We start from the raw sequence: 144179 nt of genomic DNA on the forward strand, positions 1-144179 counted from the left end.
TAATCAACTTCTGTAATATGGTTTAACTTCAGAAGAACACAAGGGTTGAACTTGGAGTAAAAATGTTAAGTTTCGTTTCCAATCCAGGTTTAACTTTAAAGAACGAACTTGGAGTAAAAATGTTAAGTTTCGTTTCCAATCCAAGTTTAACTTTTAAAGAGCATATGGGTTGCTAGGAAAAGTTCTGTGCTTGTATAAATTTTTTTTGTACAGGGGAAACAGAACAATATTCCAAGTAGCACCCAGCAAGTGGTATCAGAGCGAGTTTTCTGCCTCTGTGTGTTTGGTTTTCGGTTAAATTATGCACTGCTAATACATAAGTTTAGGTTGGATAATATTAGGATGTGCTAAATAGAGTAACTCTGTGGTTGCAGGCATCCTAGATCCAACTATTATGACTTTTTGTGTGCTTGTGTGTGATTTGGACTCTCGGGCATGTCGAGGGCATTTTATATGTGTGCATGATTGTAATTATTAAATACAGCAGGAGCTGTATTAGTTTTATAATTTTACATTCTGTTCAATCTAGATTACATGTACATTCCCTTGTGGAATATAGGATCGATAAATGTAAAATCTTATTTTTATGGCGGGTCGTATCCTTGCGAGGTGTGGTGTTATTTAAGAACCAGAGGCGCATCGGAGAAGAAAGCGAGATAGACGCGACGACTTAATCCATTGGCAGCATATTGGAGGACAGCATTGGATGAGGCCATAATAGTTGGAAATTTTATTTTCATATTTATTGCCTTTATATGCTATTTTATGTGATGTAATGTGTGTTGTGATGTGTGCTGTGATGCGCGTGCATGATTAAAATTCCTCAATTTTAAATAACTAAGTGGGAGAGGGTTTATTTAATTAAATTCAACGGTCTCCATTACTGGTTTGTAAGTGATGCATTCAAACTTGCGTGTTGGTTCTGAGTGTCTTCCTCCACATCAGATGAGTTTGTTTGTGGATCACTAGATCAAACTTCCTTTATGAATGATTATAGGAAATTATTTAGGTTTGTGTGATCTTCTCCATCTGAAGGGGCACAATCCTATTCAATGGACTAAGTATCAAGTAATGGTATACACTTAGACGCATTTAATAGTATCCTCCCCATCGGAGGCACTGCTATTATTTTGTGTGACCGAAGACAAACCAACTAATCCGGTGGTAAGGACGAGGGACCCTCGTTGGCGGAAGGTCAACGACACGTGGAGGTCAAAGGTCAAGAGATTCAACCCTGAGACCCGACCGACCGGATGAAGCAGGCCGACCGACCGGATGAAGCAGGTCGACCGGCCAGGAATCCCCCGAGCCAAATCAAAGACAACCCGACTAGGGGTCGGGTTTTCGATGCTAAAGGTAAAAAGGTTTTAGGGCCGAGCGGGCTGTCCGTTCGGCCGGGGCACAAGGCAACAAAGACAGGCAGGAGCAATCTCATCCGAGCATACGACCGGGAGTCCTCCCGGTCGGACCGATACCTACAACCGGCGGCAGAAGTGATACGCCTGCCGAGCGGCCTAACCGCTCGGCCCTGGAACAGACAGGGAACGCAAGAGGACAAAGGAGACAGGGGATAACATCATCCTCGGGACATCTGCCGCCGACAAGGAGCAGGGTTGGCGGCCGAGCCGTACGCAGGATCATACGGTGGAAGCTTCCATCGTCACATCCGGGATATGCTCGAACGATTACGGAATGGCGTCAGAGGTGCTTTTCTGACATGGGCTCGTTAAGGTATGTTTGGGGAAGTGTGTACGCATTAAGAAGCGTGCCCGCGTCTCCCCGGGGTCCTATATAAGGGCCCCCAGATGTCGACGAAGGTATGCGCAATCCTCACTGTAGCCACAGTTACGCTGCCTCTCTCATTTCTCGTTGCCTGACTTGAGCGTCGGAGGGCCGCCGCCGGGAAACCCCTCCCGGCTCGGCTTCTTTACAGGTTCGCTGGAGATTTACACCAAAAGTCGGAGACAGCGGAGCGTGCCACGTCCCCAGCGTTCGTCGACTCAGCGCTCGGACAGGATCAAATTGGCGCCGTCTGTGGGAACGCACCTGAATCCAAGCGGAGACGATGGAAGAAGCTGGATGCCAACTCATGGTGACGCTCTCTCCAGAAGAGCTCGAAGCACTCATCCAAGCGCGAGCAGCAAAAATCATGGAGCAGCAGCAGAAAGCTCAGGCTGAGCGGGCAGCGCAACAGGCGACATCGGCATCGGGGGGTCGAGCGGCACCCGAAGAGCTGCCGGAGCAGTTCACAATCTGGGGGCAAAATAAGGGACCGACTGGCACCCAGATGGGGGCGCCGCCCGCCCCGATACCTTTTCATCGGGCTCTGCTCCAAACGCCCTCGGAGGTCGCGCAAGCTAATCAGGACAAAGGATCTTCATCAGACGAAGCACCCGTCCGAGACGGCAGAAAAGGAAAAGCGCCCCGAACAGACGCGTCACCCGAGCGGATCAACCGGTAGTTTTCAGATGCCATCTTGTGTGATCCACTGCCGAGGCATTATATGCCCCCTGCGATAGGGGAGTACAACGGGACAACCGACCCAGACGACCATCTGGGTAAGTTCGACAGTACTGCCACTCTGCATCAATACACAGATGGTGTGAAATGCCGAGTGTTCCTCACCACGCTTTCGGGATCGGCGCATCGGTGGTTCCGGAGACTACCGGACGGATCTATCACAAGTTTCAAAGAATTCCGAACGGCGTTCCCCCATCATTTTGCGAGAAGCAAGCGCCACCAGAAGACTAGCGTCAATCTGTTCGCCATCAAGCAAGCCTCAAGGGAGTCGCTGTAAAATACTGGAAAAAAAAAAGGAATAATGATAAGGAAATTTTCTGGAATTTTTGGAAATTTTTCAGGAATTTTTCGGAGCTCGTATGGACGAGTTAACGGGGATAAAAAGTTGGTCCCAAAAAGACCTATTTAGGCTACCCATTTAAGCGAGGAAAAGATTTAGCTATTTATTTATTTTCTTTTCCTTTCTTTTTCTTATTTATTTTCTTCTCCTCCCGTGCCCTCACCGAGCCTCACACGCGCGGCGATCTCTCTTCCTCCTCGCGCCGAGCCGCCGAACCAACTGTGCCCTAACCGCCCTCTCCCAACCGGTGATGCAACCCGCCACCCTCTTATCATCTTCTTCCTCACCGATTTTGTGCCCTAGCCACCAGGAACCCCAGCGCCGGCCGCCGTCGCGAGTGCCCTAGCCGACTTCTTCCCGACGCTTCTGCCTCTGCCCTAGAGCCGGCAGACGACACCCTCTTCCTCTCTTCCGGCAGAGAATAGCCAACCTCCGTGGCCGATCATTGGACATCGCCACCGGTCACTGCCACCAGGCCGATCGCGCGATGCCTGTGCCTGTGCCCTAGCGCCGACCGCCCCCTCTGCTGATGTTTGGCAGCAACACTGACACCGCGATTTCTCTGCCTCCATGTTCTTCTCGTCATTGATCAGCGCTTGAGAGAAGGCAGCCAGTCTCCTCTTCGTCACTGCTGCTCTTCCTTCTTCCCTCTGCGCCTCAGCCGACCATTGGATTGGGCAAATCCAGCCTCTGCCCTGAACTCTGCTCCGGTTCCCTCTGTGCCCTAGACCGTCGACTCATGGTCTCTTCATCGCGATACCAGCCGACCTTCTCTCGCCATTGATCATTGCTCTAGTTCACCACCACCGTGGCTTTGTGGAGGAGGTTACAAATCTGGTCTTGTTCTGTCGAGGAGAATAGCCATTGGTGGATAGCTACTGCCACCAGCATCTTTAAAGCGATAGCAATTCCAAACAGAGATTGGTGGTAATATGAAGGTAAGATCTCTAAATTAAGAGGTTAATCACTAGTGACTATGTCTTATGCAGATCTTGGATCTAATCTAAGATTGGGTTAGATCCGAATTAATTAGTTAACCGAGATTAATAGATGAAATAGGGTTTTCTAACCCTAATTGGAATTGAGTTGGTTATCTAAATTATAGTATAGCGGATTGATTATATCATGTTGTTACAGGGCTTTGGTTCGAGATGGTATCTCGACGAGGGATTTATCTCGTATTGGACCTTTCTATTTTCGGAGGCGGGTACTTTTGACTTATTGTCTTCGATATGCTTAGTAATGAAAATAATATGTTGCATTAATTGTGTTTCCTATTTGTTTCGGTTAATCACTGCCCAATACATGTTACCTGTTTGATTGATTGTTTGTTTGCATCTCGTATTGATCTTGTACCCGATCTATCATGCTCATGGGTAGTGATATAACCATATTTTACCATGTCAGGACCTAGGTTTGATACCTTATTTGATCAGTATACCTTGATATCATTTATTCACTATGGTGCCCATTGTTATATGTCCAGAGGTTGGTTTAGTATATTACCATGCTTAGTGACATGCACCATTTGCATGATCGCATGCTGTGCGATAGATTGCTCCATTATTGTCGAGCACTTTGCCAGTTTTCATCACTGTTCGGTGCTCCGTTGTGACGCTCATGGGTAGCGTGACACAGCGTGGTAGCACGTCAGTTTGACTCTTCCGTTGATCCGCCGGGGTAGTGTGACGCAGTGTAGCACGTTAGAGATCCCTCCCGTAGTGTATCGGGAGATGAGAGCATTGCGCTCCCCATTTATGATTTGGGGTAGGAGTACGTATGTACTCGACAGATCCCTGCCCACTCGATCACTCATCAGGAGTAGTGTTGCTGAGTGCACGGTTGTCACAGCCCTACCCACTTGGTCCCACTTTTGTTGTGAGTTGGCTGACTGGCGTCAGGGGTGACCATGACATTGGCATCATATACATGATGCATTTATTGTTTGTGATTGTGTTTGCTGCATTTATATGTTGCATATTGTTTGGATACCTATGTTTGACATGCATACAGGTCTTCTATACCTTTCAGACTGTTTGTCCTTATACCGGGTCCTGGTTAGTACAGATTCTCTCCTGTCTTCTTCGGTTTGCATTTACCTTTATCTTTATCAGGAGACTGTACGCATGATTAGTGCTAGGTGTTATTTCTTTACTTTGCATATCAATTGTACCTGCTGAGTGTTGGACTCACCCTGCCTCCATTGTTGTTATTTTCAGGTTGATGCTGTCCGGAGGGAGTTCCAGTCGCTAGTTCTCACTGCACGTAGTGCTAGATCCCTACAGACCTCGAGGATTTATTTACCATTTGGTTTGGTTTTTATTTGCTTATGTGTGTACTTGGTTATTTGGATACTTGGACATCGTATGTTTTTTTTCTGTTGATATTGATGGATGTTCTATTCGATATGTTTTTACTACATGCCTGCCTGGACGACAGAAGAGGTGAGATTCGTCGGATTTGAGTTTTACGAGTGTAGTGGAGTAGGGTGGATTTCGAGTCAGTGTAGTATTGTGATGTACTATTATAAACTGCGTGGTGAATGTTTTTTATTTATTGTTATTATTCCAGTCGCCTGTGGCTGAGGTATATGAGATGTAGAAAAGTTTCAGATTGTCCGTCGTACAGGGGAGACGCTGCCGAAATTTTCTCGGACAGGGACTCCTCTGGGGCGTGACAGTCGCTTCGAGCTTACATCCAACGCTTCAACCAGGTGGCCATGGGCATTCCAACGGTCACCTCGGAAATAATGATGAACGCGTTCATGCAAGGGCTCGTGGACGGTGATTTCTTCCGCTCGCTCATCCGGAAGCCGCCCCAGGACTATGACCACATGCTGCATAAGGGCAACGAATACATCAATGTGGAGGAAACCCAGGCGGCGAGAAGAAAGGAAGCCCTGAATGACCAACCAGCTTCCGTCGAGCGGAAGCAGCCTGTCAGTCACCCGCCCCCCAGAGGACCGATAGCCGAAGCCACCCATCCTCATCAGCACACTCGACCGCACGCCGTCCAGCAATCGTGGCTGATCGGCCCAAGCCCAGGGGGAAGGTATGGACCCCCGATGTTTTGTTCACTCCATCAGTCAACTACTCACAATACCCGCGACTGTCGGAGCCTCCCTCCCATCACTCATCCTGCGCCAAAGAGCTACCATCGCCAATCACCTTCACCAGATCGACGATATCGACAACGGAGCCTCGTTCTAAGAATAGAAAGGAGATCCCCCGAGCGGCAGCATCGTCAGCAGCCCGGAGCTCACCATCGGGTGTCGCATGAACAACCTCAACCATCCGCTCGGGAGGAGGAGAATAGAGGCAACGCATCTCGAGGCAAGATCAACATCATTGCCGGAGGCCCGACCGGAGGAGACTCCAATAGAGCCAGAAAGGCACACGCAAGGCAGCTGAGGATACATGCAGTCGGCTGCAGCCAGGAGAGGGCGAACGGACCCGAGATCAGCTTCGGACCTAGGGACCTCGAGGGAGTCGAAGTCTCACACGATGACGCCCTGATCATCCGAGCGGTAATAGCTAACTATACTATTCACCGCATTTTCATTGACACAGGCAGCTCGGTCAATATAATATTCAAGAAGGCCTTCGACCAACTGCAAATCGACTGAGCTGAACTACTGCCAATGACAACCCCTCTCTACGGGTTCACGGGGAACGAAGTCTTGCCGGTCGGCCAGGTCCAGCTGGGTATCTCGTTGGGAGAAGAGCCGCTCAGAAGGACAAGGACCACCAACTTCATCGTGGTTGATACTCCTTCTCCGTACAACGTTATCTTGGGGTGACCAGCTCTCAACGAGTTTTGGGTGGTCGTCTCTACCTTCTGCCAGAAGATCAAGTTCCCGGTAGAAGATCAAGTAGGGGAGGTGCAGGGAGACCAGCTGGCAGCTCGAAGATGTTATGTGGAGATGGTCCTAGCCGAAGCCAAGTCTGCTCGGAAAATGACGTGAGTCGAGACTTGATCGACGAGAAGCGAGCCAAAGCGTCTGTCCGGCTGATGACCTATAGGCAGAGAATGAAGCAGAACTACAACCGCCGCGCGATTCCCCAAGCATTCCAGGTGGGTGGCTTGGTCTGGAAAAAAGTGAAGCCGACCGGGGACGTAGGCAAGTTGGAGGCTTCCTAGGCAGGACCCTTCAAAGTCATCGAGAAGCTCCAATAGGGAGCCTACTACTTGGAGGATGAGGATGGACGGCGGCTGGAGAGACCATGGAGTGCAAACCGCCTCCAGCCCTATCAGGCCGGATGAAAGGTGCGCCGATGCAATATATTTCATGAATATTCCATTCGGATGTATCCTTTGGCTGCAGGAATGAAAGTTATAAAAACAAAGCAAAGGCATGAGCATTGTGCGCCAAGTGGGTAGCTGCATGAAGGCGTGGCGAAGACCCCGTGCCATTCGGTCGGGCGTATATTATCCGAGCCACATGCTCGATGTCGAAGACCTCGTGTTGTTCGGCCGGGCACACATTATCCGAGCTAAAAGCTCGATGTTGAAGACCCCGTGTCGTTCGGCCGGGCGTACATTATCCGAGCTAAAAGCTCGATGTCGAAGACCCCGTGTCGTTCGGCCGGGTGCACATTATCCGAGCTAAAAGCTCGATGTCGAAGACCCCGTGTCGTTCGGCCGAGCGCACATTATCCGAGCTAAAAGCTCATTGTTGAAGACCGTCGAGCAGCGACGTTAAATCTTAGAGTCGAACCGGCAACTATAAACCCTCCGGCCTGAAGACCGTCGAGCAGCGACGTTAAATCTTAGAGTCGAACCGGCGACTATAAACCCTCCAGCCGAAAGACCGTCGAGCAGCGACATTAAATCTTAGAGTCGAACCGGCGACTATAAACCCTCCGGCTTGAAAACCGTCGAGCAACAACGTTAAATCTTAGAGTCGAACCGGCGACTATAAACCCTCCAGTCGGAAGACCGTCGAGTAGCGACGTTAAATCTTAGAGTTGAACCGGCGACTATAAACCCCCCGGCCGGAAGACTGTCGAGCAGCGACGTTAAATCTTAGAGTCGAACCGGCGACTATAAACCCCCCGGCTTAAAGACCGTCGAGCAGCGACGTTAAATCTTAGAGTCGAACCGACGACTATAAACCTTTCGAACGGAAGACCGTCGAGCAGCGACGTTAAATCTTAGAGTCGAACCGGCGACTATAAACCTTCCGGCCGGAAGACCGTCGAGCAGCGACGTTAAATCTTAGAGGCGGACCGGCGACTATAAACCCCCCCCCCCCGGCTTGAAGACCATCGAGCAGCGACGTTAAATCTTAGAGTCGAACCGGCGACTATAAACCCCCCGGCCGGAAGACCGTCGAGCAGCGACGTTAAATCTTAGAGTCGAACCGGCGACTATAAACCTTCCGGCCGGAAGACCGTCGAGCAGCGACGTTAAATCTTAGAGTCGAACCGGTGACTATAAACCCCCCGGTCGGAAGACCGTCGAGCAGCGACGTTACATCTTAGAGTCGAACCGGCAACTATAAACTCTCTGGCCGGAAGAAGATAATAAAAAGGTCGACCTGTGAGTCGAGCGGCCGATTTACAAAAGGTCAAGTTACAAAAGGTACTTCGCGAACATCCAACGAGAATTCCATTTAAAGAGATGGATGTGTTCAGACAAGTGACCCAGTTACAGAAAATACTTCGTGAAAAATTCTTTTTGAAAGCAAGGAAGGTAAGACGAGAGACGATTAACGAGGCGGAAAGGTGGGGTACGCGAACGGCAGTAGTTCGCGCTCCGATCGGAAGACACAGGTATTGACGAAAAAAAAGAGTAAGCTAACAAAAGGACGTCATATCTTCATTAAAATTCAGGTCATTAGAGTCGGTCGGAGTGATTACAAAAAACACTTCATTCAAGGAAATTATAAATGTGCTTCGGGATGGAAGAAAGGAGCGCTGCGTAGTCTTCGGCCGGGATGGTAGCGGAATCGAGAAGCTGACCCTTGGATTTCAGATAGTCCGTCATGGTGGCAATGGTCAACTCAAAGGCAGTATACATCCGCTCGCAAACTTTCTCAGAAAATTCGTTTGAGCGGGTGTGTTGCAGTTTCAAGGCTGCGACCCGACCTGGCTCGGCCTCTTGGTACTCTTTGAAGGCAGCTCGGGAAGCTTCAAGAGCCTCCTGCAGGGTCTTCAGTTCATCCTTGTGTTTGGTCGCCTCCCCCGAGCGGCCCGCCTTCTCGCCATCCAGCTGCTCCTTCAACTCCTTAACTCGTTGCTCCAGGGTCCGTGCCTCGACGTTTTTCTTATCCAGATCGGCGACAGCCTGCTTCTTCCGATCGGTGGCCAGGCTTATTTTTTGGTCGAGAGTTTTGACATGTTTTTCGAGTTCGTCCAGCGTATAGACCTGGTCGGCTGTCTTCTTTCGCTCGGCCTCCAACAAATCTTTGGTCCTCTTGGGCTCTTTGTGCAGCTCGGCATATGAGGGGCCCTGGGAGGACGAGCCGCCTGAACTCTTCAGCCTCTTCAGCTCTTCATCCGCCATGGCCAGTCGGTTGGCGACAGCGATCTCCTCCACCCATCTCTGACATAAATAGGAGTATTAATAGCCGATCGGAAAGGCGGCGTAAAGGACTTCGGAAGAAAACACACTTACCCCAGTGGCCTGCTGCATTTGGCTGTTGGCTAAGTTTCCAAGCGGAATCATCGCAACACGGACCCGAGCGTCGACCCACATCTCGGCGAGTGACCCCTTCATGGTGATCGTATGCTCGGGCGCTGTCGGCCGATCAAACTCGGCCAAAAGCTCCTCGATAGGAAGGTGCAGAGTGGCCCTGATGGTGCAGCTCTGGCCGGGAGTCGTGTGAGCAGACGCAGAGGGAGCAGAGGCCGGGGCAGAGAACTTGGACAAAATGGCCGAGTGTTGGACCCGGCGGGAGGCAGGTGGAAGAGTGCTGACCGGCACAACCTCGATATGGTTGGCAGGCGGGTTCAGTTGAGACGGAGTCTGATCGGAGGATAATGCCTCCACCATTGGGGTTTTCCCATGAGAATCGGATTCCATCCGCTCGGACACATGAACAGCGGAAGTAACCGAGAGCAGCGGCGTCTCCGTTCGGCTCCTTTTTCGTCTGAGCGGGTGCTCACCTTCCCGATCGGAGCCTTCCTCCTGGACGGTCGGTTCCCTACTTGACATAGCGCCTCCCGTCACCTCCACGGGGGAGGCCTGAGCGGCCGACTCCTCCGCGTTTGTCCCGCTCTCACCCTCGTGAGAGCCGACCGGGGTGATGCCCAGTTGCTCCATCTCCTTGGCGGCTGCCGCCTCAAGCGCCTCCGCTTTTCTCTTCAAAATCCCGAGCATCACGGACTCCATGACGATATTCACTGCAAAGGAAAAAGAAGAAAATCAGTTAGCACTCAAAGTACATACCCAAGTGAAATCCTTACCGAAGCTGCTCGGGAGTGGAGTTCGGCTCGGACTCAGGCCGAATATGTACAGCACACCTTCAGGCAGAAGCTTGTTGATATCGAGCTTCAGACCGACAAGCATGTTTGCGGCCTGGAGATAGTCCGGTCGGGTCTTAAATCTTTTTAGCTCGGGAGAAGTAGGCGGCCTGACCTGCCATTTGGTTTGGAAGGGAGCCCGTTCGGGGAGACGAAGATAAAAGTAATACTCCTTCCAGTGTTTATTGGAGGAGGGAAGTTTATCAAAGAAGACTAGGCCGGGCCGAGCTTGGAATAGATAGGTACCCAGCTCGGATTGCTTGGGATAATAAAAATAATAAAAAAAAATTCGGCGGAGAGGAATGCGGTGTATCTTGAACAATACCACCACTCCACACAAAAGGCGAAAAGTGTTGGGAACTAACTGGGCGAGCGGAAGACCAAAGAAATTGCAAACGTCGACGAAGAAGGGGTGGAGAGGAAACCGCAGACCGGCGGTGAATTGGTAGCGGAAAAAACAGATAGCTCCGCTCGGAGGTTTGTGAGGCCGAGCGGATGGTGAGGGTAGAACGAGTTCAAAGTCGGACGGAATATCATAACCATCAAGCAAGGCCTCAGCGTCGCGCCGATCGAAGCGAGACTCCATGGTAGTATACTAGGGGCCTAAAGTGACGTCTGCGGGTCGGGAAGAACTGGCCATTGTCCGACCGGGCAAGTAAGCAAAAGGCGAGAAAAAGACACACGGCAGAAGGAAGAAGATTATGAAGGGGACAGCGACCAGAAGACAAGAACTTAACAAAAAATACAAGGGAAACAGAGAAGAAAGGCGGAGGAACCTTACAAAGAAGCTGGGGATCGAAGGAAGGAGGCGGGGAATCGTCGGAAAACGGAAAATCGAAGTCGCCAGAACGCTGAAGCATCGAAGAAGGCTGCGGGACACGCGAAGGCAAAGGTGCAGCGGAGGAAGAAGGTGAAGGCTTTATAAGGTCGGGCCCGATCGGCCTCGACTGTCGGATGCAGGTCACAAGAACCGAGGCCCACATCGGGTCGTTCATTTCAAACCGTCGATGTCCCATCGGACACATCGCCGAGCCGTACGATGACGCCAGCGGTGGTGCCACATGGCGCCATGCCATAGGGGCGCATTTAATGAGCGCCATTACGGCGCGCAGCGCGCGTGCCCGGTCTTAATGGAGAGGATTTGCATGAATCTCGAGGAGATCCGAAGGGCGTCAGCGTTGACCGTCGACACGGTAGCAAAGCCAGCGACAGTAAGAGGCCGAACGACTATGAGGAGGAACATTCCAGAGTGGCAGAGCGGTGTCACTCCGGACGACCGGCAGTCCAGTCAGTCGGACTTAGCGCCTCCTTCGATTAGACTTAAAGGGGAGGCATGTGATCTAGTGGTAAGGACGGGGGACCCTCGTTGGCAGAAGGTCAACGACACGTGGAGGTCAAAGGTCAAGAGATTCAACCCTGAGACCCAACCGACCGGATGAAGCAGGCCGACCGACCGGACGAAGCAGGCCGACCGGCCGAGAATCCCCCGAGTCGAATGAAAGACAACCCGACTAGGGGTCGGGTTTCCGATGCTCAAGGTAAAAAGGTTTCAGGGCCGAGCGGGTTGTCCGTTCGACCGGGGCACAATGCAACAAAGACAAGTAGGAGCAATCTCATCCGAGCATACGACCAGGAGTCCTCCCGGTCGGACCGATACCTACAACCGGCGGCAGAAGTGATACGCCTACCGAGCGGCCTAACCGCTCGGCCCTGGAACAGACAGGGAAGGACAAAGGAGACAGGGGATAACATCATCCTCGGGACATCTGCCGCCGACAAGGAGCAGGGTTGGCGGCCGAGCCGTACGTAGGATCGTACAGTGGAAGCTTCCACCGTCACATCCGGGATATGCTCGGACGATTGCGGAATGGTGTCAGAGGTGCTTTTCTGACATGGGCTCGTTAAGGTATGTTTGGGGAAGCATGCACGCATCAAGAAGCGTGCCCGCGCCTCCCCGGGGTCCTATATAAGGGCCCCCAGACGTCGACGAAGGTATACGCAATCCTCACTGTAGCCACAGTTACGCTGCCTCTCTCATTTCTCGTTGCCTGACTTGAGCGTCGGAGGGCCGCCGCCGGGAAATCCCTCCCGGCTCGGCTTCTTTGCAGGTTCGCTGGAGATCTACACCAACAGTCGGAGACAGCGGAGCGTGCCACGTCCCCAGCGTCCGTCGACTCAGCGCTCGGACAGGATCACCAACTATTAATTTTATTGGTCATAAAGTTAGGTTGACAAGATAATAAAATTAATGGGTAAAACCTCCTCTTACAAATGTTTGAATTAGTATACGTCCACACTATCATGGCATACTAAATTAATGATATTTTGAGGTGTTGGTGAATTTAAATTATATTATTTGAGGGATCAATATTATTTTAAATTCTAAAGTTTTGACCAAATATCTTATTTTATGATTCTCAGGATTTCAAAATGACTTTCAATCCTCTTGCTGTTATTTTAAAAGAAAACAAACTTACTGGTCCCAATTATATTGATTGGAAATAAAACTTGGACTGTCCTCGCAGAAACGAGAACAATGAAGGTGTATCTTATTCATTAGTTGTCGAAACATGTTTAGTGGTGTTATCTACCGGTACCTAGTGTGTAGATACGAGTGTCACTGATCATGTCTTCAATTCATTGCAGGGGTTCTAGGAAACCCAACGACTACATGAAGGAAAAATCACCGTCTACATGGGTAATGCTACGAGAGTGACAGTTGTTGCAGTGGGAGATGCTTTATTATCTTTCGATAGAAATAAAACTTTGATTTTGAGAAATTGTCTTTACATACCATCTTTTAGAAAGAAATTGATTCCAGTTTCTAAATTATTTATGGATGGATATTCTGTTTCTTTTGATGACAAAGCAATTATCAAGAAAAATAGGATGGTTATTTGTTCTGGTACGTTGGTTGACAATTTGTACACTCTAAGTCTAATAACTCCCACGACGCAACAAATGAAAATTAATAACACATCTTCTAATTCTAATAAGAGAAAGCAACCTTCAGAAATGAACCAAACATATCTTTGGCATCTAAAGCTTGGTCATATTAACTTGAGTAGGATTCAAAGGCTAATAGCCGATGGATCTTTGGGTTAATTGGTGGTGGAAAACTTTCCAACCTACGAATCTTGCTTGGAAGGAAAAATGACCAAGAGACCTTTTAAGGCCAAAAGGTATAGAGCCAAAGATGTGTTGAAATTGGTTCATTCTGATTTGTGTGGACCTATGACTATCCAGGCGAGAGGTGCTTTCGAATATTTTATCTCTTTTATAGACGACTATTCGAGATATGGGTACATTTACTTGATGCGCTGCAAGTCTGAGTGCTTTAATAAGTTCAAAGAGTACAAGGCTGATGTGGATAAATGTCATGGTAAAAGTATCAAGACACTATGATCTGATCGTGGTGGTGAGTACCTCTTAGAAGAGTTTAGAAGTTACTTATCAGAGGTCAGGATTCAATCTCAACTGTCTGCACCTGGTACACCCCAATAGAATGGTGTGGCGGAACGAAGGAATATGACTCTTATGGAAATAGTTAGATCAACAATGAGTTATTCAAAATTATTAAATTCATTTTGGGGATATGCTCTGGAAACGACAGTGTAAATTCTGAACCTGGTACCTTCTAAGTCAGTACCCTCTACTCCCACAGAATTGTGGAATGAGCGTAAGCTTAGTTTGAAACATATTCAGATTTGGAGTAGTCCAACACATGTGCTAAAGGGAGATGCTGATAAGTTGGAATCACGTACAGAAGTTTGCTTGTTTGTAGGATATCCTAAAGAAAAGAAAGGTGGTTTATTTTATAGTCCAAAAGATCATAAGGTCATTGTTAGCACCAATGCACATTTTTTAGAAGTAGACTTTGTGATGAACCACAAACCCATGAGTAAAATTGTTCTTGAGGAAATAAGAGAAGACACGTCTACTTTAGTACCAACGGTACAAGATGAGATATCACAAGAAACTGCAACGCGTGTCACAAATGATGCACAATTACAGGTAGTGTCTCGTCGTAGTGGGAGGGTTGTTCGGTAACCTGATAGATTCATGTTTTTGGGAGAGTCTTCGGACTTGATCCCTGGTGAACATGAACCTAATCCCTGGACATATGATGAAGCACTCAAAAATAAAGATGCAGCATCTTGGCAAAGTGCAATGAACTCCGAAATAGAATTTATGTATTCTAATCAAGTCTAGGAGCTTGTAGAACCATCAAACGATGTAAAAGTCATTGGATGTAAATGGTTCTACAAAAAAAAAGAGGGATAGACCTGAAGGTGGAAACCTTTAAAGCAAGGCTTGTTGCAAAAGGGTATACTCAGAAAAAGAGAATCAATTATGAGGAAATATTTTCGCCGGTAGCTATGCTTAAGTCTATCTGGATTCTTTTATCTATTGCTGCTCATATGGATTATGAGGTTTGGCAAATGGATATCAAGACAGCTTTCCTTAACAGAAGTCTTGAAGAAAACATCCATATGAAGCAAACAGAGGGATTCATTGCGAAGGGCAAAGAACATCTTGTATGCAAGCTCAATCGGTCCATTTATGGACTGAAGCAAGCTTCAAGATCTTGGAACATCCGGTTTGATGAAGTGATCCAGTCTTATGGATTCATTCAGTGTCCGGATGAGTCTTGTGTATATACAAGAAACGTGATGGAAACGTGGTGGTATTTCTTGTACTATATGTAGATGACATTTTGCTCAGTGACAACAATGTCAAGGTGTTGTCAGACGTAAGGGTATGGTTGCCCAAGTAATTCGATATGAAAGACTTGGGAGAATGTGAACATATTCTTGGGATCAAAGTAATAAGGGATCGCAAGAAAAAGATGTTGTGCTTATCCCAAGCTTCATACATCGATACTATCCTAGCTCGTTTTAGCATGCAAAACTCCAAGAAAGATTTTCTACCTTTTCGACATGGAGTGTCATTATCTAAAGAGATGTGTCCTAAAACATCAAAGGAGATAGAGGAGATGAAGGTAGTTCCTTATGCTTCGACTGTAGGAAGCCTAATGTATGCAATACTATGTACGAGACCGAATATCTGTTTTGCTGTGGGCATGGCTAACATATATCAAAGTAATCCAGGATAGGGATATTGGACTGCCGTAAAGCATATATTAAAGTACCTGAGAAGGACTGGAGATTATATGCTGGTTTACCAGGCAGATGATTTGCTCCCTGAAGGTTACACGGATTTGGATTTCCAATCAGATAGGGACAGTAGTAAGTCAACCTCGGGGTATGTGTTTACTTTGGGAGGTGGAGCTATAATATGGAGGAGTGTTAAGCAGAAATGCATTTCAGACTCCACCATGGAAGCTGAATATGTGGCAGCCTCTGAGGCAGCCAAAGAAGCAGTATGACTCAGAAACTTCTTGATGGATTTAGATGTAATTCATGGTTTGCCCAAAATTATCACAATTTATTGTGACAATAGTGGTCCAGTAGCAAACTCGAAGGAACCACGAGCCCATAAGGCAAGTAAACACATTGAGCGCAAGTACCACCTGATACGAGACATCTTAAAGCGAGGAGAAGTTGTTGTTGTCAAGATTGCATCAGCAGATAACCTGACAGATCCTTTCACTAAGGCCCTTTCAGCGAGATCTTTTGATGGGCATGTTGAGGGGATGAGAATCAGATGTATAGCAACATATATGGTAGCATAGTCTTTTAGTATAAGTGGGAGATTGTTAGGATGTATACTAAAAGCCTAGCTTTTTGTATGAACATTTATTTTGAAATGAGAATCACATTGGTCAAATGTCTGCATTTAGTTAAATGCAGTTGTTCATTTAATTTATATTATAGATAACATGGTGTGTGGTGTCACACAGAAGATAATGTTATCAATTTCTTATAAATTATAAATAGTAGCTCACAACCAAGATAGATTGGGACAAACCATTGGAATGGTAGTAGAGTGATTTGGTATTAGTTTATCTTGACTATAAAATTACACTAGTACACTATGTGTGTATTGAGTAGGACCATTTGAGGTTGTTTCTTTTTATACTGACTGCATAAAAGAACAAAACCTCTGTTATTATGGATGTGCATACTCTTAATCCCAATATAATAACAAACACATATACTTAGTATTTATTTCTTTAATTTATCAAAGGGTGAGATTTATTCAATTAAATCAATAGGCCCGATAAGTTGGGAAATAATATTATTTATATGTTGTGTTGTTGATTATAAAAGAAAACTGTATCCTAGTCCTCTTGAGGAGCTCATAAGGATTATCATGTAAACCCTACAAGTGGACTTAGTCCGACATGATAATAAGGTTGAGTGGTACTACTCTTGGAGCTAGATGTTAATTAAGTGAGTTGTCAGTAACTCATTTAATTAATGGGCATACGATATCTTAAACACAGAGAGACTAATGCACTCATGATAAGAAGGAGTCCATATTGTAATATGATATTGGTGTGGTAGTTCAATAATAACTCTTTAGTGGTATGAGTTATTATTGATGAACTTAAGTTGGGTGTTCAGGTCGAACATAAGAAGCTCAAGTCCATTAGGAGGCCAAAACCAATTCCTCCTCTCAGTCCCTGTTGTAGCTTCTCATTCACCCGTTTTGGTTTTGCTTCCTACCCAAGAAAGGGGCCGGCCACATCCTTGTTTGGTGCCCAAGCAAGGGGTCGGCCAAGCCTTGCTTCCTACCCAAGAAAGGGGTTGGCCAAGCCTCGCTTGGTGCCCAAGCAAGGGGATGGCCAAACCAAAAGGAAAAGAAAAGAAAATAAAAGGAAAAGAAAAAAAAAAAAAGGAGATTTTTTCTCAACATAATTAGCGATTTTTCTAAAACGAATTACGTTGATTCTTTCTTAGAAATTTTCTAAAAAGAATTATATTAATTCTTTCTTAAGAAATTTTTCTAAAAAGAATTATGTTAATTCTTTCCTAGAGATTTTTCTAAAAAGAATTATGTTGATTCTTTCTTAGAAATTTTCTAAAAAAAATTATACTAATTCTTTCTTAAGAAATTTTTCTAAATATAATTATGTTGATTCTTTCTTAGAAATTTTCTAAAAAGAATTATACTAATTCTTTCTTAAGAAATTTTTCTAAAAAGAATTATGTTAATTATTTTCTAGAAACTTTTTCTAAACAAAAATCTATTACGTTTTCTTCTTTTTTTATCTGGGGCAAAAGGTTATAAAAGGAGAGGAGGTTGTGCCATAACAAAAAACAATTCAATTAAGAATTGATAAGTTTCTCTCCACAACTAAAAACCCTCTCCTTTCCCTTAAGGTCGGCGCCCCATTCTTTCTTTTCTTTCCTCTAGGGCCGACGCCCTACTTCTTTTCTTCTTCCCTTTCTTCCCTCTAGGGTCGGCGCCCCATCTTCTCTTGGTGGCCGGAGCTTGGAGGAAAAGAAAAGGAAGAGACGAAGCACCTTGGTGGTCGGCGGTTTGGAGGAGAAGAAGGAGGAGGAGGCGTTCTTTTCTTTGCATCCTTTGGTGGTAGGCGGCTTGGAAACAAAAAGGGTTCGGGTGTTTTTGTCTTGGTAGATCGTCGCTCACACGATGTCCAAGAAGAGGAGAGGAATACGGCAGAAGATCAAGAAGTCTTTGTCTATGAAGAAAGGTACAACTAGTTATTTATTCCACAGTACAACTAATTGTGTTTCTTTGTATGGATCCTGAAATACCAACACAAGAGCCTAGTGATTTCATGTTTTCGTTTTTGTGCTTCGATTTGTGTTTCAATCTTGTGCTTTGATTGAGATCTCTATAGTTAAACCTAAGGTTACTGTGAGAAGTTTAAATATTCAATTTTTTTGAAAGGCTTTGTCTAGGAAGTGGTGGATGATCCCATAACCAAGAAGGCCTAGTGTCTCGCCTACGACTTAGAAGTCGATCCTTGAAATAAATATCTAATCAACTTCTGTAATATGGTTTAACTTCAGAAGAACACAATGGTTGAACTTGGAGTAAAAATGTTAAGTTTCGTTTTCAATTCAGGTTTAAATTTGAAGAACAAACTTGGAGTAAAAATGTTAAGTTTCATTTCCAATCCAAGTTTAACTTTTAAAGAGCACATGGGTTGCTAGGAAAAATTCTGTGCTTGTACAATTTTTTTTTACAGGGGAAATAGAACGGTATTCCAAGTAGCACCCAACACACCCAAACCCGTCCAAGAATAGTGTCCGAACGGATAATAGAGGGGACTCAATCAACTCACCATCAAAGTGTATTAAGAGTCTATTAGTCCAACGATCTAATATTCTTTTTTGACGCTTTGTGTAACCACTGTCAGAGAATCAAGAGATATGCCTTAGGTAAACTATATGTTAGAAGTTTCTACCCTACAAAGCATAGAAATGACGGGTCTATTTGAGGAAGGTTATCAGAATGTCAAAATAGTTGGTTCTTTTTCGGAAATACATCGATGATCATGCACAGAGAAAAATTAGCACTATATAAGGGATCTTCTCCTAAAAGTGCAGATACGTTACCTTACACTACATAACGCAACATTAGGCACTCAGAGCCCACTGATCATGTTTTGGTATTCATCGTCTTCTATTTCCTCTCGACCACTTGTCTAATTTGAGCATCGAAGTTCCTACATTAGCGATTCCTCCCTGGTCAGGTTGTTGACATTTTCTTTCCTCTACGTTCTTTTTTGGCATGCATGATCATTCGACGCTCTCTTCTTCTAGCTCAAGTTTTCTCACGATCAATATTGAAGTCACCTATCCAACATACCATCTTCCTCAATTTCAAATAGGATCACTTGGTTGGTCTTCATATTCCTTAGCATTTTAACCTTCCCTTCAAAGTAGGAGTGATTAAAACATCTTACTTAAAATTAGGGATAATTTAAGGGGACTAAGACTTAATATGGGCAACTATAATTTATGTCACTAGCTCGGTAATGCAATATAATCTAACTTGAGTCGGCACGAAACAATCTAAATATATAAATACTTAAGATAATTTTAATAACTATTGTAGTATATAATTTATTTTTTAAACGTTTCATTTAAGATTTGGATTGAGTCAGTTCTATGGCTCTGATTTATGAGAAAATTCTAAGATAGAATAAAGAATACTACAATTAAGGAAATTTGTTGTTAATTAAAATTTTATTTTGTTAAAAAAAAACAACTTTTAAAGTTTCTTTATTACTAACCTTAACATGATTATCAGCTAAATATCTTTTTTTTTGTTATTCCATTTTTTTTTAATCTAAGAGTGATTAATGTTACTAAGCCTAGAAATTAATTGAAGGAAACCAATCATTTGTTAACTCAAATAACTATTTATTTGCCATCAAAATTCATATGGGAAAGGTTTAAGTAGATGGTAATATTATTCTCATTTAAATTTCAATAATTAATATAAAGAGACATTAATCAAAATGGTGACTCAATTTTGACCACACAAAAAATCAATAAATAATAGACAAAGTTTGAAAAGTCCTTTGTTGGAAAAGTAGACAATAATGCAAAATGGCTCTAATCATGCAAATCAACTCTTAATTTGACTTTTCTATTGGAATAAAATAAAACATTTTAATTATATAATATAAAAATATATTGTTTTGTTCATAGAGCCTATTCATTCTATAGTTGGTGAGAATTTATTTTATGCTGATGTAAAACAATTATTGAGGTAGGGACAAATAATGAAAAATGAAAATAATAAGAAAGTCTGCTGAACATATTTAAATTTAAAACTGCATCAATTTGTCATTTTTGGTGAATGTAAATGAAACGATATCTTATTTTCGAAGGAAACAAGAGGGAATCAGCATTTAGGTTCCCAAAAATATAAACTAATAAATTTGATATTTTATTTACATTTATTCAATATCTACATGTACATGATAAATTATATAAATAAGTTTCAACAACTAACTTATGAATAACTTGGTTCAATTCTAATATGGAGCACTACCTTCTTTTTCCCTTTTATGGCTTGATGATTTTTGTTATATTTTAAATGTAATTGTATCTTAATTTTTGTTAATATGATGAGAAATGGGAAAACATTTTTTTTATTTCAGATTATTTAAAAAAAAAAAAATCTTATAACAAAAGAGATAAAGATTTCCACAGCACCCAAATAGAGACAATAATTAAGTCGTATTGCATCTAACTCAATATCAAATAAATAAATTCAAAAAATTTCTATCAGAGGAGCGGCAAACCTATGCAAATGAATCGAATCTATTTTTTTGAGTCGATTCAAAAAACAAATTATATCCGAAATTATAATTAAATTCATTAAAATTTTAGCTAAATCACATGCATTCATTAAGTAGGGATCATGCCCCTAGATACCATAATCCACTGGGATAAGAACTTTCCAACCATTCAAATGGCGAGATAGAAAGAAAAAACTTTCCAAGACAACAAGTGAGCAGTGTGTTAGCTGATATTCTCATATGAGCAAGGTAGACAAAATCAGAAGTAGTACTTAAATATTTAATTTCCATAGCTAGTGGACCATCGGGATCTAGATGTCCTATAAGTTGTGTTATTGTTTGAATTGTCGGTAGGCAGTCTGAATAGATATAAATATTTTGAATACCCAAGTGAGTACATAAGTCCATTCTAGAGTGAATCGTTGTCAACTACGCATCTTTCACCGACCCCAGTTCCCAGATAGCTCCCGCCTTAGCACCCAAAACATGTCCATGCGAATTTCGAACAATTACTCTAGCACTAAAAAGGTTCCAAATCTCATCATAGCCCGCATCCACTGCTAGAGTGTATACTAAAAGTCTAGCTTTCTGTGAATATTTATTTTGAAATAAAGAATCACATTGGTCAAATGTCTATATTTATGCTAAGTGTAGTTGTTCAGTTAATTTATATTATAGATAACATGGTGTGTGGTGTCACACACAGAAGATAATATTATCAGTTCTTTATAGATTATAAACAGTTGCTCACGACTAAGATGGAAAGGAATAAACTATTGGAATAGTCGTAGTGTAATTTGGTATTAGTTTATCTTGACTATAAAATTACACTAGTACACTCAGAGTGTATTGAGCTGGACCATTTAAGGTAAGTGCTTTTTATACTGACTGGATAAAAGAACAAGACCTTTGTTATTATAGAAGTGTGTGCTCTTAATCATGATATAATAACAAGCACATATACTTAATATTCATTTCTTTGATTTATCAGAGGGTGTGATTTAGTTCGATAAATCAAAAGGCCCGATAAGTTGGGAAATGATATTATTTATATGGTATGTTATTGATTATAGAGTGAAACTGTGTCCTAGTAATCTAGGTTGATAATGCCCCCAAGAGGAGCTCATAAGGATTGTCATGTTAAACCCTGCAGGTGGATTTAGTCCAACACGACAATAAGGTTGAGTGGTACTAACTACTCTTGGACTAAGATATTTATTAAAATGAGTTGTCAGTAACTCACTTAATTAGTGGGCATTCAACATCTTAAACATAGGGAGACTAACACACTCATGATAAGAAGGAGCCTAAAATGTAATTTGAGATTGGTGCAATAGTTCAATAATAATTCTTTAGTGGTATGAATTATTATTGATGAAATTAAGTTGGGTGTTCGGGGTGAACACGGGAAGCTTAATTTCATTGGGAGACCAAAACCAATTCCTCCTCTCGGTCCCTATCATAGCCTCTTATTTATAAAGTATTATATCCACCCATACCCACCTTCTTACCCACCTTAAGGTGGTCGGCCAAGCTAGCTTGGAGCCCAAGCTGTGGTCGGCCAAGCTAGCTTGGAGCCCAAGCTGTGGTCGGCTAAGCTAGCTTGGAGCCCAAGCTAGGGCCGGCCAAACCAAGGTGAGTTGGTTTGCTTAGGTGGCCGACCCTAGCTTGAACCCAAGCTAAGGTGGTGGCCGGCCACAATGAAAAATAAAAGGATTTTATTTTTAAAATCTTTTCTTAAGTGGAAGCATGGTTTTAAAAGAGAGTTTAAAATTTAAATCTTTCTTTTTATAGTTTTCTACAAAAGATTAATAGAAAGGTTTGATATCTTTCCTTATTTCTAGTTAAAAGGAAGATTTTAATTTTTTATAAAACTTTCCTTTTATGAAACCATCCTCATGATTTTAAAAGAGAGTTTTAAAATTAAATCTTTTCTTTTATGGTTTCTACAAAAGATTAAGAAAAAATTTGATATCTTTCCTTATTTGTAAATTGAAAGGAAATTTTAATTTTAGAGAAAACTTTCCTTTTTATAAATCATCCACATGTTTTAATAGAGAGATTTTAATTTATAAAAGTTTCCTTTTATAACCAACCATGAAGGGAATTTTTAAAAGATAAATTTTTATTTTCGGAAACAAATTAGAAATTTTTAATTTTATGATTGAAACTTTCCTTGTTTGGAGGGAATAAGGTGGCCGACCATTAAGAGTTTAAAAAGGAAATTTTAAATAAATTTTCCTTCTTAAACATTGGTAAAGAATATAAGGAAGTTTTATTTATTAAACTTTCCTTATTTGCCAAGGCTAAGGAATATAAAAGAGAGGATAGAGGTGCCTCACCTTAACACAACAATATCTCTTCTATTCCTTGGTTGGTAGCCGGCCCCTCTCTTCCTCCTCTTCTCCTATTCTTTTTCCTTTGTGGCCGGTGACATCTTCATCTCAAGGAGCTTGGTGGTGGCCGAATTTTGCTAGAGGAAGAAGGAGAGATAGGAGGCTTTGTTTCTTGCATCCCTTAAAGCTTGGTTGGTGGCCAAAAGTTCTACATCTCTTGGAGATTAGGAGTGACCGAAACTTGCTTAGAGAAGGAGGAAGGTGGTGGTGGTTCTCATCTTGTTAGATCGTCGCCCACACGATGTCCAAGATAAGAAAAGAAATACGATATAAGATCAAGAGGTTGTTGCTTACAAAGAAAGGTATAACTAGTAATTCTATTCCGCATCATACTAGTCTTCTTTGTATAGATTTTGAAATACCAAACACAAGAGGCATATGATTTTAGGTTTCGAATTTATGATTCGAGTTTGTGTTCTTTTATTTTTTTTTCAATTTTGTGATTTGATTGTTCTTTTTGGTTAAATCTAGGGTTACTATAAGGAGATTAAATATTGAATTTCTTTGAAAGGCTTTGTCGAGGCAGTGGTGGATGTTTCCATACCTAAGAAGGCCAAGTGTCTCGCTATGTTTGACCTGGGAGCCGATCTTTGAAATAAATATTTAATCGAATTTGTAACATGGATGGATTTGGATCAATAATGTTAAGTATCGTTTGCGATCCAAGTCTAAACCTCTAAGAACAGATAAGTTAAATTTGAAATAAATAATGTTAAGTTCCGCTTATGATTCCTAATTTAATTTCTAAAGAACACAATAGGTTCTCAGGAATGGTTCAGGACTTATATAAAATTTTTGTACAGGGTAACCGATACGATATTTCGAGTATCAACCAACATCCACATCCAGCCGAACTTGGTTAGGATCTGGAGGTTTTCAAATCTGTTTAGAGTTTACCTTCATCAAAGGGTATAATACCTCTCCTATCGAGTTAGACTCCCGAAATATTTCCAACATTGTAAGCACCCAATCTACCTTGATCTCTATCAAAATGCTATCTAAATTATGATTCTGATTCTGTTTACAATCTCTCCCCACACTGCATAACACATTATTACAAATAGTTTGAACTCATCCTTTGAAGCAATCATAGCTAGGTAGAGGCCACAATCCGTGAAAGAAGTCATATTGGTCGTGCTAAGATAGCTCTAGAATTGGGTGTGTTTCCATACATTTCAGACCACTAAACAAAACAAAATGCAGTGACTAGAGGACCTATCGTGAGACTTACATAAAAGGTAAAAACCCTCAATCAGAATATACTTTGTTTAGGAATAATATGTTTGAATGCCCACCACAAAAATATCTAAACCTTAGGGGGAGTTTGAAGTCGCCAAATAAATGTTTACCATGATTGATAGGCATGAGAAGATTGAAAAGGAAAGGGATTCGAGGTGTTTGTCTCCAAGAGATACCCAAATTTGATTGTATATTGACCAATAGGGTTTCCTTGTCAAAATCGAATGTTCTCACCTTTCTTGTGGTTCAACGATATATTAAGAATTGTTTCAGCTTTATGTATGGTAAAATTTATGTGCACAACCTGTTCATCTAACATTCTCATGTCTGTGATAAAGTTGAATAATCTAATCAATGGGTCCAACAAGAGTTGAAATAACTTTTAAAAGTTGGAAGGCATGGAATCCATGGATCTGAATTTGCTAAGATGCTCTGTCCATTCTCTACTCTCCAGCACAAACCTCTTTGAATAAGATCTCTACCCCACATCAAGGATCTTTAGACATGAGATAAATTTGACCCAAGATTTGCTATCATAATATCAGTATGCTTAAAGTACCTACCCTTTAGCACAGTGCCACCATCGAATAAAGAGATTGAATGATCCGTTAAACATGTTTAACCAAAAGAGCTTTGTTTACAAATAAAAGATTATGAAAACTCATACCTCTATCACTCTTCCATTTACACAAGGAAGCCCAAGATGACCAATGAACTATCTTTTTGTTACCTTTATCATTCCACCATAATTTAGCGTAAGTTTGCTCGATTCCTTGGCAGGTAGAGATTGGGAGTCTAAAACACGACATAACATGAGAAGGTATTACTTGCAACACATATGATCCTGTCCGAATCAAGAGTCAGTGGACGCTGGGCACGCGGCGCTCTCTGCTGGATCCTCAAGTGCTCCGACGAACCTGCAATAAAACCGAGCCGGGAGGGGTGTCCCGGCGACGGTCCTCCGACGCTCAAGTCAGGTAAGCGGTGGAGAAAGTGGCTGCCAAATTCGTATCCTGCGTACCTTCGGCGAAGTAATAGCCTCTTTATATAAGACGGAGAAGGAACTGATGCACGCCCACCGAGGTGCGTACGTGTCAGCAACCCATACCACGGTATGCACTTGTCAGAGAGCTTACCTGACACCATGCTGCCACAGTCCGAGCATGTTCTTTGATGGGACGGCAGGACCACCCGTTGTCAGACTAGAAGTATGGCACAGCCATACGACTTGACGGCTGTCAGAAGATGTCCCCGTCTTTTACCCACCGTCTGACTGGGGTACCTGGCCCGCCGAGCGGGCGATGAACGTCGTCCGGACGGCCTTGATTCTTTGCGCCGTCCGGGCGGCACCTCCTTCCGCTCGGTTATTACGCACTGCTTTATTTGAGCGTCGAACCCCTGGTCCCTACCAGGGTGCCTTTTACTACCAGATTTCCCTTTCTTCTGAGTCCGGTCGGCTCGCCCTTTTCCGACGAGCCACTGGACCCTTTGACCTCCCCTCAGCGTTGACTCCTTATGGGGTTCCGGATTTTTACCACCGGATCACTTGCCTTCCTCTCGAGTCTAGTCGAAGGAGGCAAAGTCCGACTGACTGGACTGCCGATCTGTCGAACAATGATCATTGCCTTAGGCCGCTCGGCCAGGCATAAAGATGCTCTTCCGTGCGGCGATATCTGTCTGTCCGGCGACACTTTGTCCATGCCTTGTATTTTCTGGGAATCGATGTCCGTTGTTCTCCCACACTACCCATCACGTGCTCTGCGCACGGTAAGGGGAGCTCATTAAATGCGGCTAGTAACCGGCAAACACGTGGCGACCGTGCATTTGTCAGAGTATGGCGGTTACGTCACTTCCGATGGGACAGCCGCCGTTTGAAACGGACGATCCGATGACAACCTCGATATCGACGACCTGGATCGGACGGTGGAGGTTGCTTCCGGGCGGCAATATAAAGCCTGCGGCTCTGCTTCCGCCGCCGCCTCGCTGCTTCATTCTCCTCCGGCACTCTCGCCCCTCAACTCTTCGGCAAACCCCGGCCCTTCGTCGATCATCTTCTTTGTTTGTAAGGCCTTTTCTCTTGTTCCCAGCGCTTTCTTCTTTTTGTTACCTGTTTCCTTCAATCGGCTTCTGCTCCATTCTTTGCTCACCCCTTCCCTCGGCATCCATGTACGCCTCTGAGGGGAGGCGCAGAACGGTCTTTATCAAGTTTTGGCCGCTCGGCTCGCTCTGAGAAGCAGCGACCTTATCGGACGGCCCACCGGCAGAAGAGGAGGGAAGCTCACCCATACGCCTGATACGGCGCAAAGTTCTGGAAGGGCTGGACGGCGGCACCTCCGAGCTGGCCCTCGGAGAGCCCTGAGGAGTTGGGGTACTCTCGAGCGAAACCGTCCCGGATAGCACCGGTGCGCCCGCGCTCCGCTCGGGCAGTGGCTCATCAAGGTTAGCGCTCCGCTCGGGCAGTAGCTCATCAAGGTTAGAGGCAGGGGCAGAGGCAGGGGCAGATTCTGGTCTTCGGCGCTTCCGAGTGCGTAGCGGCACATCATCGGCCGAACGACCCCCTACCTCAGCCTCGGGAGGAGGTTCCAGGTCACCCGCGGCCTCATTGTGAAAGGCAGGGACATCTGAGGCTTCGGGGACAGTTGGTGCCCCCTCACTTTCTCCACCGGTCGGATCGGATGGAGCAAGGCTCCGCTCGGCGGCCTCCTTGTTCGTCACCTCCTCAATCTGAGCAGCTTTCAGTTTGAGCTTCTCGGTAGCCTTGGCACGCCACATGACTTCCGCTGCAGAAACAAAAAATAAATCAGTTAGAACAAAACAAATGAGAAGACAAGGAAACTTACTCATGCTGTAGGGGCAGATCGGCGGGGATAGAAGACAAGCCGAATATATGCATTACTCCCGGAAGGAGCATCTCGTCAATATGATAGCGCTGACCGACTAGCCGCTCGGCTGCATGGAGATAGTCCGCGTCACCTCTAAACTTGCCGAGCTCCGGTTGCGCGGGCATAGCCGTCTGCCACTTGGTGCGGAAAGTCGGCCGCTTGGGAAAACGTATATAGAAAAAATGCTCCTTCCAATGTTTGTTGGAGCTCGGTATATGATCAAAAAGCACGAAGCCTATCTTAGACTGGAAAACAAAGGTACCCCACTCGGCTTGCTTGGGATAGTAAAAGTAGTGGAATATTTTTGGGTCCAAGGGGATGTTGTTCAGCTTAAACAAAACTATCACTCCGCTCAGCAGCCTAATAGAGTTGGGAACTACCTGGCCGAGCGGAATGCGGAAATAGTTGCAGACTTCTAAGAAAAATTTGTGAGGTGGAAAACGCAGTCCGGCCAGAAATTGGTCTCAGAAGAAAAGCACTGTGCCGGACGGCGGTTCATGAGGCCGAGCGGCTGGTGTGGCTAACACTATTTGGTGGTCGGTCGGCAGGTCATAAGTCCGGACGAGGCGCAAGGCGTCTTCCTCATCAAAACGGCTCTCCATGGTCGTGTACCACAGACCTGGAGCGCCGCCAGTCGACTGTGAAGTGCTAGTCATGGTCAAGGGACGAGAATATAGGATGCCGAGGGAAGGGGTGAGCAAAGAATGGAGCAGAAGCCGATTGAAGGAAACAGGTAACAAAAAGAAGAAAGCGCTGGGAACAAGAGAAAAGGCCTTACAAACAAAGAAGATGATCGATGAAGGGCCGGGGTTTGCCGAAGAGTTGAGGGGCGAGAGTGCCGGAGGAGAATGAAGCAGCGAGGCGGCGGCGGAAGCGGAGCCGCAGGCTTTATATTGCCGCCCGGAAGCAACCTCCACCGTCCGATCTAGGTCGTCGATATCGAGGTTGTCATCGGATCGTCCGTTTCAAACGGCGGCTGTCCCATCGGAAGTGACGTAACCGCCATACTCTGACAAATGCACGGTCGCCACGTGTCAGCCGGTTACTAGCCGCATTTAATGAGCTCCCCTTACCGTGCGCAGAGCACGTGATGGGTAGTGTGGGAGAACAACGGACATCGATTCCCAGAAAATACAAGGCATGGACAAAGTGTCGCCGGACAGACAGATATCGCCGCACGGAGGAGCATCTTTATGCCTGGCCGAGCGGCCTAAGGCAATGATCATTGTTCGACAGATCGGCAGTCCAGTCAGTCGGACTTTGCCTCCTTCGACTAGACTCGAGAGGAAGGCAAGTGATCCGGCGGTAAAAATCCGGAACCCCATAAGGAGTCAACGCTGAGGGGAGGTCAAAGGGTCCAGTGGCTCGCCGGAAAAGGGCGAGCCGACCGGACTCAGAAGAAAGGGAAATCTGATAGTAAAAGGCACCCTGGTAGGGACCAGGGGTCCGACGCTCAAATAAAGCAGTGCGTAATAACCGAGCGGAAAGAGGTGCCGCCCGGACGGCGCAAAGAATCAAGGCCGTCCGGACGACGTTCATCGCCCGCTCGGCGGGCCAGGTACCCCAGTCAGACGGTGGGTAAAAGACGGGGACATCTTCTGACAGCCGTCAAGTCGTATGGCTGTGTCATACTTCTAGTCTGACAACGGGTGGTCCTGCCGTCCCATCAAAGAACATGCTCGGACTGTGGCAGCATGGTGTCGTGGTATGGGTTGCTGACACGTACGCACCTCGGTGGGCGTGCATCAGTTCCTTCTCCGTCTTATATAAAGAGGCTATTACTTCGCCGAAGGTACGCAGGATACGAATTTGGCAGCCACTTTCTCCACCGCTTACCTGACTTGAGCGTCGGAGGACCGTCGCCGGGACACCCCTCCCGACTCGGTTTTGTTGCAGGTTCGCCGGAGCACTTGAGGATCCAGCAGAGAGCGCCGCGTGCCCAGCGTCCACTGACTCTTGATTCGGACAGGATCACATGTCATGTGCTTGTCATAGTCTTAATTTAACTCTTAGTGATATGACACATTCTTGTGTTAAAGCTATTTCTTTTTTTGGAGTAATGCAACACATATACACATTGTTTTCAAGTTCTCCTAAAAGATGGAAAGTTTTACTTGATAATGTGAAAGGATTAACTATCAAATCTTTTTCAAACACACGTTGGAAAAGTCGTATTAAAAGTGTTCAAACTATTAGATTTCAGGCTCTTGAAGTGCAAAGTGCTTTATTAGAATTATATAACATTTGTGATGATGCAAAGTCTAAGAGTGAAGCTGAAAGTATAATTAACTCAATTGAAATTTTTGAATTTTTACTTGGTATGGTTATTTGGTATGACATTTTATTTGCTATAAATATGATAAGTAAGAAATTACAATCAAAATTGATGTGCATTGATTCTGCTATGAAACAATTAGATGGTGTAATATCATATTTTGAAAAATATAGGAACGATGGTTTTGCAACAAGATATGAATATAGAACCAATATTTTCAATGAAACGTCGTATTTTTAGAAAAAAATAATTTGATAAGAAAGAAGATGATGAAATTCCACTATCACCGGAAGAATCTTTTAGAATTGATTATTTTGTGATTGTTGTAGACATGACAATTTCTTCTTTGAAAAGTAAATTTGATGAAATGAAAGCATTTGAAAATATATTTGTTTTTTTGTTTGATTCGAAAATATTAAAATCATTAGATAATGATGAGTTGAGAAAATGTTGTATTAATTTAACATCCACTTTTACGCATGAAAATTCATTAGATGTTGAGTTAGATGATTTGTTTACGGAATTAAAAATATTACAAGTGACTTTACCAAATGAGATAATGTCAGCAATTGATATTCTTAATTTTGTGAAAAATATAGATTGTTATCCAAATGTTGCAATTGCTTATAGAATATTGTTAACTATGCCTGTTACCGTAGGATCAGCTGAAAGGAGTTTCTCAAAATTAAAATTGTTAAAAATATACATGAGATCAACAATGTCACAAGAGAGATTGAATGGATTAGCAATTTTATCTATTGAAAAAGAAATTTTAGAAAATCTTGAAATTAATAATATTATAGATGATTTTACATCTAAAAAAGTTAGAAGAAATCATTATAAATAATTATTACTTTATGAAAAAAAATTAAGAACCTCTTTTGATCGTTTCGCCCCGGGCCTCCTGATTGTTAGGACCGGGGCTGTATATACTCAGATTCCCTTCAGAGGGTTCGAGTAATAACTCAGTCTGCAGGGGAGTGGGGATCAGAAAGGAGCTAGCAATGGAAATTCATGCTTTACTCATTAGTTTCGAGCTTACATCCCTGGAACATATATATGAGAAGAACTACGAATCATGCTGACCATTCATCGACTCGAAAAGTTTTTGATGATTCCTCTAAAATAATTAATCAAGTATTCAATGTACCTGAAATGACTGGCCTGTGATGATTCTCTAAATTTGAATGGCTAAATGTGTCTTTCTCTAACTGACCTTTGCAAGTTGTAGCGATATCCTTGCTGTCTTCTCATGAATAAAAGTAGGTGGTTTTGTTTTCAAATAAAATAGATTTTATAAAATATTTTTCTAAAAATATATATAATTATTATTGATACAATTTCATAATGAATCAGCAAACCTTAAACCCTGCACTAGACAAATTTCTATCAGAGGCGACGAACCAAATCCTTACTAAGGATGCAAAGGAATTGAGTCTATTTGCTGAGTCGATTCATAAATTATTTTATTTTCGAAATTAATCAATTCAAATCGAACTTGTACCTCTTCCATAATATTTTGTTTGAATTAAATTCGAATTAATAATATTCGGAAGGAGACTTTTATTATACCAAATCCTTACTATTATAATTGAACTTGTACCAATCAATCTTTTGAATTAATTAATTAGAAACCCACCGCCGCCGTCAATGCCTGGCTTAGAAAACCCTTGCGATATTTCTTTAATCCGGTGAGGCGAGAAGAGGCTTAATCGCTGTGTCTCCGGTCTTCAATTCCACGGTAAATAACTCTTCCAAGATGTCCACCGCCACCCAGACATCCAAGGCCGCCGCCGTCGCCGCCATGCAAATCGACGCCCAACCACAGCCGAAACGTGGATTTCTCCAAATCCTGGCGCAGCAAGCCTCCGTTTACGGCATCGCCGCCGGATACTGCATCTCCGGTTCCCTGCTCTCCATCATCAACAAGTGGGCGGTGATGAAGTTCCCCTACCCGGGCGCCCTCACCGCCCTCCAGTACCTCACCAGCGTCGCCGGCGTCCTCCTCTGCGGCCGCCTGCGCCTCATCGACCACGACCCCCTTCACCTCCGCACCATGTGGCGCTTCCTCCCCGCCGCCTTCATGTTCTACGTCTCCATCTTCACCAACAGCGAGCTCCTCCTCCACGCCAACGTCGACACCTTCATCGTCTTCCGCTCCGCCGTGCCCCTCTTCGTGGCCGTCGGCGAGACGCTCTTCCTCCACCAGCCTTGGCCTTCGCTCAAAACCTGGGCTTCCCTCGGCGTCATCTTCGGCGGCAGCGTGGTCTACGTGGCGACCGACTACCAGTTCACGGTGACGGCCTATGCCTGGGCCGCCGCCTACCTCATCAGCATGTCCGTCGACTTCGTCTACATCAAGCACGTCGTGATGACCATCGGCCTCAACACTTGGGGCCTCGTCCTCTACAACAACCTCGAGGCGCTGCTGCTGTTTCCCTTGGAGTTTTTGGTGATGGGGGAGCTACGCGACATGAAGAAGGCCGCCACCACCGGCGCTCAAACGGCCGAGTGGTTCTCTGTGGGGGTGGTGCTTCCGGTGGCGCTTTCGTGCCTGTTCGGCCTCTCCATCTCCTTCTTCGGGTTCTCATGCCGAAGGGCGATCTCGGCGACGGGCTTCACGGTGCTGGGGATCGTCAACAAGCTCCTCACCGTGGCCATCAATTTGGTGGTGTGGGACAAACACTCCACCTTCGTCGGCACGCTCGGACTGCTCCTGTGCATGTTCGGGGGCGTGCTGTACCAGCAGTCCACCACCAAACCTAAGAAAGCAGAGGCCGCCGAGCCGCCGGCAGCGGTCGCCGACGACGATGAAGAAGAACAGCGGCGTCTGCTGGAAGGGAACACCAGTACTCTCAATGCGCAAAATGCTTGACCGTCGAAGAAAAATGATACATGATGACCTGATTCGTGATCTGCTCTTCGATCGTGATCTATCGGATACAAATCTGCAGAAGTAGCAAGATTTTAAACTAGTTGTTGTTCGATTAATGATCACGAGAAGATCGTTCTGTATTTCTAGATTTTTTTTTCCAAGATTATAAATGATTCCGATCAATCGTTGGTAAATTTGCAAAGGTAATCAATCGTTCCTTGTACAATGGGTAAACAGATTAGTGAAAACTGCGGGTTTGATTTGATCGTCGCAGACATTAAATCAGCATTCATGGTTGGTAGGGAAAGGAGAAAACATGCGAGCAGGCCAATCAAAAGCGTTGCACAAATCGAGATAAGCCAGCTGCCGCCAATGGCATGAAATACCAAGCACAAAAAAGCAATCTGTTCTTTTCTGTCTTAGAATATATCCTGATCTGGTCCAGCAAGAGCATCTGATCTGCACGTTGTTTTTGTGTCTCTCTCTCTATTTTACAGCTTTAGGATGGTGGTGTCCTCATTCTCGCCTTCAGAGTTCAGACCTGCATAATTCCACGTGATGAAGTCATGAGTCATCCATTCACAGTCGGTCGATAAAAATTGCTTTCCAAACGTGGGAGATCATACCACTCGAATATTAATTAGTAGTAGGTCTCACATTCAATGTTTTCATGTGTACTATGTTACTGGGTATTTGAAGGCAAATAGGCAATGTATATGCCCCTCATGAATCATTCATTAATTCATCTATATAGTGAAATCCTACCAAGTGAAATAAATCAAACACCACGGCATAATTTCATTAGCTTTACTGCCTTCATAATCACCATATCACTCATCTAAAGTATTAAACTTGAGCTACTAATCAAAGTTAAGATCTTGAACTATGTAATTAAGCATGTAATTACCCCGTCTGAATCTACTAAAGTCAGGTCTTGCAGACCTGGGCAAAGAAGATTTCAATTCTCTTAGGGTTCCCAGCAAGCTGTATGAGGTGAGTTGAGCATCCCATCTCAATCTTGACCCGAGTCATGACAACAAACTACAGAAAAATGTTAAGAAACATTGAATTAACATTCAATGTACCTGAGAGAAAAACTTCCATATCCGAGTTTGCCACAAAGGCAAACAAACAACGGCAGAGAAATAATAAGCCTATCTTATAGACAATTTCTGCAAAGGAATTCAAGGGGTGAAAGGCAACGAAATAGAAAGAAAAAGGGCAATGAAGTAAATTTCCCTTCTTCCAAGCAAGAAAAAGAAAAGAGAAATTAAAATGGGGTAAAACAAAGAGGTCAACCAAAACTAATCAAAGCATGCAAGCTCATTCCAGCTTATTACGTCGAGGTCTCTGAGTGGCAAGACATCCTTGTAGTAGCAGTCTTGTTCATTGCAGGTAGCTGTGGTGGTAGCATCCACTGCTGTCATGCACACTGATAATTTTGTATCTCGGGCAATGAGGACCGGCAAATTTCAAGAACACACAAGGTACACCTTAAAATCATACAGCCCAAAATGGTTTTGCCATTGAATTCCCAACTGGAGAGCTCTTTAGTAACCCTACACTTGAATCTGAAACCTCTTCATCATCATCATCCCCATATTCTGCAAGCTTGAGTAGCGTATCTGGAAACAAACATGACAGGAGAATAGGTGTTCAAGTTAACAAGCAGGGCATCGAATTTTCAGAGATCAAATGTCTATACCTGATAGATGCTGCCCCGCAGGTTTCTTAGTATCCACATTCCCACTGTCAACTTTTGTGGGCAGCAAAGCTTTCAAAAACTTCGGAGGTCGAGGCATATTTTTCGAAGCTTCTTGCACAGCACTGGGTTCTGTCAAAACCTCCTTTGCATTGTCAGTCTTGGGTAGCGATTGAGATGGTGAAAACTTCAGAGGCAGAGGCGGCATGGTCCTTGGAGGGGGAGGGGGCATCCCATTGCATCCGCTATCTAAATTTTTCTTTCGAGGCATAGATGAAAGGAGCTTCACAACTGAATCCTCTAGACCTGGCTTAAGAAATTCTGATCCCTGTTGTGAGTTCTGAAGAAGCAAAATAGAAAATCCATCTTCTTAATGCCAGAATTTAGAAGGCGAAATGCAAATACAAGTTAATAAAATATAAATATATATATACACACATAAAAATAAGTGTACCACAGGATTTTACCAAATACTCAAAAGTAAAAAGAGGAAGGACAAGAATATAGATTGCCTTTCTGAAATAGCCTCGAGAGGGAGGGAGAAAGAGAAGAGAGGAGAAAGGAAGTGATTGAAAGAAACTGGTTAAATGTTGTAAACTATGAATGATCAGCAAAGGATTAAAGTCTTGCAACTAACAAAATACAATGATGTGGAAAGGTATGAGGAAGAAAAATGATAATTTTCAGTGGGTCGCCAACAAAATAGTCAAAGAAGACTGGTATACAACACAAATATCCAAGGTCAAAAAAAAAATGAAAAATGAAAAATGAAAAAAATCATCGATAGTCGTCAATGGGCAAGTAGGCAATTTGCAGAAATCAAGATCCATTTAGTTGATCCTGGTTTTAACTTTATTAAACTGCAGCATTTTAGCCCTGTGACAATTGAAAAATGCAAGTCCAACAGACAAGTAGCCAATGTGCCTGTCAACTTCCGAGGTCAGAGAAAATACCTGGAACAATTGTTGTAAAGCCAGTGCAGTTATTATAGGTATGAGAAAAAGAGAGTTCAAACAAACTACAGCAGATCAGATGGCATGAATTTCAAGATCGCATTATTCACTAAATGAATATATTAAAATCTCATCCAACATAACCAATTTCATCTGTCATACAGTACCAAGTGAAATTTCTCAGACACTAATATTAGGCCAACTTGGTACTCCATATCTACAAGAATATATCCATTTAAGTGGCAGGGGCATGCAAGCTCACCTCTATAGAAGAAACCTCCTTCCATTCCCTTACATATTTTTTTGGTGGTGAGAAAAGGGAAATTTCATAGACACATTATTATCAATGAAAAGCTGAATGCTTTTAAGAACTTAATATGGAAAAACTGGCATGTCTTAGAATAATACACTGACAATTGAGATTTAGAGAAATTAAAATAGTTGTGGTGCATCAAAGGAGTACTAACTATTTAAAAAAAAAAATCAGGGAGTACAAGGGAATGTTAATTCGTCCAATGGCCACTACCTACTATCACTAACTGCAATTATCAATAATTTCATATAAATAAGAGTTAGCATGGTCTCCCAGCAACCGATAAACCTTATCTGATGAGTTGCCTTGCACAGCAAATTAGTGACATTCTAAATTGCTGATTAAGCCTAACTTAGCCTTCTAAGGTTTCACAATGAAAACTTTCTAATACAACAACAACCAAGCTTTATCCCACTAGGTGGGATCGGCTATACGAATAATTTTATACCATTGAGCTCTATCTCCTACTATATCATCATCTATACTTAGATAAATTTTATCTTATTTTATTATTACTAACAAGCCTTTTTTGGTCTTCTTCTTCCTCGTTTGAAGATTTTCTAATGCCATGGGAAAAACTTTGCAGGTATGTCAAATACAATAACAGACCGCACATGCTAAACATAGCTTTAATGATACCAGATGAAACTATACCTGAAGGGGAGTTGACCCTTTTGAAGTAACTGGTAATTCCTTAAATTTACGTTTCTGTAGAGGATGTGTATCTGCTTCAGCAACTGAACTTGATTTCCTCTCAGTTGTGCTTACCAAAGAACTTGTAGATGAAATAGCAGTAGATGAAGATGATGCTTGTCTAAGTGCTAAGGCAACTTGCTGCAATGGTGTGGCTTGGGGGTATATTCCTTCATAGCCATTATAGCATGTTACACTAGTGACCCCTGGAAGAGCATAGCTAACCAAGCTTTGGGAATTTCCATATTTTAACTGCTCTACAGATTGAAAAACAGTGCCTGAAGCAGTTGCAATTCCACCAGCAACAAACGATTGTGTTGCTGCCACAATTCCAGTGGCAGTGGATGAAATGACAGGTATTTGATTATAATTTCCAGCAGATACAACTCTTAATGAGCTTTCTGTTCCCGCCAACAATTGCTGTGGTGGGGGAACAGCACCATAAACTTTAGTAGAAGAAATTCTAAACCAAAGGTAATAGGTTAGCTCGTAGATTCATAAATTTTAAATATATAAGTAAATTCAATCATACTAGTACAATCTAATGCACTATATAGCAATGCTGATGACCACTAGACAAGATAGACTCTATAAAATGGATGAATTCTAGACTCAATGACTACGGAATGAAGTATCAATATAGATATATATCTATATAGTCAACAAACCTTGAGGTGCCACATTCCCTGGCAACTGTATCCAAAAGGTTTTCTGCTAAGATCTTTGCAGCTTCAAGACGTTTTGCATTAGAACTTGACAGATATAAATGCAGGGGTTGCAAAGCTTCTATATGTTAAACCAATAATTTATTAACAGTAGAAAGCAATGTAATCCAAAAGGTTAAAAATACTACCAGTAAATTAGTAACTAGGCACCTTCAGTGTGAGAACTATCAAGATGTTCAGATCCTCGACCTCTAAGTAGGACGGTAGCTCCTGTTTCATTCATAATGTGATTGACATAGAGGTCCTGCATACACATCCGAACCACCAGCAAAACAAAAAAACAATCTCTCCAACATGGAGATGTAAGGGAGAGCTTAAAATATTAGATTATGTAAGAATGGAAAAACAAACAAACAAAACCTTCAACTTGAGCAAATACAATACATCGAGAAAACAAGTCAGAAGCATTACAAAGTGTGAAAGTTATGCCATTGGCAATGTCATGGGCATTCATAATGTTTTGAAAGCTACAAAGAAAAAAGGTTTTTACAGAAAAAGAAAACATACATTTGGACCACGTATTCGAGCAGAAATGTGCAATGAAGGTTCAGCATCAAAGCCCAGAAACAGACATGTACTAAGTATTTGAGTACCCTGCCGCCCAAAGTCACAAATTTGTTCATATGATAAGCTTGTCCATGCCATTTGTTACTAAAAATCATAAAAATCTCCATTAAGCAAAACTAAGTGGAGAGGATTAGAAGATACCAAAGGAATTTGGCCACGTTGCATGATCTCCTCAACCATTACCGCTGCATGATCAACTGCTCTAATACTTTCAGCAATGTCTTTTATCTAAAAATGCAATCACAGATTGATTAACAACATACAGATGCCAGTTTGAAAGGAAATAAAAAGAATGAGAATTTAGCGCATAAGCTGGCTAGAATATGAATAATGAAAATATAATTAAAATAACAGTATATTAAAATGAATTATGGGAATATATGGGAATAATAGAAGATGGGTGATTAGCAATGCCACCTCCATTTAATTCTAAGATTATCATGAACCAAATCTTGGCCCAAGATCAAACTTGCTTTGACCATTTAGTGCCATTTAAAATAAAAAGTGATTATGACTAAATGAAAACATACATATTTTACTAGTGATAAATTTATTCTGAATGAAAATAAATATCTTCATGACAAATACCGTACATATCTTACTGTGTTTAAACAATATGAATCTAAGATTATAAATAGAGTATCAACAAAAGATGCAAGGCAACCAATTCCATACAACAATATCAAAGGTGTAACTCACAATCATCTGAAGACTCCCTTATCGGTTCTTTTGAAATTGGTGTGGAACCTCAATGATGTGGAAAAAGAACTTAAACACAAGAAACTAAAGAAAAGGAGATGATAACTTTCCTAAAATGATCAGAACAAAAATGTTAAGGGCCTTGAATATGCTGGCAACTCATCAGTGATTAATATGATAAAAAAAAGTATTCTGAAAAACTAGCAAACTTTTCTCATTTCCAAAAATTGCTATAAAATGGTACTATGGATCAATAAATAACACATACATTAGCCCCAGAAGAGATATGGAGATATAATGGTTTCTCATTGTCTGGCAATCCTGCCAATCCATTTGGAGGATGGTACTTGCCCCTACAAGCATTAACACATATGGATCAAAATGTTGAATTCATAGCAGGAAATCTTCTAAAAGCAATACTTAGAAAATATACCTAGTTATGACAATTGCACCAGTGCATTTTTGAATCTACAAATACAAAAAAGAACTCGTTAAACTGCAATTCCAACATAGAATGCAAAAAAATCTGTAAGCATGTAATAATACTGAAAAGTAAATCAAATTAGACCAAAGATTCACCTCGTCTTGGGTTTGACGTTTCGTGAGTTTGTATCTCATACTTGGTTCTGCATCATTTATCACAATTTCCCTTGCTAGTACCTCATCTTGAATCTTTGTCTGGAAGTGCAGACAAAGTCAAGAATCTCTATTTACATAATATGCACTAATGATATGACAAGACTAGAGAGTTTATTCAATATATATGAACAAGGAAAACATACAATACTTTGAACCTTTATTATACATCATAAGACAATAAGAAGAAAGGTAGCACCAAAATCTTTAAGAACGAAGCAAATGGAAGCAGTAGCTTCCTTACAAATTAGCATTCGGTTATTCATTTAATGAAAAGGAACCTTTCCACACACAAAAAGGCCCTCACCTGACTTAAGTTTTGAATAATGGTAGCAGCATTTTGTGTTGCTAAAGGTGATTGTACCGTTTCAAGGGGATTAACAGAAGACATGAGAATTGGAATTGTAAAAAGAGATGCAGACAATGGAAAAGCTCCAGGAAGAGTGGATCCCAGAATAGCATTTGAAGTACATGGTGCCCCTGGGACTAAAACTCCAGCAGCTACCAGTGGCTCAGCAGGCTGGTCCCACTTTCTCTTTTTCCTGACAAGAAGTAAAACTTGTTTCAGCAATGCCTAAAACAAAATTTGTTAATATGCTACCGAAAACAAAAAGGTTTTAGCTCCAGCAGTAAGTTGTTCAGAGATAACTTCTCACTTGTACCCTAAAAATCACAAACAGGTATACAAGCAAAGCGCCTGTACTATATCCCTAAAGCCCAATTCTCATGAAGACAATATGAACCTGTGTTGATCAAACTTGGGTAAAAATAACTTTGAAAATCTTGCAAGTAATTGATAAGGGTGTTAGGTGTCACTGGTGAGGAGTAGATGAAGAATCAAAGATATGAAGCATTCAACATTTACAAAATCCTTTAAAAATAACATCCAAAATACATTGAAGCACCTAGGTAGCATTCCAAATCCATAGATATCAAAATGCACGAAGGCTAAAGCTTCAGCATCCTGGCATCTTGTATTACATGCTCTCTGGGTGAATTTTAATTTTTTGTCTCTCTTCCTTTTGATGGATGAAGAGCTGACAATGCAGTATCACTTACCAGCCAATATCATTCGTGCTTACTCTTGAAACCCAGATCCTAATATTGGAAGAAATAGAGTAAGGAAAGAGATAAAAGGATGATCACTTTGAGGACGTGCACAATTTTCTGAAAACAAGTTTTACCATTTCCATTTTAAATTCCTCAAATTTGGTCTCTAAATTCTCAAATTTAGCATCAATCTTGACTTCAGGTTATACCACCCAATTTGCATTTAATTGATATCCTCCTCGCATTGTGTTAGAATCAAATTTCTTCTTTTGACATTAAGACATGCATATTTTTCTCAAAACCAATTTTGGTAGAAAATAAATAAGGTAAATCTGAACTTTAAGATTATGGTGTGAGGCATCAATGATCTTGAATACTAGAAATGAACAGGCTGGAGTACTCTCCTATGTGAAAGACACTGTTGAAGAATCAGACAAGGTTAGAAAAGTATAGAATTGAGATGGCAGAAGAAGAATATGAAGGTAAAGAAGGCATCATTGTTTTTAAAGCTACCTGCTTGACATACTGTAGGCGGAAGGATACCAACAATAGTGCTAATGACCTACGGCAGCAATACCAAGCTGATAGAAACGTATATTCAACCTAAGAAACTAGGTAGAGAGAAGACATAAGGTGTCATTTTGAACAAATCGATCTCCATATTTGAAGGTCTAATATTTCACTAATTTTCTTGATAAAAAAAAAAAAGAAATATAGGGTGATTATATGTGGACATCCAAAGTCTTGTTGTGGGTCCCTCTCACATTAGTGAGGGATGATGGTTTTTTTAAGCTATTTAATCCAAAGCCTATTTATGATAAAATTAAATAGGTTTAGATGTAAGTGGCCAGTTATATATAGTACAAGAGAGAAACAGGGGAGAACGTTGGAGAAAGAAATTTGGACGAATCTTCTTCTACTTTGGTGGAGTTCTGGTATATTGTTTGTGATTATCTAGGTACCAAGATTAGCGGTTTGAATTGTGGTTTCTTTTATGATTTGCTTGTATTTCCCTCTAGTTGTTGTTCTCTTGAGAAGAACTTGGTGTACCCCATTAATTTTATTAGTGGAAGATTTAAGTGGCCTAAGGGTCCTGTGGTTTTTCTCGGGAGAGTTTTCCACGCTAAAAAATTGTGTCAATTTTTCTGAAGTCATTTGGTTGGTTTGCTTTGCTTATTTAATTGCATAAAAGGAAGAAAGAATTTATTTATTCCACTGCATGGTTTCCTAAATTAGAAACTCATTTGATCTTTCTCAACAAGTGGTATCAAAGCCAATTTAAGTCCCACTTATTTTTGTGCTAATTAAATGGAGGAGTCTGGTAACAAAAGTAGTACTATGATTAAACTCGCAGCTACCAATTATTCAATTTGGAAGTCGTGAATGGAAGATTTATTTTGTTGTTTTGATTATGAAGACATTCTTCTGGGTGATAAAAACAAACCTAAAGAGATGTCTGATAAAGATTGGGCCAACTTGAACAGAAAGGCAGTTGGTAAGATTCAGCAGTGGGTTGACAACAGTGTCTATCAGCATATTGCAAATGAAACAAGCTAGTGTGGTTTGGAAACCTTTGAAAGAATTATATGAAAAGAAAATTGCACAGAATAAAGCTTTTCTGTTCAGAAAGTTGATGCATCTGCGGTATACAGATGGAACTCCAATTTCCAATCATTTGAATATTTTTTCGGGGATAGTGAATCATTTAACAGTGCTGGACATCAAGTTTGACAACGAGATTTATGCTTTATGCTTAATGAGTTCCTTACCTGATAGTTGGGAGAATCTTGTTGTTTCTCTAAGTAATTCCGCTCCACATGGTACTCTTACTTTGAAGATGTTGAAGGAGAGCATGTTGAATAAAGAAAATAGAAGAAAGGAGCGAGGACTGACTACATAGAATCAAGTCCTAGTCTTAGAGAAACAAGGTAGGAGTAAGTGTAGAAACCCAAGGAGTCATGATAATAATGTCAGATCACGAGGAAAGTTCAGCTGAGGAATGTTTTCAAATGTTATTATTGTGATGCACCAGGACACAAACAATCTCAGTGTAGAAAATGGATTAGAGAACAAAAGCAAAAAACATAGATGCAAGAATAGAAAGATGATGCCAATACTGCAGCGACAGCGGATGGAGATGTTACTATTATTTGCGATGGCTTTAGTGTTAATCTCACATGACAGAAGTGGTTGATTATGGTGCTTCATATCATGTTACTTCTTGATGTGATGCGTTTTCTACCTATAGTAATGCTGAGTTTGGTAATGTGAAAATGGGAAATAATACAGAATGCAGAATTGCAGGTATGGGTGATGTCCATATAAATACTGATGCTGGACGTAGATTGTGTCTGAAAAATGTGAGACATGTTCTTGAAATTCGTCCGAATTTAATTTTCACTGGTATATTTGATGATGAGGGATACCATAAGTCCATAACCACTTTGGTGAAGGAAAGTGGAAGCTCACTAATGGGTCTTTGGTTATTTGCTGGAGGCAAAGTCTATGGGGGTGAATTGAATGCAGTTGATGATTAGTCTACTCAACTATGCCATATGCGGCTTGGCACATGAGCCCGAATGGAATGCAGAAACTCTCTTAGAAACAGATTATTCCTGACCTCAAATCTGCAAATTTAGAGGTATGCACTCATTGTTTGGCCGATAAACAACATAGAGTGGCTTTTAAACTTTTCCTCCATCTAGAAAAGCTAATGTATTAGATTTAGTGCACATTGATATTTGTTCTATGGATGCTATGAGTCTTGGTGGTGCTCGTTATTATATTACATTTATTGATGATCATTCCATAAAAGTGTGGACTTATGCTTTGAAACTAAAGATCATTCTCTGAGTTATTTTAAGATTTTTCAAGCATCAGCTGAGAGGGAAACTAGTAAGAAATTGAAATGTGTTTGCTCAGATAATAGTAGTGAGTATAGGAACTGTTTGAGGATTACTGCCGAACTCATGGGATCAAGTTTAAGAAGACAAACCTCAGCACAATGGAGTTGCAGCGAGAATGAACCGTACTATTAACCATAGAATTCGGTGCATGCCTCTCATTCAAAATTGCCAAAGTTTTTTCTGGGGGAGGCAATGAGATTAGAGGTTGACTTGATAAATCTTTCGCCGTTAGTTCCTTTGGATCATGATATATGGACAGGGAAAGATGTTTCATATCAGCACTTGAGAGTTTTTGGCTGCAGGCATTTGTGCATGTTCCTAGAGATGAGAGGTCTAAACTTGATAGTAAAACAAAGCAATGTATTTTTATTGGGTACAATCATGAGGAGTCTGGTACAGAATTTGGAATCCGGTCAACAAGAAAGTTATCAGAAGTAGAGATGCATGAAACAACCTTTTACCAGATATCCAGTTAGTTAGTATGTGATGCTCACTGACGGGGGAGAGCCAGAAAATTATCAAGAAGTATTGTTACATGACAAAAAAAATGAGTGGTTGAGTGTCATGCAAGATGAAATAAAATCCTTGCATAAGAACAACACTTCTGATCTTGTGAGGTTACCAAAGGGTAAGAGAGCTTTGAAAAATAAATGGGTTTTCAGATTAAAGTTAGAGGAGAATAACTTACAACCAAGATACAAGGTGAAAGGATTTAGTCAGACTAAGAGTGCCAACTTTGATGAGATTTTCTCACCTGTTGTGAAAATGAGTTCAATCATAGTTGCTTTGGAATTAGCTGCTAGTTTGAATTTGGAGGTGAAACAACTTGATGTGAAGACAGCTTTCCTCCATGGTGATTTGGAGGAAGAAATTTACATGGAGAAGCCCAAAGGCTTTAGAGTTAAAGGGAAAGAAGATCTCGTTTGCTGAGAAAAAGTTTGTGCCGGCTTAAGCAAGCGCCAAGACAGTGGTATAAAAAATTCAATACTTTTATGGAAACAAATGGGTATGGTAAAACTACTTCAGACCACTGTGTTTTCGTAAAGAAATTCTCTGACAGCAATTTTGTAATTCTCTTGTTATATGTTGATGATATGTTAATTGTTGGCCATCATATTGCAATTGAGAAACTCAAATGAGAGCTTAGCAAATCTTTTGCTATGAAGGATTTGGGTCCGGCTAGACAAATCCTTGGCATGAAAATTATTCATGATGGGAAGAAAAACAAATTGTGGTTATCTCAAGAGAGGTACATGCGAAAAGTTCTTGAGAGATTTGATATGAGCAATGCCAAGCCTATTTTTCTCCACCTGCAGGACACTTTAAACTTAGCTCCAAACAAAATCCTACAATTGAGAAAGTGAAATAGGAGATGGAGACTATGCCTTATGCATCTGCAATGGGTAGCTTGATGTATGCCATAGTGTGTACGAGGCTAGATATCGCTCATGTAGTTAGTGTTGTTAGTGTTGGTGCAAGCTGCACCAGAATCAAACCTGAATTTTGATGTTGTCAAAGGTTCAAGTTAAGTCTTGTTATGATCTAACAAGTTGACTGAGTGTGCAGGATGTTTACCCTAGCTGGAAGCTAGGCAGAAAAGTCTTAGCAGATTGTGGAACCAGGTGCAAATCCAAGCAGGTCAAGGGGACCCAATGCTTGGTGGTGTGATCGAGAGGTCTGGAGGGGTGAAGATCGAAGGAAAGTCCTGGGGAGCCAATCAAGGCTAAGTGAAAAGTCCAAACTAGATCTGGAGGATCAGAGTTTGGCAGGTGGGTTGAGGTAAACAAACTGGAGGAGCGACAGTGAGATCGGGTTCCCGAAGGCAACAACCTTAGATCGCTGATCCAACTGAAGAAACTGGGAAGGTTTCCAAGTTGAGATCAAGATAGTTCAACTGTCTATATTACTCATGCATTATATTACTGTGCTAACATTTGTTTTGCAGGAATATTGTTTAAACTTTGTTTTGCAGATGCGGCCTGATCGGTCGACCGAACAGGAGGATTGGTCGACCGAACCAGCTTAACTCAGACCAGAGATCAGTTCAGATCAAACTGAGTCCAAGTCAGATCAAAGCTTGATCGATCGACTGAACCGTAAGATCGGTCGACCGAACCATGATGACTCAGCCTAGCCAGTTCATCAGCACCGATCAGCAGCAAAGGAAAGAAGGGCTGATCGGTCGACAGAACTCAGGGATCGGTCGACCGATCCAATTTAAATTAATTGCACCATTAATGAAGATTTCTGCAGATTTCGACGAACAGGGAAATTGACTGTTCGGTCGACCGAAAAAGGGGTTCGGTCGACCGAACCATTAAAGATCAGTAAATACAAAAGATCGAGCCAGCTTCGGACTTCAGCCAGAATGGAAGGGAGCAGGTTCGGTCGACCGAACAGAGGGATCGGTCGACCGAACGTCTAAAATTCTTATAAAACATGCTTAAAGCCAGAAGCGTGAATACAACTTTTTCTGATCAAAAATTCCTGCTCTGTGAACAACTCGTCTTCATCAGCTCAGCAAGCTACTGCATCCTAAAGTGCTGACCTAAGCTCCATCTACAATTTCGTTGTCGGTATATTTTAATTAAAGCTTGCATTGTAATTTCTTTTAAAGCAAGATAGTAGTGTGTTACTATCTTTCTCCATTGTACGATTCACTTCTTTCCGAGAATTTCGGAAAGAAGGATTATAGTGCCTTGCTCACCGGTGCGGTCAAGGACCGCGAGCCTTCGAGTAGGAGTCGAGCTAGACTCCGAACGAAGTAAATAACCTTATCTCATTTATTATTTCTGCTGCACGACTTTGATATAAAAGAAAAGAAATAGTTTTTAAAAGGAGCGATATTCACCCCCCCCTCTATCGCTTCAAAAGATCTATCAATTGGTATCAGAGCCAGATTAGCTCTGAAATTTCTTAACCGTTTTTCAAAGCATTTTTAAAAACTTTTTCTCTTTTCTTCAATTTATTTTCTTTTAGAATATTTTTTTCTTCAAACACTACTAATCCCAAGACGAAAGTCTTGAAAATATTTTTATTCTTTAACTTTTTTTTTGCAAGGATGTTGAACTCATATCAAGAAGGCTATAGTACGGTTCGACCTCCACTATTCAAAGGAGAGAATTTCAATTACTGGAAGAATAGGATGGAGTGCTACTTAAAGTCCGACATTGAGCTCTGGTTCACGGTCTTGAAAGGTTATACTCCTCCAATGAAGGACGGAACAATCCTAGAACCAGAAGAATGGACACCTCAGATGATCAAGAAGGCACAACTGAACTACAAAGCAATCAATACCATTCAGTGCGGACTCACGATGGAGGAGTTGAATAGAGTTGGTCCCTACGACAACGCCAAAGAATTATGGGACTCGATAGTCAAACTACACGAAGGAACGAACGACTCGAAGGTAAACAAACGAGATCTACTTTTAAATAATTTGTTAAATATAAAAATGTTTCTTGGAGAGACCGCCTCGCAACTACACACTCGACTGAAAGACATCCTCAACGGTCTTCACTTGATCGGACACAATCTCGAAAATCGCGACACAATAAGGTATGCTCTGAACGCCTTTCCAAGGAATACTTTGTGGGCATCAATTGTAGATGCTTACAAAATTTCTAAGGATCTTTCAATTCTTAAGTTAGATGAGTTATTCTGTGAATTAGAACTACACGAGCAATCTAACATGAGCCATGGCGAGAAAGGTGTTGTTTTGTACGTAGGGCCGAGCAAGGAGACAAAATCAAAAACAAAGATCGAGTTAGAAAGCGAATCAGACCCTGACTCAACCAATGAAGAAGAATTAGTCAACATGGTCCGAAGACAGTTGACTAAGAAGAAGTTTAGAAGAAGCTCAAAAAAGACTCCACCAAACCAGATCCAAAACAAATCAGAAATGATTTGTTATGGATGCAACAAGAAGGGGCATTTCAAAAATGAATGCCCAAATCGGAAAGAAGAAAGACCCAAATCGACAAGACGGAAGAAGGCTCTTCAAGCGACATGGGACGAAACTTCTTCCGACGAATCCGACGCGGAGCAAACGAAGCACTCGAGTCACCTTGCATTTATGGCAAGAAACGAAGATTCCGAGTCCGAGTCCGAGTCCGACGAAGAATACGAGTCCGAGATCGACCTCGATTCCGAGAGAAGCCCCGGATCGGAAGATCCGAATATGGTAACGATTTATTCAAAGTCAAATTTACTTAAAGTAGTTAAATGTTTGTTTAAAAAATTAGCAAAATCGGAAAAATAAAATAACTTGTTACTTAAGGAAATAGACCACCTTAAGCAACAAGTTAACTTGAGTGACTCGACTAACCGAGTTCAAGTTGGAACTTCAACTCAAGTTGAAAAACTTGAGGAAGAAAATTCTGATTTGAAAGGTCAAGTCGAGCAACTCAAGAAAACGTTGGAAAGGTTCGAAATGAGATCCAAGTGTCTAAATATGGTACTTGGATCGCAACGAGCCGTGTACAACAAATCGGGACTCGGTTACAAACCAAAACAAACAAACAAATCATACTTATCCTTAATCAGTCAAAATACTAGAAGGCAAGTCCAAGCATGGGTTCAAACAAAACAGTTAATCAAACCAATTAAACCAAATTTCTACTTGGTTCCCAAGAGTCAAGTCAATTACTTAGATAGACCTTATCTAAGCTATGACTCAGGGGGAGCAACTAGAAAAACAATCCAACCAACTTAATTAAAACAAACTCAATACTTAGGATTAAGATTATTAGAATGGTTAGATGAAAAAGGTTTACCAAACCCTATAACATAGCACCGGAATGGATTGGGATGATAGTACGTCAAGGAAACTCTGTCGAAGGCATGTCTAGGTTGAATATGGAATTCTACGTGGTGCACTAGACTTAGTGGATCTGACCGAAGCTACCCCAGTCAAACATGGGCTAGTTAGACCAAAATTTAGTATTAAGTTTTTTGGGCAGAAACAATTTGGAAAGTCTTCAGCAAGTGGTCTAATGATATTCAAGTAGGTCATATGCCTCGCCACTAAACTGAAACTTATCCTTAGGACGCTTGCTTGATTAACCCAAAGCTAAGTTTGAATCTAACATGGGTTCAATAACCTCTTTCAATAAAATTAATTCTAATTCAAATTAATTCTAATTCAAACTAAATTAAATCTGATTCAAACTAAATTAATTTAAATTATTTTAAAAACTTAATTTAAACTTAATTAAAAATTATTTTAAAAACTTAATTTAAAATTAATTTAAATTATTTTAAAAACTTAATTTAAACTTAATTAAAAATTATTTTTAAAACTTAATTTAAACTTAATTAAAAATTAACTTAAAAACTTAATTTAAACTTAATTAAAAATTATTTTAAAAAAACTTAATTTAAACTTAATTAAAAATTATTTTAAAAACTTAATTTAAACTTAATTAAAAAAAATTTTAAAAACTTAATTTAAACTTAATTAAAAATTATTTTAAAAACTTAATTTAAAATTAATTAAAAATTATTTTAAAAACTTAATTTAAACTTAATTAAAAATTATTTTAAAAAACTTAATTTAAACTTAATTAAAAATTAATTTACAAACTTAATTTAAGCATAATTAAAAATTAATTTAAACTTAATTAAAAACTTATTTTAAACTTAATTAACAATTAATTTAAACTTAATTAAAAATTATTTTAAAAACTTATTTTAAACTTAATTAAAAATTAATTTAAACTTAATTAAAAACTAAGGAAAAACTTAATTAAACTTATTTTAAAACTTTATTTAAAAAAATTAATTAAAACTTAATTAAAATTATTTAATAAAAAATTAAAATTAAAAATTATTTAAAAGTTCCGTCGACCGAACAATTGGTTCGGTCGACCGAACTCTATTTATGCCACTGATTAAATTATTCGGTCGACCGGACCGGGTTATCGGTCGACCGAAAACATAAAATCTCACTCGTTCAACTACCCTTCACCTTCCCTCTATCTGTGCCAAAATTAAAGTATCGGTTGACCGAACATTTTTTATCGGTCGACCGAACGTCTATTCACCGGTTAAAAGGACGAGAAATTTAAGGGATCGGTCGACCGAACCCTTGATCGGTCGACCGAACCCTTGATCGGTCGACCGATAATCCTCTATATAAGCAGAAGCGGGCAACCCTCGCAACTCATCCAAATTCATTCCTCTCCTCTTCTATTTCTTATTCTGTTCACCGATTCCTGCTTCTTCCCGTCCGAAAATGCCTCGGTAACTTCCTCTTTTTCTATTCCTTTTAATATTTTTTATGCAAGTTATTTATTACATTTTATTATTATTTTTAGTGAGAAAAGTAGAGCTATTGCACAAAGAGAGGCTAGCTCTCTTAATCCCAGCCAAAACCCTAGGTTCTCTACTGAAGAATTGCGCCAATCCTTTCCTAATAAGAAATTTAAGGTGATAGGAACGCGTTGTTTAGATCTTCAATTTTATCAAACTTTCTGTCCTGAGGTCATAGACATCACACAACACTATCAACTAGACAGTATTACCTTTTGTCGTCATGCTTATAATCCTACTTTGTGCTCTGAGTTTTATCATAATCTGTGTGAACTTGATCCCCATCATTATAGGACTAGAGTTGCTACTCGAGATATGTTGTTTGATCTTGACATGTTTCTTCGATTTCTATGAATCCGACCGTCGGTGAACCGTATCTTTTTTAGTAAGTCTCTTCCTGATCAGTTACCTGCTCCTTTCTCTCATCTGACTCTTGACATCATGTATGCCGACTTCTTTGAGGGACCTCGTCCTAAAAAGATGTCAACTGTACCTCTTAGTCCAAAAGATAACGCTTTTTATAATATGGTTATGTCTTGTATTTATCCTTTATCATCTGGAGATCAGGGCGTTTTGCGTCCAGTTCATCTTTTTCTGATGTACGCCCGTAGACATAGACTAGACTTTGACCTAGGCTACTGGGTATTCAGATCTATCATTTACTAGTCAGGGTACAACACTTCATTTAAGGTTCATATGATTCAGTGTCATGTTCTCACTGCTTATATTGCCAATCTCGGAGTAGGGGTTCATCGAGGCGAGTTGATTGAGTTGTCTGACTTTGATCTTGTCGGGGTTAGGCAATTATCCTTGGCTGGGATTAAGACAAGCGCCGAAGGGCTTGTGTACAAACGAACACATCCACACTACATCCCACCGGCTGTCGACGATCCTATTGATGAGGATGATCCGGTTCCCGTTACTGCGCCTCCTCCTGTGGTCATTGATTCTGGATTTGCCATGACACCCTTCTTCGATTTTCCTCAAAGTAGTTCATATGCTCCTCCTCCTCCTCCAACTAGTGACTTCTTTACCCGTCTGCGAGATGATATTTTCAGTCGCTTTGACTCCTTGGAAACAAAAATGGATGATCAGTATAGCTCTCTTCAAGGACAAGTTGTTGATCTTCGTCATGAGATGATAGAGCGTACTGATGCTTTACAGAAGGAGCAGCAGAGGATTTTTGATTATCTGAGAGATGATGAGGACGAGGATGAGTGATTTAAGGATTTATCTTTTGTGACTTATTGTATCTATTACTTAACTTGAATTATGACTATGCTTAATCTTCAGTGTTTTTCAATCTTTAGTAGTTTTTGATAAATTTTGTAGAATAGGTTCTTTGATTTTGAAAATTACTACCTAGTTTAATTTTCAAATTTATTTTTGTAAAAATTCCCATTTTAAATTTTTTCAAAATTCTTTGAAACTATTTTTCATTTTATGAAATAGCCTAGGTCTTACCGTAAAATTGCATGATTCTATAGTTCTAGGAGCCAGCATCTCACAAGCACAGTAGGATCCCTTGTTTGTAAACTTAGAATGGGTGAGATGCTTAGGACCTAGCCCTAGATTTCAGACATCGCTATAAATCTGGGCTTTAAATAACAAACATTGATCAATTTGAGTTGACTAGTAAGTAAAACCTTGCTAGTTATAAATGCTCAAATTGACCAACCTGAGTCAAATTGCTACTATCTTATGATAGCTAGCCTTGGACAAGGGTTGGACATTTCATCATAAGGACAATTTTTCCTTAGTTTTTCTATACCCATGCTTGGACTTTAAGAATTTGTCAATTTTAGGGGGAGCTTCAAAACAAGATTTTTTTTAAGCTTATATTATTTATACTTAGTAATCATTTTCAAAATATATTAAAAAAAAAACCATTCTTTTCAAAATATTTTTTTAATTCATTCTTTTCAAAATATTTTAAAATGTTATTCAAACTTCAAAATTTTTTCAAAATTCATTCTTTTTCAAATATTTAAAAAAAAAAATCTTTATTTTTCAAAATGTTATTTTCAAACTATTTTAAAATGTTATTTTCAAAATGTTTTTTCTAAAAGTTTTTTATGTTTTTGATAATTTATTTTTCAATATATTTTAAATTGTTTTTCAAAATTCAAAGTATATGTTGTTTAAAAATTTATTCTTTTCAAAATATAAAATGTTTTAATTTTAAATATCTTTCATATTTAAACCTTTAGTAAATGTTTTCATTTTCTTGACTTAGTATATTTTTAGAAATGTTTTTTTTCAATTTATTAGTAAATTCATTGATAAGTCTATTCAAAATTTACTTGGTTTTTGGTTCTTCTCCTATTTTTGATGTGTGTCAAAGAGGGAGAGATAGTGAATTCAGGGAGAGAGTTAGTTAATTCAAAGGGTGAATTAAAAGTTAAATTGTTTGTTTATTTACTTGTTGCATATTTTTATGCTTGTTTATTTACTTGTTGTATATTTTTAAACTTAACTTTGAACCTTGGTTGCCAAACATCAAAAAGGGAGAGATTGTTGGTGCAAGCTGCACCAGAATCAAACCTGAATTTTGATGTTGTCAAAGGTTCAAGTTAAGTCTTGTTATAATCTAACAAGTTGACTGAGTGTGCAGAATGTTTACTCAACCGGGAAAGCCCTAGCTGGAGGCTAGGCAGAAAAGTCTTAGCAGATTGTGGAACCCAGGTGCAAATCCAAGCAGGTCAAGGGGACCCAATGCTTGGTGGTATGATCGAGAGGTCTGGAGGGGTGAAGATCGAAGGAAAGTCTTGGGGAGCCAATCAAGGCTAAGTGAAAAGTCCAAACTAGATCTGGAGGATCAGAGTTTGGCAGGTGGGTTGAGGTAAACAAACTGGAGGAGCGACAGTAAGGTCGGGTTCCCGAAGGGAACAACCTTAGGTCGCTGATCCAACTGAAGAAACCGAAAAGGTTTCCAAGTTGAGATCAAGACAGTTCTAATGTCTATATTACTCATGCATTATATTACTGTGCTAACACTTGTTTTGCAGGAATATTGTTTAAACTTTGTTTTGCAGATGCGGCCAGATCGGTCGACCGAACAGGAGGATTGGTCGACCGAACCAGCTTAACTCAGACCAGAGATCAGTTCAGATCAAATTGAGTCCAAGTCAGATCAAAGCTTGATCGGTCAACCGAACCGTAAGATCGGTCGACCGAACCAAGCAAAGGAAAGAAGGGTTGATCGGTCGACCGAACTCAAGGATCGATCGACCGATCCAATTTAAATTAATTGCACCATTAATGAAGATTTCTGCAGATTTCGACGAACAGGGAAATTGACTGTTCGGTCGACCGAACCATTAAAGATCAATAAATGCAAAAGATCGAGCCAGCTTCGGACTTCAGCCAGAATGGAAGGGAGCAGGTTCGATCAACCGAACAGAGGGATCGGTCGACCGAACGTCCAAAATTCTTATAAAACATGCTCGAAGCCAGAAGCGTGAATACAACTTTTTCTGATCAAAAATTCTTGCTCTGTGAACAACTCGTCTTCATCAGCTCAGCAAGCTACTGCATCCTAAAGTACCGACCTAAGCTCCATCTACAATTTCGTTGTCGGTATATTTTAATTAAAGCTTGCATTGTAATTTCTTTTAAAGCAAGATAGTAGTGTGTTACTATCTTGCTCCATTGTACAATTCACTTCTTTCCGAGAATTTCGGAAAGAAGGATTATAGTGTCTTGCTCACCGGTGCGGTCAAGGACCGCGAGCCTTCGAGTAGGAGTCGAGCTAGACTCCGAACGAAGTAAATAACCTTGTCTCATTTATTATTTCTGCTGCACGACTTTGATATAAAAGAAAAAAAATAGTTTTTTAAAAGGAGCGATATTTCGCTTTAAATGATCTATCAGTTAGTTGGTTTCTTTCTAATCCAGGAAAAGAACATTGGACTGTAGCTAAATGGATTTTCAGGTGATCCTGTCCGAGTCGCTGAATCGACGGACGCTGGGCACGTGGCGCTCTCCCCTATCTTCGGCCAGCTGCATCGACCTCCGGCGAACCTGCACAGAAGTCGGGCCGGGGAGGGGTCCCCGGCGACGACCCTCCGACGCTCAAGTCAGGCAAGCAGACAGTAGATATGAGGCTCCAACATGCGAGAGAGCGTACCTCCGGCGAAGGGTGAGGACCCTTATATAGGGCTGTGAAGAGGCATGTGCACTCATACCGAGGTGCACACGTGTTATGTGCCATACCTTAGTATGGGCTTGTCAGATGGGCTTGCCTGACCCCTTACTGCTACAGTCTGAGCACGTCATTGATGGGACAGTGAGTTCATGCCTTAAGATCCTGCGTATCACCTGCTGTCAGAGGATGTTTCTGTCCTTGTCTCCATGCCGAGCGTCCGACCGGTCGACGGTTTCCTCACGTCCGACCGGTTCCCCGAGCGGAAGATCGACGAGCACCGTCGTTAAACATCGAGAGCCGCGCCGACCGGCTATAAATAACCGCGCCGTCGAGCACCGACGTTAAACATCGAGAGACGAGCCGGCGTCTATAAATCCCCGAGCGGAAGATCGACGGCGTCTATAAATCCCCGAGCGGAAGACCGACGAGCACCGTCGTTAAACATCGAGAGCCACGCCGACCGGCTATAAATAACCGCGCCGTCGAGCACCGACGTTAAACATCGAGAGCCGCGCCGACCGGCCGAGAGCCGCGTCGATCGGCTATAAATAACCGCGCCGTCGAGCACCGACGTTAAATATCGAGAGACGAGCCGGCGTCTATAAATCCCCGAGCGGAAGATCGACGAGCACCGTCGTTAAACATCGAGAGCCACGCCGACCGGCTATAAATAACCGCGCCGTCGAGCACCGACGTTAAACATCGAGAGACGAGCCGGCGTCTATAAATCCCCGAGCGGAAGATCGACGAGCACCGTCGTTAAACATCGAGAGCCGGCTATAAATAACCGCGCCGTCGAGCACCGACGTTAAACATCGAGAGACGAGCCGGCGTCTATAAATCCCCGAGCGGAAGATCGACGAGCACCGTCGTTAAACATCGAGAGCCGCGCCGACCGGCTATAAATATCCGCGCCGTCGAGCTCCGACGTTAAATATCGAGAGACGAGCCGACGTCTATAAATACCGAGCGGAAAATCGACGAGCTCCGTCGTTAAAGATCGAGAGCCGCGCCGACCGGCTATAAATATCGAGCGGCTAAATTTGGCATGAGGGTCGAACGGCTCACGGGATGTCAGCAGCATCGATAAGGCGACGACCGCCCGCTCGGACACACAGTCCAGTCAGTCGGACTCACTGCCTCCTTCGACTAGACTTGAAGGGGAGGCAAGTGATCCGGCGGTAAGAATGGGGGACCCCATTTAGCAGAGTCAACACCACGTGGAGGTCGAAAGGTAAAAGGCCAACCAGAAGCTTGGCCGAGCTGATTATGATGGTGATAACCGGCTGAATCTTCCGAGCGGAAGCGATACACCCCGGCGGGGAGTCGGGGTTCCGACGCTCATGATGAACAGTATAGTAGAGCCGAGCGGATGGCCCGCTCGGCCGAAAGAATGAAACACTGCGAACAGTCCCGAGCACGCGACCAGGAAGCTCCCGAGCGGATCAGGAAGCTCCGACCGGTCGGACGTGAGGAAACCGCCGACCGGTCGGACGCTCGGCATGGAGACAAGGACAGAAACATCCTCTGACAGTAGGTGATACGCAGGATCTTAAGGCATGGACTCACTGTCCTATCAATGACCTGCTCAGACTGTAGCAGTAAGGGGTCAGGCAAGCCCATCTGACAAGCCCATACTAAGGTATGGCACATAACACGTGTGCACCTCGGTATGAGTGCACATGCCTCTTCACAGCCCTATATAAGGGTCCTCACCCTTCGCCGGAGGTACGCTCTCTCGCATGTTGGAGCCTCATATCTACTGTCTGCTTGCCTGACTTGAGCGTCGGAGGGTCGTCGCCGGGGACCCCTCCCCGGCCCGACTTCTGTGCAGGTTCGCCGGAGGTCGATGCAGCTGGCCGAAGATAGGGGAGAGCGCCACGTGCCCAGCGTCCGTCGATTCAGCGACTCGGACAGGATCATCAGGTATCTCAGAGATACTTCCAGAGTGTGCTTGTGTTTTGGAGATGATAAACCTGTGTTGAATGGTTTTACAGATGCAGATATGGTTGGCGACTTGGACTCAAGAAAGTCTACATCAGGTACTTGATTACTTTTGCAGGGAGCAGTTTCATGGCAATCTAAACGGCAGAAATGTGTTGCTTTGTCAACCACAGATGCTGAGTATATTGCAATTACAGAAGCTTGCAAATAAGTCTTGTGGATGAAGAAGTTCCTACAGGAGTTGGCCCATGAGTAAGAAACTTTTACATTATACTATGACAGTCAAAGTACAATTCATCTAAGTAAGAATTCCACTTTCCACTCACAATCAAAACATATTGATATGAGATATCATTGGATGCGTGATGTGTTGGAATCAAGAATGCTACAACTTGAAAAGATTCATACCGATCAGAATGGTTCAGATATGATGACTAAGGTATTACCTAAAGAAAAGCTTGTGGTGTGCTGAGGTGTTGCAGGTGTGGAGGTACACAACACGTGATCAGGAGGGGGAGATCTTGTTGTGGGTCCCTCTCACATTAGTGAGGGATGATGGTTTTTTAAGCCATTTAATCCAAATCCCATTTGTGATAAAATTAACTAGGTTTTGATGTAAGTGGCCAGTTATATATATATATATATATATATATATATATATATATATATATATATGGCAAAAGGTGATTATATTCGTCCTCAGCACCCCCACCAATCCACCCGAAGACCAACACGAAGGAGGTAAATCATGATAATTGAATGGCAAGGGAGAGAGGGGGATATATACGGGTTACAGAAATTTACGCCCCACCAGCGCCAAGGTTCGACCCCTGAACCTCATGTGGCAAACCAACAACAACTTACCAATTCAGCTAAGCCCGGTGGGGGCAAGTGCCTAGTTATATATAGTACAAGCAGAAACAGGGGAGAACATGGGAGAAATAAATTCGTATACTTAATCGGTAAATCTTCTTCTACTTTGGTGCTTTCCACTCTAAAAATCTGTGTCAAAATTTTTCTGCCGTCTGAGGATCTACTGCTGAGTTATTTGGTTGGTTTGCTTTGCTTTGCTTATTTAATTGCATAAAAGAGGAAGAAAGAATTTATTTATTCCACTGCGTTGTTTCCTGAATCAGAAATTTATTTGGTCTTTTTCAACACAAAGAGACCCCTTGCCTATAAGAAAATATTAACTAATTCTAGAAAATAGAAATTCAGGGGGCAACATATTTGAAAGAAAATAAAGTAGATAACTTACACGAAGAAAATAACAGAAAAAAGGGCCCTCCAGACGCATCACCTCTGACAACGGGGCATTTGAGCTCGATTAGACAGGGAAATCCATATTCGCAATTTAGATCCAATGCATCAGCGTGAACACCGCTAACCTAATACTGTGACACAAAACTATACATCTATCTAAAATCAAAGAAGCTACATGACCCTTAACCGCCATTCAGTCACGACGCAGTGCATAAGAAACGGAAAGTCGAAACAGTGGTACGGATTTGAGAAAGGGCACCTTTGCCTGCCGAGAATAGTGGACGCCTCGGTATCTTTCGAACTCGTATCTTCCGTCATCTCTAGGCTGCCGAAGATAAGCCGATCGGGATAAATTCAGAAATAGATCGGTCGGGGAGCCCGAGCGAGGAGCGAACTGAAACCAGAACAGCAGGAGGAAAGCGTCAGCGGCGGAATTGGCAACTCCGCTTAGGGTTTCGCTTCTCGGCGACGGAGAGGTTAAACGTGCTCGGTGCCGAAGGAGGACGAGGGGCTCTTTTGGAGATTGTGGGAACGCCCTCGAATCTGTCATTTATCCATCTGTCGTCGCATAAATATTAAATAGTTTGTATACCCATCGTCGTTCCTGAAGAATAATTTAAAAGCACTTCTATAAAAAAAAAACTTATTTTATTTATAATCTCCAAATCTGTATTATTTTTTTTAAAAAAAAACTTCCCTTATTTTTTGTTACATAAAGAGAACATTTTATTTATAACAAAAAATAATAATAAGATGTCCCTTCTCGTTTCATCTTTCTAAATAAACAGAGCATTAATTTAACTCTTCTAATCAACACGAGAATTCACACCACAACCCCCATTCAAATTTAAACTGAAAACAAAGAGGTACAAGTTCTAGCTCAAAGCTTCTTCAAGAAGCCTTGAGCTAGCTTCAAGTACTTCCCAAACCCTCCCTTCGAGCGATTTTGAGCTTGAGAACTTGACGACTGCTCTTCTTCTTGATTAGTGGATCCACGTCCATCGTCTGATGCTGGTTGATATTTATGGAGATAATCTTGAGCTTGCCCGACGTACTTACCCAAGCCCTTCTCTTCGAGCTTTGCATATTGAGAAGCAGCACCGAGCAAGTCGGCGGCTGCTCCGGCCACTTTAGCCTTGTCTATCTCTTCAATATCGCGGCGGTGGAGGGCGGACTTGGCGGCTTCAGACATCACCTTTGCGCTGGAGACTAGTTGGGATGTGTTGGGTTTGTCTGGCTTGCTGGTGGTGTGATCATGGGGATCCATGTGTCTTCTTCCTCAGGATTGATTTAGGACTCAAATTGTCACTTTTGATCGAATTAGAGGTACAAGAACTTGGGAATTTGGTGGAAGAACAAGCAAGCTATTCTCTTTGCATTTGCCGATAGAATTATTTATCGTTTAATCTAATACGATAGAAGCATATTGTGGAAGTCATAAGTTAACGTGGACTTTCAAGTTGCCAAAATGGACTTGGATTTCCACAACTTAGCATGGTTTAGAAATCAAACAAATTGATATATAAATTTCATGTTCTAGAATCTAGATGCCCTCGTTTATAAATTGCTAGTAAATTTTATTTCTTGAAGACTCAATAAAGTCTTGATATTGCTTATTGACAGGAGGGTGCTTACGTGTTCAAATTTGTAAAAACAAATCCCTTATTATTTATCTCTTTTTATCCTTAAACTTCTAAATTTATGAATATATTAATTTACCTGCTAAATTCATTCAGTTTATCAAATAATAATAATTTGATCATTTTGACTTTCGCTCGTTCAATTCTACTCATTTGACTCGATGCACAATTTTTATTTTTATACACTGCATAAACTAAAATCCTTAGGAAACATGAGGGCAAACTCCAAGCTGATGACAGACGACCAAATGAAGGAAGAAATCCAGCAATTTTTCCTTTTCTTCATTAGAATTGTCTCCATTTCCTAGCATATCCCACGGATATAATAGCACAACAGTAGAAACAAGTTACAGCTCTCAGTACAAAATTTTACATCATTCTGCGGGTGGAAGCTGAAGCAGCTCTCGAATACCTTCGCATACCTAAAATTCAACTTCATTACTATCATGAATATATACACAACTGAACTGAGCATATTTACTAAAACCTGGATTACCGAACAATATTGTAATAAACTTTGAAAAATGGGTTTAAATGCTTTCCAATGAAGATGCAAGCACAAATCGAGAGTAGCAAACTTTTAGGTGAAGAGTTTAAGAAGATCAAATTACTAAATACATGACAAGGTAAACCATGATATAAAAGATACGTACCAACTTAATTTGTGCTTTGATGTTTGCAATAAGGTGTGTGTGCTCCTCTATCTGCCTGAGCAAATTCAGACACAACAAAGATATGCTTATCAGTTAAAAATAAAGTCAACGTATAGAAGTAAAAATAAAGTCAACCTATACGGAAAGACCAAGGCCTTGTTTTCTTTTGTCGATCTACTTGTATAAACTTGTTCATGAAAATTTTTCAACGTGTCAGAATCAGGTTTTGTCAAGATGAGAAAAGCAAGTTGCATCCTGATGCAATATAAGGATGAACTACATCATCCATCGAAATAAGCTTCAGGAGGCAGATAGTAATGCACCAAAACAGGTGACATTCAGGTTTGATGACAGTGTCAACTGCCATTCAGAGAAATAGAATGTTGACTTATAGATACCCTTCATCAAGCTTACAAGATGAAATATTTGGCCTGGAACAAAGTATGATCAATGTGAACCAAATGAAAGAAAAACAAAAAGTTGGCCTTTGAGGTTGAAAAAAATATATAAGATGAACATGTTTTGTTTTTGCTTTTGTTTTTTTTTAATTCCTCCTAGTTCATAAGTTTTTTGAATTATTAGAAATAGCAAGCAAAAGAGAAACAAATTGAGTGATACAGGTAACTTACTTGGCTAACCTAGCCTCCCTCACTGATATGAATTCTAGTGCTTCTGGCAAAGTGAACTCCACATGAAAACCCAACCCGATATCTAAAAATATGTGGCGTGTTTCAGGTCTGCAAAACGAACAGAAGAAAAAAAAAATGTAAACTTTGAAAACATATCGACAAGGGAAATATTTGGATTTATCACAGCTCCTTAATTATTTAAAATTCAATAAAACATGATAACTAGTCTGGATCTTCATATTATTAATAAGCTATATAATAAGTATTCATTTCATCAATCTGTTTTTGATGGAAACATAGCCAGTTTCCCATTCTATCTTACACAATACACTGAGCTTACTCAATAATCCCATAACTGAACTAACCCCGATACTATTTTTGTGTAGGACAAGATAGACTTCTGAACGGCCAATGCTCCTCAAAATAGTGGAAAATGCTTGTGATATTGAGTAACTCAATTTATAGCCGGATTCTATCAATAATTAGTGTCCCTTGTGACAAAAAAAAAAGGATTTTATGATGAAGTTTTAGAAACTACTCCTTTGTGAGATTCTGATTGTCAAACAAATCTTCGTCAAGTTGAAGAGCTAAAATATTTAGTGTTGAAGTAGTTTGTAACCGTTATGAACTAAACAGGACAAGTACACTGCAAGCTGGACCCTATAAGAAATGTAACTTAGGTAAAAACAAGAATGTAAAAAATTTACACTTCTGCTTGGGCGTAAACTTCAGAACCCAGATTAACCATTGAACGAAGAGATGTCATATTATTCTTCTGTAAGCTTACAATATTCCTCTTCAAATCCGAGCTATTGTGATCCAAATAGTCAAGTAAAACCAATAATAATAAGCGCAAACCACTATCCTGAATAAATAACATAGAATGGCAAAGGATACAAAACTTTCTGCTTTTCGATCACCTTGTCGCTGAAAAAAAAAAGGGACATGAGAACCAATACAGGGATCAACAGGAATCAACGCTAGAAATTTAATTGAGAAAGAAAGAAAAAGAAAATACCGTAGAGTGATGGCATCAACGAGGTTGGGCTTGAGGCGCCGATCAACAAACTCCTCGAACTTCTGCACCTTTTCTTGCCGCACACGCATGTTCATCTCGTCCATGTCGACGTAACGGGTTCTTCTGGCTCTCTCGTGTTCGAAGTTTAGAAATTTTGGCCGGCCGGCCGGCGGAGAAGGAAATCAGGCAGGATGAAGGAAGTAATATGATAGCCGAACCACCCCTTTAAAAATTTTATTCCTCAACGAATTATTCTCTAACAATTCGATCTCTACTAGTCCACCATTCAAATACTAACTCGGATTAGTATGGCACCCATCGGTGCACAGCCCGGCGGCGTATCCAAAATTCCAGTAAACAACGTGTCTTGCTTTAAAACGCCGTTCTCGGACGTTATAACGGCAAAAGAACAGATCGGAACGGCCGGAACGAAACGGATTGGAAATGATTACCTCCGGATGAATTTGACAACGACGTCGGAGGCGCTCCGGCGTGGCCTGATCGGGCAACTCACGGGGCGGGCACGAGATCGCGAGAAGAAGAAGAAGAAGGCGGCGGCAGTGGCGGTTTAGGGTTTAGGCGCGTGAGACGTGAGAGAAGACGGACGCTAATAGAAATTTAGAACTCAGAACTTAGATTTTAATAAATAAAATTCATTTTCTAAAAAATATAAATATTTTAAAATATAATATAATAAAATATAATAAAAATTATGTTAACTTTTTTTAAAAAAAATCTTTAAAAAATCTATATAATCATATAAAATTATTTTTTATTAACTATTAACTATATTATTATTAATTTCTTAAATAAATTAAATTAAATTAAATTTTAATTATTTACTATTTATTTTTATTATTATGCTATTTAGTATTGCTGGGAGCCCAAGCGAAGCTTGAAGCTCAAGCTATGGTCGGCCAAGCCTTGCTTGGTGCCCAAGCAAGGGGTCGGCCACACCATGATTAAGAAAGAAGTTTTAATTTTTTTGTTATAAAATCTTTCTTTTTATAGAGATCCATAAAAAAGATTTAAAAGGATGATTTTAATATAAAATTTTCCTTATTTAGATTGGTCATAAAAGAAAATAAAAGGGAGTTTTTATTTTGTTAAAAACTTTCCTTTTATGTTAGTTTTAAAAGAGAAATTTAAATTTTAAAATCTTGTTAGACCCCGTGAGTGTTTTGATGTGATCAACCAAGTTGGTTAGGTCCTGCTTTGTGTTTGATCCTTGTGTCTGAGTGTGTAGGAGCTTAGGAGCGCAAGAAGTCGAGCGGAAGACGCAGCTAACGAAAAGGACGACACGGGAAGGGAGCCGACGGGCTTGGTGTGTCCGAAGGACGAGAGAGCTGCAGAAGAGTACACCGGTGGGCGAGAAGAACATGCGCGGCGTTCAAGGGACGTTAAGCGGGGACGGAAGCCTGCTCGAGGAGAAGGCCGGGAATTGGGTTCGAGTGAGCCCTATTCCGGTTGGCCAGAATCACCCAAAAGAACGGAGCTTCGGAAGTTGAAGCAAAGAAGTAACTGAGCTGGTCAAGACTGCTCAAGCCGCCTTAACCTTGAAGGCGCCTTCAAGGCTTGATGAAGGCACCTTCATCTGGTCAAAACTGACCGTTTGCGCTGCGGATAAAGTTTCATCCACCCACTCAATGGAGGCGCCTTGGACCTCCAAGATAGAATTTTCAGAGGCTATTTAAAGGCCCCTGGAACTAGGAATTATCAATGAATTCAGTATTCAACTCTGTAATCAATTTCTAGCAGCTTGTGAGCTTTCTCAGTATGTAAAAAGGCTTCTCCGCCTATAGTAAAGGAGACTTTCTTAGTGCGCGCTTTTCATCGTCCTGGATTAACAACCTTCTTGGTTGTAACCAGGTTAACTCCCGAGTCTCTGGTTTATCTCTGTTTCCTTTTGTTTTATTCTTATTATAGTTGCTTTTATTTCGAGATGAAAATTCTGAGGAGGATATACTTTTTATTTTTCAGGCAATTCACCCCCCTCTTGCCGACCTCCACTGCACCTACAATTGGTATCAGAGTCAGATCGCCTCAGAAGGACTAACCGCCGACTGAAGCACAACGATCAAGACGATGGCCGGAGCGAATATTCATCCCTCGAAGTTCGACGGAGACTTCGCGACGTGGAAACGCCGGATGGAGGTATTTTTTTAAAACCGACTTCGATATTTTACTAACTATGAAATATGGTTTTGAAGTTCTGAAAGACAAAGAAGAGCATCAGTGGAGCAAGAAGGAGCAAGCCGAGTTTGTCGCCAACGGAAAGGCAGAGTTTCACCTACTTAGCGTGCTGCCACCACAAGAGGTGAGTCAGACCGGAAGCTACGACTCCGCGAAAAACTTCTGGGAAAAATTCCTAGAGCTTCACGAAGGTACATCTGAAGCAAAACTGGCAAGACGGGACATCCTCCGGACTCAGTTTATGAATATCCGGATGAACCAAGGTGAGAAGGTAGCGCAACTCCAAGCGAGGATCAAGGAGTTGATCACACAACTAAGCAACCTTGGAGAAGAAGTAATGAACTGAGACTCGATCCGATACGTGCTCAACGCCTTCCCCAGAACTCCAGAGTGAGCGTCCTTAGTAGATGCATACTACATCTCTAAGGACTTCGAGGTAAGTACTTTAGAAAACTTGTTTTCTACTTTTGAACTTCATGAATCTCGAGTTGCAGAGTCCAATGGAGTATAGAAGACTAGTCAGAACATTGCCCTAAAGGCAAGAATAAACGGTTCTGACTCTGAAGCCTCAATCGACGAATCCGAAGCTGCATTAATGGTAAGACGATTTAATAAGTTTTTTAAATCTAACAAATTTAGATCACAGTCAAGTAAACATCATCAAAAGAGAAGGACAGTCCGTTGCTACAACTGTAACGAAGAAGGGCACATCAAGGATGACTGCCAAAATTAAAGAAAAAGGAGAAAGAGAAGGAAAAGACAAAGTACAAGAAACCAGAATCCTCCAAACAAAAGAATCTGAAGGCCACTTGGTCAGATTCGTCTTCTTCTGAATTAGACATCGAAGCCTTCTCGGGGTTAGTGCTAATGGCTGACCATCAACTGGAAGAAGAGTCAAGCTCAGAGATAAGCATAGATGAAGGGGGAGGAACATCAGAAGAGGAAAGCTGCAGTGAAGGGGGAGCATCACCAAGTCAAGTAAGTAAGGTACGTAATCTAACCCCGACTCAGTCTTTTCGCTTTATTAAAGCCCTTTCTAAAGAGTTAGATAAATTAGAAAAGGAAAATGAATGTTTGAAATTAGAGAATGCAAAATTAAAATTAGAAATTGAAAAGTTGAAATCTGCTGCATGTTCAAATGTTTTACAAAAATCTAAATTGAGAATTTTTGGTAAATTAAACTGGTATATCAGAAAGTATCAAGGTCAACTTAGGAAAATTCCTAAAACTTATGTACCCCCAGATTTTTGATTAATCCTGTTGGGAAGAACCTCTATTGGGTTCCAAAATCTATGCTAAATTAAAATTGTTATTGAATTAAGGCTGTCAGAAAAGAGATTAAATGTTTAAAATTTCTTTGTGAAGCTTTGTCTAAGGAAGTGGTTATTGCTCGAATAACCAAGAAGGCCTAGTGCCTCGTTACGACTTGGAAGCTGAAATATTGAAATCAAATGTTTAATTAACTTTCTGAAAAAGCATTAAACTAGAATTAAATAATATTTTGAAAGTTTTTCAAATATTTTTGGAAAATCCTAAAAATTCATTTTTACTTAGAAATTATTTTAAAAAATTTTAAAAATTCAGTTTACTTAGAAATTCTAAAAATTCATTTTTACTTAGAAATTTTTGAAAAAAAATCATCTTGCTTAGAAATTTTTCTAACTTAAAAATTTGCTTAATATTTTTTTTAAAAAAAATATCATATTCTTACCCCGTTTTTGTTATGATAAAAGGGGGAGAGAACAAGTTTAGGGGGAGAGAATTTTTTAACATCTTAAAAATATTTTTGAATTTTTTTTGAAAAATTTTGTTTAACTCTTAATTAAGTAGTTGCAATTTTATTTATTGCAAACTTATGCTTAACATGTTAGTTTAGTTACTATTTGTCTATTTTTATCCTAACTTGAACTTGGGTTAATGCACATCAAAAAGGGGGAGATTGGTGGACCCCGTGGGTGTTTTGATATGATCAACCAAGTTGGTTAGGTTCTACTTTGTGTTTGATCCCTGTGTTTGAGTGTGCAGGAGCTTAGGAGCGCAGGAAGTCAAGCGGAAGACGCAGCTAGCGAAAAGGATGGCACGGGAAGAGAGCCGACAGGCTCGGTGCATCAGAAGGACGAGAGAGCTGCGAAAGAGTACACCAATGGGCGAGAAGAATGTGCACGACGTTCGAGGGACGTTAAGCCGGGACGAAAGTCTGCTCGAGGAGAAGGCCGGGAATTGAGTTCAGGTGAACCCTATTCCGGTTGGCCGGAATCACCCAAAAGAATGGAGCTTCGGAAGTTGAAGCAAAGAAGTAACTGAGCTGGTCAAGACTGCTCAAGGCGCCTTCATCATGGCTTGAAGGCGCCTTCAAGGCTTGATGAAGGCGCCTTCATCTGGTCAAAACTGACTGTCTGCGTTGCGGATAAAGTTTTATCCACTCACTCAATGGAGGCGCCTTGGACCTCAGTTAGAGGTGCCTTGGACCTCCAAGATAGAATTTCCAGAGGCTATTTAAAGGCCCCTGGAACTAGGAATTATCAATGAATTCAGTATTCAACTCTGTAATCAATTCCTAGCAGCTTGTGAGCTTTCTCAGTGTGTAAAAAGGCTTCTCCGCCTAGAGTAAAGGAGACTTTCTTAGTACGCGTTTTTCATCGTCCTGGATTAACAACCTTCTTGGTTGTAACTAAGTTAACTCTCGAGTCTCTGGTTTATCTATATTTCCTTTTTGTTTTATTCTTATTATAGTTGTTTTTATTTTGAGTTGAAAATTCCGAGGAGGGTATACTTTTTATTTTTCAGGTAATTCACCCTCCTCTTGCTAGCCTCCGCTGCACCTAAAAATCTTTCCTTTTATAAATTTCTACAAAGGAATAAAAGAGAGATTTGAAATCTTTCCTTATTTGTAGTTATCTATAATGTGAAAGAAAGATTTTAATTTTTGTTATAAAACTTTCCTTTATGAAACCATGTTTTTATTTTAAATCTTATCTTTTATAGATATCCATAAAAAGATTTAAAAGAGAGAGATTTTAATTTATAAAACATTCCTTTTATAACTATCCACAAAAGGGATTTTAAAAGAGAGATTTTAATTTTGTTTAAAATCTTTCATTGCTTGGAGAATTAGCATGTGGTTGGCCATGCCATAGATAAGAAAGGAAGTTTTATTTTTTTGTTACAAAACTTTCATTTTTTACCAAAACCAAGGAATATAAAAGAGAAGGAGAGGGTGCCTCACCCAATAATATATCTTCTATTCCTCTTCTCTCTTCCTTGGTGGTGGTCGGTCCTTACTCTTTCTCTCTTCTCCTTTGTTTTCCCTCTTGGTGGCCGGCGACATATTGGTGTGGAGATCCATTAATGGTCGGTTGCTTGAAGGAGAAGAAGAAGAGAAGGAGGTTCTCTTGTCTAGCATCCCTTGGAGGAAAGTTGGTGACCGAATTTCATCATCTCTTGGAGAAAGTTGGTGGCCAAAACTTGGAAGGAAGAAGAAGCTTGGGTGGATTCTCATCTTGGTAGATCGTCGCCCACACGACGTTCGAGATAATAAGAGGAATACAATAGAAGATCAAGAGGTCTATAAGATACAAGAGGTATAACTAGTTATAAGTTTCTACATCATAACTAGTGCATCCTTTTGTATAGATCTTGTAAAACCAAACACAAGAGGTTATCGATTTTAATTATCATTTTTGTTTTCGATATTTGTTTCGATTTCATGTTTTGATAATGTGTTTCTATTGAAGTCTCTATTGTTAAACCTAGTTTACTGTGAGAAGTTTAAATATCCGATTTCTTTGAAAGACTTTGTCTAGACAGTGGTGGATGATCTCATACCCAAGAAGGTCTAGTGTCTCGCCACGTTTGACCTGAAAGTCGATCCTTGAAATAGATATTTGATCAACTTCTGTAATATAGTTTAACTTAGGAAGATCACATTGGTTGAACTTGAAGTAAGAATGTTAAGTTTCGTTCCCTAATGTTAAGCATCATTTGCAACCCAAATTTAACTTTAGTAGAACACATGGGTAGCTAGGATAGTTCTATACTTGTACAAATTTTTATACAGAGGAATTAGGACGATATTCCGAGTAGCAACCAACAAATTAAATATCTATTTCAAAGATTGACTTCCAGGTTAAATATGACGAGGCACTCGGCCTTCTTAGGTATGAGATTATCCACCACTCCCTAGACAAAGCCTTTCAAAGAAATTGAATATTTAAACTTCTTACAGTAACCTTAGGTTTAACTATAGAGACCACAATCGAAACACAAAATCGATAGCCTCTTGTGTTAGTATTTCAGGGTCCATACAAAGAACACAAACTAATTATACAACAGAAACAAATAATTAGTTATACCTTTTTTGCAGCTAAAAACCTCTTAATCTTCTGTTGTATTCCTCTCCTTCTCTTGGACGTCGTGTGGGCGATGATCTACCAAGATGAAATCCACCCGTACCTTCTTCTTTGCCTACAAGTTTCGGCCACCCAAGGAATGTCAAAATAGGAAACTTCCTTCTCTTCTTCTTCCCCTCCAAGCAAACCGGCCACAAGAAGATGGAGCTTGATGTGCCGCCGGCCTTAAGAGAAGAAAACAAAGGGAGAAATATGGAAAAGAAAAGAGGGAAAGCTTAAGTTTCGGCCCTAAGGGAACAAGAGAAATATGGAGATGTGTTGTTCCCATAAGGCACCCTCTACCTCTTTTTTATAATCCTTGGTCATGACATACAAGGAAATTTTAATAATAATTAAAATCTCTCTCTTTTAAATTTCTTGTTGTGATGGCTACAAAAGGAAAGTTTAAAAAATTAAAATTTCTTTCTTTTAAACATTGTAGATGTCTGTAAAAAGGAAATATTTTAAAATTAAACTTTTCTTCTAAATCATGATTACAAAAAAGGAAAGTCTTATCAAAATTAAAATCTCTCTTTTTAAACAATTATAGATGGCAACAAAAAATGAAAGATTTTAAAATTTAAAATTCTCTTTTAAAACCATGTGGATGACTTCAAAAAAGGAAAGATTTTAAAATTAAAATTTTCTTTTAATCCTTTGTAGATTGCTATAAAAGGAAATATTTTGAAAAATTAAAATATCTCTTTTTATTTCTTTAGTGGTCTACCCCTTGCTTGGTCACCAAGCAAGGCTTGGTCGGCCCCTAGCTTGGGTAAGAAGCTGGGCTTTGGGTGGATAAAAAGGCTTTTAATAAGAGGCTACAATAGGGGTCTAAAGGAGAAATTGGTTTTGACCTTTTGATGACTTGAGCTTCCTGTGTTCGACCCGAACACCCAACTCAAGTTCATCAATAATAACTCATACCACTAAAGAGTTATTATTGAACTACCGCACCAATCCCAAATTAAATTATGGACTCCTTCTTATTATGAGTGCATTAATCTCTTTGTGTTTAAGATATTGAATGCCCACTAATTAAATGAGTTACTGACAACTCACTTAATTAATATCTAGCTCCAAGAGTAGTACCACTCAACTTCATTGTCATGCCGGACTAGGTCCACCTGCAGGGTTTACATGACAATCCTTATAAGCTCCTCAAGGGGACATCATCAACCTAGATTACTAGGACATAGTTTCATTCTATAATCAATAACACACCATATAAATAATATCATTTCCCAACTTATCGGGCCTATTGATTTAACGAATAAATCTCACCCATTGATAAATTAAAGAAATAAATACTAAGTATATGTACTTGTTATTATATCAGGATTAAGAGTACGCACATATATAATAACAGAGATTCTGTTATATTATGCAGTCAATATAAAAAGAAACAACCTCAAATGGTCCTGCTCAATACACACATAGTGTACTAGTGTAATTTTATAGTCAAAACAAATTAATACCAAATTACACTACAACTATTCCAATGGTTTGTCCCAATCCATCTTGGTTGTGAGCTACTATTTATAATTTATAAAGAACTGATAACATGATCTTCTGTGTGACACCACAAATCATGTTATTTATAATATAAATTAAATGGGCAACTGCATTTAACTAAATGCAGACATTTGACCAATGTGACTCTACTTCAAAATAAATGTTCATACAAAAAACTAGACTTTTAGTATACATCTTAATAGTTGCGCATACCTCCCCTTGTAGGTGGGAACCCCCTTTTATAGTGTCACTATAGAATTTGTGCACGCATCTCAAAGCGTAGGCACATTTTCCCAAATATTCTAGGAAAAGACAAGTCAAAAAAAATATATGTGACATCATTCCTTAAGCAGTCATGCAATCTTTTGATGTAAAGTCTGGAAGCTTCTAAAGTACTATTAATCTATTGGACATGTCCTACTGTCAGCGACATAAACTCCCAAAAAGATATGATAAGATATTTGGCAGGGGGGCGCGCAATTGATCGGAGCCCGCTCGGTAGTGTCCTTAGGGCTTGCCAGCTTATCTTTTTCCTTGCTTTTCTGACCGTTGTCGGTTATCCCACTCTGACTGGACACGAAACCCGGTCAGTGAGACCAACTGCTGCATAACTTTCTTTGTTGTCGGAGGGTAATTTTGCCTGGCCAGAGAGAGACGACTTATTTGTCTCCTAAGCTAGTACCATTCACTTTGTAGTACCCGTTCCGCTCGCCCGTACTCAGTCCAATCGACCGACTTAGATATCCCGCTTAACTTTGTCATTAACCTTTTTTTATGGGACAATTATTTTCATAATTCTTAAATTACCCATACTCTAAATATAAATTATAAATTTAAAATTTTCATTAAGTCAAACTTTTAAATGCTATTATTGAATAATAATTATATAATCATTATTATAAATGTCACCACACCAATATTAAACTTTTACCGTATGTTTCATGAGCATTAATGGAATGAAAAAGAAGGATAACTTTCTTACCTTCTAAATTGGAGTGGAGGGATGATAATTAGGGCTGTAAACGAGCCGAGCCGAGCTAAATTTTAGGGTGTTCAAGCTTGTTTGATAAGGTAACCAAGCCGAGCCGAGCCGAGCTTAAAATGAACCAAGCTTTTGAAATGAGTGTTCAAGCTTGGCTTGGTTTATTTTTTATGAGCTTGAGCTTGTTTGAAGCTTGGCTTGAGCTTGGTTCGTTTAGATGTTATCAAGCTCTCAATTCAAGCTTGGCTTGAGCTTGGTTCGAGCTTGGTTCATTTGGATGTTATCGAGCTTTCAATTCAAGCTTGTTTGATTGTTTGAAACTTTTCGTTATTTGATTGGTTATTGAGCTTGGAAATTTAAATTTATTTATTTTATTTTATTTTATTTTATTATTTATTTAGCATATTGAAAAGAGTTTTATTAATGAATATGGTTCGTGAACATTGTTCACGAACATTGTTCACGAACGTTGTTCACGAACGTTAACGAGCTGAACACATATGTGTTCAAGCTTGTTTGTTTAGCTTAACGAGCTGTTCAAGCTTTTTTGTTTAATCAATCTTGTGTATATTGAACGAACATAAACAAGCTCTTACCAAGCCAAACACCAAGCTTGTTCACGAACGCTTGGTTCATTTACAGCCCTAATGATAATTTTCTGAAAAATTTAATACCAAGCTGATTGAAAGAGAATACGGGAAGACTATTAATATCTAATCTTAATATACCAAGCTGATTGAAAGAGAATATGGAAAGACTATTAATATCTAACCTTAATATCGATTATATATATACATAAAATCTAATTTTTAAATTATATTTTTTAATATAATATTAATTTTAATATATTTTTATTAAATAATAACGATCGAATGGAAAGAATAAAAAAACATCTAGGGATAGACAATCCATATCCGATGATCGGATATGGATGAAAGATAAAATCAAATTCAAATTCTATCCTGTCTCATCTCGATCGAAATAAGAAAAATATATAAAGGAAGGATAACAATTACTCTCCCCTCCCCAAATGAGTTTGGATCCTCTATTTATAATTTTTTTTGTCCCTCTGTCCTTTTATCGTTTGAACGGATCAGATTACATCTTAAAGATGCCTTACACATCAAGAAGATAGTGTACACATCTTAAAAATGTCATAATATTTTAAGATGTAATTGTCAAACAGAGGACACGGGGTTCAGAGGATCTGAACTGTCTCCAAACAACGTACTTCCCTTTGCTTACCCATCTTCACCTCCTCCGCACATACTTTTATAGAGAACTAAAACCAGACGATGCCATTTATAATTTTGATCAATCCAACTAGACAAAAAAAAAATTGTGATCTTGAGTTTAACTATCCGAACGCAGAGTGGAATTCACGGTCGTAATTTCATCGATGACAGGAAGTGAAAAAAATCATACTATGAATTCCGACCCGAATGTCAGGATAATTGAACAAATATCAAAAAAAGGCAGGAGTAATGCAGTGAATAAAGAACATCCAGTGATCAGATTCAAGCTTGTGGGGATTCTGATTTGAGAGATGACGCTTCCGTAACAGCATTAGCGTCCGAGTGGGAGGAATCGCCGGGAGCCGGAATTGAAGAGGCGCCCTCCCCATCCGCGGAGAGAGAGGATCCGGAAGCAGCCCTCTCCTTGACGAATTTTATCATGCGATCGCCGACCTCTTTTGAGTAGATCTGTAGGACCTCTTCCTCGTCGTCCACGGAGGCGACAAGTCCGCCGCCCGCAGCGGAGGCAGCGCCGAAGGCTTCCTCCTCGATGAGGCGAACAGTGGAGGAGGCTTCCTCCTGGGGGACGACTCCGTAACGTTTAGAGAGGCTGGAAGGGGTGGAGAGGATGTTGATCAGGCGATGGATCACGGCATCTCGCGTCCGCTGCGATGGAGGCCAGAAGTGAAGGTAACGGGAGGAGTATCTAGTGGCCGGAGAAGGAGACGGCGAAACGGAAGTTTCGCTGCCTTTCACAGCGGGAGGATCTCCACCGGCGGGCTTCGTCGCTGCCTGGTCTACCGCCATCTGATCGGTCGGGAATGGGGGGAGGAAGGGCGTCGGACGATGCCATTTAATTGAAAGGCCTGGGCTTGCGCGAGGATTTGCTGTTCTGCTCCACACAGGAGGAAGGTACTTTCCATTTTAGGCGACAGCCACGTAAACTTTGTCCTCTAGCCAGGAAAAGAGCTTTTTAGCCTTAAATCTACGTCTATTATTCTGCAATATTGCATATTTTTTATATTACAAATTGATTTACAAATCATTTTATAAAAAAATATTTCAAGTTTCTACACACTAAAATGGAACTTTTCGATTATAAACATTAAATAAATTGATTTTATAATATTTTTTTTCATAAAATCTTATAATACAAGTTGTTTGTTAAAATTAATTTATGCTATGCAACACAATATAAAAAAAAATCTAATACTTAACTGTCACAGGACAGCCTAAGTTAAAGATAATTAATTAATTAATTAATTAATTAATAAGGAAGGAAGTATCTAAGTTTCGAAATTTAACTATGGATACTAAAATTGACCATTTAGATAGATCTTTATAAATATTTTTTAATTTATCCTGACCAATAAAAATGTTCAATTGGTCATTCACCTGATCTATTTTATTTTATTTTAAAAATTCAATATACTTATTTATATTTTGGAAGGAAAACATAAATATTTTCTCTTACTTATAATAACAAAATTTAAGATCATATATTAATAAACATTACTTACTTATAATAACAAAATTTAAGATCATATATTAATAAACACACACACAATTTGATTATTCAAAGCCATCATCAAATACAAATAGTAATTAGAAATATCAGAATTTAGTATTTTTTTTCTTAGCAAATTGAACACAACTCTTTAAATAATGTTCAATTGGATAAAAAAAATATGTTAAATTCTCTTTAAATGGTCCTCAATTTAATGAAAAATATATTAAAATTTTTAAAATAGTACTCAATTTAAAAAGAATTATATTAAACAGGGAAAAAAAACATACTATAGAAAACTCAAGTTTAAATATGCTAAATTTAGAAGGAATTATACCTCATTTTAAAATTCTTTATATCTAAAAAATAGGGACAATTAAGTAAATATATTTATATATAGGGAGTTGAAGAAAATAAAATTTTATAGGGAAGGAGTTAAAAGTTCTTTTTAACATGGGACTCATGCAAAATTTAAATTGTGATGGAAACTTTTAAAAGAATTTACCCATTTTGATTTAATTGGAATGAAATTAAACAACAATTGAGAAATAACAAAGCCATCCATACATATAGTATGAGTAGCACTGAATAATATTTATTTATTTATACGACAGCATTTTATTGGCAAGCTATCCCAGATGACTATGGTTTTAGTCAATTAATTAATCAAGCCAGCTAGGGCTCAATTAATTAGTTTTTTCAAATGAAACGAGGACCAAATCACCCTTCGATGACTCATTCACCAACACTCCGAACCTGGAAACGCTTTTGCTCGGGGTCCTAACGTCCAGGACGAGCTGGTACTTGATTAATCCGGCCACCACGTTTCGCCGTGCGGCGAAGATGTCGACGAGCTCGAAGCTCGCTCCCTGTTGCTTTCCGTACTCCGACACTGCGAACTCTGCGACCTTTCTCACCTCGGGGTCCTGCAGGTTTATGATCGTCTCCCATCTTCCTTCATTTGTCTTGTGAGTAGAAAAGTCATTGGCGGAGGCAGAAGGCCGAACGGGTTCGAATGCAACGAGCTTCAAGTCGCCCTTCAGTGACTCATCCACCAGCACTCCGTACTTGGAGACCTTTCCGGTCGAGGTTTTAGCCTCGAGGAGTAACCGGTAATTGAACCCCGCCACCACTTGTCGCTGCGCAGCGACTACATCGACGAGCTCGAAGCTCTGGCCCTGCTGCTTTGCGTACTCTGACACCGCAAACTTGGCCACCTTCTGCACGTTGGGATCTTGAGTGTCCACGATGGTCTTCCATCCGCCTAAACGGTTAACGGACTTGGCGGAAGCGAAAACTTGAGAGGAGATGAAGAAGAAGAAGAAGAAGGAGAGGGTTCTCATGGTGACGAGCTTTCTTTTTTTGGTGGTTTAGACTGTGAAACTGATGATGAGATTTCTGTGTCGGTGAGTTTTGTTTATATAGGATTTTATTTTTCTTGCCCTTAATAAAAGATAAGAAATTTCAATCCAATGGGAGTAAAAGATGAGTATGTTCCACCCAAACTTAACATCACATGACATAATTTTAACCCTATATGTATACAAGGAAAGGGTCGATATGTTTCTAAAATTAAATAGAAAGATACATTTTTAATTGAATTAATAATGGCAGGAAGGAAGGGGGGATTGAGGCCACCTCACGTCCACACCTGTAAATTTAAACAAATCTATTACTTTATTTTAATTTATTAAATTTCTTAACTAGTCGTAATTAATATGAAATAAAAAAAGGGTATATTCCGAGTATGGATGATTGAAGTCCGATTTTGATTAGCTGAAAACGGAAGGCCACGGTTGGAGCCAGTTATATTCAATAAATGAAAAATTAAATTTAATCAAAAATGTTGAGGACTTTAATTCCTTCTCTATTCTTCATAACATTTTCATAAATTCAATTCAATTCAATTTGGCATGGGCCTACCTAATATAAGAACACTCGATTCTCGTAATCGTATCACTCAGGATTATACCCTTTCATCGATCATCAAGATAAATAAGGAAGTACATTATTTAGAGGAAAAATTTTTACAAACATACCGTAGTTAAGATTCGAACCGTGAATATAATTTAGATATTTTACTACGACACCATGACCCCAGAGACCTATCACTCAGGTGAAGGTGTAATGGAAATACATCAAATTATTATTAGGTAGTAGACACCCATGATTTAATTTTCAATTATAATATATTTATAAAAAAATTTCTCTAAATTAATAAGGCAGGTAATGTTAAATTTAGGAGCCACCCATCATAAACATTTTCTCATTTATTTTGACAGTCAATAAAATATTTCTGTAGAACGGAAATGGTAGTCTCAGATTCAGTATTACTATAAATGAGATGGATACATTCTAAAATTCAGGAACTCAATTTATGAAAGGATTTTGTTAACGTGTTGTCTCCTCAAAATAGCAGATAAGAACAATATTGAACTCTTCAGTCTGCAGGGAGGGGTTTGAATTCAACCCTCGCGGTCCAAATCCGGCAATGACTGGCCTGAGGTAGAGACGCACTCACTCCATCGGCAGCAATAATTCAGGCACAAGAGTTCTTGAAAATTCTGACAAAGAAGAGCGGTAGAAGTCAAGCATCAAGGCAACCAAACAAAGTTCCTCAAGATGTGGATACGGAATGTGTTTACTCTGCCATCCAAATTACCAAACTTACTACATTGTTGAATAAGAGGATGGGAACAGCAAACTGGAATATTAAATATATGAAGTTACCATTTCAAGTCTAATTAAGAGAAAATTCTGAACGGACCGTGCATTAAAAACTGCATGCCATGGCAATGATAGCATGAAATATGAATCTTCAGCAAGCGCTGATGGATCGATATGTGAGATTGTGATGCTTGAAGAAAGGGTCAATCGATGTTAGGGTCAATTAGCATGTGCAAGTGACGATCAAAGTCCATGGTAGGTCAAAAAGTCAAACAGCTGGCCTATAAGATCCACAACCCCGATCGTCCCTATCGATCGGATAGTACCACTCCCGGTTTAGGTCGGACTCACTCAGGACCAGTTCCCTCAAGTCCAATTAGCCTAGCCAATCAGATCAATTCCTCATGAGCCACGTTCCTCGAGTTGGCTTGATTTTTTTGCCCCTGTCCCCACTCCCCCGGTCGGCCTGATCGATCGGATGTGGTTGGCCTTGCTAATCGGATAGGTTCGTCATGGGACATGTTCCTCAAGTTGGCTTGATTTTCTTGCCCCTGTCCCCACTCTTCCAGTCAGCCAGGCCGTTCGGAAGGAGTTCTAGAAGAGTCAATGAGGACTTGCTGGGCTGCTATAACCTTTGATATTGTTACGGCCCAATTAGGCCATATAAGTAATTGGACTATGCGAAAGCCTACCTAACTAGCAGTCCAAGAGGCAACATGGCCTAAAAGTCCAATTAGAGTCATTACTACAACACATGAGTTTGCCAGAGGATTATACGTGTGTACAAATACTTACACCACCTACATGCTAAGATTGATGAAGGCGGTATAAACATGGTGAAGCGACAAATTGACTGATTGTAGGGTAATATCTCATCAATGCAGAGATTGTGATGGGCATTATAAGGGGGTTCTCTCTCTGTTGACATGTTTATTTACACTTCTTCTTCTTCTTCTTCTTCTTCTGCATACTGTTCGCTTTTGCACCACCACCGATTTTTGACTTGATCATCGGAGTAGCTGTGCCAGGGATCCCCTGGCCTGCTTACTGACGACTTCCCTCTTTTCTCAGGGGTCTTGGAGCCGGCCAATCTACGCGCAACGTTACCAGCGGTCTATCTCTCATCGCTTCTAGACGGGATCAAACTTTTCATCATTTGTAGGAAACTCTCTACCTGAGCTGAAATGTGAAGATGGATGACACTGGAAGAGCGATTGTCTCCTTGTCGCAAGAAGATCTCGACTTGCTTGTGCTGGCTAAAGCATAGGCGCTGACGCAAAAGCAAAAGGCAACAGTTCCCTCCCCTTCGAAAACACCCATTACACTTGCCATGTCATCAAAACTACCTACTTTTGAGTGAGGGTCTAAGGCTAAACAACCAATGGAATTTCCCCGGGTATTTATCCGAATGCCCGCAGAAGGCTGCCTTGGAGTCAAGCGCTCCCAAGAATCTTCAACTAGAGATCCATTGCCTAGGGACCCTAAACGAGGCAAGGCCCAAGTTGGTGCCGGCTCGTTCCAGCGACTAGGAATGCCCTTCTCATAAGAAATCTTGAAAGATAGTCTGCCTAAGCATTTTAGGCCTTTGTCGATCAACGAATATGGAGGCTCTACAGATCTCGAGGACCATCTCCTCAAATTTGGGAATGCGCTTTGCTACATCAATACACTGATGTCGTCAAGTGCCGAGTGTTCCTAACAACCCTTCCGTCTTGACAAAAAGGTGGTTCGACAGTCTCCCTGCCGAGTCGATCACTAGCTTCAAGGACTTGAAAAGGGCTTTTCTCCAACACTTCGCCAACAACCGAAGGTATCACAAGATCTTTAACTTAAGTTTATTCACTCTCAAGTAGGGAGCGAAGGAGTCCTTGAAGGCCTATATAAAGAGATTTGACTAAGTGACTATGGATGTTCCCTTAGTTACTTCGGAGATCCTAGTAAGCTCTTTCTCACAAGGGCTCCAGGACAGGGATTTTTTTTTCATTCTTTGGCAAGGAAGCCTACTAAAGACTTTGACAATTTGTTAGGTCGGGCAAGTAAATATATCAACATGGAAGAAGCTCAAAATTCTTGGAAAAAAGAAATGGTCAATTCAGTGCCTCTTTTTCAAGGCAAACAGAAGACTCCTCCGGCTCCTTACCGCGCGGCGAGCACCGACTGGTTCTCACGCCCCTAGCTCAACCACCTCTGGCTCAATGAGGAAAGGTTGTGCAACATGTAGAAGCAGCGCATACGTCCTTTGTCGAGCCATGTCGGTGGATCCCCACTTTTTGTACTTACAACCGGACCAAGACGCACAATACCTAGGGTGTCAACAATACGCTCGAGATAGTCACCGAGAGGATGAGCAAGGACAGCCACCTCCCCAAGTTGCTCCACAATTAATCAGGCTGCCAAGACCATACCCCAATATAAACAGCTGGTGTACTCCTATCCTCCAATAATCCCTCTGCCTCATATGAAGGACGAATGATAGCGCCGACCAAATAGGAGAAAAACCAAAGTAATGTGGCAGTAAGGAGAGTGGGTATGATTTCAAGAGGATTTACAGATGGAGATTCTAATAGAGCCCAAAAGGCCAACGGAAGACGACTAGAAATCCATGCAGTAAACTCCAATCGGGAACAGGTTGACGACCCACAATTAGCTTTGGACCTCAAGATCTTAAAGGAGTGGAGCTTCCCCACTATGACACCCTGATCGTCAAAGCATTTATTGCGAATTCTGAAATGGCGCGTACCTTCGTGGACACATGAAGCTCCGTCAATATTCTCTTCAAGTCCGCTTCCAAATTCACCAATTTGAATTGCAACCCATGACTATGGCCTTGTATGGAATTACGAGCAATGAGGTACAACCGCTCGAACAAATTAGACTAGTCATCTCCTTGAGATTTGAGACACTTATGAGGACTCAAAGAAGTATTTTCATTGTAGTGGACACCCCTTCAGCTTATAATATCATTTTGGAAAGGCCCGCGCTATATGAATTCCGAGCGACCGTCTCCACCTTTTACCAAAAATTAAAGTTCGCATTAGAGGGCCAAGTGAGAGAAGTAAAAGGAGACTAGCTCATAGCACGAAAGTGCTACGTGGATATGATCAGAACAGAGGCATGCAAAATCCAGAGAACCCAGCCGGTTGGAGTTCATGTCATATAGCAAGAAACCCCAAGCCGACAGGCTGAGGGGTTCGAGAATCGAGGAGGTATAAATTCATCTCGACTGGCAAGAGAAGATGACACGGATAGCAGTTGACCTGCCATCATAATTGAAAGGGGAGTTGGTGATGTGCTTATCCCGTAATAAGGACATTTTTTCTTGGTCATCACAAGAGTGTAAAGACATCTCCCCATCTTTGACGAAACACAAGCTCCACATACCTCCTGGCACTCAACTAGTGAAGCAGAGAAAGAGGGATTTCAGTGCGAACCAAAATTCCCGACTTGGTTGGTCAATGTGGTACTTGTTGCTAAGCCCAATAATAAGTGACGGGTCAATATCGACTTCCAGGACCTTAACAAAGCATGTCCTAAAGACTGCTATCCACTCCATCGCATTGTTCTGATGGTCGATTCCACTGCCGGGAGTGAGCTAATTTGCATGCTAGATGCCTACCAAGGATATCACTAAATTTCGCTCGCTCGGAAAGACCAAGAAAAGGTTACCTTCATCACTATCGATGATACATTTTGTTATAATGTTATATCATTCAGACTAAAAAATACAGGAGTGACTTATCAAAGGCTCATGGACAAAATCTTCAGGCAGTAAATCGGAAGGAACATTGAAGTATATGTAAATGACATTCTCATAAAATTTGTCCAATCGACTGATTTAATTACGGACATAGAAGAAACTTTCGATACTCTACGGGAGTGTGGGCTTAAGCTAAATCCAAGCAAATGCTTGTTCAGAGCTAGCGAGGGCATTTCCTTGGATACATAGTTACTAAGTGGGGAATTGAGGTCAATCCCGAAAAAGTCCAAGCACTCAAAAATATAGCTGCACTGCAGAATCTCAAGGAAGCCCAAAGGCTAGTTGGTTAGATCATTGCATTGCCCAAATTCATCTCTCGGTCAGCCGATCAGACACTGCCTTTCTTCAAAGTACACCGTTGAGTGGTCAAATTTCAATGGAATGAAGATTGTAACAAAGCCTTTGCTAAGCTAAAAGAATACTTTGAAAGGCTCTCCTCCATCTCTAAATTTGAGCTCGAAGAGTCGTTATAACTCTACTTATCCACAACACAAGAAATCGTGGGATCAATATTAGTTAAGGAGGAGAACAATGTACAGAAGCTAGTGTACTTTCTAAGTCTTTTATTAAAAGGTGCTGAGTGACAGCTCTCGAAAAACTAATCTATGGGTTAGTCCTTACCGTCCGTCGACTGAGACTTTATTTCCTCGCTCACCCAATCATTGTCCTCACCTCAGTACCTTAGGTAGAGTACTGATCAACCCGGAAGTTTCAAGGGGGGTAATCAAGTGGACAACGGAGCTAGGCAAATATGACATACAATACTATCCTTGCACAACCATTAAAGCCCAAGCTTTAACTGACTTTCTAATAGAAGTTCATAATCAAGAGTCAGAAGGTACTTGGAAGATATATATGAATGGGTCCTCGACTCGGCAAGGAAGTGGGGTGAGAGTCTTATTAATATCCCCAAAGAAGATGTGATGCAATTGTTCATCTAGCTAAACCTCAAGACATCTAATAATGAAGTTGAATACGAAGCTCTATTAGTCGGACTCCAAGCAACAAAGTATGTGTGAGCAACTCGAATAGTCATCCACTCGAACTCATAGTTGGCAGCCCAACAACTGGCAGGAAATTTTGAAGTCAATAGTGAATGACTCAAAATATACATAGAAGCCTATAAAAAATTAAAAGAAGGCTTTTTGGATGTCACCCTATAAAAAATCATCCGAGCGTACAATCGGAAAATAAACAAGTTAACCAAAATGGTCCGTTCCCTATCCAATTGGGTTTAGGATAAATTTGTGGCACAAACATTGTTAATTGCGCAAATAGACCTAGAGGTTAATGAAGAATAGCCTATCGATTAGAGAGCTTAAATCATTTCTTATCTGCAACACGAAATTTTGTTAAGCGACATGGAACATGCTTGGGATATTAAAAGAAGGGTTGGCTGATTCACTCTAATAGGCAATCACCTTTTATAATGGACTCTCTTAGCTACTATTAAAATGCCTCAGTCCTGATGAAGTTAGCTATATCTTGCAAGAAGCTCATCAAGGTTGTTGTGGTAATCATGTTGGTGGTCGTACACTGGCAAGTGAAGTACTCTTAGCAAGGTATTTTTGGTCCACCTTGTAGGTCGATGTCACTCGATTGATGGCCACCTGTATTTCTCGTCAAAAATATCAAAACATACCCCGCTAGCCGACCAAATTCTTGAAGACATTGATAGTCTCTTGCTCCTTTGATCAATGGGAAATGGACATCGTGGGTCCTTTCTCAATTGCCTTGCTCAGAAGAAATTTATACTAGTGGCAATAGATTATTTTTCCAAATAGGTGGAAGCCGAAGCACTAGCTAGGATCACAGAGTAGGCCGTCATCAATTTTTTGTGAGTTAACATCTTGTGTCGATTTGGGATTCCTTACCAGCTGGTCTGAGATAATGGACGACAATTCCAAGGACGCAAGATCAAAGAATGGTGTGAGGGATTTGATATTCTTTTTGAGGGCTTAAAACCAAACTTGACCATGTGAGAGGAAATTGGGTAGAAGAACTCCCCGACATACTGTGGGTCTACCGAACTACTCCTCGAAAAAGCATGGGAATGACATCGTTCCATTTAGTCTATGGTAGTGAGGCAGTAGTTCCGATCGAGGTCAGCGAAGAATCCACTTGGCGACTGCTCTATGATCAAAATAATGCCGATCAGCACTTCCTCGAATTAGATCTCATCAACGAGTAACTATCTATTAGCAAAAATGAGACAAAACTATGACAGGCGAGTGTCAAGAGAGTGATCTTGTTTGGAAAATGATCAAGCCAGTCAGAGATGTCGATAAATTAGAACCCCAATGGGGAGGATCCTTCAAAGTAGTGTAAAATCTTACATCAGGAGCATACTCGTTACATGATACAAATAGCAAAAGACTGAATAGGTTGTGGAGTGCAAATTATTTACAGATGTACCAAGCCTAAGAAGACTCTTCAAAAATGCTTGAGATTGGTAGGTTGTAAAATGTACTTTTTCCATCTCTTAGTGAAAAGTATGAAAATAAGCTTGCTTGGCCTTGTAGTAAAAGATCTTCCAGACTCTTAGTCCTCAACCAAGTTATAACCGTGGTACCCACGCACCCGAACAACCATCCGATTGAATAAAATCCCCAAACTCTCGAGTCACTAAGACCAAGTTATAAGTGTGTTTTCTCACATGTGCCAATAAAAATTTTCCAAACTCTTAGTCCTTGACCATGTTATAAGTGTGGTTTTCTACACGCCTAGATGACCTTCCGGTTAAGTAAAATCCCTAGACTCTTGAGTCCCTAAGACTGAGTTATAATGTGGTTTCACACACGCTCCAGTAAAAATTTCCTAGACTCTTGGTCCTATACCAAGCTATAAATGTGGTTCCCCACATGCTTGAACGACCTTCCGATCAGCTAAAATCCCTAGACTCTTGGGTCGCTAAGATAGAGTTATACATGTGGTTTCCTATACACCCCAGCAAAAATCTTCCAAACTCTTGGTCCTTGACCAAGTTATAAGCGTGGTCCTCATACACTTGATGACCATTCGGTTGGATAAAATTCTCAGACTCTCAAGTTGCTAAAACCGAGTTATAAGTGTGGTTTCCCACATGCCCTAGTAAAAATTTCCCAGACACTTGATCCTCTACCAAGTTATAAGTATGGTTTGCCACACACTTGAACAACCTTCTAGTCGGCTAAAATCCCTAGATTATCGAGTCTTTAAGACTGAGTTATAGGTGTGGTTCTCCACACGCTCTAATGACCTTCCAGTCAGTCACAATCCCAGTCTCTTGGTCTGTGACTAAGTTAAAATCCCGAACTCTTACACCTCTTGGCCAAGTTATAAGTGTGATCCCCACACGCTCATTCGCCTCTCTGCTCGGCACTCGCCTCACCTGTCGCTCTGACGACATCCACCTCACTCACCGCTCGGTCACACTTGCCCACTCTCAACCCAATCGACACCCATTCATTACTAGGCAGAATGTTTACTTAGTCCTTAAAAAAAAAGACAGCCAAACACTTAGTCTGACAAAAAACATTGTACAAGTAGGAAAAAACAAAGTACAAAAAACAACTTATGAGGGATCAGGGAAGGCATCGTCAGGAACATCATCCAAAATTTTTTGGTGGTCGATGAATTGTTTAAGAAGATCCATCGTCAAATATACCGCCTCCCTTAATTGCTTAATGGCCTCATCAACTCCATAAGAAAACATTTTGATAACTTGGCAGCCAAAGTCAGGAGAGCGGAAATAGTCAAGTCTAGTTGCCTCCAACCTCCCTTCTTCTTCAGTCTTATAAGATATTAGCTCGACTTTTGTGACTTCTAGCTTGGCACTCCCAGCTTCCAACTCAGCTTTCTGAGTGGCCAAGTCCTTTTGGTATTTTCAAGCAAAATATCCTTGGCCACCAACTCGGTTGTTTCCCTACCAACTCATAGATTTAGCTACTAGCCTCTTTCAACTTCACAGTGAGGGTTTTGGCTTCGTTTGTTTTCTTGTCCAGGTCGGCCATAGTCCTCTGCCTCCTAGTTCTCTCAGATTTGAGCCATAACTCGTAAGTTTGTTGGGTGGATTGTACTTTCTGCAAAGTCGCGGACTGGTTGGTCACCTTCTGTCTCTCCTCCAAAAGGGCCCTCTCGGTCTACACCAGTCATTCCGCCCAGGCCACCACTTCTTCTTCCAGCTTGGCTACCTCTTTCTAAGCCTCTTGTGATTGGGGTACTCGAGCAGATTCTAACTCCTCAACCTTCTTCTTCAAGTCCTGATTCATGTGGTCAAAGACTAAAAGAATCTGATAGGGGGATTAAAAGGTGCAACATGTAACAAAAACACTTACTGTAATTACGTCCTGGGCAAATGTGTTTGCAAAGCTGGTCGACATCCGGTTGAGAGGTCAATCCATACCTTGCGCCCAGGTTTCGACCAATTTTCCCTTCAACCACACAACATGGTTGAGTCGGGGCACATCGGAAAGAGAGCGGGTCGGACCTTGTTGAGAGGGAGTGGTAAAAGTAACAATCATTTTGAAGGGGGCTCCCGCTACCCGATAGAAACTAGGCCTAGAAGAAGATGGCTCTTGTACTGGGCCGATTGCAGGGGGAGGAAGAGAGGAAATCGACTGAGTGTTGGGTCGATCGGTTAGAGAGGGTTTGTTAGAATTTGGTCGCTTGGGGGATCCACCAAAGTAAGGTTGGGCTCCTCCACAGGTTGTTTCCCTTCAACAACCATTGAAGATTCTCCCCGAGCGGATAGTGGGCGCATGGAGGATGTCCGATCGGCCGGGGTTGTCGGTCAGCGCCTTTTTCGATTAATCCTCAGCAGCTCATCTGATTTTGTGGACTTGGAGGAGATCCTTACGAGTACCATAGAGGGGCAGAGCGGAAGCATTTCTCCCGTACTAGTAGTTGCATCGCTAGTCACCCCGCTAGCCTCACCCTCGACACCGACTCCCTGATTGTCAGAGTCGATTGGCTGAATGTCTCGCTCAGCTAAGATGGCTTCACCATGCCTGTTCAACTCAAATTCATCAAGCCTCATTGTGTTGCTTATGATGGCTTTCCACATGGTTCTCCCTGCAAAAGAAAAAGAGAACTTCAATTAGCAATAATAGCGAACAGTACGTGTTTTTCTTATTAAAGGAAAAGGGCAGCCCATCCTCAATTGGATTCAACCCAAAGATACACATAATATCCTCTTGAAGCAACTTTATTATGTCAAACTTCAGACCAGATAGGGCCTTTGAAGCAAGCAGATAATTAGACTCCCAAAGGAAAACACCCAATTTCAAAAAGGGAGGAAGATCTATCTGTCAACTGATTGGCCATTGAAAGGGAGAGATCGGTCGGACAAAGAAATAATGGGATTTCTAGCCTTTATTAAAAGAGATTTTTTCAAAAAATACAACCTTCGAACGGGCTTGGAAAATAAAGAGCCCCTCTTATCCTTTTTTAGGATAATAAAAATAATGAAAGATATGAAGAGATAGGGGAACTTAGAACAGTTTGAATATAATAGTGATCCCGCATAGTAGACAAATCGAGTTTGGGGTCGGCTATTGAAGTGGGATATGAAAATATTGGGAAATGATAGTAAAAAAGTCAAGGACTAGAAAGCAAAGGTTACCCATAAATTGATCCTTAAAAAATGTAACATAGCTAGGAGGAGGATGGGGACAGTCAAGGATATTGGGGATAATAATATGAAAGTTCGTCAGAATGTCGTAGATTAGCTTCATCTAATCCACCTCCCCGCCATTAATATCAGAAAGCATGGTGGTGTATCATAGAGAGGGAATGTGCATTGGAATTTCAAGAGTCATGGAATCAAAACGAGGAGAGCAAGCAAAACATAAAGAACTTACAAAAGAAGGCGAAAGTAATAGGAAGATCGAGGGTGGAGAAAAATAGCCTGCAGAGGAAAGCGACGGGAGAACATGAACACGGAGGCCTTTACCCTAAATCGTCACAACTTATAAAGCCCTTAGGATTTTTCAAACTCACCGTCCGATTGCACGAACAAAAAAACAAACCGAAGATCATGACCGTTCAATTTGAGAGGCGATGGAATTCAAAACGTCAAATGTCTCTATCAGAGACGTGAGCAAGACACATGGTGGCACTAGAGGAATGAGCATTTGTAATTGATGCGATAGATGAATTATTATCATGATACACCCTCGCACATATCGTCGCACCTTACCAAGCATTTATGCCGCCTGCAAAGCATATCATCTCCCATTATCTAAGCATTTATGAGGTTTGATAGTCCATTTTTCGAGGAAGATGGCAACAAAAATGGTTTGAGAATAAGACACTAAATGCTCAATCAACTCTCGTTAACCAAAGTCTGAGCGACACAATTCACTTGATAGTATTACTTAGCCATTTCATGAAAATGGAAAAAGTCAAAGCAAATAAGAAAATGTTGATTGACAGTCACAAAGTTCAGAGCGACTACACTAGGATAAAGCACCACGGTGAAGTGTCAATCGACTCCAATTAGCAAAAAGCCCTGTCAGCCTTATGAACAAATGGCAAGTATACAATTGGGTGTGGTTGAAACTCACTATGAACTTGGTCTAGTCAGTCGAACTCGTGACTCCTTCGGCTAGACTTGAAGGAGAGACTTATGATATGGTCAATAAGGGTCAGCCCATAGGAAAAGGGTCAATAAGTATGTATAGGTGACGGTCAAAGCCCACCATAGGCCAGAAAGACGAACTGCTGGCCTATAAGTCCCACATCCCTGGTCGGCCCTACCGATAAGACAGTACCACCCCCAACTTAGGTCGGACTCATTCGGGATCCACCTCCCTCATGTCCAATTGGCCTTGCCGATTGGATAGATTCCTCGTGGGCCACGCCCCTCGAGTTGGCTTGATTTTCTTGCCCCTGTCCCCACTCCCCCGATCGGCCCGACCGATCGGAGGTGATCAACCTTGCCGATCGAATATATTCCTAGTGGGCCATGTTTCTCGAGCTGGCTTGATTTTCTTGCCCTTGTCCTCACTCCTCCGGTTGGCTCGGTCGATCGGAGGGGGTTCTAGAAGAGTCAATGATGGCTTACTAGGCCGCCGCAACCTTTGATATTGCTACGGCCCAATTAGGCCAAATATGTAGCTGGGCTCTATGAAAGGTCTACCTAACTAGCAGTCTAAGAGGTCATAGGACCCAAAAGCCTAGTTAGAGTCATTACTACAACACATGGACTTGTCAGAGGATCATACCTGTATATAGACACTTCCACCACCTACATGCTGATTTGATTGATGAAGGTAGTATAAGCATAGTGATGTGACAGATTGACTAATTGTAGGGTAACATCTCATCAATGCGGAGATTGTGAGTGACATTATAAAAGGGGTTTCTCTCTCTGTTGACGAGGTACGCATACCTGCTTATTTATGCATCTTCTTCTTCTTCTGTTTACTGTTCGCTTTTGTGCCACGGCCAGTTTTTTACTTGATCATCAAAGTAGCTATGCCAGGGACAACCCTGACCTACTTACTGATGGCTTACCTCTTTTCTCAGGGGTCTTGGAGTTGATCAATCTACGCGCTATGTCACCAACGGTCCATCTCTCATTGCTTTTGGACGGGATCAGATGTACATCTTCATAAGGGCATCTCAAGGTTTGTGAGAGCTTAGTAGAATCAAAAAAGCTGAATAAAAAAGTTTATACCATTGTAGAGGTGAAGTTTGAGGTTTATAATTTAAGAACAGTAGTGAAAACTCAAACTTACTCTTTTGTCTTGAAATTGGTGTAACATGTATGAATTCATACAACTATATGTTATAAATTAGACCACAAAAAAGCTCACTTAGAGTTCTAACCATTAGAGATATTTTAATAAAATTTTATAATATTGACGTGACATGTTGGAAGTATAAAAAAAATTCATTTAAAACTCTAACTATTAGAATGCGCTAATAGGTGTTTAACGAAATTCAACCTCAAATTCAGAAATAAATTTAGCCACCATACTACATCATTCTTATCATTTATATTATTTGCTTGGTTTCCTGTGCCAAATAAAAATTTGCTTAGTCAACGTGCAAAATCAACACCCTAATTTAACTTAATGAACTTTATCTGGGGATTTATCAAAGGCTCCCACGTATACGAGACAAGTCAAGTGAAGTGAACAAAGGGCCATGTCAATCCTGGATTCCACCAACTAAAGATACATCTATTATACCCCGGTGCTCTGTCGCCCTCTAGCCTAAAGTTCAAAACTTTATTAGGCCAACCCTACCTCCCCTAAAAGATAATTAACGTGCCATAAATGCATGGGAATGAGAAAAGTTAGGATAAAAGAGGATATTTCTGTTAGGACCTTTGACGGCCAGCTAGAGAGGGGATGAATAACCCCTTCACAAAAATAAAACAAAAAGACCTTTCTCGGATTTACAGTTTTATAAATCTAACACTTGTATAAGTATAATAAAAAAACTAAAAGGCAAAGGCACCGATAATTTACTTTGTTACAATCGGGGAGGTTGTTAATCTAAAGAATTAAAGCACATTAATTTCTCCTTCAGGGGAAGAAGCCTTTTTACAGTAATAACAACACATAAACAGAAAGCTAAAACAGAAAGTGTCTACAAATGTTGTTTCACTATTTTTCGTTGTACGGAACAGGACTATTTATATAACCTTGCTCAGGGCACCTGGAAGCGTTCCAGGTGCCTGGAATGGGATAGAAATCTATCCCCAACGTAACGGTCAAAAGTCACGTCGAGCTGGATAAAAGTCAGGTTTCGAGTGCTCAGAATGGTTCTGGGCGCCCCGACCTGCTCCGGGTGCCCCGCGTATTAGAAGTCAACCTTTTGCTGACTTTTAGTCCGTGCCTCCTTCTTCGGTTTCGCTCGCCTCGGTCCGGGTCTTCCGCTCTGGCTCCGCTCGCTTGGATGATTTCGGCCATCCAGAATATGGCTCACCCGAACCCAACTTCTCGACCTTCTTGGGCAAACTTCCGCTCCAGCTTCTCGTCCCTCGGAATGACTTCTTGCTTCCTTCTCGTCCGTCAGCGTACTCTTCCACAACTTTTCGTCCCTCGGATAGCTGCGTCTTTTGCTCCTTAAACAATCTTCCGCTCCGACTTCTCGTCCCTCGGAAACACCACACGCTCCCTTCTCGTCCGCCGGTGTACCCTTCCACAGCACCTCGTTCTTCAGATGCACCAAGCCCGTCGGCTCTCTCCCGTGCCATCCTTCTTGCTAGCTGCGTCTTCCGCTCCACTTCCTGTACTCCGAAGTTCTTGCACACTTAGACACAGGGTTAAATATAACAGGATCTAACTTAACTTGTTTGATCACATTAAAAATACCTTGGGTACCAACAATCTCTCCCTTTTTGATATGAGCAACCCAAGTTAAGTTAGGGTAAACCAACATAAAGTAAAAGCAATAAATTTTGTAATAAAGTGCAAAAATTGAAAAAGTTTAAACTATCTCCCCCTAGACTTAATCTTCCCTTCTCCTCCTTTAATCACATAAAAAAGTGGGGTACTTCAAAAGTCTAAGGGCAACTTGTCAAGAATTTTAAGTCGTTTAACAAACAAAATTCTGAATTTATAAGGTTAAAATGACTTAAAAAATTTGATGAATCTTAAACACAAGTTTAAGAGAAACAAAATCGGAATTGAAAGCCTTAAAATAATTTTAGAAATCTTGAAATATTTTCTTAAAAATGTATAGAGCATGCATTTTGACAAAAGAAAATATATTTTCAAGATTTATAATTTAAAAATTATTTTAAAAAAGTTATATTTAGATAAATAACTTAAAAACTTTTCAGAAAAGTTTTCTTAGTTAGCAGGGATAACTCTTGAAAATTTTGAATAACAAAATTCAAATATTGAGATTTTTCGATAGATGAATATTGAATTCCTCTTTCTAAAAAAATGGGATCAAATTAATTTCGAATAATAATTAAACTTAAAAGGAATTTTGTAGTTTTTTAAAAAAAATTCAATTGCAAAAAATACAAGCATGATCTTGGAATCCGAAATAAATTCCTTTCTACTAGATTAACAAGAAAATTTTTAGGTTTTTGACAATTTTCTAATTTGCCCATTATGATATTTAAATTTTCATTTTAGTCTATAATAATTTCTAAAATTTGAAGCGGAGAATTTTGAACATGCAAAAATTTTTAAAGTTTGTGTATGTTCCTTTAACATTTCATTTTTTATTTTTAGTTTGTCGAAATCCTTTAATCGACAAGCTGTTGTTAGAGTTTCTTTTAACTCATTATTCTCTGTTGATAATTTTTTATTTTCTATTTCTGATTTACAAGAATCTTTCGACAATATTTTTATCAAATTAAATAATTGGTCAGGAGGTAGAGACCGTACTTGACTTACCTTGTCGACTTCTAATGCTCCCCTTGTAGAGCTGCTTTCCTTCGACGTTGCTCTCCTTTCATTGATGCTGTCAATGTTCATTTCGGAAGAACTTTCTTTATCTTCAGGTAGGTATTCGGCTATGAGAGCAGTTTCGACAATTTTCTCATTTTTTGCTTCTGATAACGACTCGAAGTTCATCGAGGAGTTGGATTCAGTTATGTTTAGTTCTTTGTAGAGCTTTAAGAACTTTTCCCAAAGTTCTTTTGTATTCTCGTAATTGCCAATTCTGCCAACATCTTGGGCAGGCAGAATGCTCAGAAGGTGGAACTCAGCCTTACCGTTAGCCATTAAGTCGTTGCGTTGCTTTTCAGTCCATCAATGCTTCTCAATTTCTTTTCCTCCTTTGCTTTTGGGCATATCAAAATCATACTTAATTGTTAGTGAAATATTAAAATCGGTTGTAGAATATACCTCCATCCAACGTTTCCAAAAAGCGAACTCCCTCTCAAATACTGGTGGGTAGATGCTTGGTCTGACCATCTCGTGTGCTTCATTCGGCAGTTAGTCCTTCTGAAGCATCCTGACTTTGATACCACTTGTTAGGACCCTTGACGGCCGGCTAAAGGGGGGTGAATAGCCCTTACACAAAAATAAAACAAAAAGACCTTTCTCGGATTTACAACTTTATAAATCTAACACTTGCATAAGTATAATAAAGAAACTAAAAGACAGAGACGCCTAGAATTTATTTGGTTATAACCGGGGAGGTTGTTAATTTAAGGAAGTAAAGCACACTAATTTATCCTTCAGACGGAGAAGCCTCTTTACAGCAATGACAACACAGAAATAGAATGCTAAAATAGAAAGTGTCTACAAGTGTTGTTCCACTATTTTTCGTTGTACTTAGTTTCTAGGAGCAGGGTTGTTTATATAGCCCTGCTCGGGGCGCCTGGAATGAGATAGAAATATATCCCCGATGCAATGGTCAAAAGCCACGTCGATCTAGATAAAAGTCAGGTTCCAGGCGCCTGGAATGGTTTCGGGAGCCCCGACCTGCTCCGGGCGCCCCGGACTGGTCCGGGCACCCCGACCTATTTCGGGCGCCTCGGACTAGTCCGAGCGCCCGAGCAGGGCCGTTTATATAGCCCTATTTGGGTGCCTGGAAGCATTCTAGGTACCTGGAATGGGATAAAAATCTATCCCTGACGCAACAGTCAAAAGTCATATCGATCTGGATAAAAGTCGGGTTCCAAGCGCTCGGAGTGATTATGGGTGCCCTAGACTGGTCCGGGCGCCCCAGAGTGGTTCGGGCACTCGAGCAGGGCTGTTTATATAGTCCTGCTCGGGGCGCCTAGAAGTGTTCCAGGTGCCTGAAATGAGATAGAAATCTATCCCCGATGCAACGATCAAAAGCCACGTCGATCTGAAAAAAATTCGGGTTCCAAACGCCCGGAATGGTTCTGGGTGCCCCGGACTGGTTTGGGCGCCCCAACCTGCTCTGGGCACCCCGACCTGCTCCAGGCGCCTGACCTGCTCTGGACGCCTTGGACTGGTCCGGGCTCCCCGACCTGGTCCGGGCGCCTCGGGCATTAGAAGTTACCCTTTTGGTCCAGGCCTCCTTCTTCGGTTCCGCTCGCTTGGATGATTTTGGCCATCCGAAATAGGGCTCGCCCGAACCTAACTTCCGACCTTCTTGAGCAAACTTCTGCTCCGACTTCTTGTCCCTCGGAATCGCTGCTTGCTTCCTTCTCGTCCGTCAGTGTATTCTTCCGCAGCTTTTCGTCCCTCGGACAACTGCGTCTTTTGCTCTTTGAGCAATCTTCTGCTCCGGCTTCTCGTCCCTCGGAAACACCGCACGCTCCCTTCTCGTCCGTCGATATACTCTTCTGCAGCATCTCGTCCCTCAGACGCACCGAACCCGTCAGCTCTGTCCTGTGCCATCATTCTCGCTAGCTGCGTCTTTTGCTTGACTTCCTGTATTCCTAAGTTCCTGCACACTTAGACACAGGGTTACACATAATAGGACCTAACTTAACTTATTTGATCGCATCAAAACTACCTTGGGGTATGATAATGAGCATTTTTTATATATTATTTTAGCTCTTATACTTAATATTTTTATCATCTCGTATACTTAAATCTTGTTTTATATCATATTTTACGAATTGATATTAATTTAGAGACTTGTATATAATTTTTCCTATATTTTCTGGTATTTTATCTAAAAATGCGCATCTTACTTGTAGGGAAGTAATCTAGACCGTTGATTAGGATCAAATAATTAAGGGTTCATCCAAGAAGTGCAAACCCAATCCAAAAGCCCACTCTTAAAGCCTAATTCTAAAGAAAAAAAACAATTTCCCTTCTCTCATATTGGATCCGGATTTTTCCCTCAATCCAAAAATCCTCACCTCCTTAACCCAAATCCGAAACCCACTAAGAATCCCTTACCTCCACACGCACGACATAGTATAAGGGATCTCGATTTTTTTAGCTTCTTCTCCTCGCGACAGAGCTAGGGCACGAACGCCTTCTCCACGTCTACGCCCTCAACCTCACGGCCGGTGGTTCACCCTCACCATGCAACCGTCGGCCGGACTTCCCTCACCATCCTCTCCATCATCCTGCGACCAACCCTTTCCACCTTCTCCTGCTCAGATCCATTCGGCGACGACAGCAGTCTTCATCTCACCGGAGAGGGTTTCTCCGGTGTGACTTCCATCTTCCGACTTCCTTCCGAAGCTTCTACCAACTGGGGTTCAGGCGGCAGAGTAAGAAGCAGCGGCAGTTCATCCAACCTCACAACACCTCACCTCCTTCATTTCGGCGCCATTGATTCTTCCGGACAGCACCTTTCACATTCCGAGCAGCAACATCTCCCTTCATCAGATTTTGGATAGCTTTTGTTTGTTGCAGTTTTTCACTTGATTCGTATCGATATGTTAATTTTGTGTGGTTGATTGTTTGATGCTTGTACTAAATTGTTCTCCCATGTTTTAGTGCACGTACTCATGTCATTTTGATTCATGCTCGTAAGGTGTTCGACAAAATGTTTCTTACAACAATAGGTTTAAATTCGTGCACTTTATTTTACTTAATGTTTGCTTGTCTTGTCTCTTACAATTGCTATAATTTTTGTTATTCGTTTGGATGCAATTAGGATTAGATTTCTTTAATGCTCTAGATTTCATTCAATGGTTACTTTATGTCTTTAATTTTCTTGTAATCATAGTTTAAGTTAGACTAGGTTTTCTTACTTGTACTGTCTTTCATTTACTAGGTTAGGTTCATTTAATGTGTGACTGTTTTATTCCGTAGTTTAATTCATTAATGGTGAAATCGTAACGTAGAGTGACAATGCGCTATGAGATCACTATTAATGGATAGATAGGATGTCTTTCATTAATTAGGATTAAATTTCATACTTGCTTTGCTTTTTTGTTTCTTAGGTTTAATTTCATACTTGTTTTGTTATTTCATATCGTAGTTCAAAATTCAAAACCCAAACCTCCTGTCTCATATAAAAAATCCAAAAGTCATAACCAATGCTGAAGTTATCTTCCCATCGTTACGTTCTTTGGGAGACGACCCGAGTTATTTCTATACTACTTTAGTGTAGAGGGGTTCAGTAACTTTAATTATAATTTGATAAGCTTCCGTAGCACGACACTCGAACTCACATCAGGGTACCAACAATTTCATCTTTAATTAATAAAATTAATACAAACATCATTAATGTGAAGTAATCAAATAAAATACCTCATATTTTGTTAGTAATTAATATCTCATCATCAAACATGGGAAGAGGAAGAGCCATCTACAGCAGTATAAAAAGGTATCTCCAGCACGAAAGCAAGGGGAGGTTCATCTTCATCTCTAAACTCTCTATTATTCTTAATTCTTCTTCTTACTACTGCTTCTGATTTGAGTGTTGGAATGTAAACACCAGGCATATCCTGGTGCCTTTGTTTGCAGATATTCCCGACGGCGGCGATCTCTTATCTTCTTGGCAACAATGGTCAAAGCATGAGCCAACTCACCGGCGAGTCATCTAGGAGAATCTTGGTGCAGGATTAAATTAGCATTGTCTGTGGGAATCTATTTACCTGAACTGAGAACTCATGGAAGACACCGGACATACTATTACTCTAATGCAAGTAGAATTAGCCAAGATGGTAGCAGATACTATAAAAGAAGTATTAGTACAACACCAAGCAAACTTGGCATATCAATCACAGGCAATAGTGCCAAGGGAGCAAGTGAACCCTTCTCCACTCATACCTCCCATATAAGTGGAACCGCCTCACTTATCTCGTCCTATATCGAGGTTGATCGGGGGTTCGAGACTACATCCGACTGGGAAGCAAAGGGGTGCTCGATTAGCAGAATCATCTACTAGGAATACTCCTTTACATGATGTTGCTCAGCCATCGACACCGATGAAAGGCTGATTGAGGAACTGATCATTTCTCCTTTCAGTTTCCACATCTTAGAATATCGACCACCTACCACCGTGGAATACAATGGTTCCACTGATCTCGAGGACCACGTCTGCAAGTTTGAGAATATGTCACTACTGCATCAATACTCGAATGGGGTAAAGTGTAGAGTATTCTTAACCACACTATCGGCCCGCACAAAGATGGTTCTCCCGGCTCTCATCAAACTCTATTCATTCGTTTGAGGAATTCAGAACTATATTCCTACATTATTTCGCTAGCAAAGGAGGTATCACAAAACCTCAATAAATCTATTTGCCTTGAAACAGACATCGAAGACACGTTGAAGGGATTATATTTAAAGATTTAATAAAACAACACAAGATGTTCCTTCAACCACCTCTGAAATGCTGAATCTAGGTCATGGCAGGAGACTTTTTCAGATCTGTCGTAAGAAAGCCTTCAGCCAATTTTGATTATCTACTTGGTCATTTGGTCAAGTATGTGAACGTGGAGGAAGTTCAGTTGGCTCAAAGGAAAGACCCTGGAATGTTAGATCAACTGTTGGTCCCGGTGGGTCGACAAAAGGGGGGCGAATTGTCTGTTCAAAAAAAAGAAAATAACCTTTCTCGACTTTCAACTCAGATAAGTAGCAATAGTATAATTATAATAAGTAAATTAAATAACTATAAAAATGAAAGAAGAGGTAAGGAATTTTACTTGGCTACAACCTAGGTGATTGTTAATCCAAGACAAATGAAAAGCACTAAAAAGTCTCCTTCGATGACGGCGGAGAAACCTCTTATACTCGTTGAATGCTCAGAAAGTTGTTAGGAAATGAATATAAGAGTTTATTTATATTTCTTAACTCCATGGGTCTTTTTATAGCCCATGAAAAATTCTATCTGGGGCTAGAAGGCGTCTCCAACAAGCTGGAAGGCGCCTCCAGTGAGGCAGGCGAGGATAAAACTTTATCCTCGCTAACGACCAATTTTTGCTCAGTCTAAGGCATCTTCAAGTGATTGAAAGCGCCTTCTATGAAGGCTTGAAGGTGTCTTCCACCAGAAAGGCACGAGGGTGCCTCTAGTAGCGTTGGAGGCGCCTCCAACAACTCCAGCAACTCCATTTTTCTCTTCTGTTGCTCCGTTCGCTTGGGTGATTTTGGCCAACTAGAATAGTGCTCACCCGAATCCATTTTCCGGTCTTCTCCTCGAGCAGCCTTCCTCCCCGGCTTCTCGTCCCTCGGACCATCCGTCGATGTACTCTTCCGCAGCATCTCGTTCCTCGGATGCACCGAGCCCGTCGGCTCCCTTCCCGCGCCATCGTTCTTGCTAGTTGTGTCTTCCGCTCGACTTCTTGTGTTCCTAAGCTCCTGCACACTTAGACACAAGGATCAAATACATAGTATCTACCTTAACTTAGTTGACCACATTAAAATTACCATGGGGTACTAACATTAACAAGATGCTAGCCAGAGCGGAAAGCACCTCCTCTCCCGTTGAAGGCAAAAGAAGCTTACTTGTTCAAACCAAAGGATCATCGAACAGAAGGAGTCATTCAGAATATAGAGGCAGCTCCTCCAGCTCCAAAGCAAGAATGTTTCTGCACTTATCACCAATCTCGAAGCCATGTCACTGAAGACCGCTACACTTATAAGAACCAGCAGAAACGAGTGGTCGCTCGGAGATGGTATAGAAATGCAAGGCATGTTTCCTCCTGGTCTACCCAACCCAGTCGGAATGAAAGTCGATCGACACAAAGAGAGAGTTCAACCTTCTTGAGCGGAAGCTAAGAAAGACACCCTCCAAAAGAGGGTTCAACCTTCCCAAGAGGAAGCTAAGAAAGACACCCTCCAAGAGAGGGTTCAACTTCCCGAGCGGAAGCTAACAAAGACATCCTTTAAGAGAGGGTTCAACCTTCTCGTACGGAAGCTAATAAAGACATCTTCTAAGAGAGGGTTCAACCTTCCTGAACGGAAGCTAACAAAGATATCCTCCAAAGTGAGGGTTCAACCTTCCCGAGCGGAAGCTGACATAGTTGTCATTCGAGTGAGGGCTCTTAGCCTCCCAAACAGAAGCTAACAAAGACATCCTCCAAGAGAGGGTTCAACCTTTCCGAGCGGAAGCTAACAAAGACATCCTCCAAGAGAGGGTTTAACTTTCCCAAGCATAAGCTAACAAAGATATCCTCCAAAATGAGGGTTTAACTTTTCCGAGCGGAAGCTAACATAGTTATCATTCGAGTGAGGACTCTCAGCCTCCCGAGCGGGAGCTTTTGAAGGATTGCCCTTCGAATTTTCTCATCTTTTTCGTGATCGGTACTTAATGGCTCCCAAATCAACAAGATGATCGCTCAGTCTGGAGTCCCTTACGACAACTCGATCGAACTCTCAATCAAAAATCTCAAGTGAAAATCTCAATACTCAATCAGATTCTCCATCGAAAATTACATTTTGCATTTCAAATGGCAAATTCCGCTTAGGCCAGTGCATCCATTTTCAAGACTCAAATTAATTCCGCTCGGGCAAATAGATGTATGCAAGTCATGCAAAATCAAGACTAATTGAATCCGATTGGCACCTTGCTCACTCGATAAGGATTTCTAGTGGTTAATACATAAAGTGTTATCATTATGAGGTCTAGGGTTTGAATCTTGATAAAGTCGAGATAAATACCTCCCTTATATGTTAGTCACTATTTCAAAGGCTAGTAGTCGTCCGTGATTTACCTCTTCCATGTTAATCTTAAGACAGAGACACTGGAGACAAACATATTCACTTTTTACCACCTAGGATTACAATGATCATCAAAAATCATGATCTCACACGTTCTATTTCATAGGACGAAATTTTATCGAATTCAATTTGACAAAGACATACAGATGCATGCAAACAATAAAAATAGATCGGCAGATGCAAATGAATGCCACAAATTAAATCCGATCAGCCTTTCATTTCCAAACATTCTTATTTACATGCAATCAGTTCACATGCATGCAAAACACCAATTAAAGCCGCGCAGCTTTGAGCAACTATGATCAATTCAAATCAGCTTCTGACGCAAAATTCCTTTTTACATGCAGCATCTCTATTTGACTGTAGGCTTCGTATGTCACATCTCTATTTAACCGATCGGTTTCACAAACTCATTTGCATACAAAAACTTTGCATGCAACCGCTCGACTTCAACCAACTTGTTTGCATGCAAAAACCTAACTCGGCTTCAAACACTTTTAATTGCACGCAACTGCTCGGGTTCAAAAAACTCATTTGCATGCAAGCCGCTCGGCATCAAAAAAAAAAAAAAATTGTAAGCATGCCGATTAGCTCCAAAAACTTAAATCAAGATGATCTGCTTCACTTGCCATATTCCTATTTGGGTGGGTAAAATTCGATCCAATACACATGGATAAATCTCAATTAAATAGCTGATCGATAATCTCCATTTGACCATTCGATCGGTAATGCACACCTCTGAATCATCCAAATTTAATTAGTGCATTCAAATCTCCGGTCAACGGCTCCCTCCTACACTCGAATCGGCAGCGTCACAACAGCTCTAACGGATAGTTAAAATTCTCTTCATTTCTACATACACGCCCACCTTCTCCGATTAAACTTACATACACTCCCACCTTCTCCGATTAAACTTAAAAAAAAGACTTGTGATATGGAGATTTATGGCTCCTGGCTCCTAAGGGTACAATATAAGTCATAAGTCAAGTGAGAGTCAAAAAAGGGTCATGTCAATCCTGAATTCCGTCAAAAGATACATTTATTATACCCGGGTGTCCTAACGCCCTCTAGCCCAAAGCCCAAAACTATAGTAGGTCAGCCCTACCTCCCCTTAAATATAATTAATATGCCACAAATGCATGGGAATGAGAAAAGCCAGAATAAAAGAGGATATTTCATCCTTAATTAATAAAATTAATACATACATCATTAATGTGAAGAAGTAATCAAATGAAATACTTCATATTTTGTCTGTAATTAATATGTCATCATCAAGCAGGGAAAAAAGAAGAGCCATCTACAACAGTATGAAAAGGTATCTCCATCACGAAAGCAGAGGGAGGTTCATCTCCATTGCTAAACTCTCTATTATTTTAAGTTCCTCTTCTTACTACTGCTTTTGATTTGATTTGAGTGTCGGAGTGTAAACGCCAGCCACATCCCAACACCTTTGTTTGCAGATATTCCTGGCGGCGGTGATCCCTTGTCTTCTTGGCAACAGTGGTCAAAGCATAAGCCAGCTCGGCGAGCCATCCAGGAGAATCTCGGTGCAGGATCAGAACTCAATTGGAACATTTTGTGCCTTAATGAAAAGGGTTTAAATTGACTCATTAAATAGATTCAATCGGGAAGCTGATAGAAAAATATTGGCATACCAAACCAGTGAACCAACCTAATGATTGAAGCAATAGACTTTACAGTTGGGACTACATAGTTGAAAGCTCAGGTTATTTTGTTATCATTAATTTAGAAAATCTGTCTTAGAAAATCTACAGTTTGGGGTAGATTTAGCAATTAATCCTTAAGGGTGCGTTTAGGGTGCGTTTGGTTCAAGTTATCATGTATAACCTTGGTTATGTGATTACCAGGTAATCACATAATCATGATTATAGGGAATAAACATAACCAAATTTTGTTTGGTTTAACATAAGTAATGTAACAAAAACTTATTTGTTTGAAGGTTTTAATGAATAACCTAATTTAATATTTTATTGTATTACCCTCAGTTACAAAATCAATAATATATAATAATAATAATATTATTATTATTATTATTATTTAAATTATACGTTTTTTAACTTTTCTTTTTGCACATTTTTAGTTATTTTTGTGTTTTTTTAAATTTTTTTTCCATTTTTTTAGGTTTTTTAAAATTTTATTTTTTAAGTTTTTTTTAATTTTTAATTTTTTTTATTTTTTTACGTTTTTATTTTTTATTTTTTACGTTTTTTATTTTTTAAAGTTTTTTACATTTCTTTATTTTCTTTATTTTTTACGTTTTTTTTTGTTATTTTTTAAAACATATTTTCTATGTTTTTTAAAAAAAAATTCTATTTTTTAATTTTTTTACAATTTTTCTATTTTTATTTTTACATTTTTTATTATTTTTTACATTTTTTTCTATTTTTTTACATTTTAAATTATTTTTTATGTTTTTTTTATGTTTTTTATTTTTTTACAGTTTTTTATTTTTATATATTTTTTCTTTTTTCAAGGTTATTTTATTTTATTTTTTATATTTTTCATTTTTTTCCTTTGCGTTTTTCTTTTTTGTCCCCGAAAAAAAAAACCTTAATTTTTTTAGATTTTCCGATTTCGGATTTCATGTCCCTTTTGCTGATGTGTCAGGCATGGAACATTATTCGGGAATCATCAATTACCTAAATCAAACAAAGTTTTCATTGATAATCTTGGATGGATAACCAAGATTATCAAGGATAATCCTCAACCAAACGCACTATAAGGGTAAATAAAGAAAACATAGATGAAGTAACTATGTTAGCGATAAACTAGTGTATATCGTTCAGAAATTGCTAATTGAAACGGACATTATTTTCTTATATGGTGAAGATTTTATGCTTCATTAAGCAAATTGTGTTCTCTTATTACAAAATGCTATTAAAGGGTAAATGTACCTTGGTATCTTGCCGACTCTTTATTGGAAAGATCCCTCTACTAGGCAGCTCTAGAGTAACCTGTCAAATCGCCAAAAGAAATACTCAGATTGATTTGAGAACTAGGAAATATCAATTATATTATTATTATTATTATTATTATATTTTTTTTTAAAAAAGAAATCAATTATATTTCAGGTCCACCAATATCGCAAGCAAGTGTAGGCCGCACAGGAAGTTACAATTGTCAAAGCTATATTCCTATCTGGAGTAAGATCCAAGTCTGCATTTGTTAAGAGAAACAGAAGGCTTATCAGATTGAAGAAACTACAAAGATTTTACCTCCTTAAATACTTCACTGTATGATATATCCACAAAACCCTGCAGCCATTCATTGCTAGTATCAAGTCCGAGCATAACTTCCAACCATTTTAAAGCTGGAAACAAATTGTGAAATACAAACATAGCAATAAGAAACAGGGTGTCAGGATACCAATTTTCTGAACAGATTCAGCGATGCTGTATTTGATTCACCAATTTTTGCACAGAAAGTATGAATTCCATATTCCTCCCCGGAAAAAGCCATCATCATCAGGATAGATTCTTTAGCAAGTCCCTTTTGACGGCTTCAATGAAGAAAAAGAAAAGAATTTGTGACAGAAAAATTGCATGCAGCTAAAACAGTTGAATTCGAATAGACATTAAACACTCATGTCAGTAAATATAGAATATATTAGAATTACATTCAATTTGGCACTTAAACTATTGGTTGGTTGGCTCATCCAAATTTATTCAAATAGGTTGATCTCTATGAAAAAGAATTAGATAACTTGATTAAAAAGGCAAGAAACTAACTAGAAAAGGCATTCTATAAAAGATTAACATAGAATTAATTTGTTCACCAGTTAAACAAACCCAATAACCAACTAGTAAAGTCATATGAAACGGTAATCCACAGACAACAAATATAAATGAAGAATTAGAAATCAATGTGAAAGTGCGATTACGTAAGAGTGAATAACATTTAGGCTCAAACTTATTTAATCTAGACTAATAGGAATTGTGCGTTCCTTCCACTAAAAATAAAAAGGTTCATTCACAGTGGAAACTATCTATTGGTTGTGATTTGTTATTTGACCATAATAAGAAAGAAATGAAATAACTGAATTAATATGTGCGAGATTTGTCATATTTAGAAACACACATAAAATATAAATTAACTACCTTTTGGGTTCAGCAATCATGATTTCTATTTCTGCCTTTTGCAAGTCATCCGGATTGTTCATGTATATATTTACATCGCCAACCATAGCTGAAGAAATGAATTAGTTAATTAGCCAAATTAAAAAGAAACTAAAGAAAACTTATATACAAGGAAATATGCAATCTACAAGGTAGTTTGAAGAACAACTTAACAAGATAGAATTGTAGTCACTTTTTATTTATATATAAAAACATTATGAGTCTATAATCACTTTCTTATAACCAGAGGAGCTACTTAGATAAGGAAAATGTATAAGTTGTTTTTCCAGTTCAGGAGATGGAGTCATGAAGTAAAAAAAGTGCATTTACAAGCTTGCATAATGTTCCAAACCACGTTTGCTGGAGTATAGGAAAAATCTAGGAATTCAAAGGTTGATGGGCTTTGAAATGCATGCATTGCATTGAAGAAAGATATCCATATGATGCATGCACTTAGAATCATAATTGCCAAAATTGTACAATTCATAATCCATATCATATTATACAATATAATTTGCAATATAATTTGCAGTATTCTAAATGGCGGTCGAGGCGGCCGCCTAGGCGGGAGGCGGGCATCAACCGCACGCCTTAGGCTGAGGCGGTGCTTTAGGCGGTACCTTCTTCCGCCACCGCCGCACCTGGAATCGCCATTGTTGCCGTTTCGCCACCGCGACACGTTCAAATGCATGACTTAAGCACGACGATGAGTTCGGATGTGTCGCGCAAGCCCGGACGTGACGTCTAGGTCTTGCGATGCGTCCGGTCGCGTCGTGCAAGCCCGGACGCGTTGCTCGAGCTCGACGACGGGCATAGAGGAATCACTTCGGCCCTACGATAGGCCTCGACACGTTGCTCAGGCCAATGCCGCATCCAAACTCGTCGCGCGGTCCCGGAGATGTGTCAAACTTGTCGCCCGACTGAAACAGAGTACCCGGGTAAGTTGTAGGTTAGGGTTTAATTAAATTACTTTATGTTAATAATTATATAGTATATATATATATATAGATTAAATAGTTAATTTTTAATTAATATATTTGATTAAAAGTAAATATTATAAAGAATAATGATTATTTATAATATTATGTATAAAATACTAAAAAATATTCAATCGCCTAGATGGCTGAGACAGTAGGCGGTCACTGACCGCCCCGCCACCACCTGCCGCCATTTACAACACTGATAATTCGCATATAAAATGATATAATTTTTACATACGAAACAGAAATTAAAAGATTTGTAAGACAATTCGGTTTGATTCAATACGATTTTATAAAAATCTTATTTTATTCTATATGATTCTAAAACTAAAAAGAACAACCAATAAAAGTTAAACTTAAGAAGATAAAAACAAATAAAACTCATTAAAAAGATAAACTAAATGCAATATAGTATAAATAAATGTCAAGTCACTCATAACATCATATTCTTTTTTAACAATCAATTCTATTATGGTATCCAATGAAATGTTATATTATTTTACATACTATTAGACACTAAAATTATTATGAATAAAGTAGAATTATTTATATATATATATATTTATTTGAACCTCACAATTCATGGTTTGATATTATTCACAATTCGATAATGATTCACGAAACCTCGATTTATAATTCTATTACTCTGAAGGTGGTTAGTTGCAGCTCAGGGCATTGCATATGTGTTGTGTGTTAAGAATATGTCATACAATTTCATGATGCAAACGAGTTGTCCGACTAAAGATTACACGTGCTTTATAGTGAACACTTGGTTTCATATTAATTTTTAACCTTCAACTAAATCACCTTTAATTTGGGTTCATGCTTGAAAGGTCGACAATAAAAAAATACATCTTCTTAGACAATTAATTGATAAATATCGGGAGTAAAAAACAAAATCTACACATGGTATTCATTAACTTAGAAAAAACTTATAATAAATTTTCCCAAAAAATTATATAGAGAATTTTAAAAACGAGAGGTGTTAGCATGACATATATTGAACTAATTAAGGATATGTATGAGGATGTAATGACTAGAGTAAATACTTCAGGCGAATAACTAAAGCATTTCCAATAAAGATAGGGTTAAGTCTTTATCTGTTTATACTAATAATGGGGGAACTTAGGGGTGTCAAAAATGAACCCGACACGACGACCCAACCTGAGTCAACCCGAAAAAAATCAGGTTCAAGTTGGCCACTTTCGGGTTCGGGTCGGGTTCGGGTTGGAGGGTTAAAAATTTTCGAGTTGGGTCTGATCGGGTTCGGGTTGACCTAGGTTGACCTAAATATAGGGTTCAGTGGTTTTTTTTTAGGGTTAAATCGAATTTTATTTTAAAAATTAAAATATTTTTATGTATATTAATATCATGTTTATATGATAATGATGGAGTATTAAGATAACAGTGACGAATTATAGGGAAAATAACCAAAAAAAAAAAAGTTGTTTTGAATCGGATTTTCGGGTTATCCGGGTCGGGTTCGGGTTGGTCGGGTTCGGGTTTAGGGGTTTTGGGTTAAACTTAGGTTCAGGTCGGGTTCGAGTTGGGTTAAAAAAAAATCAACCCGACCCAACTCGACCCGACCCACCTGAATTGACACTCTTAGGCAAACTCACTGCATACATTCAAGATACAATACCACGGTGCATATTGTTTGCAGATGATATTGTATTGATAGATGAAACACGTGAAGGAGTAAATGCTAAACTAGAATTTTGACGGGAAACACTAGAAGGGAAATGTTTTAGGCTTAGTAGAAAAAGACAGAATATATGAAATTTAAGTTTAGCAATATTAGATATAATGAGACAATTATTAATATAGGAGATGACAAGTTGCCAGGAACCGAAAGCTTTAGAAATTTAGGATCATTTTTGTAAAATGATGAAGAGATTGAGAGAGATGTCTTACATAGAATACAAGCGGGATGGTCAAAATGGAGAACATCGGGTGTTTTATGTGATCGTAAATTACCTCTAAAACTAAAATTATACAAAATTACACTTAGACCTACTATGTTATATGTAACAAAATGTTGGGCTATGACTCGGGCACATGAGCAGAAGATGAAAGTTGCAGAGATAAAGATATTAAGGTGGATGTGTGGGCATACGAGAATTGATAGAATAACAAATGAGAGCATTAGAGAGAGTCGGAGTTGCATCTATTGAGGGAAAACTCCGAGAGACACGTTTAAGATAGTACATGCATGTACTTAGACGACAAATAAATGCTCCAATTAGGCGATGTGAAACTATGACAAACACGCAAATCAAACAAGGAAGACAAAAAAAGACTTGGTTAGCAATAATAAAATAAGATAAAATTTATTTAAATATAGATGATGATATAGTAAGAAATAGAGTTCAATGGCGTAAAAGGATCCATATATCCAACCCCACCTAGTGGGATAAGGCTTGGTTGTTGTGTTCAACTGAATCACCTAGACATAGATACTTTGTTGGCTTCGAGCCAATTTATATATGAAGGAATAGGGCTACATGGAAAGAATAAATACAAACGTGAAGAAGATGAATGGTGATAAACTAACTCTAAAGAAGACGGATGGTCTACTTTGTGTAAAATTTATTGTAGATTTAAAATTTTGATAAATATAAGAAATGGTCAAGTAGCAGCCATAGATGAGACAATTGATAGCATATTACATCAAACTAGTATAGCAAGTGAAAATACGCTTAAATGAGCAACAAACTCAAATACATAATGCAACCATAAGACACAAAGAGGAAAAAGATAAAACAGGTACAGGAAGTACCTTCGACATGGGGATTTCCAGGGACATAACCACCTTGAATCAACTGCTTATCTAGCACTATAAAAGTATGCTCTACAACAACAAAAACAAGATACCCTGATCATAAAGTCATAGCACAATGATTCTACGTGGAGGAAAGAAAGAAAGATAAAGCTGGAAACTTGGAGGTGGAGGATTAGGGTGGATTACTCTGGGGATCATGGGTCCAGGAGGAGTGGACCTGGTACTCCTGGTCAAGAGTAAGTGGCTCAGAGGCGGTGGCGGTGAGGATGGCAGGATCCTGCATCCAGCCATGGTAGGTGGGTACATGCTCCCTCATGTAAGGCACCAGTATTCCTTTCTCGCCTTCCAAGCTTCCCCCTGTTGATTCTCCTTTGCCTTGCACCTCCTCCTCCCTCTCAGTAGGAGGCATATCAGGCTGGTGATTGGGACTCGGAGAAGTGAAGGAAGGAACTGAGGTGGAAGTACAGAGCTCAATCACCATTTTGCCCATTGAAGACGCCAAATTGGATACTTCTGCGGCCAATTTAGGTTATCTCAAAATCAAGTCCAACTGTTTGGAAATCTAAAAATGGTACATTTTAATCGGACCATGTGAACTTTGTCAGATAGGCAATGTGAATTTTAGAAAAAGGTTAATACCCTATAATTATTGTTATCTTCTCTAAAACATATATCTTCCTAACTTTTTTTTTTAAAAAAAATCTATTTAGTAGGTGGAGCATTAGTGTAGTTTCTGAATATATATAGATAGATATTGGTTTCTAATCACAAAATATCCCCATACCGCATTGGACATTAGATAACTCCCATTCAGGACAGGAAGATATATATCTTGATGGTCATAAAACTTACTAAATCACAATTCTTATCCAAGTTCTTTTTGTAGACTATATCAGCACAACAATGCTACAGATTTTATTTTCATGTTAATGCACTAATCAAATTTCAAGCATTCATGACTTTATTTTCATGTTATTACACAAGAACATCCAGTGAGCAGATTCAAGCTTGTAGATATTCTGATTTGAGTGATGATGCTTCCTTACCAGCATTAACGTCCGAGTGGGAGGAATCGTCGGGAGTCAGATTCGAAGAAGCGCCGTCCCCGTCGATGGAGTGAGAGGATGCGGAAACGGCTCTCTCCTTCATGAACTTTATCATGCAGTCGCCGACCTCTTTTGAGTAGATCTGTAGGACCTCCACTTCATCGTCCTCGGAAGCGACAAGGCCGCTGGCCGCGGCGGAGGCAGCGGCGAAGGCTTCCTCCTCGATGAGGAGAGCGGTGGAGGAGGCTTCCTCCAGGGGGAGGACTCCGTACCGCTTAGAGCGGATGGAAAGGGTGACGAGGGTATCGATCAGGTGCCGGATCACAGCATCTCGCTTCCGCTGCGATGGAGGCCAGACGTGAAGGGAAAGGGACGAGACTCTACTGGCCGGAGAAGGAAACGGCGAAGCTGAGGCTACGCAGCCTTCCACAGCGGGAAGCTCGCCGCCGCCGGGCTTCCTTCCTGTGTGGTCTTCCCCCATCTAATCGGACGAGATTGGGTCGGGGCTCGATTTGGATTAGGCCAGAACGGAAAGACAATTCGATCCAATTAAATGTAATAATAATAATTTAATAGCTAATTAAATTAACAGTAAATTAGAAAAAAATCCCAATGATAATCATAACTTTACATGCAATCCCCATACCTAAAAAATTTTGTTTCCACTCCCTGCATACAAAGTATTACTTGTTTCAACTCCCTCATGCAAATATTGATACCTAAATTGTCCCTCAGATTTTTTAGGTACAAAAAGTCTAAAATTGAGTACAAAAAGTCTGAAAATGAGTATAATTCTTCTTAAAGTCAGTACTTTATATTAAAAATCGAGTATATTTTCTATCAAAATTGTCCCTCTTATTTTTTAGGTATAAAAAGTCTAAAAATAAGTATAATTTCTGTTAAATTCAGTACTTTACACTATAATCCAGTACTCTATACTAGGATCGAGTATATTTTCTATTGAAATTAACCCAAATTTTTTAGGTACAAAAAATAAAAAATTGAGTACAAAAAGTCCGAAAATGAGTATAATTCTTCTTAAAGTCAGTACTTTATATTAAAAATCGAGTATATTTTCTATCAAAATTGTCCCTCTTATTTTTTAGGTATAAAAAGTCTAAAAATAAGTATAATTCCTGTTAAATTCAGCACTTTACACTATAATCCAGTACTCTATACTAGGATCGAGTATATTTTCTATTGAAATTAACCCAAATTTTTTAGGTACAAAAAATAAAAAATTGAGTACAAAAAGTCCGAAAATGAATATAATTCTTCTTAAAGTCAGTACTTTATATTAAAAATCGAGTACATTTTCTATTAAATTCAGCACATTAAACTAAAATCGAGTATATTTTGAGGTGAAAAAAGAATCGTACTCAATTTAATAGAAAATATACTAGATTCTAATTTAATATACTGAATTTAAGAGGATTTATACTGATTTTTGGACTTTTTGTACCTAAAAATATCATGGGTAATTAGATAAATATGTTTGACTGGGGAGTGAAAAGAAAATTTTTCATGGATGGAGACTATTATGTTTACCAATGAAAAGTGCATGTAAATTTACCCTTAAATTAAATCCAAACTGTAAGAACCAATGTTTTGTTTTTAAGGCAAACTGCATATTCCCCTGTACACTAAATAGACCCCGATTCGGAATCGAGATGGTAAATCTCTTGCTTCTATTACAATTAGAGAATTGAATTTGAAATTGAATTTGAAAATAATCGAGATTTTGCAATTGAGAGATGAGATTAAAGAAAATATATGGAAATGATAAAATAAATTCTTTATTTAGAGATGGGGAGAATAATTAACACTAAGGGGGCGTTTGGTTCTTTGTTAGAGCATCCATAATGACACCAAATATTTCCTCCAAATATTTATGGGGCCCACTTCCATATCATCAATCAAATATCTCACTTATCAAATATCCCAAAACTCACAATAAAATATCCCCTCAACCAAATATTTATGGGCCCCACCTACCAAATATTTTTATCTCTCAATCACAACTTGTGGGGTCCACTTTCCTACCACCCACAATGAAATCACCGGGCACAACTTTGTGCCCGGTGATTTCTATTCTCTTTTCAAATATCCCCCACAATGGGGGATATTTGAGAGAGGTGGATATTTGGAGAAATATCTCCTCCAAATATCCCCCATTGGAGATGCTCTTAGGAACAGGAATCGGAATGTGAATCATTGTATTATGGAATGGGAATGAGTATGAGCATGGATATCACTCTTAAAAGCAATGTTTGGTTAGTTGCATATTTTCTATCGGAATAAATCAAAATTTCCTTTTTTACCTTTAAAGAAAAAATAAGAGAAAAAATTATATATGAGAGAAAAATGAATGTGAGAGAAAAATATGATGAAAAAGAATGATGAGAGAGAAAGTGTGATGAGAAATAATGAAAAGAGAGAAAGTGTAATGTGAAAGAATGAAGAGAGAGAAAGTGTGATGAAAGAAAATGAGAAAAAAGAGTGTGATAGGAGAGAGCATAATGAGAGAGAAAATATGATGTGAGAGAAAGTACGATGGAAGAAGATGAAGAGAGAGAAAATGTAATGAGAAAAAAATAAGGAGAGAGAGTGTGATGAGAGAGATTGAGGAGAGAGAAAGTATGGTGAGAGATAAAGTATGATGAGAGAGAAAGTGTGATGAAAAAAAAGAGAACATTGCGTGTGATGTGAGAGATTGAGGAGAGAGAAAATATGATGAGAGAAAAAGTATGATGAGAGAGAAAGTGTGTTGAGGAAAAAAAGGAGGGAGTGTGACAAGAGAGATTGAGGAGAGAGAAAGTGTGATGAGAGTGAAAGTGTAATGAGAAAAAAAGATAAAAGAGAGTGTGATGGGAGAGATTGAGGAGAGAGAAAGTATGATGAGAAAAAAAGAAGGAAGAGAGTACGATGGAGGAGATTGAGGAGAGAGAAAGTATGATGAGAGAGAAAGTGTAATGAGAAAAAAAAAAGAGTGTGATAGGAGAGAGAAAGTGTGTGATAAAATGATGAAAGAAAAAATATGATGAGAGAGAACAAGGAGAGAGAAGTGATATAAAAGAAAAAAATAAATAAATATATTTTGATATTTGATATTAAGGGAGAAAATTTTAGTTTTAGCTCAAGGGTATTTTTGGAATAAGGAAATATTTTGATTGATGAAAATAGGGTAATGACTCATTGAAAGGGAGGTACATGAGAATGAGTTATTACCTAATTTCAAGGATTCATTCCCTTATTTGCATTCCTATTCCTATAATCCAAACATTAACAATGACAATCAATGATTCTCATTCCTATTCTCCACTCCTATTCTCCTAAACCAAACATCCCCTAAATTATTTTTATTAATAAAAATTGATCAAATAATTTCAACGATTTAAAAAAATCATTTTCCCTCAATAATTGAAAACTATTAATTAGTTATTAATAAATTAACCAACATATATATATTAATATCAAAGGTATAGTTTAATTGGTTAAGATTCTAGTTCGAATCTTTGTAATAATAATTTTTAACAAAGTTTCATATATATATATATATATATATACAGAAATCTTATGCTGCGGTGCCTTATGTACGGTTTTGCTGAGGTACTTGCCACGTCAGCGAGTCTTTATATCTGCACCTGCGAAGAAATCTAGGCCTGGACCGATCAGGCTCCAACCAGATCGGTCTGGGAGTCTCCTGATCGGTCTGTGGACCGATCAGGCCCTAGGCTGATCGGTCCCCAGACCGATCAACCAAGCAAAATCTGCCGAAAACGCTAGCAGACACAGTGCTGCCGATTCTGGCCGCGATCCGGTCGGAATCCAGTCGCGATCCGGCCGAAATCCGGTCGCGATCCGGCCGGAATCCGGTCGCGACCGGATTCCGGCAGGATCGCGACTGGATTCCGGCCGGATCGCGGCCAGAATCGACAGCGTTGTGTCTGCTAGCGTTTTTGGCAGATTTTGGCCACGAAACGGCCAGAATCCAGCCGCGATCCGGCCGACGGTGGCCGGGCGTCCAGTGAAAGGTCGGCAGTCAGTGGTTTGGCGAGGTCGGCGAAGAAGACGAGAAGAGAGATGATGCCGCGTTTTTTTTTTTTTTTTTGGCTTTGACGTGGAATGCCAACTCATCTCTACCCCACCAAACCGCAAAAATTACACCGCAGGAGAGCATATCTCTCTCTCTCTATATAAATATATATATATATATATATATATATATATATATATATATATTTATATATATATGGTCAAACATGGGCTTGAACCTTAACCAATCTGGCAGGGTGCCGGCCTACAGTTGAAATCCGGTTACGGGTCCAAACCGGACTCGGCGGGGGTCAGCTCTAACTCTAAAGTCGACGCTCCAAATTTAAGACCACCCAAACTATTTTTCTCAAAAAAAAAATCAACTCAGGCAAAACCATGTTTCTCTTTTCCAAAACAAAGTCAAAGATAATTTATCAAGCAGAAGAATGTCAACTCAGCTTTCAGTTAGGGGAACACGGCAGGAGATATGCTTCAAGAGAGGAAGGGGATCGTGGTAGGAGATGACGAAGAGAAGAGAGGGAGAGCTCGCGACTTTTGCTAGGGCTCCCGTCGGACTCGTGGGGGCGCTTCTGCTAGGGCTCACAATAGAGGTTTGGGAAAGTGCATTTTTTCCTCACCTTTTACAGTCTCATTGCCACTCGGATGACGTAGAACAGCACCGCACGAAACCACAACAAAACTACCGCAGGTTAACATCGCTGTATATATAATAATAATAATAATAATAAAATCAAATAAATTTGTCGAATCGGACGGTTAAACATGGGCTTGAATGTTAACTACACGGTAAAAACTAAATAAATCCGTTGAACTGGCAGGGTGCCGACCTACTGTTGAAGCCCAGTTACAGGTCCAAGCTGGACTCGGGCAGGGTCAGCTCTAACTAAAGTCGGCACTCCAAATTTAAGACCACTCAAACTATTTTTCTCAAAAAAAAAAAAAAAAAAAAAATCAACTCAAACTAGAGGCAAAACCATGTTTCTCTCCTCCAAAACAAAGTCAAAACTAATTTATCAAGCAGATGAAGAATGTCAACCCAGCTTTCAGTTAACACTTTCTTGGCTGCATTCTAAGAGTCTTTGCCTTCTAGTTTATTTATCATAATAATTTCAGTAATTTTTATATAAGTCTTAATCTTAGAATTCATATAGAATCAACAGTCCCTAGTTCATATAAATATAAGAGTTTTCTTTTCTTTTTCTTTACATTAGCAATGGGAGATCCTATAATTTTATACTCCAAGAATTTATTTCGAGTTAAGTATATCGAATGATTAGAAAGTTCACCAAATTCATGGAGTTTATGAACTAAAATATCTCCAACAGTTATAATTGCATCATTTATCATCCTCTCATCAAGTTCATTTGTATCTGAAGTTTAGGACCACAATCTTGATATATATATATTTTTTGTGACAATTAAGAATGTCTAGAACATCTTCCCACGTTCATTCTAACCTCTCTTTTTTTCCCCTTAATTTTCTATCGAAAAAACTTCTCCCGCGTAAGGCATGGTTCATTGAGTGTATAAATTTAAAACACTGAATAGCACCACTTGGTCCCCTGTTCTCATTTCCACTGTTCTTTCTTAAAAATATTTTTTAGAATATAAGTTATCGTATTGTAGTCAGAATCCTTAATCTTCCAATCAATAGTTGACTATGATTAATTAGCTTCGACGGTTTTGCCCATGGTCGACTATGATTAGTGCCATCATAAAAAAAATTAATTGTTTTGTTAATCTTAATTAAAGTCAAATCTCGCTGGAAGGCACTAGGTGATCAAACCATATAAATGCTCCAGCTTTGCATGTTCCAAACCCAACCATTTCAGCTCTCTTCTCATTTCCAAAACTAATAATTCTTACATTATTCAGTTCTTCAAGCTCATGGAGCTTCAAACCTTGGCTCGTGAAGGAAACTGGAGCTCTTTCGATCCATCGGTGTCTGTTGGCAACTCCGAAGTGATGAAGATGCAAATGCATTACCCTCATGACTTCGTTAATGAGCAAGATGAAGATCCAATCTTATCGATGTTCTGGTCGTTCGAAAACTACAACCCATTCTGTTGGCCTCAAGGCAACTCCACCCCCTGTAGCACTACAAATGCGAGTAGTTATCTTTGTCCCCTTGGCAATAGCTATGGAGGAGGATACAGTGTGAGCGACCACAGCATGGTTTATGCAACCAGCATCGGCTCTGTTCCAATGGATTTCGGCGACCAAATTAACTCGGCATCATTTCCGGTCGCTCTCTATCTTCGAGTCGAGGAGATGAGCAGCAATGAAGCTTTTGATTTCTCCGAAAAGCCGCCATCATGCCTCTCTTCAGATCATGACTCCAGAGCCATTAAGAAAAGAGCAAGCATGAAGGAGGTTGAAATGATCGAGATGACCAAGAACAAGGCTCAAACTTTCGCATCTGTAAGTGCTTATTCAAACTTGCATATGATATGTACGTGTATAAATTAGGCTGACAACGAGCATTTATAAAATAGGTGCGTAAGAAGGCAAAGAAAGCACAAGGTAAGAAGGCTCAGAAGAGAGTCAGTATTCCCAACCATGAAGAGGGCAATGTCGACTTAAATGGACAGAGCTCCAGCTCCCACAGCTCCGAGGATGACTCCGGTAGTTCTAACTCGAAAAAATTGATCACTTTGAATCGTAAAGAGAAGCCAAGAGTAGGTCACGGTTCCTCTACTGATCCCCCAAGTCTTTATGCAAGAGTAAGTATGAATGATTTGGTTCAGAAGCACTGCTATTTGTGTGTAGTTCCAATTCATGAATACTCCTTTCTACTAAATTGCAGAAGAGGAGAGAAAGAATCAACGAGAGACTCAGAATTTTGCAGAATTTGGTTCCAAATGGAACAAAAGTAAGAATTTTATCTCATGAAAGTTTTGGAATGTTAGTCTCCTTTAAGATGGAGATATCTAATGTCTGCAATTGACAATGTGACAGGTAGACATTAGCACAATGCTCGAAGAAGCTGCTCAATATGTAAAGTTCTTACAACTGCAAATTAAGGTGAGAATACATGTTTTCTACTGGATAATTTTGAATTATTGAAAGAACCATTAGGACGAGTATTTGTAGTTATCAATTTTGTTCTTGAAACATTGTTCTGCAGCTTTTGAGCTCTGATGATATGTGGATGTTTGCACCAATTGCTTACAATGGCATGAACCTTGGGTTTGATCTAAAGATCTGTCCGAGCGCGCAAGGTTGACATCGAATAAAATGAATGCCATGCCGGCATCTGATGCTCAGAGCTAAAGTATGGATGGTTTTTGTATCACTGCATCATAAGAATCCATTAGTCTTTTAAAAATGATAAGCTTCTGGCCTATTGAAGTATGTAAACGAGATAAATGAAAAAGAATCTACCGGCATATTCTTGGAATTTCATTATGCATATACATTTTTATGCCACTTTTCTTCATTGACCCTCATGCCTGAGATTATATGTTCTTTCAAAACATCATCTTATAAAGTCACCTTAAAATGTCAAATGAAATCTCTCTTTCACTGATGTTCCCGCCTGAGATCACCAGATGTCAGTGAGTTGTCCCTAATATTGATGAAGTCACTGATCATCAAGGAGAGAAAAGGGTCGTCGAAGATGCATGCCGATCCTAAGAAGGAGAAAAGGAGAGAAAGAAAGAAGGAGAGTTAGAATGGAGGTAAGGGGTATCTTGGCTCATACACTCCGACGCTAAAGTCAGTCTCCGACAGAGGAGAGTTGAGAGGATGAAAACAGATAATGAAAATGTTGGATATAGGGGCCTTAAATGGACCAAAACGATTTAGAGGAAGGAAGCCATCAATTGTTGAAAGTCGTAATTGACTTCAAAATTGAAATCTACGATTCGCGTAGATAGATTTAGACTATTAATTTGCTCAAAACCGATTAAGGGTGAATGAGAAATTAATATTTAAAGTCAACCCAAAATAACATTTGTTATTCATTAATAAAGTGCATAGGAGAATAGTCCCACATCGGAAATTTTCGATGTGTATTCTCTACTTATTAATGAAGATGTGTTAATGGAGTTAACACAAAAAAATAAAAGGACAGGTGACCCCTTAGCCCAGGGCTCACAGGTGCTCGCACCTGTGAGCCCGCCACCCGCCACGTGCGCACGTGCGCAATGGGCGCTTTGTAGGCGCACTTTGCACTTCGCCCAAGGAACACATCCACTCACCCAAAGGACACTCAACCTCTTCGTTCAGTATAAATAGAACCCTCCAGATGATGGAATACTCACTCAATCTTCTCTTCTCTTCCTCAAGCATTCATCACATCTTGTGCATTCAAGAGTCCAAGAAGTCTACTAAAGGTTCGCTGGTCTCGGAAGTCGGAGTGCTACGATTCCGAGACGTTCGTCGTCGTTGTATCTTGGGAACGAATTGCAACAATCCGTTAAGCATCGTAGCGAAGCAATATCGTTTACGGAGATAGTGTCGAACACTAGCCTCGACGATCAGTTTGCATACTCCAGAAGCTACCCGGATACAACAGTCGTAAACGATATTTCCTGCAAACTGATATGGCTACCAACGACATTCCGACGGCCGTTCCGACCGTCGTTCCGATCGCCATTCCGACAACCATTCCGCACGGAGAAAAGCCGGAGAAATTCACCGGAACCGACTTCAAAAGATGGCAACAGAAGATGTTGTTTTATCTAACAACGCTAAACCTTGTACGGTTTTTGCACGAAGACACGCCAGCCGCTACGGAAGGAAGTAAGGCTGCTAGCGATGCGTGGTCTCATGGAGATTTTCTGTGCCGCAATTATATACTCAACGCCTTGGACAACACGTTATATAACGTATATTGTTCTCTGGAGACGGCAAAATCTTTGTGGGAATCCCTTGAGAAAAAATACAAGACCGAAAATGCTGGATTGAAGAAATTCATCGTCGGTCGATTTCTGGATTTCAAGATGGTGGACTCAAAAAGCGTCTCATCTCAAGTCCAAGATATGCAATTAATACTGCATGATCTGGACGCCGAAGGCATGAAGCTGAACGAGACATTCGCAGTTGCTGCGGTAATTGAGAAGCTCCCTCCGTCATGGAAGGATTTCAAGAATTACCTAAAGCACAAGCAAAAGGAAATAGGGCTGCAAGACCTGATCCTGAGGCTACGAATAGAAGAAGATAATCGAAAGTTATCCGACTCCAGAGGAACCAAGCGGACTATAGACGAAATGTCCAACCTGGTCGAGCCGAACGCCAAAAAGCCGAAGCAGTTCAAAAGGAAGGCTCAAGCAAAGAAGTTCAAAGGCTCTTGCTACAATTGTGGAAAGGCAGGACACCTATCCAAGGACTGCAGACGCCCAGAGAAGCCAACCAAGGGGCCAAAGGATGTTGCGAATCATGTCGCAACCTCTCTTGAGGACTTGGATCTCACTGCGGTTGTATTTGAAGCCAACTTGGTGGATAACCCGAAGCAGTGGTTCATTGATACTGGAGCAACTCGTCATATCTGTTCCGATAAAGCGATGTTCTCCAAGTATACTCCGATAAATGGCAGGAAGCTCTATATGGGTAATTCCACGACGTCGCCAATTGTTGGACTCGGGAAAGTTGTTCTGAAGATGACGTCCGGAAAGGAGCTAACACTCATTGATGTACTCCATGTTCCCGACATTAGTAAGAACCTAGTGTCTGGAGCGGCATTGGTAAAGGCCGGATTTAGGCTAGTGTTCCAGTCAGACAACTTTGTACTTACGAAGAATGGTGTCTTCGTAGGAAAGGGGTACCTAGAAAAGGGTCTATTCAAAATGGTTGTAATGCCTGTACTCCGAAATTTTGATGGTAATAAAATAAATGCTTCCAGCTATGTTGTTGAGTGTTTTAATTTATGGCATGATCGACTTGGACATGTGAATAATAATACTCTCAAACGTCTTGTCAAATTAAATTTATTACAAAACGTCAATGTTGACGGAACACTCAAATGTGAAGTGTGCGTGGAAGCGAAAATGACGAAACTACCTTTTCATTCGGTGGAAAGGACGACAACTCCTCTAGAGTTAATACATAGTGATCTATGTGACTTAAAATTTGTGCAAACTAGAGGAGGTAAAAAATATTTTATTACTTTTATCGATGACTGCACAAAGTTCTGTTATGTCTTTCTTTTAAGAAGTAAAGACGAAGCCCTAGAGGCGTTCAGAACCTATAAAACAGAAGTTGAAAACCAACTTGACAAACGAATTAAAATAATTCGAAGCGATAGAGGTGGAGAATATGGTGCACCGTTTGATGAATTTTGTACAGAATCTGGCATTATCCATCAAACAACGGCACCTTACTCACCTCAATCAAACGGTGTTGCCGAACGTAAAAATCGGACACTAAAAGAAATGATGAATGCCTTGTTGATAAATTCAGGCTTACCTCAAAACTTGTGGGGGGAAGCAATATTATCGGCAAATCACATTCTCAACAGAATCCCTCATAAGAAAAATGATAAAACTCCATATGCACTATGGAAAGGCCGCGAGCCATCGTACAAATACCTGAAAGTGTGGGGGTGCTTGACAAAGGTCGAAGTACCTAAACCAAAGCAAGTAAAGATCGGACCTAAAACGTTCGATGCGATATTTGTCGGATATGCCCATAATAGTAGTGCATATCGTTTCCTAGTTCACAAATCAGATATTCCTGATATACATGTGGGAACAACCATAGAATCTCGAAATGCGATATTCTTTGAAAACGTATTCCCAAATAAAAAGGGAAACGTTGAAAGTGATAACAATGGAAGTTCAAACAAAAATGACGTTACCGAACTTAGCTGTTATAAAAGGACTATTGACGATCAAAGTGAAGAGCCACGTCGTAGCAAACGGGCTAGAGTTGAGAAATCGTTCGGGCCAGATTTCATGACTTTCATGTCAGAAATGGAACCAAGAACATTAAGTGAAGCTCTCTCTAGACCCGATGCTCCAATGTGGAAAGAAGCTGTCAATAGTGAAATTGAGTCTATCATGAATAATCATACTTGAGAATTAGTAGACCTTCCTTCTGGTAATAAACCATTAGGTTGTAAGTGGATACTAAAACGTAAGTATAAAGCTGATGGATCAATTGACAAGTATAAGGCCAGACTTGTAGCCAAGGGGTACAAGCAAGAGGAAGGCCTTAATTACTTCGATACATACTCACCGGTGACAAGGATTACGTCCATACGAGTGCTAATAGCCATTGCAGCACTGTATGACCTTGAAATACATCAAATGGATGTTAAGACTGCATTCTTAAATGGTGAGTTGGAAGAAGAAATTTATATGGAGCAACCCGAAGGGTTCATGGCTCCTGGGAATGAGAAAAAGGTGTGTCGACTTGTTAAGTCGTTGTACGGACTTAAGCAAGCGCCTAAACAATGGCACGAAAAATTTGACAAAGTAATGCTGTCAAACGAATTCAGAATAAATGAATGTGACAAATGCATTTATGTCAAAAACACACCTGAAGGTTATGTAATTGTCTGTCTATACGTAGACGACATACTAATAATGGGCAGTAATCTTGATGTAATCATGACTACAAAGAAAATGTTGACTAGAAATTTTGATATGAAAGATATGGGTCAAGCAGATGTTATATTGGGAATTAAAATTCTCAGGACATCAGAAGGGATAGTTTTAACACAATCCCATTATGTAGAATCTGTATTGAAAAAATTCAATGCGTACGATCTCTCTACAGTGAAAACACCTATGGATCTAAGTCAACACTTAGCAAAAAACCATGGTGAGACCATATCGCAGTTGGAATATTCTCGGATAATAGGCAGTTTGATGTATCTCACAAACTGCACACGTCCGGATATTGCCTGTACGGTCAACAAACTGAGTCGTTTTACGAGTAATCCAAACGACACCCATTGGAAAGCATTGATGCGAGTTCTCAGATATTTGAAATATACTATGAACTATGGATTACATTATGGAAAATATCCCGCTGTATTGGAAGGATATTGTGATGCTAATTGGATATCAGATACAAAAGACTCCAAATCCACTAGTGGATATGTATTCATGATCGGTGGGGGAGCAGTATCTTGGAAATCCACTAAGCAGACTTGCATTGCTCGGTCAACTATGGAATCCGAGTTTATAGCACTAGACAAAGCAGCTGAGGAAGCTGAATGGCTGCGGAATTTCTTGGAAGATATTCCTAGCTGGGTGAAACCTGTGCCTGCCGTACTAATCCACTGTGATAGTCAATCGGCGATTGGAAGGGCACAGAGTAATATGTATAATGGGAAGTCACGACATATACGTCGTAGACATAATACCATTAGGCAGTTGATCTCGAATGGAGTGATTGCAATCGACTATGTTAAGTCCAAAGATAATTTGGCAGATCCTCTAACGAAGGGGTTGAGTCGAGATCAAGTATACTGCTCATCTAGAGGAATGAGATTAAAAATCTACAACTAAAAACGACTGTAACCCAACCTTGTTGACTGGAGATCCCAAGATCTTGGTTCAATGGGACAACGAAGTTACAGAAGTTGTGGTCCAACACATTAGATAGTTTATCTCTATCCCAATCCTAGGATGAATTTGTGCTGTCCTACCTCATGTAGTGAGGTTAAGCTTATGCTTTTAGTGACTTCTATACCTGATAAGGTGGAGTATGGTAGGATACTCTTGATAGAAGTGTCACCTATGTGAGTGTGAAGACAGGCCGCTTCAATGAAACACTCATGAATCCAAGATGGTATCCATGGCCGAAACGGAACCAACCATGAGAACCTAAAGTAGGTGAGATAGATCTCTGTGTGGGTGTTATTGTCTAAGTATACACCAACAGCTGAGCAGTTCAAGACATCACGTTCACTGCGCAGCCTAGTATACTCGATAGCATTTCACTACGGAAGGTTCAAAGCCACAAGCTACCTCTCCCGATGCAGTGACTTATCGATTGGACTCTTGAAAAGTGTCAGCATGCATACACGCATTGCATTAATTTCCATTCATGTGGGGGATTGTTGGATATAGGGGCCTTAAATGGACCAAAACGATTTAGAGGAAGGAAGCCATCAATTGTTGAAAGTCGTAATTGACTTCAAAATTGAAATCTACGATTCGCGTAGATAGATTTAGACTATTAATTTGCTCAAAACCGATTAAGGGTGAATGAGAAATTAATGTTTAAAGTCAACCCAAAATAACATTTGTTATTCATTAATAAAGTGCATAGGAGAATAGTCCCACATCGGAAATTTTCGATGTGTATTCTCTACTTATTAATGAAGATGTGTTAATGGAGTTAACACAAAAAAATAAAAGGACAGGTGACCCCTTAGCCCAGGGCGAGCAGGTGCTCGCACCTGTGAGCCCGCCACCCGCCACGTGCGCACGTGCGCAATGGGCGCTTTGTAGGCGCACTTTGCACTTCGCAGCGCCTATGCGACATCCTCGTGGGAAAAGGGAGATGACTGGACAATTGACTTAGGGAATGGATGGCTACCGTTGATCAACGTTGATCAAATAGATATGATGGATCGCTTGTGATGCGATCTAGAGCGTTGGATCGCAAAGAGTAACGATCTGACGGCCTGGGATGAGGCTTGATCTGAAGCATCGAATCAATGGATCCAGATCCGATGGCTGATGACAATAGGCGGGATCTGAGGGTCACAACTCCTCATATCTGATGGATGAGATTGAAGTGGGCTTGGTGAAGGGTTACAACCCTTCAGAATAGATGATCTAGATCGATCCAGCCCAAGGAACACATCCACTCACCCAAAGGACACTCAACCTCTTCGTTCAGTATAAATAGAACCCTCCAGATGATGGAATACTCACTCAATCTTCTCTTCTCTTCCTCAAGCATTCGTCACATCTTGTGCATTCAAGAGTCCAAGAAGTCTACTAAAGGTTCGCTGGTCTCGGAAGTCGGAGTGCTACGATTCCGAGACGTTCGTCGTCGTTGTATCTTGGGAACGAATTGCAACAATCCGTTAAGCACCGTAGCGGAGCAATATCGTTTACGGAGATAGTGTCGAACACTAGCCTCGACGATCAGTTTGCATACTCTAGAAGCTACCCGGATACAACAGAAAATAGGAGTGTATGTGCGCATATGCATATCTTGGCCTGCGAGAGCGGACTCCTTTTATAGTGTTGTTGCAGAGATAATATATCTTTGCTCATTAATTGGAAAGTGTATGTGTGCGTATGCATACCTTGGCCTATAAGGGTGGACTCCTTTTATAGCATTGTTGCAAAGATAACACTTCTTTCCTCATTGATCCTGTCTGAAAGCAAAGAAGATGACAAGCTGGGGATGTGGCTCGAAAGTTGACGAATCGAAGACTCAACGTGGTCCTACAACACAAAAGCATCAATGTCGGGCCGGGAAGGGGTGCCGCTCGGTCGGGACACGCCCGCTCGGTTGTGTTGTACCGAGCATACTCCCTTCACTTAGTTTTCTCGTTGTGGGAGGGTTGCCTCTCATCCGGACGGACACACTGTTAGGACCCTTGGCGGCCAGCTTGAGGGAATGAATTGCCTGAAAAAGAAAATAATACCTTTCTCGTTCTTTCAACTCTAATTAAAAGCAACAATAATGATAAATTAAAATAACAACTAGAAAGAAGAGACACAAGGTTTATTTGGTTACAACCTAAAAGGTTGTTAATCTAAGGCAAGTGAAAGCACAATAAAAATCTCCTTCGTTGAAGGAGGAGAAGTCTCTTACACTTGTTGAAAGGCTCAGACAGTTGCTAGGAAATGATTACAAGAGTTGATGTCTATTTCCTAAGTTCAAGGATTTTTTTATAGCCCCTGGGAAACTTTATCCTATGCTGGAAGGCGCCTCCAAAAAGCTAGAAGGCGCATCCAGCAAGGTAAGTACAGATAAAACTTTATCCTCTTGCAATGGCAGAATTTGCCTGGTCAAAGGCGTCTTCCATAGGGCTAGAAGGCGCCTTCCAACCATGGAAGGCGCATTCCACAGTGAAGGTGCGGAGGCGCCTTCAACTCCCTTTGAAGGCGCCTCCAGTAGTATTTCCAGCATTTTTTTGCTCTTTTATTGCTCCGATCACCTGGGTGATTGCGACCACCAGGATAGGGCTCACTCGAACTCATTTCCTAGTCTTCTCCTCGAGCAGGCTTCCGCTTTGGCTTCTCATCCCTCGAAACGTTGTGCACGTCCTTCTCGTCCACCGGTGTACTCTTCCGCAGCACCTCGTCCCTCGGATGCACCGAGCCCGTCAGCTCCCTTCCCGTGCCATCATTCTCACTAGCTGCGTCTTCTACTCGACTTCTTGTGTTCCTAAGCTCTTGCACACTTAGACACAAGGATCAAACCTAACAGGACCTAACTAAACCTGGTTAATGACATCAAAACTACCATGGCATTCCAACACACGCCTCCCGGTAAGCAGGGACGGTGACCGGGGGATATACTGTTTGTTTGTCTCTTAACCTCGAGTTATCTGTTTGGCATTGGTCGTCCGCTCGGACCTGCCGTCCGCTCGACCGTAACTCGCCCGCTAGGCCAACTTTGACTCCTTCCTTGACTTTTACTTCCATGTTAGCTAGTCTTCCATGCTTTGGCCTATCTTTGGTGGAGCTCCTCTTCATCACCGCATCATAAGACTTTCCCTCAAGTCTAGTCGAAGGAAGCTGTAAGTCCGACTGACTAGACAGTTAGTGTGGCCTATCATTTTTTCTTCCCGATCGAGTGTGCTAGGGTTTAGAGCCGTTGTTCAACTATGATGTCTACCGCTCCAGAGTTTATAGTCGTCGCTCGGCTGTGATCCTCAATGCTCAAGGATTTATAGTCGTCATTCTACTGTGATCTTAAATACTCAAGGGTTTATAGTCGTCGCTCGACTGTGATCCTCAATGATCAAGAGTTTATAGTCACCACTTGACTGTGATCTTTATTCAAGGATTTATAGTCGTTGCTCGACTGTGATCTTCTTAGTTTAAGGGTTTATAGTCGCCCCTCGACTGTGATCCTCAATGTTCAAGGGTTTATAGTCGCCGCTCGACTGTGATCTTCTTTGTTCAAGGGTTTATAGTCGTTGCTCGACTATGATCTTCTTAGTTCAAGGGTTTATAGTCGTCGCTCGACTGTAATGCTCAACTACCACTCGGCGATGTCATGACCAACACTTATCCATTCTTTGCCTTCGTTCTGATCTCTGCTCCAACCACTCAACCCACGTAATGTCTTTAATTGTTGCCGACGCTGCTATAATTTCTCAAAAGTCGTTCAAATCCCCAACTATTAATGCAAAGCACGCCTGGCCACGTCCTATAATCATGCTCTCTAACTCCTTATTAATGCCACCTGTAACTGAATGTCATGTGTCACCCTTGCATACCACCACATGCATGATGTGACAAGCGGTTGTTTGGGTTTGATGTGATGACTGCCTTTTCGAATTCAACGGCCTCAATTAAGTCTCGTTTTTGAAAACCCTTGATCAGATGACCCGGGTCGACTATCTGCATGGTTATTAAACCCTTAACTTTTTCTTCTACTCTATCACATTCCTTGTCTTCATCTTCCTCGTTTGTTTGTTCTTCCTTCTCTGTTCATCGCCGACGATCTCTCCTTTTCCAATAAGTACCTTCTCTGTTTTTCCTTCTGATCTTCAATTCTTCTCCTTTGGTCAATGGCAGTCTCTCCTTCCCCACCCTCGGTTGTCCCCGGCTTGTGGTACCCCTTCACCGAGTCTAAATTCAACGGTGATGAGGTTGACCAAATGCAACTGACCTATCATTTTTTTTATGATTATCAAATCGTCATCCCCTCTACTAATGACTGCCCTCACCTACCTTTAGACGATTTTTTTTCATTCTTCAAAGACCAATTTTATGTCAACCTTCGCGACCTACCTTGAAGTAGTCGCGTGTTTGGCTGGTCAGAAATATTGTATACATAGGTTGCTCTTAAAGGGAGTTTTGTATGTGTTCGAGCAAGGTCCTATCCTAATATGGTTGTTCATCCCTCTAGGTATGTCCTTTTCTTCTTGTCATCTTTGAATCTAGCTGATTTCTCTTTTTTTTTTTTGCGGATTGCATCATGAACCACATGCTGTTGAGCAGCAAGTGTAGGATCTCTGACACAGACATCAATACCAAAGGAGTGGCTGAGCTACAAAGCTACGGCCTTTCACCGGTAAAGCATTCGGATGAGGCGACCGACGAAACTGGAGGAAGACGAGCTACGACTGGCGAGGTGGAAGGTAGTCCGGCTATGATTAGCGAGGCAACCGCTCATACCAGTGAGTTACCACCCGATCTCCCATCCATGGTGTTGGTTGCTGCCCTATCCGAGTCGGCTACTTCTGGTGAGCCGCTGATCTAATGCCGCAAGTGGCACGGAGCCGAGTCTTCATCTTGCTCGGCGACATGGATTGGCTTTCCAGACCCCCGCTCTAGTAACGACCCTTCGACCTCCGTCCGAGCGCGGCTAGACCTCTTCCTCTGTAATTCCTGAAAGGGAGGCTATGTTGCTGACTCCTCCTTCTTCCAACCAGACCTCCTCGCTGTCTATATTGTTGTTCAGGACAATATGCATCGTCGGCTGCCTATCTTCCACCTCCACCGATTGCATAGAAGAGCCCCTGTCCATTATTCGCTCCTCCCCGTAGTTCATATCCAAGGGCCCGACCACTTTAGGCCTTCAACTCCGAGCGACGGTAGACACATCAGGACTATCCTCCGTCTGTTGACCGACAAGTGGTGCCAACCAGACGATGCTGTGCCACACTCCCCACAGTATCAAATCACCATTCAAGGTCCTCTAGCACAGGTTTGAGCCGACACTAGGGTCCGATCGACAACTATCCCCCCTGGGGAGCTTGCTGACGATTTTACCCAGAAGGCCATTAAGGTAAGTATAGTGACGTCTTTTCTTTACTTTTCTTGATCAGCGTTAACTTGCTTCATTTTGCTTGTAGTACTCGATGGAAAGTCTGGTCATGTGCTAGTGATTGGCCTTTCTCGAACATGAGAACTAGTAGCTTTGAGCGTCGGTCTGTCAACCGGAGATATCATAGGCTCGAGTCGAGCAGTTAACCACAGAGCTGACCAAGCTTAAAAAAGACTTAGACACGAGCTCCGAGCAGCTTCTGGAGTCCAAGTGAGCAATCACAGTTGAAAAGAACAAAAATCATGATCAGATGCTCCAGCTCAATCGACTGACCAAGCAAGCCCAGCACTTTGAGTCGAAGATAAATTTTATCAATGCTAGAAAACTCTGAGCCATTGAAGATCTGGACATCAAGAACAAGGAGACTCGGGTCTTGGCATAGAAACTAAAAGAGGTAGAAGAATCCCTTGTAGCCAAGCAGGTCAGCCGAACAGTGGAGCAGGCGGCGAGTGAGCTCCAGCTCAGGGAGCAAAAACGAATAATCGATGAGCAAGTTGCCAAGCTGGCTATGTTGAAGGTCAGGTTAGAGGCGTCCTAGGCTGCATTTAACAAGTTTAAGGATAAGGAACCCAATCGGAAGGAATCTTTCTGGGTGAAGGACCTTCGCTCCTCAAAATTCAACAAAATGTTTACAGATCAAACTCTCTACATTTTTTACTACGGTATCGATAGGACCCTCTAACAATTGAAGGATGGCGACTACATCTCCCCTGATCCGTCGAGTAAAATTATAAAGAAAGAGAAGATCTCAGATTCACTCCTCGGCGATGTGCTCAACTACCTAGCATAATTTCTTCTTTAAGATTGTCATCCTTTTCTTGTACCGCTAAGCACAACTTGTAAAAGTCTTCTAAGTATGAATCAATGCATTTCCATTGGGCTCTCTAGAGCTCTCTGTTTTTTGAAATTATCCTTCATGTAAAGGACTTGGCTTTGTATACTTGTCTATGCAACATGTAGAACATAAGCTATGCTCGCTCATACTAAGGTCGAACGACCTGCGAGTCTTTGACACTTAGCGTGAGGGCTCCGCTCTCTTATAACACGGCTAAACGTCACATGAGTTTTTGACATTTTAGCGTGAGGGTTTCACTCGTTTATAACACAGTCGAATGACACGAGTTTTTGACATTTTAGCGTGAGGGTTTCACTCGCTTATAACACAGCCGAATGACACATGAGTCTTTGACACTTAGCGTGAGTTCTTAGCTCACTCATAACTCGATCAAACAAGTCGAGAGTTTTTGACACTTTGGCGCTAGAGCTTTGGTCGCTTATAACACGGCCGAATGACACATGAGCCTTTGACACTTTAGCGCGAGGATTTCTCTCGCTTATAACTCGCCCGACCGAGTCGAGAGTCTTTAACACTTTAGAGTGAGGGCTTCACTCACTTATAACATGGCCGAACATCTCATGAGTCTTTGACACTTTAGCACGAGGGCTTTGCTCGCTTATAATACGGTCGAATGACACGTGAGTCTTTGACACTTTAGCATGAGGGTTTCGCTCGCTTATAACACGACCGAACGATACATGAGTCTTTGACACTTTAGCGTGAGGGCTTTGCTCGCTATAATACAGTCTAATGTCACATGAGTTTTTGACACTTTTAGCACAAGGGATTCGCTCGCTTATAACTCGCCCGAATGGGTTAAGAGTCTTTAACACTTAATAATTTTTTTTATCAAAAACTTCTTGCATTCATTGAACGAATATTCTTACAGATTACATAAATTTATTCATGAACTTACTACCCAACCCGATAGGATTGTAGATGGTTCACGTTCTAAGGTCGTTCTAGATTTCTCCCCATTTCGTCTTGTAAATAATAAGATCCCGAGCTCAGTTTCTGAATTACTTTGTATGATCCACCCCATGGGGCTTCTAGCTTGGTTATGCCACTGATCAACTTGACCCTTTTCCAAAATAAGTCATCAATCTGAGAATCACCTTCTGGTTATAGTTCTGTTTCATCCTTTGTCGGTACATCATTAGTTGAACGATATCTTTATCTCGAATTTCATCTATTAAGTCTAACTCCATGAGGCGTCACTCAGGATTTTCTTCGTCGTAGAGACACACCCGATCAGATTCACTTCCCATCTTGACTTGCACTAATGCCCCTCCCCCTATACTAGGTGGAATGGGTTTATGCTGGTAGCTTCCCTGGGTGTGGTGCAGTAGGCCCATAGCATGCTTGGCAGTTCATCTACCCAGCTTCTCCTAACATGGTCGAGCCAAGTCCGAAGTCCTTTGAGGATCTCTCTATTGGTGACTTTCGCCTGACCATTGCTTTGTAGATAAGCTACTAAAGTGAAAGTCTACATAATACTATAGATGACACACCATTCTTTGAGCCTTCGTCATTGAAATTGCCTTCTATTGTCGGAGATGAATTTGTGTGGGATGCCGAACCGACATATAATGTTCTGCCACAAGAACCTAATAACTATCTGTTCGGTTATCTTAGCGAGCGGCTTGAACCTCCACCCATTTAGTGGAATAGTCTACCACAACAAGAAAGAATTTTCTCTATCTGATCACCATGGAGAAGGGTTCGGCGATGTTCATGCCCCACTGGTTAAACAGGCAGGAGACCACGAATGCCTTCAGCTCCTCAACAGGCATGTGCGATATGTTTTGATATCTCTGGCAAAATAAATAGGTTGCTACTGTTCATGCGGCATCGACTTGCAGAGTAGGCCAGAAATAGCCCGCCAACAAGATTTTCCTTGCCAATGAACGACCATCTGGATTACTGCCACAAAAGCTTTGGTGAACTTCTTGCAGGATGTACTGAATGCCCTCTTCCCCAATGTATTTCAACAGGGGTATTGAGAAAGCCCTTTTATATAAGTGATTTCCAACTAATGTAAACCATCCGACTCTCTTTTTTATTAACCGAGCCTGCTCTCGATCGGTCAGAACGCTGCCTGATCGGAAGAACTCAATCACAGGAGTCTGCCAATCACTTGAAGTCTCCCTTTTGGTTAGCCTCTTAATGTGAGCTACCAACATTATTTACTTGATCGGCTTATCCAAGACTACATGGTTTAAGGAACTTGTCAATTTTACCAGCTCGTCCGCATATTGATTCTCTACGCGGGGGATTTTTTGGATAATTACTTCTTGAAATCCGGCTTTCAATTTTTCAAAAGCCTCCACATACAGCCTTAGTCAGGCATTGTTTATTTCAAAAGTTTCCGATAGTTGTTGTGCTGCTAGTTGAAAGTCTAAGTGGATAAGGACTCGGGTGGCTCCCACTTGCTGAGCTACTTGCAGCTCAACGATCAACGCTTCGTACTCTACCTCATTGTTCTTGACTCGATAGTCTAGCTGAACGGATAGTTTCATTCTGTCTTCACGTGAGGATATCAAAAGTATCCACACTCCATTGCCCTGCCGGGTGGACGACCTATCCACATATACCTTCCAAGTTTCCTTCGGCTCGACATTCTGTACCTCAGTCACAAAATTGGCTAAGGCTTGCACCTTGATCGCCGACCTAGGCTAATACTGTATGTTGAACTCGCTCAGCTCCGTAGTCCACTTGATTAGCTGACCGGACGCTTGGGGTCAAGGAGAACTCTTCCTAGAGTGTTGTCAGTTAACACAATTATCTGATGCGACAAAAAGTATGGGCATAACCTCTGAGCGGCGAGGACTAGCCCATACACCAACTTTTTGAGACAGGTGTAGCGACATTCAACATCTTTCAGTATGTAGCTTAAAAAGTACACTAGCTGTTGTTAAGTGATATTCTATCACACCAACGATGAGCCGAGTGCCAGCTCTGTGGATGACAAGTACATATAAAGCGGCTCGCCAGCGATGGGCTTTGCCAATACAGGTAGGGTTGTAAACAAGCCAAGCCGAGCCAACCTTTGGGGTGTTCAAGCTTGTTTGATAAGGTAACCAAGCCGAGCTGAGCCAAGCTTAAAATGAACCAAGCTTTTGAAATGAGTGTTCAAGCTTGACTTGGTTTATTTTTTATGAGCTTGAACTTGTTTGAAACTTGACTTGAACTTAGTTCATTTAGATATTATCAAACTCTCAATTCAAGCTTGGCTTGAGCTTGGTTCGAGTTTGATTTATTTAGATGTTATCAAGCTCTCAATTCAAGCTTGTTTGATTATTTGAAACTTTTAGTTGTTTGATTGGCTATTGAGCTTGATAATTTAAATTTATTTATTTATTTTATTTTATTATTTATTTAGCATATTGAAAAGAGTTTTATTAATGAATATGGTTCGTAAACATTGTTCATGAACGTTATTCATGAATGTTAATGAGCTGAACACATATGTGTTCAAGCTTGTTTGTTTATCTTAACGAGTTGTTCAAGCTTGTTTGTTTAATTAATCTTATGTATATTAAACGAACATAAACAAGCTCTTACCAAGCCGAACACCAAGCTTGTTCACGAATGCTTAGTTCATTTACAGCCCTAAATACAGGTAAGGAAGTTAAATAACTTTTGAGCTCCTCAGTGCTTTGTTGCACTCTGCGTCCCATTTAAACTTCGTAGCTCGGCGTAAAACCTTTAAGAAATGATGGCTCCGATCGGATGACTTGGATATGAATATTGATAGGACGATGATCCGTCTGATTAGCCGCTGAGCTTTCTTTAGGTTGCGTGTGTTGGTGCAATTTGCACTAATGGTTAAACCTGAGTTTTGATGAATGACAAATAGGTTAAAGTTAGATGTGTCATGATCTAACCTTGTTATCGAGTATGCAGGGTTGACTTGTTGGATGCAATCTTGAGGGTCTATGTGATTATGTGTTTTGATATTTGGGCAAAAAGTTTCAGTTAGGTTTACCTTTGTATTTGATATATGTTTTTGAGTTGTGCAGGTTTGCAAGATACACATATGACTCAGTTTAATGGCTTCGGGTCTAGTGAAGGATGGAGCATCTGAGGGACCGTGGATAGGGCAGTAAGGACAAGAGCTGAGGGAAATATATTTCGAGGCATACGTGAAGGATGACATTAAGATAAGCCACGGGTTTGAATGCATCTGAGGGATGAGAGCCAAAGAAAGAAAACTTGAAGGCAAGAGGTCAAGGGTGTGAAGAAGAGTCAAGTGAGTCGTGAGGGTCCGAGTGCTGAGAGATTGTACTCGAGGAGGGAAACCCTAGGTTTTACGGTTTACTAGTCGACTGGTGGTTGTACTAGTCAACTGGTGCAGTTGATTGGAAATGAAGAGAATATCTCTGTTCGTTTGGTCAGTGTGGAGTAGTCGATTGGTAAAACCACCAGTTGACTGGTATCGAGCCGTTGGGTTGTAACGGTAAAATTTTCGCATAGAGCAGTCGACTGACACTTTTGCCAGTCGATTGGTAGGCAGGGTTTTCCAACCCGTAGCCTATATAACTAAGGCTTGGGAGATTGGTTAAGGTTAACAAAATTAGCGATGGTCAACCCTAATTAGTAGTCATCAAGTTGAGGTAGTGCTCTTTGTAATCCAAGAGGTCTTGGTTGGTGTTGTAGTGAGGTTTCTCCACCCACAAGGAGACTTGAGGTAGTCGAAGTTTGCCCAGAGATAATCCATCGACGGAGTAGGAGCAAGTTATCTCTGAACCACGTAAAAAAGTGTGTCAAGTTTGGTTTGCTTTCTTGTTTTGTCTTTTAGATTAGCTTTCTTTATATTATTTGTATTTCCTCTATGCACTAACATTGTAGGAAGAAAGCGATAGATTTGGGATAACGCCCATTCAACCTCCCTTCTAACCGGCCATTAATCTTTAATATGACTAACCCCAGTCAGGATGTTTGATTCCTGATTAGTTGAAGACCAAATGTGTAATTCCGACAAGTCGGGATGTTCGATTCCCGATTGGAGAAGATCGGATGTACGATTCCGACAAGTCAGGATGTGTGATTCCCAATTGAAGAAGATCGGATGTGCAATTCTGGTAGGTCAGGATGTTGATTCCTAAAGTCCGGATGTGTGATTTCGGAGGTAACTCTACACCTGATAAGTAGAGGTAAGTCACTCGAGGAGAGTGACTAAGTAAAAACGTGTCCCCGTTCGAAGGAACAATAGGCGTCAATCCAATTTAGATCTATTTTGAAAATCTAAATTGAGACCCTAATAAGATTTTAGTCTCAAGGAGACAGAGTCTAATTACTACTCCTTATTATTACTATGCTAACATTGTCTTAAAGGTTATTGGACTAACGCTTATTGTAGGCCAAAAGGAGCACAAAAGACCTTGGGTGAACAGTGCCCGAGGCGCCTTCCATGCAATGGAAAGCGCTTTCCACACTGTTCATGGAAGGAGCCTTCAATGCCATGAAAGGCGCCATCCGTAGGATAAAATTTCAGACTTTGTCACAGATAAGGAGTGAGTTGTTCAGGATCATATTTCTCACATTTGAGGCGCCTTCAAGGCTATGGAAAGCACCTTCCATGCTCAATAAAAGGGTGTCTCGCCCAAGGCTTTATACACAACTTCCATACGAGTTTCTACACGTCTGATCAACTTTTTGACTACTTCGGCTTGCTGCTGCTGCCCTGTTTTGACTCTATTACACCTGACTACCATCAAGAAACCATCCAAATACCAAGCTCAAGTAGACTGTCTATAAAAGTGTTTGGTAACCTAATTTAATTTACTGTACTTACTTTCTACAAACGGGAAGTGTAGTGTGTTACATTTCTCCGACTTTCTTTGTATTTAATTACTCTTCCGATAATTCCGGAAGAGGATTTAGTGGATTATTCATCGATAGGTCTGTGGGACCTAGGTCTTGGAGTAGGAGTCGCCGAAAGCTCTGAACCAAGTAAAACTGACCATATTTGTTTCTATTTTTCGTGTTTGATTTTCTGCTGCGCACTTTGTTTTTCAAAATCAAAAAAGTTAGTTTTCTAAAATCACGTGATTCACCCCTCTTCTCACATGCGCCTCTATCAATAAGTGGTATCAGAGCTAGGTTATGCTCTAAATTGGTGCAACTATCAATCAAGCCGGGGGAACGACTTTATTTTTTTCGAATTTCTATTTTTCGTAGCTTATTTGAATTGGTAAAATTTACCTATTTAAATAACTCTTTCTCGTTCAGTTTTTACTCGAAACTAGTGCAACACCACTCAAGTCATTGACATATTTTGTTTTCTCAAACACCACTAATCCAAGACCAAGTCTTGGTACCTCCTTCTAGTTTTCTTTTTCAGCAAAACAAATGGCTCAACTTGAGGGATTTAGCACCGCTTGTCCTCCTCTCTTTAACGGAAATGACTTTCTGTACTGGAAGAAAAGGATGGAAGTTTATTTGAAGATAAACATTGATTGATGGTCCACCATCCGACGAGGGTACCAGGCTCCTATAGATGAAGCAACAAAAATACCACTCGATCTAAAAAGATGGAGTCCTGAAGATAAAAAGAAAGCCCAGATCAACTCCAAAGCGTTGAACACGATCCAGAGAAGACTCACAAAAGAAGAACTCAACCTAGTCGGTCCGCACGTGAACACAAAAGAACTATGGGACAAGCTCATCGAGCTACATGAAGGAACTCCTGATTCAAAGGTAACAAAGTGTGACCTACTTCTTAATTCATTATGCAACATTAAAATGTAGGAATGTGAGACCATGAATCTGTAATCCTTGTCAACAAGGAAAACAGACTAAATCAACCCACAAACTAACTAATTAAACTCAAACTAATTCAACCATTGAATTACTACATTTAGATTTATTTGATTCACATGGGATTAAGTCCATTAATGGAAATTTATACTATCTAGTAATAATTGATGATTACTCAAGATTCACTTAGATAAAATTTTTAAAAAATAAAGATGAAATATTTAAAATATTTAGCGACTTTTGTAAATAAATTGAAAATGAAAAAGATTAAAAATCAAGAGAATTAGGAGTCATAATGGTGGCGAGTTTAAAAACCATAGGTTCACTAGATTATACTTAGAAAATGAGTACCACCAAGAATTCTCATGCCCCAACACACCTCAACAAAACATAATAGTGGAAAGGAAAAAATAGAACTCTCCAAGAAACCACTAGAACAATGCTTAATGAATATCAACTACCAAAATAAATAGAATAAAAATAAATAAGAAATATAATAAAACTCCATTTGAAATTTACTATAATAAATTGTCAAATATTAAATACTTTAAGATATTTGGATATCCTGTTTACATATTAAACACAAGAGAATACTTATAAAATTTACCTTAAAAGTAGAAAATATAATCTTTGTAGGGTACTCCCTAACTAATAGAGGATATAGAATTTATAATAAAACTACACTAAGAATTGAGGAAACAACCAATGTAAAATTCGACGAAATTACAAATTCTAAAGAATCTAACTCAACTCAACCTCAATACCATCCAATTGATTTTGTTAGAGCCAACACTATCCTAGGGGGAGTAAATGAAAACCCAATAGATGAATACAAAGATGAATAAAATCAATCACAAGAAAATGAACAAACATAAGCTGAGCCTAGAATAATAAGAGTCAGCTCAAACTACTCAGTTGAACAAATTATAGGTGACCTATACTTAAGAGTTAAGACGAAATCATCCTTCAAAACCTAAGTAAAATATTCTTGATCTCTAAAATTAATCCCAAAATAATAAAAGAATCTATACTTGACCTAGATTGGATTATAGTCATACAGGAATAACTGACCCAATTTGAAAGAAATGAAGTCTGGGACTTAGTACCACTACCTAATAATAAAAAGGTAGTAGAAACAAAGTGAGTATTTAGAAATAAATTAAGTAAAAATGGAAAAATTATTAGAAACAAAGTTAGACTAGTTGTCAAAGGATTTAGTCAAGTAGAGAGACTAAACTACGATGAAACATATGCTCCAGTGGCTAGACTTAAGTCTATTAAAATTCTACTAAGTTATGCAGCCTGTAAAAAATTTAAACTTTATCAAATGGATGTTAAATCTACCTTTTTAAATGGGCTAATTAAAGAAGAGGTGTATATAGGTCAACCACCTGGATTTGAGAGTCTAGATCATCCCGACCATGTGTTTAAATTAAAGAAAGCCTTATATGATTTCAAACAAGCACCTAGGGCCTGGTATGAAACATTAACCTCCTATCTAATTTCCAAAGGATTCAACCAATGTCAAATTGATCCAACTTTATTTACAAAATCACTCAAACAAGACATTTTCATAGCTCAAGTATATATAGATGACATAATTTTAAGTTTAACCAACTCAGAATTTTTGTGATAATTTATAACCTTAATGGAACTAGAATTATAAGTTTAGTAGGTAAACTAACCTATTTCTTAGGATTATAAATTAAACAAACTAATGTAGGAAATTATGTTTACCAACAAAAATACATAAAAGAATTACTTTCAAAATTTGAAATGGAAAATATCAAAGAAATAAAACACCAATCGCGGTAAACACAAACTTAGATAGTGATCCAAATGGAAACCCCGTGGATCTAAAATATTATAGGAGTGTCATAGGCAACCTTTTATACTTAACTATATGTTGACCTAATATTTTATTTATAGTTAGTATGTGTGCTAGATACCAAACCTGTGTTAAAGAATCTCAGTTAACTAATATAAAAAAAAATTTAGATATTTGAAAGACACACCAAATGTAGGAATTTGGTACCCGAGAACACCTAATTTTGAACTAATAGGTTACTCTGGATCAGATTATGCCAGCTATAAACTAGATCATATAAGTATAAGTGGTGGATGTCAACTACTTGGATCATCACTTATCAGCTAGTTTAGTAGAAAATAATACCGTGTTACTTTATCTACTACTGAAGCATAGTATATAGCAATGTGTGAGTGTATGACACAATTATTATGGATGATGCACACTGTCACGCCCCAAAGGTAGTCCCTGCCAGAATAAATTTTGACAACATCTCCCCTGTACGGGTGATAATCTGAAGCATTATTACATACAAAATATACCTCAGCCACACTCGGCTGGAATATATATATACAAAATGGAAATAATATAACCACACAGTTAATAACATCCCACTCGGCTGGAACAAAATAAACACACAGCAACGGAAGACATAAAACGATACGAACGTAAAACCAACAACAACACTAACAAAAATACCTACAACCACCAGACTAGACTCCAAAATTCACATCGACTTAATGAAAAGAAAAAATACACAAAATCAACAAATCACCCAAACGATAACAAAACCCCAAAAAAGAAATTATCCTCAAGTGTGACGTAGGACTGGCAGCCGGGCTCTCCAAGCATCCATAACTCATCTACCTGTTACCTGGCGAAAGAAAACCATTTTGTGGGGTGGTGAGTATTGGAACTCAGCGGGTAAGGAAAGAGATAGTACATGAACGTAACATATAAGTAGAGAATGTCAACAGTATACAGTCTCATAAGAGAAATAGCATATACTACAATAGAACCAAAATAAATGCTCATACCTGAAACCATATCCTAGGCTAGGTATAGTAGGTCAGAACTAGTACTAATCTGTTACAGTACTGCTCATAACTATAGAGGTAATAAGCAAGGTATATACAAATTTCCAATGACTAGACATTTACAATGAGAATATATCTCAACACAAGTAAACATATCAGCATATAAACAGCAGCAGGCAAAATAAATATAATAACAACAGCGTTTGCACAGATGGTCACTCCCGCCCACCTCTCCGCACCATGACCCCTGTATGGTCGAGAGGCCGGGTTAGTGACAGACTGTACACCACTCCAGCTACCACTCACACGAATGGCCGAGGGGACAGTTGCATAGTAGCTAACTAGTTACATCTGCGACAGGGTCCCTGCTGCTCGTACTCCAGCTACCACTCACACGAGTGGCCGAGTGCGGCACGACAGGACAAGCGGCATCAACTCCAGCTACCACTCTCTCGAGTGGCCGAGGGTGCGGCATGCATGCAATGACATGATGCGAACAATGCAACAGTCATCATATATATAAGCAGAAACAGGTATGCCACATGAAACCAACATGCTCAATATCGTACATAAATAAGCAACAGTCAAAGCAAACAAACATGATATCTAGTATCTGCTACTGATCATGGACAACAACAAGAGACTGTATAAATATGGAACGAATTTCTCAAAGATTGCGTGGAAGTATCAAGCGCAGGAAAGTAAGAGTGGAGTCAAGGTAAGCAGTCCTTATCCAAAATAATTCATGCACTAAGGTCAAAGTGCTAAAAGAAAATAAAGCAAGAAGTACCCGCCTTAAATAGAAGATCATGTCAAACAACCTCCGCGTCGAAGTAATCTTCTCGAAATAACGTCCTGTAAGTCATATACTATACAATTTAGCTAATTTCATAAACAACAACTAGCGAAACACAAACCAACTTAATTAGGCAAAAACCCTAATCCAACTATTAACCTCGATTCACCCAAATCCTTCCATGATCACCCAATCTGACCAGCAAATCGAAAACAATGGGAAGAATAAGACATGATTCACCAAGGTTTACCCGTCAACATCTGTGCGAAACCTTCGAAACACCAGGAGAAAGTAACTCACAACCAAACCAGCTAAACCCACAGCCATTTAAATAAACAGATCACCAAATGGAATTCTCACACCACCTTAGCTATCCACTGAAAGGGAGTACAACAACCTGATTTCACCCAAACCCGTAGCCATTTCAAGAAACAAATCAACCTTGCATTGATACCCTCATCATCCCAGGTTATGCAATTAGGCAGTATACCCTCGACATAAATCCATAGAGAACCCACACATCAACTCCACACAGACCCCATACCATCGTTACAGAAAACACTTGGAAGATAAAATCAGAGCAGCTCTGAAACTCCCAAATCCGCAGCATATCAGCTTCGCAGAGCAGGAATCAAGCCACATCGAAATTCAATCAGAAACCCAAATCCTTGCGGAACACCAATTAAAGTCCCATTCGACAGGAACGTCACGGCAGATAAAACAAAACTCGAATCCAAAATAAAACCTCAAAGGGAACACCCACAGAATCAAGAACATCATCGAAACCTTGAGTTGAATCAAGAATATCACAGAATAAAACCAAATCACGACATAGTCATCCATTCAGCATCCCATATAGGCATTTAAACAAGCAAGTGTATTGAGAAAAACTCAATTCATGAATCAATCCACCATTCGCATTCTAGTTAAGCATTTGAACAGATAAGAAACATGCAGAAAGCTCAAATATCAACATCTCAGCACTATAAAAATCAAATCCTCGTTCAACAAGCCAATCGAACCTCGTGAGCAAGCAATCGACCCATATTAGCTCCTAAACCTTACCTTACAGAAGCCATGCCCACATAAGAGTACTTGCTATTAACCTACCAAAATCATCCAATCCATACTATAAGGGAAATTACTTACCAGGTCAGTTAGGGCACAACTCGGTGAAAAGGTCGTCGGATGTGGTTGCAGGAACTCGCAAGGAGAAGAGGGATGAAGGCTCGGTCGACGCCGGGATGAGCAACGCCGGCACGATCCCGTGCTGTGGACAGAGGTGGCGGTTTGTGATCGCGGGAGGGAGCGAGGTCGCGACTACGGTGCACGCGTGAGGAGGAGATCGCCGGCTGTGGCTTGAGGGAAGAAGAAGGTCGGCGGCGTCGCGAGGTGAGGGCTCGGGAGAGGAAGTCGGCGGTGGTTCGACGCGAAGGGAATCGACCGCGTGAGGGGTTTAGAGGAGGAAGGGTTTCGGTGGTGAAGAGAGGAAGGAGGTTAAGGTTTTATTTATAACTTAGGTTTTGATCAATTCAACTATACGTTAATCAAATTGATCAACTCTCACCTTTGGGTATTCCAAACAGGTTTTTCTCCAGCCCAATAATTGATCCCCTTAAAATACATCATACGAGCTCCAATTAAATCCCAAAAATTTTTTAAAAATTTCTGAAAATTCCAATAAGATTATTTGTCAAATAACCTTATTTTTAATTATTATTTTGTTGCCATATTTTACATTCTCCCCCACTAATAAAAATTTGGTCCCCAAATTTACTACTAACTCAGGAATCCTCATCTAGGGATAACAACCAAATAACACACCCATATACTAGTCCATCATAGTGTCATGATCAAATCCTTAACTGAAAAGGATGCTTCTGTGGGTTATGGACTCATCTTGCTTCCACTGCGCCACTCTGATATTCTGCCTTCACTTGTTGACACATAGAGAATCAGACTTCAAAGTTCACAATATCATCTTCTGCATTTCCCTTTCCATAATTGCTATATACTGGGAGCCTTAGATCTATGAAAGAGCAAGTCGATCTCCTACTGATCAAGCTAATAAGAGTAAATCAGTCTTCTACTAGCAAAACCAACGCGAGTAAATCGATACTCGTCAGGTCCATAAAAATATCTAGGGCACTGTAAACCTGAATAGCAATATCAAGGACTCCTCCTGTCCGTACAACAAACATACCCAAAAATAAAATTACTGGTCTAACCTTCAACTAAAATCACCAACTCCATAAATATCAAGTCATTATACTCTTTAAGTTACTATCAACATCAAAGGCTAAATAATAGACCATCAAGTCTAATATCCACTAATAGATCATCAAAAGACAATATATCACTATATCTGATCTATTCAATGACTGGCTCCACAAATCATACATGGTATACACACATGGTACAAACAACTAAACAAGTGCACATGGTATAAACAACTAACCAAGTACTAACAAAAATATATGATAATGGTATACCACATACCTCCTATAGCTTGGAGATTCCTGCCGCTGCCTGGTCCCACAACTCGAGAGTCACATCGAGGGATCAACTTACAAAGGGAAAACAAAACAATCGGAACACCGAAAATCATAAATTGAAACAAAATCGAAATTTCAAAACACAAACACAACATTTGACCCGAACCAAAAAAATCCAATACACGAAAAAAAAGCAGGCATCGAAAAATAGCTCTGATACCACTAAATTGGTATCAGATTAACTCAAAAATCATAAATCAAAACAAGATCGAAACAGCTCTGATACCACTAAATTGGTATCAGATTAATTCGAAAATCCAACACAAGAAAAACAACAGACATCGTATACCTGCTCTGATACCACTAAATTGGTATCAGATTAAATCAAAAATCCATAATACGAAAAACAAATCGCAAAATTTGAAACATAAAAATAGGCTTCGCAACCTGACTCTGATACCAAACAATTGTCACGCCCCAAAAGTAGTCCCTGCCAGAATAAATTTCGACAACATCTCCCCTGTATGAGTGACAATCTGAAGCATTACTACATACAAAATATACCTCAGCCACACTCGGCTGGAATATATATATACAAAATGGAAATAATATAACCACGCAGTTAATAACAGCCCACTCGGCTGGAACAAAATAAACACACAGCAGCGGAAGACATAAAACGATACGAACGTAAAACCAACAACAGCACTAACAAAAATACCTATAACCACCAAACTAGACTCCAAAATTCACATCGACTTAATGAAAAGCAAAAATACACAAAATCAACATATCACCCAAATGATAACAAAATCCCAAAAAAGAAATTATCCTCAAGTGTGACGTAGGACTGGCAGCCGGAACTCTCCAAGCATCCATAACTCATCTACCTGTTACCTGACGAAAGAAAACCATTTTGTGGGGTGGTGAGTATTGGAACTCAGCGGGTAAGGAAAGAGATAATACATGAACATAACATATAAGTAGAGAGTGTCAACAGTATACAATCTCATAAGAGAAATAGCAGATACTACAATAGAACCAAAATAAATGCTCATACCTGAAACCATATCCTAGGCTAGGTATAATAGGTCAGAACTAGTACTAATCTGCTACAGTACTGCTCATAACTATAGAGGTAATAAGCAAGGTATATACAAATTTCCAATGACTAGACATTTACAATGAGAATATATCTCAACACAAGTAAACATATCAACATATATAAACAGCAGGCAAAATAACTATAATAACAACAGCGTATGCACGGATGGTCACTCCCGCCCACCTCTCCGCACCATGACCCCTGTATGGTCGAGAGGCCGGGTTAGTGACAGACTGTACACCACTCCAACTACCACTCACACGAATGGCCAAGGGGACAATTGCATAGTAACTAACTAGCTACATCTGCGACGGGGTCCCTGTTGCTCGTACCCTAGCTACCAGTCACACGAGTGGCCGAGTGCGGCACGACAGGACAAGCGGCATCAACTCCAGCTACCACTCTCTCGAGTGGCCGAGGGTGCGGCATGCATGCAATGACATGATGCGAACAATGCAACAGTCATCATTTATATATATGTATATATATAAGCAGAAATAGGTATGCCACATGAAGCCAACATGCTCAATATCGTACATAAATAAGCAACAGTCAAAGCAAACAAACATGATATTTAGTATCTGCTACTGATCATGGACAACAACAAGAGACTGTATAGATATGGAACGAATTTCTCAAAAATTGTGTGGAAGTATCAAGCACAGGAAAGTAAGAGTGGAGTCAAGGTAAACAGTCCTTATCCAAAATAATTCATGCACTAAGGTCAAAGTGCTAAAAGAAAACAAAGGAAGAAGTACCCGCCTTAAATAGAAGATCATGTCAAACAACCTCCGCGTCGAAGTGATCTTCTCGAAATAACGTCCTGCAAGTCATATACTATACAATTGAGCTAATTTCATAAACAACAACTAGCGGAACACAAACCAACTTAATTAGGGAAAAACCCTAATCCAACTATTAACCTCGATTCACCCAAATCCTTCCATGATCACCCAATCTGACCAGCAAATCGAAAACAATGGGAAGAATAAGACATGATTCACCAAGGTTTACCCGTCAACATCTGTGCGAAACCTTCGAAACACCAGGAGAAAGTAACTCACAACCAAACCAGCTAAACCCACAGCCATTTAAATAAACAGATCACCAAATGGAATTCTCACACCACCTTAGCTATCCACTGAAAGGGAGTACAACAACCTGATTTCACCCAAACCCGTAGCCATTTGAAGAAACAAATCAACCTTGCATTGATACCCTCATCATCCCAGGTTTTGCAATTAGGCAGTATACCCTCGACATATATCCATAGAGAACCCACACATCAACTCCACACAGACCCCATACCATCGTTACAGAAAACACTTGGAAGATAAAATCAGAGCAGCACTGAAACTCCCAAATCCGCAGCATATCAGCTTCGCAGAGCAGGAATCAAGCCACATCGAAATTCAATCAGAAACCCAAATCCTTGCGGAACACCAATTAAAGTCCCATTCGACAGGAACGTCACGGCAGATAAAACAAAACTCGAATCCAAAATAAAACCTCAAAGGGAACACCCACCGAATCAAGAACAGCATCGAAACCTTGAGTTGAATCAAGAATATCACAGAATAAAACCAAATCGCGACACAGTCATCCATTCAGCATCCCATATAGGCATTTAAACAAGCAAGTGTATTGCGAAAAACTCAATTCATGAATCAATCCACCATTCGCATTCCAGTTAAGCATGTGAACAGATAAGAAACACGCAGAAAGCTCAAATATCAACATCCCAGCACTATAAAAATCAAATCCCCGTTCAACAAGCCAATCGAACCTCGTGAGCAAGCAATCGACCCATATTAGCTCCTAAACCTTACCTTACAGAAGCCATGCCCACATAAAAGAGTACTTGCTATTAACCTACCAAAATCATCCAATCCATACTATAAGGGAAATTACTTACCGGGTCAGTTAGGGCACGACTCGGTGAAAAGGTCGTCGGATGTGGTTGCGGGAACTCGCAAGGAGAAGAGGGATGAAGGCTCGGTCGACGCCGGGATAAGCAACGCCGGCACGATCCCGTGCTGTGGACAGAGGCGGCGGTTTGGTGATCGCGGGAGGGAGCGAGGTCGTGACTATGGTGCACGCGTGAGGAGGAGATCGCCGGCTGTGGCTTGAGGGAAGAAGAAGGTCGGCGGCGTCGCGAGGTGAGGGCTCGGGAGAGGAAGTCGGCGGTGGTTCGACGCGAAGGGAATCGGCCGCGTGAGGGGTTTAGAGGAGGAAGAGCTTCGGCGGTGAAGAGAGGAAGGAGGTTAAGGTTTTATTTATAACTTAGGTTTTGATCAATTCAACTATACGTTAATCAAATTGATCAACTTTCATCTTTGGATATTTCAAACAGGTTTTTCTCCAGTCCAATAATAGATCCTCTTAAAATACATCATACGAGCTCCAATTAAATCCCAGAAAATTTCTAAAAATTTCTGAAAATTCCAATAAGATTATTTGTCAAATAACCCTATTTTTAATTATTATTTTGTTGCCGTACTTTACACACACATTAAAAGACTTTAACTTAGAATATAAAAATATAAAAATTCATATTGATAATATCAGTTTTATCAACTTAACCAAAAATCCAGTGCACCATTCAAGAACCAAACATATTAAAATTAAACATCACTTTATTAGAGATAATGTCTCCAAAGAAAACATTGAGCTCAACTATGTTGAGTCCAAGTCAAACTTAGCTGACATCTTCACTAAACCACTACTAGAATCCAAATTCAATAATCTACGAAGAGAACTGGGTATGTGCATGATAGACATGAACTGTTATTTTCAAATGGTTTGCAAATTCTAGGGATAATTCTTTACTTCTATTTTCTAAAAATTCTCATTTACTTAGTATTTCAAAATTAATTTTGGCCTTAAAGTAGATCAAATCCATAGAAAGCATATTCCTATAGATATAGGAATTGAGCATCTCACTAACATAATAGGTCTACCATGATTGTGTATTCATAAACTTAGAACGGTGTGAGATGCATAGGCCTATTGTTTGGATTTCAGATGCTTATATCAGTGCATCAATACAAGTATGGGGGGAAAATATCAAAATTATAGTGATCAAGTTAAGAAATCTATTTTAGTCAAATACTAACTGGATACATTTACTTAACTTGACTAACTCAGTGAACACTACTATCTTCTAATTGTTAATTAGTAACTAATGGTTAGACATTTAAGGTAAAATTCTTATATGAATATTTTTTAATATATCAAGTTCGGGGGGAGGATAATTAAAAATAATCTTCTAAACTATTTATTTCATTTCCTAACTACTTCCAAAATTATTTTCAAAATCACATTCAAAATTGTTTTCAAATTTTGCAACATATGTTCAAAATTATTTTTAAGATAATTGCTTTGCAAAATTTTTTTTTCAAACTATCTGCTTTGTAAAATACAAGTTATAAAATATTTTCAAAGATTTTTTCAGAAAACACTTTGAAATTTTCTTTAAAAATTGTATTCAAAAGTTATCTTTTCACTTTGAAAAATCTTTTCTTTTAAAACTATTTTGCAAAGTAAATATTTCTAAAATTATTTATTTACTTGGAGAAGTTTTTGAAACTTACTTTCAAAAATATCTTGAAATTTGCAAAGTCATTTCAAATGTTTTTAAATCTATCTTGATAACTAGGTTGTAAAATTTAGTTGCACAATCAATATTCAAAATGTTCAAAATCTTTTAAATTCTTAGAATTTTTTTTTTGAAATGGTTGAAAAAGCTTATTTTAAAAATTATTTTGAAAAGTACTTTGCAATCCACTCTTCGAATATTTTGAAAAGTTAGTTTGAAAATATCTTGAAAACTACTTTAAAATTTTAAACTTTGAAATTATTTTACAAAAGTTAGCTTTCAAAATCTGTTATAAATTTTGAAAAAAAATTCAAATTTAAGTGGAAATTTTTTAAACACTAAACTCCTCCCTATAATAAACTGGTAAGTTTTATGCTTATTTTGAAAATTTTATACTCACTTGTGTGTTTCAATACTTTGGTATACTTACATGCATATTTTTTTATGAATGCCAAAGGGGGGAGGGGGTAAGAGAGTTAAGTAACAAAAACTAAAAATTTAAAAACCTTAACCCAAAAATGCTCAAGAGAATAGAACAGAAATTTCTTAATTTTTTACTCTTCTTTCTATATTATTTTTTCTAACTCTAATCCAGATTGCCATTACATCAAAAAGGAGGAGTTTTTAGTGCAATTTGCACTAATGGTTAAACCTGAGTTTTGATGAATGATAAATAGGTTAAAGTTAGACATGTCGCGATTTAACCTTATTACTGAGTGTGCAGGATTGACTAACCAGTCAGAATATTCGATTCCTAATTGGTTGAAGACCTGATGTATGATTTTAGTGAGTTGGGATGTTCGATTCTCAACAAATTGAAGTCCAGATGTGGGATTCTGGCAAGAGTTGGGATGTGCGATTCTCGATCGGAGAAGACTGGATGTGCAATTCCGGTAGGTTGGGATGTTTGATTCCCAAAGTTCGGATGTGTGATTCCAAAGGTAACTCTACACCTGGTAAGTAGAGGTAAGTCACTAGAGAAGAGTGACTAAGTGAGGGCGCATCCCCGTTCGAAGGGACAATAAGCGTCAGTTCAATTTAAGTCTATTTCAGAAACCTAAATTGAGATCATGACTAGATCCTGGTCTCGGAGAGATAGGGTCTAATTACTGCTCCTTATTATTACTGTGCTAACATTGTCTTGTAGGTTATTAGAATAACGCTTTTTGTAGGGTAAAAGTAGCACAAAAGGCCTCGGGTGAACAGTGTCTGAGGCGCCTTCCATGCTATGGAAGGCGCCTTCAGTGCCATGGAAGGTATCTTCTGCAAGATAAAATTTCAAATTTTATTACAGATAAGGAGTGAATTGTTCGGGATCAGATTTTTCACATTAGAGCAGCCTTCCAGGATATGGGAGGTGCCTTCTATGCTCAATAAAAGGGTGTCACGCGCAAGGCTTTATACACAACTTCCATACAAGCTTCTACACATCCGATTGCTCCAGTTTGCTACTGCGACTCTACTACACCTGATTGCCACTGAGAAGCTATCCAAACACAAAGCTAAGCAAATCATCTATGAAAGTATTTGGTAACCTAATTTAATTTACTGTACTTACTTTTTACAAATGAGAAGTGTAGCGTGCTACACTTCTCCGACTTTCTTTGTATTCGATTCCTCTTTAGGCAGTTTCGAAAGAAGAGCTAGTGGATTATCCATTGATAGGTCTGTGAGATCTGGGTTTTGGAATAGGAATCACCGAAGGTTCCAAACCAAGTAAATCCAACCGTGTTTGTTTTTATTTTCATGTTTGATTTTTTGCTGCGCACTTGATTTTTTGAAACCAAAAAAGTCAGTTTTCTAAAACCACGTGATTCACCCCCTCCCCGCCCCCTCCCCTCATGTGCGTCTCTATCCAATAGCATGGAGGTGGCATATATTGGAGTGCCTTCATCTTGCTTGGAATTGCTTTTATCCCCAACTCGATCATAATGTAACCGAGGAAGTGTTTGCTCCTTGCTCTGAACAGGCATTTACTTAGATTAAGCTTGATTCTGTACCTTCTTAGCGTTCGTCAAGTCTCTTCTATGTTTACATAGAGGTCAGTAGCTCGGAGGGATTTTATCAAAATATCATCGATGTATACGTCCATGTTTCGGTCGATATGCCTTCAGAACACCTTGTTCATCACCCTCTGATAGGTGGTTCCGGTGTTCTTCAGGCTGAACAGCATCACATTATAGTAAAAGGTCCCGTCACCCATGATAAAACTGGTCTTCTCTTGATCCTCCTTTACGAGTGGCACCTGATGGTAGCCCTGGTATACATCCAACATGCAGATTAGCTCACAGCCGGATGTGGAGTTCACCATTAGATCAATGTGCGACAGCGGATAGTAGTCCTTCGGGCAGGCCTTGTTCAGGTCTCTAAAGTTAATGCAGACCCACCATTTATTACTCGGTTTGGAGACTAGTATGACATTAGCTATCCAGCTCGGGAATTGCACTTCGTGTATGTGGTCGGACTCCAATAGCTTCTCTACCTCTGCTCGGATGATCTGATTTTGTTCTAAGCTAAAATCTCTTTTATTCTGTTTCACTAGCCTGACATCTGGTCAGATGTGCAATTCATGTTGTGCTATGCTTGGCAAGATTTCCAGGAGCTTGTGAGTCGCCCAGGCAAACACGTTGTGGTTTTGCTTTAGACAAGCAATTAGCTCCATCTTCTTTTCTGCACTTAGATCGACCGTGATGAAAGTAGTGGCCTCCAACCGACTGGGATGCACTTGGATTTCTTCCTTTTCATCGTAGACCAGTGCAAGAGGCTCTTTTAGAGTTGCATTTACCTCTAGCCTTTGAGCCTTCTGAGCGGCACGTGACTCAGTTTTGACCATTTCGACGTAGCACCATCGAGCTACTAGCTGGTCACCTTTAACTTCTCTGACCAAGTTATCCATGGGTAACTTGATCTTCTGGCAGAATGTGGATACGACCACTTGGAACTCATTCAGCATCGATCAACCCACTATAACATTGTAGGTAGACGGGGCGTCCACCACAATCAAGTTCATCATCCTTGTCCGTCAGAGTGGCTCTTCCTCA

General features: G+C 40.3%; 8 protein-coding genes across 10 annotated transcripts; 2 read left to right on the top strand and 6 right to left on the bottom strand.

Annotated features, from left to right (window-relative positions):
* The first annotated feature begins 30926 nt into the window (after positions 1–30926).
* On the top strand, positions 30927–32396 carry LOC122033871 (GDP-mannose transporter GONST3-like). Its single transcript, XM_042593029.1, has one exon. It carries the CDS (start codon positions 31070–31072, stop codon positions 32183–32185), a length of 1116 nt encoding a protein of 371 aa, XP_042448963.1. The 5' UTR covers positions 30927–31069; the 3' UTR covers positions 32186–32396.
* Positions 32397–33237: 841 nt separating this feature from the next.
* LOC122033879 (protein RIK-like) lies at positions 33238–56677 on the bottom strand. The gene is made up of 12 exons (XM_042593035.1): positions 56355–56677; positions 38781–39015; positions 38417–38515; positions 38271–38305; positions 38106–38190; positions 37240–37366; positions 37079–37167; positions 36722–36815; positions 36515–36632; positions 35808–36309; positions 33891–34227; positions 33238–33810 (listed from the first exon to the last, which is right to left on the bottom strand). Exons 1-12 carry the CDS (start codon positions 56411–56413, stop codon positions 33686–33688), a joined length of 1905 nt encoding a protein of 634 aa, XP_042448969.1. The 5' UTR covers positions 56414–56677; the 3' UTR covers positions 33238–33685.
* Positions 56678–56813: 136 nt separating this feature from the next.
* LOC122033894 (nodulin-related protein 1-like) lies at positions 56814–57703 on the bottom strand. Its single transcript, XM_042593047.1, has one exon. The coding sequence runs from the start codon at positions 57360–57362 to the stop codon at positions 56976–56978; it is 387 nt and encodes a 128-aa protein (XP_042448981.1). The 5' UTR covers positions 57363–57703; the 3' UTR covers positions 56814–56975.
* A 281-nt stretch (positions 57704–57984) lies between these two features.
* LOC122033885 (protein UXT homolog) lies at positions 57985–60641 on the bottom strand. The gene is made up of 6 exons (XM_042593039.1): positions 60036–60641; positions 59915–59944; positions 59725–59826; positions 59018–59125; positions 58389–58443; positions 57985–58157 (listed from the first exon to the last, which is right to left on the bottom strand). Exons 1-6 carry the CDS (start codon positions 60137–60139, stop codon positions 58110–58112), a joined length of 447 nt encoding a protein of 148 aa, XP_042448973.1. The 5' UTR covers positions 60140–60641; the 3' UTR covers positions 57985–58109.
* Positions 60642–70437: 9796 nt separating this feature from the next.
* Positions 70438–71198, bottom strand: LOC122010037 (MFP1 attachment factor 1-like). The gene has a single exon (XM_042566407.1). The coding sequence runs from the start codon at positions 71150–71152 to the stop codon at positions 70628–70630; it is 525 nt and encodes a 174-aa protein (XP_042422341.1). The 5' UTR covers positions 71153–71198; the 3' UTR covers positions 70438–70627.
* A 1340-nt stretch (positions 71199–72538) lies between these two features.
* On the bottom strand, positions 72539–73195 carry LOC122003132 (putative cysteine proteinase inhibitor 7). Its single transcript, XM_042558531.1, has one exon. It carries the CDS (start codon positions 73193–73195, stop codon positions 72539–72541), a length of 657 nt encoding a protein of 218 aa, XP_042414465.1.
* A 23740-nt stretch (positions 73196–96935) lies between these two features.
* On the bottom strand, positions 96936–105258 carry LOC122033905. Of its 3 annotated transcripts, none has more exons than XM_042593062.1 (8): positions 104722–105258; positions 103862–104185; positions 103673–103744; positions 99896–99983; positions 99165–99297; positions 99014–99052; positions 98693–98752; positions 96936–97359 (listed from the first exon to the last, which is right to left on the bottom strand). In XM_042593062.1, the coding sequence occupies exons 1-8, from the start codon at positions 105200–105202 to the stop codon at positions 97333–97335; spliced, it is 1224 nt and encodes a 407-aa protein (XP_042448996.1). In that variant the 5' UTR covers positions 105203–105258; the 3' UTR covers positions 96936–97332. The 3 variants fall into 3 exon arrangements, with proteins under 3 accessions (XP_042448996.1, XP_042448991.1, XP_042449002.1); XM_042593057.1 differs by having other exon boundaries at positions 103862–104188; positions 104722–105257; XM_042593068.1 differs by lacking the exons at positions 96936–97359; positions 98693–98752; positions 99014–99052 and adding an exon at positions 98768–98954 and having other exon boundaries at positions 103862–104188.
* Positions 105259–110664: 5406 nt separating this feature from the next.
* Positions 110665–112003, top strand: LOC122003148 (transcription factor RSL3-like). Its single transcript, XM_042558532.1, has 5 exons — positions 110665–111198; positions 111273–111500; positions 111584–111649; positions 111736–111801; positions 111905–112003. Exons 1-5 carry the CDS (start codon positions 110665–110667, stop codon positions 112001–112003), a joined length of 993 nt encoding a protein of 330 aa, XP_042414466.1.
* The last annotated feature ends 32176 nt before the right edge of the window (positions 112004–144179 follow it).

The sequence above is a fragment of the Zingiber officinale genome, chromosome 1A (assembly GCF_018446385.1).
Source record: "Zingiber officinale cultivar Zhangliang chromosome 1A, Zo_v1.1, whole genome shotgun sequence".
Lineage (NCBI taxonomy): Eukaryota > Viridiplantae > Streptophyta > Magnoliopsida > Zingiberales > Zingiberaceae > Zingiber > Zingiber officinale.

Coding starts and splice junctions, on each gene's coding strand:
- LOC122003148 (XM_042558532.1), top strand. CDS start 110,665: ATGGAGCTTCAAACCTTGGCTCGTGAAGGAAACTGGAGCTCTTTCGAT. Junction 111,650..111,735: donor TGGTTCCAAATGGAACAAAA/GTAAGAATTTTA, acceptor ACAATGTGACAG/GTAGACATTAGCACAATGCT. Junction 111,802..111,904: donor TCTTACAACTGCAAATTAAG/GTGAGAATACAT, acceptor ATTGTTCTGCAG/CTTTTGAGCTCTGATGATAT.
- LOC122033871 (XM_042593029.1), top strand. CDS start 31,070: ATGTCCACCGCCACCCAGACATCCAAGGCCGCCGCCGTCGCCGCCATG.
- LOC122003132 (XM_042558531.1), bottom strand. CDS start 73,195: ATGAGAACCCTCTCCTTCTTCTTCTTCTTCTTCATCTCCTCTCAAGTT.
- LOC122033894 (XM_042593047.1), bottom strand. CDS start 57,362: ATGGATCCCCATGATCACACCACCAGCAAGCCAGACAAACCCAACACA.
- LOC122033879 (XM_042593035.1), bottom strand. CDS start 56,413: ATGACGGAAGATACGAGTTCGAAAGATACCGAGGCGTCCACTATTCTC. Junction 38,306..38,416: donor AACGTCAAACCCAAGACGAG/GTGAATCTTTGG, acceptor TTGTATTTGTAG/ATTCAAAAATGCACTGGTGC. Junction 38,191..38,270: donor GGTGCAATTGTCATAACTAG/GTATATTTTCTA, acceptor TAATGCTTGTAG/GGGCAAGTACCATCCTCCAA.
- LOC122010037 (XM_042566407.1), bottom strand. CDS start 71,152: ATGGCGGTAGACCAGGCAGCGACGAAGCCCGCCGGTGGAGATCCTCCC.
- LOC122033885 (XM_042593039.1), bottom strand. CDS start 60,139: ATGGACGAGATGAACATGCGTGTGCGGCAAGAAAAGGTGCAGAAGTTC. Junction 59,126..59,724: donor GTTTACGCCCAAGCAGAAGT/GTAAATTTTTTA, acceptor TTCGTTTTGCAG/ACCTGAAACACGCCACATAT. Junction 58,444..59,017: donor AGGGAGGCTAGGTTAGCCAA/GTAAGTTACCTG, acceptor GAATTTGCTCAG/GCAGATAGAGGAGCACACAC.
- LOC122033905 (XM_042593057.1), bottom strand. CDS start 105,202: ATGGGGGAAGACCACACAGGAAGGAAGCCCGGCGGCGGCGAGCTTCCC. Junction 99,298..99,895: donor ATGATTGCTGAACCCAAAAG/GTAGTTAATTTA, acceptor TCTTCATTGAAG/CCGTCAAAAGGGACTTGCTA. Junction 97,360..98,692: donor AGAGTCGGCAAGATACCAAG/GTACATTTACCC, acceptor CTTTTCATTAAG/GCACAAAATGTTCCAATTGA.